This window comes from Lepidochelys kempii, chromosome 10 (assembly GCF_965140285.1).
Source record: "Lepidochelys kempii isolate rLepKem1 chromosome 10, rLepKem1.hap1, whole genome shotgun sequence".
Classification (NCBI taxonomy): domain Eukaryota; kingdom Metazoa; phylum Chordata; order Testudines; family Cheloniidae; genus Lepidochelys; species Lepidochelys kempii.
This window is the reverse complement of record NC_136389.1, coordinates 35,777,039-35,910,115: the sequence shown is the minus strand read 5'-3', so window position 1 is coordinate 35,910,115 and position 133,077 is coordinate 35,777,039. Positions and strand designations below refer to the sequence as shown.

The window sequence follows — 133,077 nt, the reverse complement described above, 5'->3', positions numbered from 1 at the left end:
TTCTTTGCTTGCCTTTAGCACCTTTTCAATATCCAGACACAAATTATGGTTAAATTCTCAAAGCTGCCAACAAAGAACCCTCACTTTTTTTTTTTTTTTTTTTTTGGAAAGGCAGCTAATTTAGAATGCCAGGTTCTAGCATAAAGGTTGTTTTCCCTTCAGACTGCTACAGCCCTTTGGGACAAGGTGCAATTATTGGTAAAAATGCTCACACAAGAAGCTAATACTGCTCAAAGCCTCTGAGTCAGAGGTTTACCTATTCTGAAAAGGCATAAATCCTGTGATACAAACAAAACAGTCAGGCATGTGGGGAGCAAGTGTGGCCGCTCCCTAGCGTGGAAAGAAACCATTCCTGGACCACTGGGGCTAAGCTTCACCAGAAAAATAAAACGGCAATTTGCATAGGTAGAAATAGACAAGCAGATGGCTAACTTCTTAAGCTTTTCCCATCTCTCCCCCACCCCCTCCATACTACCTCCTTCTCCAGCCTACACCCACCTTTAGAAAACCTGCTGTGGTTGTTTTTAAATGCTGAGGGAAATCAGATCTGTTAAGATTTAACTGCCCAGATCAATCAAGTGGCTAATTTAAATTCATGCCCATCTCCCAGCAGCTGTGCTATCCTCACCTCATTGTTCTCTTCCCTCCCACAATTAAAGGTGCCTAATCCCCCACTCCAAAACAGAGGGTCCCCTCTACACACATCAATCTGAGCCAGGAGACCGGAGGCCAGGCACTCAGGAAGCTGAAATGAAGTGGCAGAATTTTCACACCTCCCCTTCAGGTAGATGTGACGGGGGCACAGCCATACCTGGGACAAAAATGAGGACACCAAAAGACAAGCCCCAAGGGGAGTCAGCCACTGCAGACACCAGCTGAGGGTGCCAGGCCCAGGCTAGCGCAGCAGGGCTGAGGATGCCAGGGACAGCTCAGTTGGGGCAATGCCAGGCCCCACAGAGATAGGTGGAGACCAGGGGCAGCCAGGCCCTGGGGTAGCAAGACACAGGGGGAAAACGATATTTGGCATGCAGCCCCCAAGGACAGAGGGATGGGGAGTGCCAACCCCAGGGGATGGGGGAATGGAGGGAAGTATAACAAGAGGGGTGCTCCCAGGGCTTGGGAGGGGGGGTCTTTACTCTGGAGCAGGGAGCCAGGCCCAGTGGTGCCAGGCCCTAGGGCAGAGAGGGTCTGGGCAAGCTGGGGATTGGGGTGCCAGGCCTGAGACTGATCTAGACAGGATGGGAGGGTCCCGGGGACCAGGCCTCAGGGCAGCGGGAGGGGGAGCTGATGGGGGCATGGCCGGATGCCGTTGTGGGGCCGCTGGGTGCCAGGTCCCAGGGCTGGCTGGAAAGGGGGTGGTCAGTGAGGCAATGCCAGGCCCGAGATCAGGCTGGGGGGACAGGACCTAGACAGAGCAGAGGTCCGAGGAGGTAGCGGAGGGCCAAGCCCAACGGGGAGGGGCAAAACGAGGTGGGGGGCGCGAGTCCGGGGAGGGGGAGGTGGGGGGCAGTTCCGGGCCGGCAGGAGAGGTACAGGAAGGCGGGGGGCAGGCCCCGAGGGTACGGGCGGAGGAGGGGTAGAGGGAGGTGGGGGGCAGGCCCCGGGAAGTCGGGGGAGGGGAAGGCGCCGAGGGGTACAGGGAGAGGCTGGGGGCAAGCCCGGGGGGGCTGGAGTCTGGGACCCAGCCGTGCTGGAGGGTCCCCACCCCGAGCCGACATGGGCCAGGGCGTTCCCGCCGAGACTCACCGTCCAGCCGGGCCCACCGCGCTGACACGAGCCGGGGGAAGCGGCTGTTAGCTCCAAGCTCCGCCAGCCCCGGCGCTGCTCCTCACCGCCGCTTCGCCGCGCCCGCCCACTGCCTCAAGCCCATAGGCCAACGCCCCCGCCAATCAACAGCACACCCGCCCTATCCGCGCCCCTTTCCGAACTTCCCCGCCCTCTTCCGGCATCATCCTATCAGGAACCAGAGGACACTACCTCATTTGCAGGAAATTGAGCCCATCGAGAGCGTAGGGCATGACTACAGACCCCGGCATGCAACGCAGCACCCTGCTCCAGGTCATAGGGTCGGGCTGAGCGCAGCATGCGGGGATTTGTAGTTTCAGCTGAGCCATCAAACAGGATTAATAGCTGTGTACCACTGTGGGTCCACACAGCTGCCTGCGGCCAGGGTGGCAGCTATGCTGGGCTGCAAGGCTGCCACCGCGCAGGGTGAGCCGCCGCGCAGGGCGAGTCGCCACCACCGCAGTGCGACAGGGGTGCCTTCAAGCCGGGAAAGGGAAGTTTTATGAACCTCATTTTACAGATGAAGAAGGAAGGCTCTGAGACTGCAAAGCTGCCCACAGGCCGGGCTGGGAGCCATACGGCTCTGCACGTGACTGGGAACCAGTGCTGTGCAGCCGTGAGACTCAGATGTGTTTGTCCCCAGTGGAAAATTTCAGGAGATGGCAAATTTCCATCACTAAAGTCTGAATTCTAAGCCCAGTCCATCTGGCTTGAAAAGCATCATAAAGCAAATGTTTGTAAATTCACAAAAAGAGGGGAATAGTGAGTCTCCCTCTGGAAGCTGGGAAGTTAAAATCTGGGGATGATTTAGGAGCCCACCAGAAACCAAGTCTCAGGCCTGGTCTACACTACTGGGTAGATTGAATTTAGCTGCGTTAGGTCGATTTAAAAATGACTGCGTCCACACAACCAACCCTATTCCGTTGACCTAAAGGGCTCTTAAAATTGACTTCTGTACTCCTCCCCAACGAGGGGAGTAGCGCTAAAATCAACCTTGCTGGGTTGAATTTGGGGTAGTGTGGATGCAAATTGAAAGTATTGGCCTCCAGGAGCTATCCCAGAGTGCTCCATTTTGCCTGCTCTGGACAGAACTTTGGACTCTGATGCACTAGCTAGGTTCACAGGAAAAGCCCTGTGTACTTTTGAATTTCATTTCCTGTTTGGTCAGCGTGGCGAACTCAGCAGCACTCAGCAGCACAGTTGGCCATGCAGTCCCCCCAGAATCGTAGAGCGTAGAATGTTTCTATGCTCCCCCATTATCTCCGTCCCTGAGGTTATCACAGATTATAAGATGAAAAAACCGCATTTGCGATGACATGTTTTCCAGGCTCATGCAGTCCTCCCGCACTGATAGGGCATAGCTTAATGCATGGAGGCATTCAGTGGCAGAGGCCAGGAAAGAATTAAGTGAGCTCGAAGAGCAGCGGCAGGACATGATGCTGAGGTTAATGGGGGAGCAAACGGACATGATGAAGCGTTTGTTGGAGCTGCAGGATAGCCAACAAGAGCACAGACCCCCCCACTGCATCCACTGTATAACCACCTACCCTCTTCCCCATGTTCCATAGTCTCCTCACCGAGACGACCAAGAACGCCAGGGGGAGGCTCTGGGCACCCAGCCTCTCCACTCCAGAGGATGGCCCAAGCAACAGAAGGCTGTCATTCAAACAGTTTGATTTTTAGTGTGGCTACACTATAATAAGCAATGTGGCCTTGTCCTTCCCTCCTCCCCCACCCCACCTGGGCTACCTTGTCCATTATCTCATTTTTTTTAATTAATAAAGAAATAAAGCATGGTTTCAAAACAATAGTTACTTTATTTTGAAGGGGGGAGGGTGGTTGGCTTACAGGGAATTAAAATCAACAAAGGGGGCGGGTTTGCAGCCAGGAGAAACACACACAACTGTCACACCGAAGCCTGTCCAGTCATGAAACTGGTTTTCAAAGCCTCTCTGATGTGCAGCGTGCCTTGCTGTGTTCTTCTAATCGCCCTGGTGTCTGGCTGCTCAAAATCGGATGCAGGCCATTTGCCTCAACCTCCCACCCTGCCATAAATGTCTCCCCCTTACTCTCACAGATATTATGGAGCACACAGCAAGCAGGAATAACAATGAGAATGTTCGCAAAAAGAAAAGGAGTACTTGTGGCACCTTAGAGACTAACCAATTTATTTGAGCATAAGCTTTCATGAGCTACAGCTCACTTCATCGGATGCATACCGTGGAAACTGCAGCAGACTTTATATATACACAGAGAATATGAAACAATACCTCCTCCCACCCCACTGTCCTGCTGGTAATAGCTTATCTAAAGTGATCATCAGGTGGGCCATTTCCAACACAAATCCAGGTTTTCTCACCCTCCACCCCCCCACACAAATTCACTCTCCTGCTGGTGATAGCCCATCCAAAGTGACAACTCTTTACACAATGTGCATGACAATCAAGTTGGGCTATTTCCTGCACAAATCCAGGTTTTCTCACCTCCCCCCCACCCCCATACACACACAAACTCACTCTCCTGCTGGTAATAGCTCATCCAAACTGACCACTCTCCAAGTTTAAATCCAAGTTAAACCAGAACATCTGGGGGGGGGGGGGGTAGGAAAAAACAAGAGGACACAGGCTACCTTGCATAATGACTTAGCCACTCCCAGTCTCTATTTAAGCCTAAATTAATAGTATCCAATTTGCAAATGAATTCCAATTCAGCAGTTTCTCGCTGGAGTCTGGATTTGAAGTTTTTTTGTTTTAAGATAGCGACCTTCATGTCTGTGATTGCGTGACCAGAGAGATTGAAGTGTTCTCCGACTGGTTTATGAATGTTATAATTCTTGACATCTGATTTGTGTCCATGAATCTGCATGAAAAAACTTGTACAGATACAGACAGACATCATCTTCCTTATCAGATGTCAAGAATTGGTTAGGTGCCACAAATACTCCTTTTCTTTTTGCGAATACAGACTAACACGGCTGTTACTCTGAAACCTGTCACAATGGGAATGTTGGTTGCGCTTAGGTCTGACCTAGTCAGCAAACAGCACCAGCGAACTTTTAAACGTCCAAAGGCACATTCTACCACCATCCTGCACTTGCTCAGCCTATAGTTGAACTGCTCCTTAGTACTGTCCAGGCTTCATGAGCCATGGGAGCAAGGGGTAGGCTGGGGTAGGTGTGACCGTGCGGTGCTGCCGGCTGGGAGAGCAGCCTGAGGCAGAAGCCTCCAGCTCGCATGGTATTCCAGGCGGGACTGAATCTCCATGAGATGAAACTTAAAGAAGAGAATGACCTGGAGTCTCTGGCTCCCATTTGGTGCTCTAAGAGGAGAATAGCCATGTCTGTACAGGCACCCCTGATGGACCTCACCGAGGTCTGCCAGGAGCACCCAAGAGACGTACAACCGCTAACCGTCCTACTGCACCATCTGCCGCAAAGGCAAGGAGCTGCTGCTGTTTAGCAATGCAGTACCGCATCTGCCAGCAGCACCCAGGAGATGTACGGTGACGGTGAGCTGAGCAGGCTCTATGCTTGCCGTGGTATGGCATCTGCACGGGTAACCCAGGAAAAAAGGCACAAAACGATTGTCTGACATTGCTTTCACGGAGGGAGGGGGGCCTGATGACATGTACCCAAAACCACCTGCGACAATGTTTTTGTCCCATCAGGCATTGGGAGCTTAATCCAGAATTCCAATGGGCAGCGGAGACTGTGGGAACTGTGGGATAGCTACCACAGTGCACCGCTCTGTAGATCGATGCTGGCCATGGTAGTGAGGACACACTTCACTGACTTAATGCGCTTAGTGTGGACATACACAATCGACTGTATAAAATCGGTTTGTAAAAATCAACTTCCAAAAAATCGACCTAATTTCGTAGTGTAGACATACTCTCAGTGAGTACAGTTAAAGGAGAACTGTCTGGTCCTTTAGACCCAAATTGTGCATACATGTTAGTTAGGATTTTTTTAAATGTCAAGAAAAAGAGTTTCATAATTAATTTGATTTAAACATATGGACATATTTGCTGTTCAAGATTGCATCAGTGTCCTACTGCATGGGAATCAGAAAAGGGATGGCCCAGACCCTGAAAGGTATTTTGGCTCCTAACTCCCATTGATTTCAATAGGAGTTGAGTTAGGCACCTAAATACCTTTAAGATCTGGGCCCATATGTTATTCTATTGGTCCCCACAGTCATTCAATCACAGCACCACAATCCTGCTGATGTGGTGGCGGGAAGGGGAAGGACATAGACAGGAAATGGAAATTGTTCCAGATTAAAAGCTGTAATTTTATTCCTGTTTATGAATGCAATTACACATCGTATAAGGTATTATTAAATGATGATTAATTATTATTATTGAAGCAGAGGAATGCAGCTAGTGCATTATATCTATGGGGTGTAAACATGGGTAATGTGGCTGAACCTAACAGTGTTGCCAACATATCTGGTGTTTGTCTTAAAGTACCAGCTTCTGGAGTCTAGTGATTATATGAGAATTTAAGCTTTTGTTAAAAATATACGTTTCTAGCCCTGACGGTTTCAGAGAAAAGCTTGAAAATGTGACCTGAATGTATCCTAAATTCAAGGGATAAATAAAAATGACTACACTTTTTTTTTTTAAAAGAAAAGGAGTACTTGTGGCATCTTAGAGACTAACCAATTTATTTGAGCATAAGCTTTCGTGAGCTACAGCTCACTTCATCGGATGCATACTGTGGAAAGTATGCATCCGATGAAGTGAGCTATAGCTCACGAAAGCTTATGCTCAAATAAATTGGTTAGTCTCTAAGGTGCCACAAGTACTCCTTTTCTTTTTGTGAATACAGACTAACATGGCTGTTACTCTGAAACCTTTTTTTTTAAAGTCTCATGATTTTAAAGGTTTCAGAGTAGCAGCCGTGTTAGTCTGTATCCGCAAAAAGAAAAGGAGGACTTGTGGCACCTTAGAGACCAACAAATTTAATTGAGCATAAGCTTTTGTGAGCTACAGTTCACTTCATTGGATGCATACAGTGGAAAATACAGTGGGGAGATTTATATACACAGAGAACATGAAACAATGGGTGTTACCATACACACTGTAACAAGAGTGATCAGGTAAGGTGAGCTATTACCAGCAGGAAAGTGCGGGGGGGGAATGGGGGTGAACCTTTTGTAGTGATAGTCAACTGCTGGAAATGGCCCACCTTGATTATCACAACAAAAGGTCCCCCCCCACCCCAACTCTCCTGCTGGTAATAGCTCACCTTACCTGATCACTCTCATTACAGTGTGTATGGTAACACCCATTGTTTCATGTTCTCTGTGTATATAAAATCTCCCCACTGTATTTTCCACTGCATGCATCCGATGAAGTGAGCAGTAGCTCACGAAAGATTATGCTCAAATAAATTTGTTAGTCTCTAAGGTGCCACAAGTCCTCCTTTTCTTTTCATGATTTTAAAGATAATTTCATGATTGTTAGGGGCCTGACTCATGAGTTTTGGGCTGGCAATATTGGGTAAAAAAAAACAAAAAAGGCATCTATCCAGGACAAAGAAGAACTGAGAACTTACAGAATGACATTAAGAAATCACAATCAAGCAAATAAGGAAAGCATGGAAGAATACAGATGTAGTTATATAAATACCAGGTATTGTAATGGATCAAATGCCACAGCTCCCCTTAATGTAACTGCAGTATTTTCTGTCACAATTCCTTCAGTGAGAAAGGTACTAGCTGCCTATCAATCATATTCTACTCTATTCAGTGCGCAAGGATTAAGAAATCAAGGAAGTTGACAATCAACTTGATTGATTAATTTCCAACCTGAGGTGGAAATTATTGACAGAAGAGACAGATAGGGTTAAAAAACAAAAACAAATGAATTCTGTGTGTTGGGCTGGATTCAGGACTTTAGGAGATGTTTAAAGTGAAGTGCAGGTGAATGTGCTTTGCTGATTCAGGACCCTAGTTTGCACAAAAGAGGGAGGAGGAAGACGAGGGAAGGAAAGATGTGAAACAGACACGTATTTTGTATAGCAAAACCAAGGGATATTGCTGGACAATGAGATTATACCAGAGAAGGTGATCTAGGGCCTGATCCAAAGCCATGAAAGTCTGTCCACTGATTACAACAGTCTTTGTTTGATTCAGGCACTTAAAACTCAGCTCTGTTGTGAAAAGTGATTCTGTAAAAATGGTATTGATCGCGGGGTTTCGTGTTCATTGTGTCTCAATGTCTCCAGGTTAAACTTACATAATTTACAAGTAAACAACTGTTTCTTCTACCTGTTGGCTCTGCACACTCCCATCTGGTCTCTGACTGAGAATCAAGCTATGTGCTTTCCATCTAATGCATCATCACCAATGATGTAAGATATGCAAGGCCTGACTCTGCTCTCAGTGAAACTGTGCAACCCTATGTCTTCAGTTGCATTGCACAAGCATAAGCCATTGGCCACACAACTGGAATGTAGTAAACAACGCTGTTATTGAGGCACAAGCTGGAATAGACTCCAGGCCAGATCTGTGAGGCTGAAACACAGTGAAAAACATATTTATGCCACTAATGTACCTGGATCTGCCCCTCACTATACACAGAAGGAGCAGAACTCTTACATTTTTACACAGTCCTTTTAAAGAATGGAACAGCACTAAGTGATTAAGGCTGGTAAACTGGTAAAACCTCAGGGCTGGATGATACCATGCCTGAGAAAATTGGGTGGCATAAGAGATAGGTCCCTATACTCTCTGGTAACAGGGGGGGGACTGGTGTTGTGAAGAGAGGCCACACCTGAATTTAAGATGGGATCATAAGGGAGATCAAAGCAACTAGATGCCAGTCAGCAGTGGGGAAGACCCAGAGAATGCTGATTAGGCGGAGTACATGGGAACACCTAGGAATCTGTGAAGTAATACAGGATAGTCAGTACGGACTCATACAAAGGTAGGTCAGGCTGAATCATGTCAAGTTTTCGGAGGTGACAGAAGGTGCAGTGGTGAGAAATGCTGATGAGATAATTTACCTTGTCTCTAAGGATCCGCCCACAGGTGGAGAAGGTGGAACTATACAGAGATGTGAAATTTAAGTCACTCAGAGAAGGCATTTGGCTAAAATCATCCCCTGTGAGATTTCTGTTCTTTAGATTCAAGCAGGGGAAACATACAACAAGGAGCCTGGAGAGAGCACAGGAGTATGAGTGAGGTCCTGGGGGCTGGCTTAGATATTGAAGACAGTGTAATATAATTGCTAATATGACCCTCACTGATCCCTGCTGGATGGAAATCAGACACATTCAAGAGTGTGTCATTGGTCCCCTACTGCTAGTGCTAGTAGGTGATTCTCTTCCAGCTCCAGTGGCTGGGGCCCTTGGAGCAGGAGAATGTGAGGTCTTTCCCCATGTACAACTGAAATGGTTGTTGGCCACCGTGTGAAAACCAAAGTGACTATAACCATCTTGAGGGGCGTGGGTGGAAGAAGTTTGGGGTGGAGGCAGGTGACTAACAATATTCTTCACTTTATAGAACAGTAAACAGCCTGGGAGAGCTGGAAGGAAGGAAATTAAGTTTGCTATTGCTACTCCTATTATAATTATTTATTTGCATTGTGGAAGCACCGTCTTAAGCCCCAATCACTGCATAAGACCCCATGGTGCAAGGCATGGCACGACACAGACACAGAACAAAGAGACAGTCCGTGCCCCAAAGAACTTACAGGCCAAGTACTCAGGCCATCTGTATGGGAAAGGGGGTAGGGAACACTTTATCTGCAAAAAGAAAAGGAGGACTTGTGGCACCTTAGAGACTAACAAATTTATTTGAGCATAAGCTTTCGTGAGCTACAGCTCACTTCATCGGATCCAGCCTAATTAGTGCAGCTCCTAGCTGGACCTGATTCTCCTCTCACCAGTGTGACTCAGGAGTGCCTCCAATGAAGTGGCAATGGCATGAACTGGCAGGAGAGTGTACCCTGCATGTTGCCAGAGGCTCTAAGGGCCATGGCTTGTGAGCAGCAGCTGAGCAGTAGATGAGCTGTATAGAAGCCTGCCCCTGTCTGGCTCTGCAGAGAATGCTATGCTTGTCTCTTAGCTGGACGTCACTGTTAAATTCTCAATTGCAGCATACACTAGACACACAGATTCATTAGGGTAACCAGATGTCCTGATTTTATAGGGACAGTCCTGATTTTTGGGTCTTTTTCTTATATAGGCTCCTATTACCACCCCGTCATGATTTTTCACACTTGCTGTCTGGTCACCCTAAGATTCATACATATGAAGGCCAGAAGGGACCATTATGATCATCTAGGCCAGTGAAACTCAGACCTCAGTGGTTCAGGAGTCAAATTAGCAATCAGCATTATCCAAAAGGCTACAGGAGTGAGAATTCATTGGTTCATTTACTATTATATCTATCTCTCTATTTTTTTCTCCTCGCATCAAAATGGCTGGCCAAGTATTCTACAGTCGGTTAATAAGATAGAAAAAGCATCCTGATTGGTTAATAACTCAGACTGGTTAATAATTAAATCACGCAGTGTTTTAGTATTCTGTGCTGCAACGAGCCGCAGGAGACACATTCAAGAGCCACTGGTGACTCCGGAGCCTCAGTCTGAGTCTCACTGCTCTAGTCTGATCTGCTGCGTGACACAGGCCAGAGAACCTCACCTAGTAATTTCTACATCAAGCCCATAACTTCTGTTTGAGCTACAGAAAGACACCTAGCCGTGATGTAAAGGCTGCAAGCGATGGAGAATCCATCAAAGTATGAGAATGAAACCAACTATATACAGCAGGCTAATGCACTGGACATTAGTACAATACTGTTATTACCGTAAGCCAATATGAGATAAAGGCTAATTGGAGGGGAATCATTGGCATTCATTTTACCAGGCAATATCCAAGGCCAAGTGTCTTATTATGGCAAGGACGGAATTGGATTATTACTGAGGGAAATGGAGGGAGGAAACTAGCCATGATCATCATTCCACTGACATCCCCAGCTACTCCGTAGCAAGCACCACCTCAGTTCTGAGGCAAGCCCCACTCCTGCATCACTCCACGCTGGAGAGTCGGACACAGCTCCAGAAAAATTGAACGCTGATTTTTAAAAATCAAATTCAATATGGAAATGAATCATTTGATTAGTGTAGCTTGATGTTAATTCGTTTCCTATTGCAATGAATCTATTTGGTGCAGTCCTATATTTTCCATGTGCAGTGTGCTGCAGGGATTTGAACTGAGAGTGCAGAGTTGCCTTATTAAAGTTGTTAGGGGGGAAGGTGGACATTGGGGCAGCTGGATAGGAGGTGCTTGGGGCTTCATGGCATCTGAGGATTCATGGGACTTTGGGATTGTGCGCTAAGTATATTAACTGTATGGTTCTGCTAATATGATCTGCAATGAAATAGCTGACAATGCAGACATTCCAAATGTCATCCTTATATTTCAGAGTTAACAACGAAGTGAGATAAATAGGGCAGTTCATAACACTATTGTTTCAGGCTATCTGTAGACTCTGGCAGATGTTGCTGCATTGCTGCACTCAGTTCACATTTGAGAGGTTTATTTTGCACTGATGAGGGCTGGAGCTTTAGTTTTACAAAACAAGGAAAGGCTTCCATTCTGGAGCTAGATTTTGCAGCAAGGCTGGAGTTTGTGATGGATTCCCTGGCCTCAGAATTGCAGGTTATCTGGGGCCTGGGTTACACTGCAAGTTTAAGCACAGGCATTATATTGAGCAAAAAGAACCCCCTCCACCCTTCCAGCTGAGTTGGAATGTTTCCTCCCCTGTTTAAAACCCCAGCTGTATCCCATAGCCTCTGCCTTTCCCTTTCCCTTGGTGAGCTCATTTGCATTTCAATGCTCAGAATGCTCTTCTGACTCCCAGTTATTTCACAGCAAGGTTGTTGTCTGGGCTCTGGGAATGCACAGAAAGGGCCTGTCCATTGCTTCTGAGCTGTATTCTGTGTGCTTTGCAAGCAGAGTCCTGGGAGGCTGAGAACTGGCTTGTTTTCTCCCTTGTGGGGGTGTGATATCCTGCCCTAGGGCTGCCATAATTCCCATGGACTGGGTGGCCCCTGGGGAAGGGGCAGACAGGAATAGGGCTAGTCTGTAGAGTAGTGTTGTCCCCATCTGTTTTTTTGTGGGATTATTCTGATTACAGCTGGGTGCCCAGGGCATCCAGCCAGCACCTCACAACAGAGACAACTCATGCCCCTGAGAGGTGGCAGTGGAAATGCCACAGGCGACAGCTACACGTGTGACAGAGCATTCCCCGTAATGGCATCATGCCCCCTCGTATGGCTCGAGCCCTCTTGTGGAGACATAGTGTCTCCACTCAAAGCCAACGGGAGCTGCGGGTGCTCGGCCCTTTCTAAAAATCAGGCCCAACGTGTCTCAAGTTGGGCAGCCAAAAATCAAGGTACCCGGAATCAGTGGGCATGTGTGGCCTGGATCACAGGGCAGGGCCAGGAGGCTGGTCCCTGATTCAGTCCCCAGCCTTATCTTCTGAATGACTGTGCCTCTTCCCCACAGGCCAACCCCTCTAGCTCCTGCCACTGCTCAGAACAGAACTCTTCCACAGTGACTTCAGTGGGAGCTTTGCCCCTGGTCGTCAGGGGAGCAGGAGAAGGCCCCCGGGTAGCAGTAACCCCTTCCCGAAGGAGCAGTCCCACAGCGGTGGACCTGTGTACTCAAGGCCTCATCTCCCAGGAGTGTCAGTGACAAACCTCACAACAAACAATGGATTTGGGCTAATCCTTTTATAGCTCGCAAAACCGGCTAATTCCACTCCACCACCAGGCTGCCCCGCCATGCATAATGATTACTGCCATCTAGAAAACTCCCCCTGGCCGGGAGACAACTGAGCTGCGAACCCTGATGGCGATAGTTGCCTCATCAGCATTCCCATCAAGGTCACTTTATTTGTCATTTCAGGCCCTGGCTTGGAGCATTAACAGGCTGTTTCGTTGCATTTGCAGAGGCTGAAAGTGGCTGGTGATTTCCCGTAAAGCTGCTGCATTAACTCAAAATAACATTAGGGGTCAGCCCTATAGATTTACTGTGGCGGGAGGGGGAGTTTAGGAAACTCACTGCGGTAACGTTGGGAAAAGGAGGACTTGTGGCACCTTAGAGACAAACAAATTTATTTGAGCATAAGCTTTCGTGAGCTACAGCTCTGAAACCTATCATTGGGACTGCAGTTGGCTTGTAACATTGGCTGGCTACATGCACTGCAGGCTCCGGGCAGTGGCACAATGTTGCAGCATCTGAAGGGCTCAGTCCCCCACCGAGAAAGAGGTTTCTCCTCCCTTTTCTGCTGAAAGCAGCATTAGCACTTTTGGTGAGCGCTGGCCTGTTGGAGCTCAGTTGCGGCGGTAGATGTCTTGGGAGGGCCTGCCCAAGGAAGGGAAATTCACCACGCTCCCCCAAAAGGGAGCGACTAAAAGGAAACTGGGGTCAAGAGATTGTGGGGGAACAATTGTATTGCCAATCCCAAATCATGAGTTGGGCCCCCCGCCAAAATCATGAGGTTGTTAAAATTAACACATACAGGTTTTTTTTCTCTGCTTCCTGGGTTTTAGAGCTGTTACAGGTCACACTTTCAAGCTTTTCTCTGTCAGGAATGTTCTGTTTTTGTTCATGAAAACAGAGGTGATCACAAAATAACATGACTCCAGTAGCAGGGGCTTTAAGTCAAATCTCAGATGTCAAGAGACTCATGAAAAAGCAACAAGGGTCAGCAACACTGGCCGTGCAGGGAGAGGGTTGAATCAGAGGACGGCAGGGGAGAGCACCTCAGACAACGTCTGCAGAGGAGAGCTGTAGGGATCCCGGATGTGTGACGGCAGGGCATATCACCCCCAGTCACAAGGGTCAAGCAGGGCTAGTTGCCCCTACCCTATCTAGCTCTGTACTGCTCCAGCTCCTGCCCTCTGAGCCCTTCCCTACCATCAGCGCGGTTATCCCCACGCACACCCTGCAAGGCAGGGATCCATTGTCCCTGTTTTACAGCTGGGAACCGCAGGGCTGAGCTATGCAATGTTCTGCATGCTTTGGTATGCACTTACTCACACTGGTAGGGCCGGCCAAGTTCAAAGGGACTGCTCATGTGAGTCACAGCTGCACAATGTGGTCCAGTGAGATGAAGGGATTGCCTAATGTCACACCTGGAGCCTGTGGCAAAGCCAGGAAGCTAACGCAGGCCTTGGGAGTCCCCAAGCAGCCCCTTACTATGAGGCCATCCTTCCTTCACTGTGCCAACGTGCCGCATCCCTGACCTGGAGGGGCCCCAGCTATGATGGGGGCCTGGGAGGTGGATACAGCTTCCCTTGGCAGTGGAGCATGCACGCTCAGTCAATTTCACAGATCATCAAACCGCTGCTGGTAGATCCTGTTTTTCTGGGGGAGGAAACATTGGCCTGAAGCGTTGGATGATCCCCAGTGAGTGATCTAGCCAGTTATGCCTGGCTGGGTGAGGGGCACTGGGGCTCCTTTGGGCAGGCTGGGCGGGTCCTGCCCCCTGTTCTGTCACGTTTATTACGTGCTGCTTGGAACTGGCTTGGAGCAGCACCTTTCCGTGTCAGCTTCACCTTCCCGCTTTCACACATTGCTGGGTTTGGCTGGCCCGATGGGGGATATGCCCCATTTTTCCCCTCAGCCCAGGATGGTACAGCCTGGTCTGGAAATGTTACTTCAGGGATGGAAAAGAAACCCAGGAAGGTCTAAGGAGGGAGTGGAACCTGCTGCCAAACCAAGCACTTTCCTCTCATTTACCACTTGTGATCGGTGTAATTGTTTCCATCTATCAATATCCATATGTTCCAGAGGTCAGGTGTCTGGGCTCCCGGTCACATGATATTAAACTCTTTAAAGTTTAAATTAAAGCTGTGAATGCCAAGCAGCAGGGATTTTCAAAGCACATCTCCGACCGGGAGCCCTGCAGGCTGAGATCCTGTTTTCATTCCCAGAACAGGCCCAGCTGGGGGAGCAGCACCATGGTGGGCATTCCCACTTCTGACACCAATGTGCCTCAGCAGTGATCCGCACAGCCCACCTGGAGGGAGAAGAGGGAAGTTCTGAAGCAATGGCCTGTTTAAACCTTGATCTTTCTGCCAACAAAGTTGCTAATAGGTGACAATTGTGGTGCTTTTTGGGTGGGGAGATCTGTGCGCAAGAACTGCACTGAGCCCCTCCCCAAACTCATTCTACACAGGACACCATGCAGGTGTTGGATAATAATTATCACCAGTCACTAACAAACCTGGCTGGATTAGAACCAGTGACTTAGGCACCTAGATGCAACTATGATCAGTATGGCATAAATGCACAGCTACCACAGAACAGACAGTTGGCTATCTATCTAGCTTTGTCTAGGAGAAGGCTAGACAGATAGGTGAGGCTGTAAAAGGATTTATATCTCATTCCTATTTATATATTGTATAAAAATCTTCCTTAGTACATTAAAATACAGTTACTTGCTTCACCCTTGTCTCAATTCACTCACTGTCTGGGAGTCTGGCGGTTGGGCAGGGGGAGCTGAACATGACAGACAAATATAACTAACGCTGCTACGGGGAAGGGAAATGAAAGATGCTCATCCTCAGCTGAAAGGGGCGATGTGCTGCAAGTGCAAAATGATGTTCTAGGTGACCAGAAAGAAGGGCACTTAAAGACTTCAGTGTGATTACTCGTAAGCTTAAAGTTAGGCTCATGCTTCAGTACCCTCCTGAATGAGGCCAGAGTGCCTTTCATCCCCAAGGGCTGGAGGGCAGCCCAGTCTGAGGTGGAATGTGACAGCTGATTGCTAGCTCATGGCAGCACTTTCGAACAGGAAGTGAAGAAGATCCTGGGCCAGAATCCCAGCTGGTGCAAAGCGGCAGAATGCCATTGAAGTTGGTGGAGCTGAACCAATTTGCACCAGCTGAAGAGCTGGCCTGCTGCCTCAAACTGAAACTGCCAGGGGAATTTAGGGAGGAGCAATGTAACAAATCCAACTGGAATTCAACCAGGAGCACATCAGGTTTCATGCCCTGGGCCTAACTCTCCTCTCCCACTAGGTTTACACCGGTGCAGCCCCTCTGATGTCAGTAACATCACTCCTAATTTACATGGGCGTGAGATCAGAATCAACCTCCCAATCCCCAATGCTGGTGCTTAATGGTACCCGAAATTGGGCCAGCTAGTAAGCTTAGGAAGGACTAATGACCCACCAGAGTTTGGCAGAAAGCAGCACGTTTATTATATTGATAGCTAAGCTCAAAAGAAGGAGGGCGGGGCGGGGGGTTGTCACACACACTCACATACTCACGCTCCCAGGACAGGCACAGCACTGGAGATGTCAGGATCCTTCAAGCTAAGTGTCCCACAGCGCAGCGATGTACTGTGCAATGAAGGTAAGTCTTCCCGAGGCACAATGAAATGCAATACGCTGAACCACTGGCCAGGAAGTCCAGGTGAAGGGCCCTCATGGGAGGTACAATCTTGTGAGTGCACTGCCAAGCACATGGCCCCTTCCCCTTTTAAGGACCTGCTCCTCATGGCCTGTGACTAGAGATGACTTGGCCGCCTCTGGTTGGTCACACTCCCCTCGGGCAGTGTCCATGCATTAAGCATGTGATCCCTGCCTAATCAGAGTCCCAGACATCTTGTCTACCTGGGAGCTCTTCTGATCTTCAAGCTGCTCATTCATCCCACAAGCATTTCAGGAGGGAGGGGGAAAACCACTTCACAGGTATTCAAAGAGGGAGAGGAGACAAAAAATAAAGTGGGGGAAGGTGTAACAGACCTTTTGAATCTACAGGTTATACAGAGAATAGTCATACAGAGCATACAGATCACTGCTGCTCCTACAACACAAAGTACTCTGGGATCTTCAGTGACCATGAAAGATCAGCACCTTGGAGTCACAGCTTGGCATCCCCACCGAAGGAATGCAACCCTAGCTCCTGCCTCTCTCCCCCGCAACCCAAGTTCCATCCTTGTGAGAGGATCCCACCACCTTGGCATCGTATCTGGTGGGTAACACCCTCCTTTTGAGAACGAGTTCATGGTGGCTCACTTAGATTGGGCGCTGTGCAGGAATTTTCCATTTCTGCTTCTGAAACAATCGTTTAAAAGACCTTCCTCTGTGTGTGCGCACATGGGTGCATGCGTGTAGGCAGCAACTCCTCACAATATGACTTTTATCCTGCATCTTAAGCTGCTGCGAGAGCAAATTGTTGACTTATAATGCAGTATCCTTTTTTCCCTGTCTCAATAAATAATTTAATCCTCCAGGGGCAGAGGCTACCAAGGAAAGCCGCTGGTAAAGGGGCCTTTACAAGGCCTAGGAGCCTTCTCACTGCATCTGGAATTACTAAGGTAAATGCTGCCAAACAGGCTGCCACAGCCAAGTTCCTTTATAATGGGACCGCAGAAATGAATCGGGAGTCTGAGCAGGAAATTAAGGCTGCATTCATCTGCTTGCTGGCACTTCTGGTTGCCTCTGTGCTCAAAGGATGGAGCAGGGCCACATGCAGGTGTTGGGATAGGCCATGGGCCTGTACCTGTACCTGCCCTACACCTCAGGAACGGTGTGATCCTGGAACAGCAGCCTCTATTGCCCATGGCAAGGAGCCAGTCAACGGCAGCCCATTGATAGAAATCAGTGATGGCTCATGGCTAGCAGCTTCCAGTCCCCTGCCCTGACTGCTGGGACTGACTGCCTGTGGTTAGAAAGCAGCCAAGGCCCCTCCTCACTGACATCTCACTGCCCCTTGTGCATGGACCGGACACCCTCTCTATATCAATTGCCACAGCCATGTTGTCCTCTTCCAAATCCCTTCTTGCGATCTCCCTCTGCCACGACACCCATGGCAACTTGCCCCTGCCTGGCAGCCAGTGGCCTGGTGTTAGTTCATTACTGTTCTTTCTCCATGTTAGAAAATGCTCCATGTTAGAAAATGCTGCCCTGCTGGTTTTGAAATGTGTCTTTCTCTGCAAATCCCCTTTGCCAGACAGCAGCAGGCTTGCAGCCTAAATAGCATGTGTTTGGATTACAATAGTAGCCAACAAGCCCTGGCAAGAGTGGGTCCCATTCCACTGGGCTTTGTGACAGAAAACAGTCCCTTCCCCAAACAGCTTACAGTCTAAACAGGGACAAGACGCATGGGGTGGGGGGAGTGGGCAGTAGGGGAGGACAGGGCCGTGCTAGGGACACAAGGCTGTATATTAGCTGAGGATATGTCTCCAGTGCAAGTTTAGCCCAGGCTCCTACTCAGGTGTTGCTCCTAACCTGGCTCCCACACACAGGCCTCTCAGCTGAATTGAGTGATGCTTTCACCCCTAGCTGCTGGCCAGGCTGGGGGCTGGATTAGAACTTGGGTTCTGCTTTCCCTCAGGCTGGTAGCCCACCTGCTTTGCAGTGAGGACACAGGCTAAATCATTTGAGTGTGGCTAATCCTCTGATGCCTTCCCACAATTCCCCCCATGTACCCAGAAGGACAGACAGGTTCTCCACAATTCACTAGGAAAGCCTTAAGAGTGGCTTAGCCAGCTGCAGCACAAAGGACCCCAGAAGTCCTAGCGATGCACAGAGAGCGCAGCACCAGTGAGGACCCAGTGACTTGGGCTGGGCTTTGCCATGTGGCTGCTCGTACCTGAGCTAGGCTTCTCTGGGAGCTGATAGTGAAGACACTCTCTGGAATCACTGAAGTGATTGGGTTTGGGGATCTGAGCAAGGGCCCCATCCCTCTGACTCACTGGGGCCTGGAGCTGCAGCAGCAGCAGCATTAAAACTGCCAAAAATGTTCTCTACATGAATCACAGAATCATAGAATATCAGGGTTGGAAGGGACCTCAGGAGGTCATCTAGTCCAACCCCCTGCTCACAGCAGGACCAGTCCCCAACTAAATCATCCCAGCCAGGGCTTTCTCAAGCCTGACCTTAAAAAACTCTAAGGAAGGAGATTCCACCACATCCCTAGGTAAAGCATTCCAGTGTTTCACCACCCTCCTAGTGAAATAGTGTTCCTAATATCCAACCTAAACCTCCCCCATGACAACTTGAGACCATTACTCCTGGTTCTATCATCTGGTACCACTGAGAACAGTTTAGATCCATCCTCTTTAGAACCCCCTTTCAGGTAGTTGAAAGCAGCTATCACATCCCTCCTCATTCTTCTCTTCTGCAGACTAAATAATCCCAGTTCCCTCAGCCTCTCCTCATAAATCATGTGCTCCAGCCCCCTAATCATTTTTGTTGCCCTTCGTTGGACTATTTCCAATTTTTCCACATCCTTCTTGTAGTATGGGGCCCAAAACTGGACAGAGTACTCCAGATGAGGCCTCACCAATGCTGAATAGAGGGGAATGATCACATCCCTCAATCTGCTGGCAATGCTCCTACTTATACAGCCCACAATGCCATTAGCCTTTTTGGCAACAAGGGCACACTGTTGACTCATATCCAGCTTCTCGTCCACTGTAACCCCTAGGTCCTTTTCTGAAGAACTGCTGCCGAGCCATTCGGTCCCTAGTCTGTAGCGGTGCATTGGATTCTTCCCTCCTAAGTGCAGGACTCTGCACTTGTCCTTGTTGAACCTCATCAGATTTCTTTTGGCCCAATCCTCTAATTTGTCTAGGTCCCTCTGTATCCTATCCCTACCCTCCAGTGTATCTATCACTCCTTCCAGTTTAGTGTAATCTGAAAATGATTCTATGATTCTATACACATTTCAAAACCAAAAGAGCAGCATTTTTTAATGCTGGAACATGAGGAGCTGTACCGAATCCTGTGAAACCTCTGGCTTATTTTGAATGGCTGTGGGTATGTTTGTCTGTACCAAAGCCAAAAGACCAAAAAGTCATGGCTTCATGAACTGAGCTGAGCAGAGGTTCCATGGCTTAAGGAATGCTAGCTCAAAGCTCTCCAGAGTTTGCATAGGATGACCCATATTTTCCTTGGAGTGGGTTAGCAAGTGCCAATTTATTGAGTCTTCTTTATGTCTGTCTTGTGCCACTGTATGTTCAAGAACTCCTATGGGATTTGAATGTGTATCGCAGAAAGGTATGTTGAAATGAGGTGAGATTGGAGGGCTAGGGTACCATATACATTAGAGCGGGGGAGTTGCCGCTTGATTGGTCTTTTGGCCCAGATCTTCTAAGCTATTTAAGATGATTTCAGTGGAAGTTAGAAGCCTACATTCCTTTGAGGAGCCAGGCCTTAATACATGTTTTCTGTATCTCCTCCTGTGCTCAGTGTTTGATCCAGGGACCAGCATCTAGCCTCTCACAACATACTGGGCTCTAATCATCCCTCCACTTACATTGGCTATGGGAATCAGAAAAACAGGGAGTAGGATAGGGAGGTACTTCTGTGTTGTCACTTCCCCTTCTGTGACCATGCGGAACCTCCTCCATTGCTCTCCAGACTCCACATGGGTCAGGCATTCTTGCTGTGGGCATGGGGCCAAGGCACCGTGACCATTTGGGATTGTGCATGAGTTTATGGAATTGTGTCAGGAAGTTACTAGGGTATGGAAAGTATATATGGATGTGGATTCTCTGTGAGTTGGCAGGTTGTGTCATGTCTCTGCCAGGCCAGAGCCAATGATGGAGGGTGTATCTACACTCCAAAGAAATACCCATGGCACCAAGTCTCAGAGCCTGGGGCAACTGACTCAGTTGCAGGGCTAAAAATAGCAGTATGGATGTTTTGGCTGGAGCCCCCTCCCCAGGTTTCACAAGCTGGGCTCAGCCCCAGCTTGAACAGCTACCCTGCTATTTTAGCCCCACAGCCTGTGCCTGAGTCAACTGAGCTGAGCTGTGGGACTTGGGAGAGTGGGCTTTTGGCTGCAGCGTAGACATACCCAGAACGATCAGCATGCCAGGATGGCCTAGGCAGAGTCAAACACCTTGGGCAGATGGCTGCTCCAGCCGGGAGAAGACACTTCCTCCTCTGGCCTGAAGGAAGGGGGCTGGGAGTACTGGGAAGTTACCAGAAGGTAGAACAAAGCAGCAGGTTGACCCCAATTAGGTCTATAAAAGCACTTGGGTTGGGGTAGAGACTGCGAAAGGAGCCATTTTGCACCAGCTTGAGAGGGAGGCTGCTGCAGGGCTAAGGCAGGTAAGTGGTGAGAGGCCCCTGCCTGCCTGATGGAACACGGCTGATCCCCCAACGCATGGGGGAGCAGTGAGGGCTGTTGCACTTACACTAGTGGTGTGACACTACACCCCATATTCTTCACAGTGATATTATTATAATACGATTATGGCATAATTATGATGCATTTTGTACAAGATAAGTCATGTAATTGGAAAAGTTATGATTTGCTGAATATGATCATCCTATTTCTATGCATGTATCATTTTTGTATCTGAAGTTATAAATATTCACTATGTATCTGTATTTCAAATGTAGTTAAACCTGGGTGATGCCCACTAGACAAGATGCTTTTAGTCTAGATAGTGGGTGGGGAAGGGCCTATTCAGGGCAATGGGCCATTAGGGAGAACAATAGGCCTTTGGAGAAGCTTATCTCCCACCTGGTGAGCCTTCCTGTGAACACTCCAAACAGGCTGTAAATACTGGCTGCTATGACTCTACAAGGACATGTGACCAGGCCACATGATGCTGGACTCCATCTTGAGATGTCAGTATTTTTCCACAAACTGGCCTGGAAACCGAGCTTTGGAACAAAGGGTTCCCGCCATATGCAAAAGTTATATAAGGCAGGGAGTGACATCATCAGTTGTTCTTCACTCCCCACCCAAGAAGACTCCTGGAAACACCCAAGGAGCAAAGACGGAACTGGGGGAAGTGCTGGACCCAGGCTTAAGGGATTTCTAGCCTGTGAATGAAATACCTGGGGACTCCAAGATGTAAAGCAAGTGTAGCTTGCCCCTTAAGAACTTGCAGTATCATCTCTTAGGGTAAGAATCTGCTAATTCATATCCAATCTATCTAGTATATTAAGCTTAGTTTGCATTTTTATTCATTTGCTAGGTAATCTGCTTTGATCTATTTGTTATCACTTATAATCACTTAAAATCTATCTTGTAGTTAATAAACTTGTTTTTGCTTTATTTAAACCAATGAGTCAGAGTGAAGTGTGTGGGAATCATAGCTCAAGGGTCAAAGGCTGTTGCATATTCCTCTCAACACTGAGGGAGGAGGTGAACTTTATGATCTTATGCTATACAGTTTCCTGTGCAGGACAAGACAGTATAATTTTGGGTTTATACTCCAGAAGGGGTGCGTGCTTATGGAGCTGGAAGTTGCCTTGGCTGTAGCCTTCCTAAGCAGTGGCTGAGAGCCTGCAGGTAATGGCAGCGGGGTGTGTCCCTACCTGTATGAATGCTGGTGAAAATGCAGGCTGGAGGGCTTTGCAGCTTGTCACAGCAGTACAGTGTGAGAGGGAACCCAGGCTGGTGGGTCAGGGGGCTCACTGGTACCCCAGTTCCAGGTGGCAACCCAGGGAGAACCCATCACAGATGGTTCCCTGTGATCTGTCCTGGCCTGTGCTTTCCACAATGAACTGTAAAGAGCAGCATACACTGGTGAGCTTGTCCAAAGTGCGTGTGTTGGCTGCTTCACAACTGCTATGCGTGCCCCTGCATTAAACACCCCTTGGGGTGTGGTTCATGCCCTGGGAGTCTGAAAGGTGGTTACAGGGGTGCCTGAGGGGCCAGGTGGCTAGACAGCGGGTCCCAACCCATACGAGGGGGGGGGGTACTGGATGGAAGGTCTGTGACCTCAGAATGTGCCTAGAGACCCTGAGACAGGCGCAGTGGCTGGGCTTTGTTCAGGTTCCAGGAGCTTGAAACAGGTCAGGGATTCAGAGCACAGAAAATGTGGCCCCTCACAGCAGCCTTAGTGGGTGGCCAGGAAGGGGCGCCTGCTAGGGTCTGCAACAAGCAGGATCCAATGATCTTCCATTTCAGCCCATGGATTTTGTGTGTTGCTGGGAGCCTGGTCAGCACTAACTCACCCTCCTCTGCCTCCCACGGAGCCGCCTGCTGGGGCTCAGGGGCACCCAGGGGCAGTGGTTGGCTGAGGAATCATGTTTCTTGGGACCTGGAGAGCGCTGAGGGGTGCAGATGGACCTGTGCCTTTGTGCATTCCCCTAATAGCCACATGCCAGGATCAGCCCCACAAACTGTTCCACTACCAGGGTGGTTTTAAACCAGTGCCCCCTGAGGAGTGATCTGGTGGAAACTTCCTGAGGGGCCTCTCCCTAAGTTCTCCGAGGCCCCAGGGGAACAGCCCACAATATGGATCAGCCAAAATTCATCATACAAATGATTTGCATTACAGTAGCACTGAGGGGGCCCAATCCAGATCAGGCCTGGATGTTGCAAGGCATGGTACTGACACACAGCAAGGGACAGTCTGCCCAGAAGAGCTTACAATCCAAAAAGGCAAAGGGCAGGAAGGGAAACTGAGGCACCCAGAGATGAGGCACTGAGCAGAGAGGCACCTTGCCCAAGATCAGTGGCAGAGTCAGCGTTAGAATCCAGGTCTTCAAGCCCAGTCCAGCCCAATGGCTAGAGCCCTACCAAATTCACAGCCATGAAAAACGTGGCATGGATCGTGAATTCTAGTCTCCCCCCATGAAATTTGGTCTTTTGTGTGCTTTTACCCTACATTATACAGATTTCATGGGGGAGACCAATGTTTCTCGAATAGGGGTCCTTGACCCAAAAAGGAGTTGCAGGAGGATCACAAGGTTATTTTAGGGGGGTTGTGGTATTGCCACCCTTACTTCTGCACTGCCTTCAAAGCTGGGTGGCCAGAGAGAGGCGGCTGTTGGCCAGGCGCCCAGCTCTGAAGGCAGCACCCTGCCAGCAGCAGCGCAGAAGTAAGGGTGGCAATACCATACCAAGCTATCCTTACTTCTGCGCTGCTGCTGGCGGCGGCTCTGCCTTGAGAGCTGGGCTCCCAGCCAGCAGCCGCCCCGCTCCAGCTGCCCAGCTCTGAAGGCAGCACCTCCACCAGCTGCAGCACAAAAGTAAGGGTAGAAGTACCACAGTGTCCCCTACAGTAACCTTGTGACCCCCCACAACTCCTTTACGGGTCAGGACCCCTACAATTACAACACCATGAAATAGCTGAAATCATGAAATTTACAATTTTTAAAATCCAATGGTTGTGAAATTGACTAAAACGGATAGTGATTTTGATAGGGCCCTACCAATGGCCCATGCTGCCCCTCTGGCTCTGTAGGCTTGTCACCCTGGTGTGGGAAGGATGTCTAAATGCATGTGGTTGTTCGGGGTTGGGCAGGAAGGTCTGCATTTCCTTCCAGCCTCTCTGTGGCAAATGCAGGAATATGTCACTTACAAGAGTTCCTCCAGCTACAGAAATCCTTCTGAGAGACTCCGGGCAGGCTCCTGGCCCAGCACTGAGGTCTGGGAGGGCTGAGAAGATGGTGCCTGAAGAGCTGGGCTCTCTGCAGAGGCTGGATCCTTGGCCATGGAGCGATTCACTCCCCCACCCCCAAGTTCCACATTTTAAAACCAAATCAGCAGAGAGAAGCAAGCAGGAATTGAGGGGAGGGGGGGACGGCGGGGGGGAGGAAGAGAGGGGTGGAGCGGGCAGGAGGAGTGCGAGATACGGAGGCGGGGGGGGGGGGGAGGTCTTCTGCATTTTATCATTTCGACACTGATTAGGAGTCAAAGGCAAGGGGCATCTGCCAGAGTGTTGTGACAGTGAATAATTCATAACCTACTTGGGAAGTGACCTGGCAATTCATTAAATACTTATAATCCACAGCACTGAAAAACCAGAGAGCGCTTTCTACAGCTGTGTGGGTGGGTGGGGGGGAAGAGGATGTGTTGTGTGGGACAGGGGCACCTCAGCTACCCCAGCCTTCTGCGTCCCACACTTACTGCCTCTTGCTCATTCAGCGAGCTCAAGGTGCATGAGCCACCCAGCGTTGCTATGATCCTGCCCCAGTAGTGCAGTCTCCATCCTGCCCCTCGCAGCTGTCAGAATGCCACATGCCGCCCATGACAAGGGGGCTGTTTCCAGTTCTCCCTTTAAGTGCCACATGCCGAGAATGCTGTCTCCAAACTACAAATGCCCAGAGGCCCCTTTATCCCTCAGGACAATGGGGCCTAGCTGCTGATCTCAAAGCCCATCTTCCCTGTGGTCTGAAGAAGCAGCAGGCAGTCTCTTCCCAGTTCCCTCTGCCTCCTCCTGTGAGTGATCTCGCTACTGCATCCACTAAGGGCCTGACCCTCAGCTCTCCTTCCACGGGGGTTCAGCACCTCTGTGGGACATGGTCAGCCCTCAAAAGCCTGACCAATGGTAGACCATAATTGCTGGCAGGTGGGATGATGGCCTGGAAATCTTCCTGCCTGTAATCCTTGCCTTGGCCAGTGGGATGGAAACCCTAAACTGTCAGGCTGCAGAGCTCAATCCAGTCCCCGCTTCCCTTGTGGTGGTGAGTCAGCCGCTCAGCTCTGCTTCCCACCAGCTTCTCTCATTGTACTCATTTCTCTCTCTGCCTGCATGCCTGAAGTTGCTGCAGCAGCAGCAAGATTTTTTACCTATATGAAATATTAATTACAACTAATACAATTGCTACCTAAAGCAGCCTTTACTGCATGGATGATTCACCTTCCTCCTCCAGGGAGCTCTCTGTGCCAGGCAGGAAAACACCAAGATTCCAAACCACAGGACTTGGGAGGCTGAATGGAGAGGCCCTTCGCCAGCCCCAGGACTACCTCAGCACTTGGGGTAGCGCATGTTTCAGCAAAGCCAATTCAAGCCGGCTTCCAAAAGCCACTCGGTCAGCACTCTGAGCACAGGGAGGGGAGAGCTTGCTGCAGCACATGGCATCCCGGGAGATCGCTTCCACCACCAGATGGGGACCGTGGCTTCAGTCCTGTGCTTCCATGGATGCTGCAGGGACACGCGGACTGCCTGACTCTGCACTGGAGGGAGTTACCAAACAGCATCCTGCAGAGAGGCCAGATGTGACAGTGACACTGATACTGCGATGTAAGATGAACCGGACGAACTGCCCCATCCAATTACATAGGCGCCAGCACTCCCATTGCGAGGCCCATGCGACAACCATCAATACTGAACCAGCAGGCTAGTCCATGGCTATAGCATCTTGTGGCAGTTGCTTGCCTTGCCTAAATGAGTGTGGGAATTCAGTCCTGATAAAAGATGCCAGAGCAACCAGCCCTAGCACCTCAAGTCCTCTGTTTAGCCACAGAGCAGGTACAGCATGGGCAGCTCCTGCTCCCTGCACATTGTCATCTGCCAGGTTCCTGCAGCTGGGCTCGGAGTGGTTGTGAAAAGCAACCAGAGGCGCCCTCGTGCCATGGGGGGGGGGGGCGTGCGGGTGCGTATGTGGCCTGTTGCGAGGAGACTGCTGACGGGGTGCCAGTTAACACCAGCTAGAACGGTGTCTTCTGAGGCATTGGCACCTGGAACTGGACTGGAACCACAATGTAATTTTAATGGTCACCTCTGTGGTGTCTGGCTTCTTGGGTGCCCAAATTTAGCAACACAGCACCGCTGACAATCACGCCCTAGGTGACTAGATTTGGGCAATCAGATATAGAAGGACCCAAACTCAGAGCCACTTTTGAACATTTCAGCTGCAGTGACTTGCCCAAGATCACCCTTCAAGTCGATGGCAGAGGCAGGCCTGGAGGTCCCGACTGTCTGTTGCCCCATCCAAGATGACTCAGGCCACTAGAGTCATTGTTGTTTCCCAGTAGGCTCTGTCTGAAAGAAAGTGGCTGAGATTCAAACCACATCAGAAGTTGGTGCTGGGAATGTCAGCATGGGGGCTGAGCAAAGCATTTGTCTGTTTCAACGTGAGCCTCTCATCTTCCTGAGGCGGTGCGGCCAGCTAGCTCATCTTGGGAGAGCGCAGTGCCACAGTGTTGTATTTCCAGTGCCAGATGGCTAACCTGCTGTTACAGAGGGGCCCTTCATGATGTTATTGCTCCCACCATGATGAGCAGCCGAAGCTCCTAAACAGGAAGAGCAAAATGTGCCATGTGAAAGGTGAGAGGCAGAAACATTCGTAACAGAATGAATAAACACTAGCCGTGGCTAAAAAGCTGGACAAGAGCACCTGAGTTGCATGATTAACAAGAGGCAGTGTATCCCAGATACTGCCCTGCTCCCCAGAAGAGATCAATGGATGTTTAAGGAGGAGCGGACATTTCAGCATAATACGCGGCACCTGACTCGGGCCAAGGCTATTTCTATCCTATACCAAGAGCCTGCTGGGACTGGAACTCTGAGCAACAAAATACCAGGAATCAATGCACGAATGCACACAGCATTTGCAAAGCCACCGCCTGTGCACTGCACCTTCCTGACACTTGAAAGGTGCATCAAAGTTTCAGGCTAATGATGGAGCACAGATTGGTCAGGCGACTGCACCCCTTGCTTTTTTGCAAAGCAGACACTGGAGGGACAGAGGAGAAGAGAGAGTTGCTGCTGCTGCGACACAACAGCCAGTGACTCAGCCAGTTTCGTTCAGCTCTCTGCCCTGGGAGAGAAAGTGGGTTAAAGGAGGGTTTTGCACAGCAGAGAACTTTCTGCTTTCACTTTATTGTTGGTACCTCCAGGGGAGATGCAGACTAATGCACTTAGTTAAAAATAAATCCCGGGAAGAGAGAGCAGTGGGATGACATGGTCTGTCCACTGAAGGCCTAGAGACACAGGGATGCGTGCTGCAGAGATGTTAAATCTAGAACAAGCAGGTACTCTAATAAGACTTGGCACTTTACAGAGTGCTTTTCCTCTACAGATTTCAAATCAGCGACAAGCCAGGGGGAGTGCCATTCTCCCCATTTTACAAGTGGGGAAACTGAGGCATAGGGAAGCAAAATGACTTGTCCTAAATGACATAGCGTGACAGTGGCAAAGCCAGGAACAGAGTCCAGGGCTCCAGCCTCCTACTCCAGTATCCAACTCATTAGGTCACACTCCCTCCCCAGCAAGTAATCCCTCAACTCAGACCGACTGCCTCACATCACTCAACTGAGGAATATTTAAAGTCTCCACCTCTAATGAAGAGGGACTGTATTTCAACAAGACATTTAAATCCCACAGATTCCGATTGCCATATGGTAGCTTGAAAGCAGTTACCCCTTTCCCATTGCTAGCACTCGTGGGAAGTGAGTGCAGCAAAGGATTAAACAAGAGTAAGCCTGCAGATATGTGGCGCCCTCCCTGTCTTTGTTCAGGGTGCAGTAAGTCTGGGGTTGAGCAGGGTCTCTGTTGCAGGGGGAACAGGGAGGCAGGAAGACCAGATGGACTGGAAATGGCCTCTGGTGAGATCAGAAGTGGATTCCTCAATGCTAGACCTTTCTTCAAGGCACGAACACTTGCCACACCCTATAAGATGGCAGAACACTGGAGTGGGAAGGGAGAGCAGGCAACAGACTCCTGCCCACTTATCAGGGCAAACCAGCCAGCCGCACATCCCAAACACTGATGTCATCAAACACACACAGTTTGCCGAGTACCCTTGCACCAGCCAGAGCGACCAGGGTTGAGGGCATCAAGTCCAGGCACCACGTAATGACGTTCACAAATCTGGCTCAATCCTGTGTATCCACGAATCTTGGAGCCCCTGGGTGGAGCCAAGAAGGATCAAGGTATGTCCCCTTTCTTGCATTGATGGAAAGTTTAGGAGTAAGGTGCACTGGGGTGGTTTTCGTCCATCTTGGTGACATTACTGAAGAGCTTGTACTGCCACTTTTGAATATGAGAGACTGAAGGCCAGATCTCTGCGAGACATTTCACACAGTCAAACCACTTTACGCTCAGGATTTGTCACTGACAGTGCATATGGAATGCCTCCAGCTGCTCCAAGTCTGCCTGTAAGAGCGTCCAGATTTCTGACCCATAAAGCAATACCGATAGCACATAGGTTTGCTAGATCCTAAACTTTGTCTCACTGCAAAGACGTTTTTGCATCCACAAACAAGACACGGCCTTCATGCAGGAGGCAGCAAGACCTATTTGTTGAAGAATGTCCAGTTTGTGGCAACTGTTTGAACTCTGCTTGCAGCCTAGGTAGATGAACTCATCAATGCTCTCCTTGGTACTCAACCCACCTGCACTAGGGTTCTTGTGGCCCTGCTCCAAGGTTCTGGACCTTGGTCTTCTGCCATGAGACGTTCAACCACATAGTGCACGTAGTGTCTTGGAGACCTTGGAAGGCGGGCTGAAATTCCCTGATTTCTGCACACGCAGGAAAGCATCATTGGCGTAGTCTTGGTCGGTAAACTCTTTTTGACCAACCTTGATTCTGACATCTGGAGTGCCAAGTCCTAATATCCAATTGATAGCTCAATGGAATAGCGCTGGGGCAAGAATACATCCCTGATGCACACCTGAAGGTATGCAGAAATGCAAAAAAAGCCACAAACCAATGCACATTCCAGCACTGGTGCTGGCGTGAAAGGGCACCAGATTTAGCAGAACATTTGGAACACCAACCCCTTTCACTGCAAGCCAAAGCACTGACCTGTCAAATGAACCAAAAGCTGCTTTGATTTTGATGTATGCCACATAGACTCATAGACTTTAAGGTCAGAAGGGACTATTATGATCATCTAGTCTGACCTCCTGCACAATGCAGGCCACAGAATCTCACTCACCCACTCCTGCAATAAACCTCTCATTTATGTCTGAGCTACTGAAGTCAAATCATGGTTTAAAGACTTCAAGGCAGTTAAATTCTCGGTGCAGCTCAACTGCTGATGTGCTCCATGGAAATTCTAGCCTTATGGCTGGGCCTAATCTGGGAAAGGTTTTCACTCAGATCCTCAAAGGTTGATTTCAATGAGGGTTAGGTGCCTAAATACCTTTGAGGACCTGGGCAAATTCTGTTTAAATAAAATAAAATCTGCCTCCCCGGGAGAAGGTTATGTCAATGAAAACTAAACCTGGCTCTATGAAGAGATTCAAATAGAAGAGACCAGCTTTGGCAGATGGCCTCATCCAGCATTTCATGTACAAGGAGATGGTCAATCTAGCCAGCCACCCATCCATCCTTTTCCAATCCTTCCGCAGAAGGCAGTGTTTTGGTGCTGGTTCCATGGCTCACAGTTAATACTGCTTCTTTTCTTCTGCTATCTGAATACTAGCAGCCAAAAATGTCCATCTTCCACTCGTACTTCCTGAACGTCAACAGCTCATCACAACATGTACAAAAGAAAAATTAAATAGCAGCTGTCCTGCTGAGTTTACTCAGCGCTGTTCACTCTGACTTTTATGCCTCATTTTTCCCCCCTCCCACTGTTGCCAATAACATTCTCCAGGGACCTGTGGGATTGTAGATTAAAGACTGTATATAAAACTCTTGCTGAAACATGAGGGGTGGGGAAGGCAGGAGAGGGACTGAAGTGAAATCAGAGAGCATGCAGGCACACGTGTCAGAATTTCAGTGGAGAAAAGAAAGGACCACCACCCGCCTCCTCCTCTTCAGAGCAGTGGTCGTGGAACCCCCATCCCTAGGACAGTGCATCTTATGCCTTCCAATCAGCGGAGCCTCCTTCTGTTCCCTTCCCTCAGATGTATCATCTAGTCCACTCTCTGCATTACTACCTGTGGAAAGAACACGAAAATGGTTGCTTACCTGTATCTCCGCTGCTGGTACATGGACGCTCCCCTTTCTTCTTCTGGAGGTCACATGCTGCCAAATTACTTCACCGTCCTCCTGTCCCCGCTGCGCAGCCTGCTCTGAATCTTCAGAGCATTGTGCCTATAAGAAGCATAACCTGACGTCTGTCCAGGAAATCTTCAGTTTCTCTTACGCAACGCAGCGTCGATACTTATTTCTCCAGACCTTGAACCTTCTCTTCCAATATGGAGACCAGCTTGCACTTTGTGCAGACAAAGTCGCTTCTATCCTGTGGAAGAAAGACAAACATGGCACATCCAGTGCAGGTCACAACAGCTGAATGCTCCCCATCCATATTACCTTCCTTCTATGAGCTTCTTCAGAAGTTGTAGTAACTACTCAGAGAAGCTGGCAAGATGTAAGCCTCAGTGGGCTCTCCCCGGGCGAACTCCCAGGCAAACTCCCTCTGTTAGCCGCTCAGTTGGTTTGCGGCTGACTGGCTTTTTATAACAGTCAGGCCCACTCAAGGCTCACCTGGAACAAAGCACTCCCAAGTCACACTTTTCAAAAACCAATCAAGCACACGATCAAACTGTCCCCACAACAGACACTCACCAACACAGCCTCCCTAATGCAGCCCTTAGCGTACCTCCTTTCAGACAGATCCCAGGCAAACTCCCTCTGTTAGCCTCTCTGCTGTTCGCCGCTCAAGAGAAGGCAGGACTGCTTTGGCATCATATAGCCACAAGGAGGCAAATCAGTGTTTGCAAGTGTCTCAGATTAGCAGGGAAACAAGAGTTCCAGTTTTTAAGAAGCTCTAACACCATGGGGAGAAAAAGCAGCATGACAAAGGCAACACGATCCTCTCTAGTAAGCACTGAGTTACCACTAGGACCAAGAGCACCCATTGAAAGGAATAAAGCATTTTAGAGTCTGATCCTGCTCTCATGGAAGTTGGTGAGGATTTTGCCATTGATTTCAGTGACAGCAAGTGCAGGGTTTAGGGAGTGAGTCAACTTTGTGTGTCACATAAATCCTTAGAGTTTAAGCAATTCAGCAGCCAGATCACCATCTGTAACATGGAGAGTGGACGCAGAGCAAGTCGGTTCCTGATGCTCAGGACCAAGAACGGCAGTCCAATCACAAAGACAACCGGAGTCCAGATGCCAGGCTCTGCAAGGCTCACTTCTCATCTGCCTGACCTTGAATAGTTGCAGATGCAGAACCTAGGGGCTAGCCACCTTCCCATGCCCATCACAGCATCACAGTCAGGACCAGAGAGTAAATACTTTTTCTAAAAACATCTTTATTCTAGTGTAATCAAAATAAATTGTAAGATCTGATTAAAATAGCTAATTTAAGAAATGATTGCCAGGAGTTCAAAGATCTCTACCACTAGGTCATATAATGCAAATGCAGAACATCAGGCTTTCAAAATCAAAGGACATTGGTACAATGCAGTTCTATTATACATCCTCTCTCAGCTCCAGCTGTATGTGAATCCACCATGACAGTACAGCCAGTCAAGCTAAGATCCTCACCACCATGCCAGGCATTCTTGTTATGACAAACTATTACAGTGAGCACTAGTCAATTACATTTATTAGGCCAGGACTTGCTCATTGAACTGTTAAGCCAGTCTACTACATTTTAAAACAGGGTTGTGATGGGATGGAAGTCTCGGCTTTAAGTGGCATAACAGTGGCATTTTAAAACAAACACCAGTCTCGTTTGTATGTGCACATTTTGTTCGTGCTTGGCAGCTAGGCAGCAGATGTCCATTAAACGCAAAACTGACTGACACTTTTAAAATAGCTTTCTCTCTCTCTCTCTCTCACACACACACACACACACACACACACACACACACACACACACACACACACAGAGCAGCATTTCAGAATAAGCTCCAAGTGTTTGTGCAACCCTTTTTGGTATCTTCTTGTTAAGAAAGATTTAATCGCTGGAGGTTTAAATACAACAGTCACTGGGAAATCTTCAGTTTCACAACACCATGTGTTTCTTTGAGTACATTACAAAACCACAGCAAAGATACATAGGTCCCCCAAACACACAAACCACAGAGGCAGATTTGGAAGGGGAGAAAAAGACGCAATTCCTGATTGGAGGTTCTGGTTCAGGTCCATCTCTAATCCAGTGTAACATACACTAGGTCTAACCTTAGAAAAGAGTAAATCACTAAGTATTTAAAAGTGTTTTAAAGATAGTCAAGCGAGAAGGTGGAAGCGCAACAGGGCAATTATGCAGTGTAGGGCGGAAGAAAACAGCTCACTGTCTCTATGAGGACACAGCAGGAAGCTGCTTTAAGGTTGCTCATTAAACTTAAGGAAAACTTCTGACCTCTCAACTCCTTTGAGCAGCATGGATCTACCACTGCAGACAGAGGGGCTAGCTCCTCCATTGGTCCCTAAGGCCCACTCTACCTTAGAGACATTGACACTGGTACCTACACTGATGTAGCTATGCTGGTGCAAACCCCAACCTAGATACATTGCAGCATTACTGAGATGTAATCTGGTAAATTACTGATGTAAGCCCCATGCTGTCAGGTCGCCAACCTTATACGCATCCTTGAGGTCAAGCATGGCTCTGCAGCTGCACTGCCTCAGTTTCCCTGACAGGGTTTCTAGCCCACTCTGGTGGTTTATGGCTCAGTGCTCTGACTTGAGTCACTATGAACGTTTAGCCTCCTCCCCTTCTGGGGTAGCAGAGCCCAAGGTCACAGTCTCAAAACAAACATGAAATAAAGGCACCTGTATTCCAGCTGGACTTGGTTCTCAGCCCTTCTGAGGTTATTCATCCAACCTGCCCCCAGGCTCAGCTTGCAGATCTCACCATTCCCCTCAGGTGAGACACCCTCTGCTGCCTGGTTTAATCATCAGCAAGTCCCTGATAAACCCAAATAGTCCAGCATCAGGCCTGCCTGCGAGGGAGGCTCTAACCAGCCCAGTTCTACTGAGTCCTGGCTCCAGCCAGGCTTCTATCCCCAAATGAGAGCAGCTGGTCTTCTCTCTTTCCAGCCAGCCACAACTGACTGAGCTCTCCCCTTTCCATCCTGTTCCTACAGGATTGACACCCAAGTGGGTGGGGCTGATTGTGCTCCTGGCAGTTTGTTAACCCTTTTCAGCCTGAGTGTGGTCTGTATACCCCATCGCACCCCACTTTACATTGGTGCTGCGTGTCTATGTTAAGTAGCTACACTGAATAACTACACTGATTTAGTTACATCACTGCAGATTTCTCTAACTCCCCATACAACAAGCTTCAAAACTCCATCCTCCTTGGTCATACATTCCAGTAGGAATCACAGCCCTTGCACCAATTTACATGCCATACAACCCCATTGGCTTTAATGGGATGGGGTATGGTGTCATCAGGGCAGAATGGTTCCTTCTGTCTTTCTAATCTACATCAGAGCTGGCAGGAAGCTCCTCCGCCACCACTCATCAGGAAATATCCAATAACCTGGCTCCTCAGGTGTTTTCACCCTGCTGAGATGTATCAATGGAATGGCAACTCTCTCAGAGAGACTCTCACACTAGTCTCAGTAAGGAGGGTGGTGTGAGTCTTACAGGTTATTTCTAAAGGCTTTGAAAATTCACTTTAATATAGTGTACGTATAGAATTGCAGTAGCTACCTTAAGGGCTGTCCTGTGAGCTGTATTCATATTGGTTTTAGCAAGAGATCTGCATGCAGTGGGGCTGTAGAACAGGGGTTAACATATCAGCACTGATCTGTTTCCTGTTATCTAGAATCTGTATTTCCATCACTGGAGATGGCATGGCATGCAGTGAAAGCTTTCAGTATATGGATCTCAGTTGAATACAGTGGCTGGGCCTGCATAACAAGGTTTGAGTCCAACTGCAGGACTGCATTAGTGGAAAACCCCAAAAACCACAAGCCAGGCCTTTGTGTAGGAGAACTGACAGGGCGATTTCTATTTCCTTTCAACAGCAGCACGTTCTGGGTGTTTAAGTCAGCCCCACAGTACAAGCAGCTCTTTCTCTCACTCAAAGAAATATTAGTGCTGGGGGACAGCCCATGCTGGAGTGGAAAAGGATGCTGATCCCAGCATAGAAGAATGCTTATATGCAGGGTGGCTGTAGTAGGGTTGAGAAGCCCTGAGCCGGACAAATGCTGCTTTGTTATAATGTCTCTCTGTTCGTAACCAAAAAAGGTTTTAATACTGGCTTTCCCACACTAGCAACCCAAAGGAGGTAAATGATGAACACCAGGCAGAGAAAATAGGGGATCTGTAGGCTGAAGTCCTATCGAAGGCAGAGAGCACTAGGAGCGTCAGTAGCAACCTGATTCCCAGTGAGGAGAGCCCAGGCAGGGATCATGACCAGAAGTGGCTTTCATTTCCTAGTTCTCTCACTCAAACCAGGGTAACCTTGTGGGTCTCAGAAGGGTTAGTGTGTTAGGTTGATCAGGAGGGTATTTGTCAGTTCTAGTGATAATTAACAACTCTTAAATCAATGTCAGAGTCTTTATAGAACTAATTTAACACTGAAGCATCTAGCAAATTTGGCACTTGCCAAAAAGAAGCGTCACAACCTCTGAAAGGGGGTGGGGTATAATCTATTAACAACAGTAGACAAGTGATCTGTAGAAGGCCAAACTTTTTTTTGATCTCAGACAAGAATCAGACTTAACCAGCTAGATCCAAGATTTGGAAGAAGGCTTGGAAAAGTGGGAGGTGCTGAAGAGGCAAAGCCCTAGTGGCAGAGCTGCTGATAGATGCAGTGTAAAGTGTGGTTCTAGTGTGAAAAGTGACTATGTTTTGAATTAAGGTGCCATTTTTTCAATCTTCTTCCTGTGCATATTCAGGTTCATCTGTGCAGTGCTGTCAGCCCTGCAGGACCAGCTGAGCTCTGGTAGAGCACACTGGATTCTTTTTGCATTTGTGTATCAAAGAATTGCTAGCAGAAAAGTTCCAGTGGCTGGGCCATCCTCTTGTCTTCAGATTCTGCCCTCCCACCAGTGAAGATATTAAGGTTGTCCAGGTGGGTAAAAGGGTAGGAAAAGACTTTTCCTGTGGGCAGGTTATCCCATAACTGCCTACTGCAGGGTTCCTTGCACCTCCCTTGAAGGAGCTATTATAGGCCATTGTCAGAGACAGGATACCAGATTAGGTGGAGGTGTAAGGAACCCTGCAGTAAGCAGTTATGGAATTAACTGATTCAGTTTGGAAATCTGTAGGTTCCTACTTGGAGTTGAAGACAGTGGCGTGATACAGGTGTTTAAATGGGATTAAATACAAGAGGTGTAAGGTATTTCTGAAGGTAAGGGCATTAAAATCTGGCTCTTGAACTCACAGAGCAAGCAAGCAAATCTGAAGGGTTATTTAATTGCTCAGGGCCAGATTGTTAAACCTCTGGGTCACAAGAACAGTTCCACTGACTGCGACTGTTCACTAACATAAGGGGTCACAACCTGGCCTTAATGAGACCTATGCTGGAGACAACAGTTTATACATTGTGCACTCTGCACTGTTCTAAAACAACTGCAAAACTGACACACTGAATATTAAAGACCAGCACAGAACTCCATGGGGTCTGGAGCCACCTACTGTGACACCCTGTACCCCTGTTCACCACTTTTATATGGTTACGATATATTTTGTACAATGTAAGCCTTGTGAGGTATCAGTTGAAAACTCATAATCTGCTGAATACTGTTGTCCTGGTAAAATGTGTGTATTAACAATGTGTGAGAAGTTAGTAGCTTCTACTATGTATCATTGTTATAACTTGCTCCAAGGTTAAGACAAGCAGGTCCAAACCAGTTTTTCAGAGACAAAGACACACTGGCACCCCAAACTGGTGTCAAAGAGCCATTACCGGTTTAACCGGCCATTCTTCAGCAATGGGAAGGTATAAACAAAAAAATGACATTGCACACAGGAATGTTTCAAATCTCATGTACAGAGTCCTGTTTGTCTATACCTGGCAGGGGGTAATTCTCAGAGAGGAGGAGGGTATAAAGTAAGAGACAGTGACCTTCATATCACCCCTTTCTGCTCAGGACATCAATGACTCTGAAAGAACTGAACTAAGAAGGGGAATGGTCCCAGGTTGGAAGGAGATGCAGCCTGAGAAATTTTACTACAGTTTACAGTGAGATGGGCCTTGTGCTTTTAAACCTATTAGCCTTGATAAAGTTTAGGAATTAGCTTGTGGTTTTATCTTTTTATTTCTTTTGTAACCAATTCTGACTTTTATGCCTTATCACTTTTAATCACTTAAAATCTGTCTCTCTCTAGTTAATACATTGTTTTGTTGTTTTACATACACCAGTGTGTGTTTGGATTGAAGTATTTGGGAAACTCTACTTAGGGTCAACAAGGCTGGTGCATAATCATTACATAATCAAACTATCTATGATGGGGTGGGCAAACTCTTTGGCCCGAGGGCCACATCTGGATGGGGAAATTGCATGCAGGGCCATGAATGTAGGGCTGGAGAAGGGGGTTGGGGTGCAGGAGGGGGTGTGGTGTGCAGAAAGCGGATCAGGGCACAGGGTTGGGGCGCAGGAGGGGTGCAAGATGTATGAGGGGGTTCAGGGCAGGGGGTTCTATGATCTATGAGCTTGTACTGTCCAGGGGGTTACTGAGCAGTACAAGACACACATTTTGGGGACACGGCTGGAACAGAGGGATATGTGGGTGTCACCCTGTATGTAGGTTTCAGAGTAACAGCCGTGTTAGTCTGTATTCGCAAAAAGAAAAGGAGTACTTGTGGCACCTTAGAGACTAACCAATTTATTTGAGCATGAGCTTTCGTGAGCTACAGCTCACTTCATCGGATGCATACCGTGGAAACTGCAGCAGACTTTATATACACACAGAGATCATGAAACAATATCTCCTCCCACCCCACTGTCCTGCTGGTAATAGCTTATCTAAAGTGATCATCAAGTTGGGCCATTTCCAGCACAAATCCAGGTTTTCTCACCCTCCACACACAAACTCACTCTCCTGCTGGTAATAGCCCATCCAAAGTGACAACTCTCTACACAATGTGCATGATAATCAAGGTGGGCCATTTCCTGCACAAATCCAGGTTCTCTCATTATTATTATACCCTGTATGTAATTCATGGAAGGCTGGGCACAGCGTTCTTGTATTCATCTGGGAGTGATTTTACATGCTAGTGGCTGTGTGCGTGCAGAGCATGGAGGGGTTGCTGTTCACCAGCAATGCAGTGTAAAAGGCATCACAGGCTGGGGAGCTAAGGGGACACATCAGTCCAGATTGCACCCTGGGGTATGTCATACCTACAAATCAAGATTTCATTGAAAACCCTCTGCAGTATTAGGGGCGATAAGAGGGATTTTTGCCAAACTAGTTGCTTTCAACAATATACTTTGTTTTGGACCATGCAAGAAGAAAACGTTCTCCTGATTGCACTAATCCCCAAACCATATTGGCAGCATAACATTCTGTCCTTTGCGCAATAACCTCACTAAGGACCTGGAGACATCTTGTAAAACTCTGGCAGACTTTACTTTTGCTGTGTAAGGAATGTTGTAGAGAACGTCTTAAATATTTATGTAAGCAAATTTGTTTTTTCAACTCATGCCTGTGGATGCAAAGGTGAAGGCTGAATTCTGAGGCTATGTCTACACTGGCAGCTTGGGGTGTGATTCCCAGCTTGCGTAGATATACTTGGGCTAGCGTGCCAAAAACAGTTGTGTAGCCACAGTAGCACAGGCAGTGGTGGCATGGGCTAGCCGCCCTGAGTACTTACTCATGGGATCTGGGTAGGTTTGTACTCAGGACAGCTACCCCGTGCTGCCGCTTGCTGCTGCCCATGCTACCACAGCTACACTACTATTTTTAGTGAACTAAGTCTCACTGAGCTAGCGCAAGTATGTCTACGTGAGCTGGGAATTATACCCCTAGCTCCAAGTAGAGACCTAGCCTTAGTGAAGATTTTAACCTACATGTACACCAGTGTAACAAGTGCTTACTCACCCAGAAAGAGCTCAAAGCATATTACCTATATGGGGACAAATCCTCCTCCCTCAAGCCCATGTAACCAGGCTGAACACCATGATGGGACAAAAGATCACTCACCCACCACTGCCCTTCTTGACGTCTGATTTGTGTCCATTTATTCTTTTGTGTAGAGACTGTCCAATTTGACCAATGTACATGGCAGAGGGACATTGCTGGCACATGATGGCATATATCACATCACATATATATGCCATCATGTGCCAGCAATGCCCCTCTGCCATGTACACTGGCCAAACCAGACAGTCTCTATGCAAAAAAAAAAAAAAAAAAAAAAGACAAATCAGATGTCAAGAATTATAACATTCAAAAATCAGTCAGAGAACACTTCAACCTCCCTGGACACTTAATTACAGACTTAAAAGTGGAAATTCTTCAACAAAAAAAACCTTCAAAAACAGATTCCAACGAGAAACTGCAGAACTGGAATTAATTTGCAAACTGGACACCATCAAATTAGGCCTGAATAAAGACTGGGAGTGGATCGGTCATTACACAAACTAAAAACCTATCTCCCCTTGCTATTCACCTCCCCTCCCCCACATAGTGTTACTCACACCTTCTTGTCAGCTGTTTGAAATGGGCCATCCTGATTACCACTACAAAAGTGATTTTTCCTCCTGCTGATAATAGCCCACTTTAATTGAATTGTCTCATTAGAATGGGTAAGGCAATCCCCATCTTTTCATGTTCTCTGTATATATATCTTCCTACTGTATTTTCCACTTCATGCATCTGATGAAGTGGGTTTCAGCCCACGAAAGCTTTGCCCAAATAAATTTGTTAGTCTCTAAGGTGCCACAAGTACTCCTCATTGTTTTCACCACCAATGTAATGCAGCCACCTCTGGAATGCAAGCTGGCAACAGTGCACAGCAACCCTATATATCCCGTTTAGGATATGGGAAGTGACTGTTGTATACCTAGGCACAGTGTACTTACACATCTGTATACAGTCTCTATTTTAAACTACAGAAATGTATGTGTTAGGTACATACTAAAGAATCTACTGCCTGGCCAACACATTAATGTATTTCCCATTCGGGTTAATAGGAGGAACACTTTGAAAGGGGAACAGACACCATAATGTGTATGTACTTAAAATCTGACAGAGAAAGAGACCATTGTTTTCATTGTGATCTGGAGGTTAGTACCATCAGCAAGAAAAGTATTCTTAAGACGTGGGGTCTACATTTTCCAAAGCAACTAGTAGTTTTAGAGGCCGATTTTGTGAGCCGTTACAGGGTCTGGACTGTCCAAAAATCAGGCCCCTTTAAAAGGTCTCAGATTGGGCACTGAGAAACAGACGCATCCAACATCACTAGTCTGTTAAGAATATTTAGGCCAAAGATGATTTTTTGTGGTGAAACCCCACCTCTGTTTGTTCCTGCTGTAAATGGTAGGTTAGGCATGGTCCCAGAGCAGTGTGTGTTTTCTGGCCTCCATGCTACATTTTTTTCTATGCTCACCCTTGCTGTGGTGCTGCAGTGGGATAAAGCCAATTCTACTACCAAAGAAAAAGCAATGGGACAAAACAATGGGCTACATACCAGTACTGTTTCCAAGCTGACCATCCAGTTTGGGAGCATGGATTTGATGAATTGGCTTGAACACACAAATTTGAAAGGTCCAGAATACCTGGATGTAATAATCCACCTCAGCGTTTTGGCTTTAATCACCCCCAGGTCCCAGGGCAGCTTTAATATGGCCCCATGAACTTACATAGAAAGACTAACAGACCATCAGGCCGATCAGGAGCTATTCCCTGGCTTACATGGTATGCTGCTGTGGAGAGGTACTGAAGGGTTAAACCTCTGGCCCCTAGTGCTGCCAGGCAGGAACAGTGTAATCTAGGGTGGAATAACACTTCATTAACAGAGAACAGCCTGGAAACCAAGTCAGCTGGATGGGGCCATATAGGAGGGGGAAAGTTGAAGGAGATTATATAAAAACACTCCCATTTAAAATGAAGCCCCTCCTCGCACATTACCAAAGTCTCAGCAGAGGATTTGACAGTATTGTCCCAGCTAGCAGCTGCTGGGTCCAGGCTCACTGGGCCTGGGAGCCGTGAGTGGGTTTGAATGGTGGTTTTTGGCTCATTCTTTCAGGCCTGGCTCATTTGCTTCCCTTTAGTCCTGCTTCTCCCCTTTATGCTTCCAAGGGTAGATCAGCTCTCCAACAAACAGCTTCTTGCACAGAGAGCTCCAGGAATCCTTAGGGTAACAAGCATAGGTTGGGAGCCTGTACGTCTGCACCACGCTGCCATAGGACAGAGGATTTATCTGGAAGTAGAGAAGGAAGAGGGACAATGGCAATGAAAACAGGTGATGGTGTGAACAATGAGGAGAGTAAGGGTGCGTGTGTGTGCGTGTGCAATTCTTTCTGCCTTTGTACAATCACATTAATGCTCTATTAGAATCTCCCAGCTATACTGCTGCACACAAATGGGTTACAAGAGTTTGTTGGCTATGTAAGAATTCTTTTTTCTTCTATAGCACTTTCCATCTGCAGATCTCAAATGAATTTAGCCTCACAATCTCTCTGTGGGGAAGGAATTGTTACCCTCATGTTACAGATAGGGAAACAGAGGCACAGCCCAAGTCATAAGCCTGGTTTTAGAGCACTACTAAGGTTTCATCAATCTGACACAATGAAACTGTACTGTAACCATGTCCACAGACATGGCATTCAATAGAATACTCTTTTGGGGACACATTTTTACAGCACTCTGTGGAATATACCAGTAAGATTAATTATTGGCTCAATTCTGCAAGAGGCTGAGCACTGTGGCACCAATCCAGCAATCCACGTACGCATACACTAAACTCAGCACCTATTCCACCTTTTTCAACCTCAAATCCAATTAGAACTGGATGCATGCCACAGAACATTTCACATGACTAGTCAGTAACATTTTAAAATTAACTCTCTTCAGCTGGGTTCACATCTCTTTCGTATTTGCTTTGTACCAATTGCTAGTGAATGAGTTCACTGGCAGACATGTTCATGGAAAAATAATTTTAAGTGAATACTGAGCAGATTCACAGGAAGCGAGGTTTGAATTTGTCAAGATGAGCATTTGTAGCAGAAATTGAAGAGCTGTGCTCATCCAGTCAGGGAACAGAATCATACTATGTGATTTGTCTGTCTAACCAAAATAACTAATGCAGCTCAAATTTCAAATACTCTCAATCTCCAGACCAATAATTAATCACTTAAGTTATTGGAGAGTAATTCTGAATAGATTCAATTTGTTCAAGATCGGGGCCACAAGGAATCTGCCAAAAGAAAAAGAAACAAAATTTGAATAACTTTGTTACTAGCTAGTCACCCAGCTTCATCCACACGGTTAAATCTTAGATGGAAACAGGTCCATTTGCGGGAGACGACAAGGGATTGTTGCTAGGGAAGTGAGGCCACTGACTATTTGGACACAATATTCCTATGCCCATTTAGTTGAAATGTATATCTGTGTGGAGGACTGGTGGCATAGGAGTGAATTTCACCTACTGAGAGATAAGAAATGGCTTTCAACCCAGCACAGCACAACACAGTGTCTTACTGTCATGTTTTAAATTTAAAAAAACAACAGTTTTGTTAGGGAAGTTGCTGTCATGAGTTCCTTTTATACAATCTCTGTAGTTCAAGGCTGTATAAACTGATAAAATATGCCTCCCTTGTTTCATAATGGAATCGTTCCCTTTTCCCTTCCTCTTTCGCTTAACCCTTTGCAAACAGGTTGTTCTTGAAAAGGAAATTTCTGGGTGAATGTGTAGAGAGGGATCAAAGTTGTAAAGGAGTCAATTCCTCTAGATACCCTTTTATAAAACTTGGCTGCATGAAAATCAGGGAAGCCAATAGCTGGTAGCCAGGAGTATTTTTTGATATGTTTACAGAGCACATTATTTTAAAACCCAGTTTAAATACTAAGTTGCATAGTGCTTTTGGGAGTGAATTAAACAGCAATGGAATCTTCCTGCCCTCACCAATATACTTGTATTTGGATTCTACATTCTGACAACACTGAACTTTTTTTTTAAAATAAAAAACCAATCGTTTGCTGAATCCCAAGGGAAGTAAACATTCTCATAAGTCAGCTGCAGAGACCGTCCAATTCAGATCAGTCTACAAATCATTTTTATTTCATCCTGACATTGTCATATGTTTCTGATCGGCTGTCACCTAGATCAGCTTAGTGCCCAGAGACAGGGAGAATCTTCAATCATCCAGGTCTTATCTTTTGTACATGTGCGCACAATTATACACACACACACAAACTTCCTCCCCTTTGGCACGGTGTGGGGAAGCATCGCTCCGCAGGGTAACAAGGCACATGGGGATAATGGGGAGGTGACACAAGGCAAGCCTATCATGGAAGCTGGGGACAGAAATAGCATGAGTTGCTACACAGAGCTCAGTGTATCACTGTGTGAATTTTAATCCGTGTCAAAAGACCTTTTCCAGATTTTCATGCTGCAAATCCTGATCTGATAGTGGTAAGGCCCACCGGATTTCTGAGACAGGCCTGCCTGGCATTACTGCCTCCACACTGCAACAGAAAGCCACCTTTACTGTATGCTGACCTTTGAGGGAGGGACCAGGATATAGAGGGTCTGTGTATCCAGGCCCTTCTGAACCTCTCTTGATACAATATATGGTGCCACACACTAGGAAGATTCCTTTCTGTGATGGGCCTATTGATCAAGATCTTATTGTACTCACCAACTAACTCCTTTATCCCTATAACCTGGAGCAGCCACCACCATGCCACTACAAGAAAAGGAGTACTTGTGGCACCTTAGAGACTAACCAATTTATTTGAGCATAAGCTTTCGTGAGCTACAGCTCACTTCATCAGATACATTCAGTGGAAAATACAGTGAGGAGATTTATATACACACAGAACATGAAAAAATGGGTGTTATCATACACACTGTAAGGAGAGTGATCACTTAAGATGAGCTATTACCAGCAGGAGGGGGTGGGGGAAGAAAACCTTTTGTAGTGATAATCAAGGTGGGCCATTACCAGCAGTTAACAAGAACGTCTGAGGAACAGTGGGGCGAGGGGAATAAACATGGGGAAATAGTTTTACTTTGTGTAATGACTCATTCACTCCCAGTCCCTATTCAAGCCTTAGTTAATTGTATCCAGTTTGCAAATTAATTCCAATTCAGCAGTCTCTCCTTGAAGTCTGTTTCTGAAGTCTTTTTGTTGTAATATTGCGACTTTTAGGTCAGAGATCAAGTGACCAGAGAGAACAGACTCCAAGGAGAGACTGCTGAATTGGAATTAATTTGCAAACTGGATACAATTAACTCAGGCTTGAATAGAGACTGGGAGTGGATGAGTCATTACACAAAGGAAAACTATTTCCCCATGTTTATTCCCCACCCCACCCCCCACTATTCCTCAGACGTTCTTGTCAACTGCTGGAAATGGCCCACCTTGATTATCACTACAAAAGGTTTTCTCCCTCCCACCCCCCGCACCCTGCTGGTAATAGCTCATCTTAAGTGATCACTCTCCTTACAGTGTGTATGATAACACCCATTTTTTCATGTTCTGTGTGTATATAAATCTCCTCACTGTATTTTCCACTGAATGCATCCGATGAAGTGAGCTGTAGCTCACGAAAGCTCATGCTCAAATAAATTGGTTAGTCTCTAAGGTGCCACAAGTCCTCCTTTTCTTTTTGCGAATACAGACTAACACGGCTGCTACTCTGACACCATGCCACTATAATCATTGTGGCCACATCCTCAGCCCCACCATATTGCCTTGCATCTCTCCAGTGGCACAAAGAGAGCAGAAACTGTGCACACTTTCCCTGTGGGCATAGTCAGAGCAGCTGGCTCTTATGCCATCCCTTGGCCCCAGCAAAGGAAACAGGCAGTATGGTCAGAGCATGGTCTAGTTCTGCTATACCCAGCTCATGGATGGTACCTGGAGAACTGTTGCCAGCTGGTGCAGATCAGACTAGCTCCAGGCTGCTCTATCCTATTTGGAGATGCAAGTAGGAGTTAAGGCAGGGGTGGAACCAGGTGAAAGTATAGATGAGCTGTACTTGACTTCTCGATGGCCCCCCTTCTACTGGAACAAGTGGATCTCAGCTGCAGCAAAGAAACTGGCCCACTGGTGTCAAAGTCTTGCTTCTTGCTATTCTACTGACCAGCAGACTGTACGGCAAGAATGTATTAGCTCTGCAAATAGTGATCAGGAAATGGAGGCCCCACAATTGCTCCTGCACTTGTAATGAGAAATTATCTGCTGCCACCATGTCAGCCCATTTTCAGAACAGCCTTCCTGGAACATCTATTCCTTAGAGGGTGGAAAATGTAAGATTTGAAAGACAGCAAGGAAGAGACTCCTCCCCTCAGCGCATCACAGGGCAATCCCGAGATGAAACTTTGGAACAGTTTCACAAGGCACCCACCCTTCTTTTCCTGTCTACAATGAACCAAGCTGACTGGTGCATTAAGTAGCTCACGCTTCTCAGCTCATCTGGAAGGGAAGGCCCTCTTACTAGAGCTGGGTTTTGGTTCTCCTTAACTGTTTCCCACTCTGGTTGAGTGTGGCCAGTCTTTTTTGCCTCTCTCAAGGCACAGCATTTATTAAAGCACAGCTGCAGACAACATAGCAGTGAGATAATGCTAATCACAGAAGTGATGGACCATCATTACTCACAACTATTCAAGTTTCATTTTGTAACATACAGAACGCTGCTTCTTACGTATAATGCTTCATTAGAAGCTAACCCGATGAACACAAAAGCAAGGCACACTAAGTAGGAGTGACAGACTGCAGCACCAAGGTGAAATATACTTCCCCCCACCTCTATATCCCAGAACTCCACTGAAACTTTGGAGATGCTTTTCCCTAGAATTCCATCTTGAGAGAGCTATCAGAACTCTTTCTAAAGGAGTCAGAATCCTAGGGACAGTTCTGCTGGCAATCCTATAGCAGAGGACATAACTGTGAGCACTAAGCAGCCTGTGGTTTACCTGCATTAAGAGTCGAAGGGGTTTTCCAGCCTTCTGTTCAAGGACTCTGAACTTCACGCCAGCTGAAAAAACAAACAAAGAACCACGATGGAGGAGAACAATCTCCATTCTCTACTTGGATCAATGAGTTGAAAGGGATTTCCTAAAAGTCACACAAGACAGCAAGCCTGGGGATTATGGCAAAGGAACTATAATGATCTATATTTGCTCCCAGCATTCCAGCAGAAAAGGGGAATGCTCTACCCCGTGTAAATGAGAGACAGAAAACTCTCCTTTAGTCATTTTTCATATGGCTACTGTACATGTATACGTCTCCCTTCTGCTTTCAGACTAAATGGGGGTAGGTCTGTGATAGTGGATGACACAAAGACATTTGAGTAAATTCAAAAAAAATCAATGACTATTGATCACAACGAAGGCATTCATACATTTTCAGCATGCTATTAACTGCTGCAGCTGCCACTCCAGTTTTCACTTTTGTATTCCCTCCAGGGCTCACTAAATCCCACAGTACCTTAAAGTCAGACAGGGAAGATGGTGGATCCAAGCTATGACATATTCTACATAACAATGCTTAACGTAACATTTAAAAGAGGGAGAATACAGTATTTTTCACTTTATAGAGGGGCCTTTCATTGGAGGTTCTCAAAACACTTCCTGCAGAACACTCCTACAAAGCAGGTCTATATTATTATCCCTTTTTACAGATGGGGAAACTGAGGCACAGAGCGCTAAATGACTTGTCCAAGGTCAGCTGTAGAATCAGAAATAAAACCCTTTATATAAGTACTTATATGGCCCCATCACTGTAGTATTTAAGTGCATCCCAAATTTTTTAAAAACAAAAATAATCTCTCCCCCTTCTTAATCTTTAGATTAGGTTAGTGTGTGTGTATAGAAATTAAGGGAAAGCTAAGACAAAGGAGTATGACATTTAAGTTCTGCAACTGGTGAGGCCTGTGGTCATTCTTGTCTCTTGTCGGAGTGAATTCCCTAGTCTAAAGTCCAGCTCCTGTGTAAAGCAGAATTTACATAGCAACCGGACCTTAGAATGGGGAATTCACTCTCCACATGAGGCTCCCCTATAGGATCACAGTTTCACTGTTCCAGTGGAAGGTAAATGTTGTGGAAGGTCATGGTGATGGAGGGAGAGGTATTTCTCACGTAGCAATGGCCAATCCCATGAGGCACTTTAAATATCAAGACAGAGACCTTGAACTGGATTCTGGATTAATTGGGGAACCAGCGCAAAGCAAAGCACCAGGGTGATGCGTTCTGGTGATCTGTGTTGCTAAGTAGACAGGCTTCCACATTTTGTAGCCTGTGGCTTCATTCCCAGATGTAATGAGTTGCAGTAATCAAGCCTGGCGGTCATGAATGAATGGATTGTTATGGGCAGATCTCTATCCAATAGGATGGAGCACACTCTTCTGGCCAGACACAGATGGTAGTGGACATTTTTTGTTACCATGACTACTTAGGCATTCAATAGTTCCAAGGAATCCAAAAGGACCCCAAGGCTGGGGACTTAAGAAATTTGAAGGCAGATTCCCTTGACAGTGCAGAGCATTATAGAGGAGGCAAGATCTTTGAAGCACTTCCCTCTGCCAGCCAGCATCACCTCAGTCTTGTCTGGGTTCAGCTCAAGTCAGGAACTTGTCATCCAGGTGTTTATTCCGGTCAGTCATTGATGAAAGCTGGGAAATGATGCTGTTTACATTTGTCACAAAGGAGATGTAGAACGGGGTGCCATCTGCTGGCACTTCAGCCCATGTTGCCTCAATGGCTCCCAGTGGTTTCATATAGATGGTGAATAATACCAAGTAGAAGACTGAGCCCTGTGGGTGTTAGTAGGTGAGGGCTCTGGAGAAGGAAGAACGGTTGCTCATAGTGACGTTCTGCATTCAGTCTGACAGGATGTATCTGAGCCATTTCAGGGCACTTCTATTCATGCCAGCAACTTATTTGAGATGGGACAGGAATGATCAAATAGTATCAAATGCTGCAGAGAGGACGAGCAGAGCAAGAACACTTGAGCTTCTCCTGCCTGAATGCCAGGCTGGACCATGAAGCAACTTGCCAAAGGTCACACAGCAGGTCAGTTGCCGAGCCAGAAACAAAACCCAGTTTCCCTGTCTCTCAGTGCAGTGCCTCACCCACTACATAATGCCACCTTCAAGAGAAAAACTGTTCTAACCCCAGAGTGCATCTACCCTAACTCAGGACAGCTTGCTTCAGTCTGTCTTTCTTTTGTCACTGCTGGGCGTACACCTCTCTTGGCTGGAGGACTACAGATTTGATAGATTTCCAGGTGGTTTTATAAAAACATTTCACTTTAGATGTGAAGGAGTAAGATCTATAGACTCCTAACCTATGGATTGATCATTACCCATCTACACTTGTTTAGGTGACATGAATACCAGAGTTTTGTCAATTCAGAGTCTAAGCCAAGGAAATCAGAGGCCAGATGTCAGGACTGAACTGAGCTGCAGTTAAACACCTCACTAAATCCTCAGTGATAGTAAAGTAATAAATTCAGAGTGTTGAAACAACCTTCATGATCTTTCCAAGGTGAAAAAAGCAATACCATTGGGATAGGACTCTGTAATTGGTGACAGAAACCAAGCAGGAAGGAAATGAAAGAATGCTGGATCTTGAAGAGCTATCTCTGCTTTGAATTTTGATCAGATCCTTTCTCTCCCTACCTCTCTCAGATAAAATGTTCCTGTTCTGGATTGGGGGTGGTCAGAGACCATGGAAACCCTAAAAGATGTCCTCCCATGATGTCCCTCCTGAACAAGGGTCCTAATATATTTTCATTTTCCTTCATCTTGAAGGCCGGATGGTATCATAGAGAAGTTATTTATCTATTATTTATCAATATCAACATGATTTCCTTCCAGCTAATCACTTGCAGTTTACTGGACAACTTTCTTCAGCTGCATTTCCTGTCCCACAAAGACAGCTCCTATAGATCAAGAACTTCCTGCAACTCAATACATGGAGACCTACTGACAACAGGTACTGGAAAGCAACATTGTTGGTAGCATTCCCCACGTTTGCTCCCAAAGCTGAACCTGGCATATCTCCAGTAGAAAAGGCCACTATCATCAGCCTCAGGCTTCCTTCCCATTTGATGACTGGCCTTGGTTCGGTGATGATCAAGCTCTTCACGCTGTTTCTTGCTTTTAGAACTCTGTGCTTCATATTCTTAAACTTGCTTGGGGCCTGTGGTTTAGCCTGCTTGATTTAAATTGGTTGAGCTATCTCTGTTTTCAGCTAACCCCATTTCAGTGCAATCCTTTAGCCTGGTCCCAAAAATGGCTGTCAAATAGTGGCTTGGCAGAAAGTAACTTTGAAATGGGGACAGGTTAACCTCAAAAAGGTGGATGCTTATCGGAATGCATCCAATGAAGTGAGCTGTAGCTGACGAAAGCTTATGCTCAAATAAATTTGTTAGTCTCTAAGGTGCCACAAGTACTCCTTTTCTTTTTGCAGATACAGACTAACACAGCTGGTACTCTGAAACCTGTCAGAGTTTTTGAGTTCTGAAATTAAGCTAGAAACCACAGGTCAGATCCTTAGCTAATGCAAATCAGTATAACTCCACAGAAGTCAATGCAACCTGAGGATCTAACTTTTCTGAAGAACAGATTCTCTTGAAGTCTATCTATACCTTGGTTCCCAGCCACATTGGGATGGGTGAAAATCAAAGAGAAAACCACAAGTTAACAACTTATCTGAATATCAGAGGATTTGAGGTTTGGACCAGACCCTGTTTACTTGACCCAGCTGGCTTATTCTGCTATAAATAAGATGAACTGATTTAAAAGCTGTATAGTAGAATGGCACCTTTTGTTTCAGTGTTCTTTATAATGTTGCCTATGACTCAGCTTTAGCGTCACATTAGTTTCCACTGACTTTATCATCAGGCGTCGCAGGATAACTGGTTAATAGTATTGACAAGTGCATGGATTTTGCATTAGGAACCTGAGTACTTTTCAGGCACCCTGCCTCTTTCAGTGCAATAAGCTACCTGTGCATTAGATCAAGCCCACTCACAATACCACTGTGAATGCAGAAGCCTGCGTGGTGGTGTAGGACCAACCTGCAAGTCTGTAGGATCTGCAGAGCCGAAGGATGACTGAATAAAGAGGCAGAGAGTCAATGAGGTCCACGAGCAGATGAATCAGGCCCTGCACAACCACCACCAGCAGACGGAGCTAAAAAGAAACAGTTAGTTACGTAAACAGGCAGGAGTGAGGTAAGCAGTTGGGCTAACAATATCAGAAGGGACTAGCGATTTGGGGGGCTTCAAGTTGTGGATGCTCACCACAAGGCATCTTCAAGGGGTCAGATTTTCAGAAAGTGCTAAGCACCCACCCTGTCAGAGTCAGGCTCCTTAAGAATCTTGCCTTAAGTCTATAACAGTAACCTTGGTGCCAGTGGCAAAAACATGTGGTATGCTCTACTTTCAGATAATGGGCCAGCATATCAAAGGCTGATGTGGGGAGTTCAGGCTTCTGTTTTCAATAGCATCCCTCGCTCTGTCTAAAAGCTGCTGGCAAATAGGTGCAAACCCTTGTCTCTAGAAATAGCTTGCTGGTGACTGAAGAATCCCTTTATAGAGCATTTAAGCAGGAGCACGCCAGTTAGAAATGAGTTCCCTGCTTAGTATCCTCACACAACCCCTCACTGTCGCTGATTTGAGCACCTCCTTTTGTCATACTATCAATCATTTTTTCTCTCAAACTCATTTGAGTCCTGTACTATTTTTAGCCTTCTCCCTTTCAAAAGAGAGGCTAAAATTATGTGAAGGTTCCAGCTCTTAGCGGAAAAATGTGCATCCATGTCTCAAATCGGACTGGTCAGATTGGACAAAGAGTCCGATTCCCTCCCCGCAAAAGTCTTGCCAAGTAGATTTTAATGGAAAAGGTTAATTTCCAGATGGAAAAGTTCTGGGTCAAACCAGAGGTGCAGCCACCCCAGTAAATGGCAGGGAAAGATTAAATATGGCTCCAGGGAAAGACAGTGGAGCAGTTTGTCCTGATGACTTTAATTTTCTGGGAATTCCCTTCAGAGAAACACAAGTGTGTATCCTGAATTCCATCTGCTTGGTCCACATTGCCTGTGGGCAAGAACCCTTCCTGGGACAGTCATAGGAATATATTTGTATGGGGATGGGGGAAAATGACTAGGAATCTTTTTTATACTTCACTCACATACGTAGATGAGATATGACCATCTCTAAGGGTTGAATCTTACCAGGGTAAACACCAAGTAATACAGTGCAGTTGTGGGCAGAAGAAACAGCAGGATTGTAAATAACAAAGTGCCAATGAATAACTGGGGAAAAAAGACACAATAAACTATTGTTAGTTGAGTACTGGCACAAGAAATTTAGATAGTATTAAGTGGTTAGACTGTGGGCATATGGAAGATTCTCAATACCCCTCTCCCCACGCCATTGCTTCTGAGCCCATCTTGTTGGTGAATAATACTTAATTACTCGGAATACTTCCAGTGATCCTGCCTCCAATAAATGCCTGGCATATATCAACATAGCTCCAAACTGACTCTTTAGCTTTAGATTACATTTTCCATAACAGAGAGGATACAGGATAATAATGCATCATCACGTTCAGGAAGGACAGGCAGGGCAGAAAAGGTAGGGGAGTAGCACTGTATGTAAGGGAGCAGTATGACTGCTCAGAGCTCCAGTACGAAACTGCAGAAAAACCTGAGTGTCTCTGGATTAAGTTTAGAAGTGTGAGCAACAAGAGTGATGTAGTGGTGGGAGTCTGCTATAGACCACCGGACCAGGGGGATGAGGTGGATGAGGCTTTCTTCCGGCAGCTCGCAGAAGCTACTAGATCGCACGCCCTGGTTCTCATGGGTGACTTTAATTTTCCTGATATCTGCTGGGAGAGCAATACAGCGGTGCATAGACAATCCAGGAAGCTTTTGGAAAGCGTAGGGGACAATTTCCTGGTGCAAGTTCTAGAGGAGCCAACTAGGGGGGGAGCTTTTCTTGACCTGCTGCTCACAAACCGGGAAGAATTTGTAGGGGAAGCAAAAGTGGATGGGAATCTGGGAGGCAGTGACCATGAGTTGGTTGAGTTCAGGATCCTGACACAGGGAAGAAAGGTAAGCAGCAGGATACGGACCCTGGACTTCAGGAAAGCAGACTTCGACTCCCTCAGGGAACGGATGGGTAGGATCCCCTGGGGGACTAACATGAAGGGGAAAGGAGTCCAGGAGAGCTGGCTGTATTTCAAGGAATCCCTGTTGAGGTTACAAAGACAAACCATCCCGATGTGTCGAAAGAACAGTAAATATGGCAGGCGACCAGCTTGGCTTAACGGTGAAATCCTAGCGGATCTTAAACATAAAAAAGAAGCTTACAAGAAGTGGAAGGTTGGACATATGACCAGGGAAGAGTATAAAAATATCGCTCGGGCATGTAGGAATGAAATCAGGAGGGCCAAATCGCACCTGGAGCTGCAGCTAGCGAGAGATGTCAAGAGTAACAAGAAGGGTTTCTTCAGGTATGTTGGCAACAAGAAGAAAGCCAAGGAAAGTGTGGGCCCCTTAATGAATGAGGGAGGCAACCTAGTGACAGAGGATGTGGAAAAAGCTAATGTACTCAATGCTTTTTTTGCCTCTGTCTTCACTAACAAGGTCAGCTCTCAGACTGCTGCGCTGGGCATCACAACATGGGGAATAGATGGCCAGCCCTCTGTGGAGAAAGAGGTGGTTAGGGACTATTTAGAAAAGCTGGACGTGCACAAGTCCATGGGGCCGGACGAGTTGCATCCGAGAGTGCTAAAGGAATTGGCGGCTGTGATTGCAGAGCCATTGGCCATTATCTTTGAAAACTCGTGGCGAACGGGGGAAGTCCCGGATGATTGGAAAAAGGCTAATGTAGTGCCAATCTTTAAAAAAGGGAAGGAGGAGGATCCTGGGAACTACAGGCCAGTCAGCCTCACCTCAGTCCCCGGAAAAATCATGGAGCAGGTCCTCAAAGAATCAATCCTGAAGTACTTACATGAGAGGAAAGTGATCAGGAACAGTCAGCATGGATTCATCAAGGGAAGGTCACGCCTGACTAATCTAATCGCCTTCTATGATGAGATTACTGGTTCTGTGGATGAAGGGAAAGCAGTGGATGTATTGTATCTTGACTTTAGCAAAGCTTTTGACACGGTCTCCCACAGTATTCTTGTCAGCAAGTTAAAGAAGTATGGGCTTGATGAATGCACTATAAGGTGGGTAGAAAGTTGGCTAGATTGTCGGGCTCAACGGGTAGTGATCAATGGCTCCATGTCTAGTTGGCAGCCGGTGTCAAGTGGAGTGCCCTAGGGGTCGGTCCTGGGGCCGGTTTTGTTCAATATCTTCATAAATGATCTGGAGGATGGTGTGGATTGCACTCTCAGCAAATTTGCGGATGATACTAAACTGGGAGGAGTGGTAGATACGCTGGAGGGTAGGGATAGGGCACAGAGGGACCTAGACAAATTGGAGGATTGGGCCAAAAGAAATCTGATGAGGTTCAATAAGGATAAGTGCAGGGTCCTGCACTTAGGATGGAAGAACCCAATGCACAGCTACAGACTAGGGACCGAATGGCTAGGCAGCAGTTCGGCGGAAAAGGACCTAGGGGTGACAGTGGACGAGAAGCTGGATATGAGTCAGCAGTGTGCCCTTGTTGCCAAGAAGGCCAACGGCATTTTGGGATGTATAAGTAGGAGCATAGCGAGCAGATCGAGGGACGTGATCGTCCCCTCTATTCGACATTGGTGAGGCCTCATCTGGAGTACTGTGTCCAGTTTTGGGCCCCACACTACAAGAAGGATGTGGATAAATTGGAGAGAGTCCAGCGAAGGGCAACAAAAATGATTAGGGGTCTGGAACACATGACTTATGAGGAGAGGCTGAGGGAACGGGGATTGTTTAGTCTGCAGAAGAGAAGAATGAGGGGGGATTTGATAGCTGCTTTCAACTACCTGAGAGGTGGTTCCAGAGAGGATGGTTCTAGACTATTCTCAGTGGTAGAAGAGGACAGGACAAGGAGTAATGGTCTCAAGTTGCAGTGGGGGAGGTTTAGGTTGGATATTAAGAAAAACTTTTTCACTAGGAGGGTGGTGAAACACTGGAATGCGTTACTTAGGGAGGTGGTAGAATCTCCTTCCTTAGAAGTTTTTAAGGTCAGGCTTGACAAAGCCCTGGGTGGGATCATTTAATTGGGGATTGGTCCTGCTTTGAGTGGGGGGTTGGACTAGATGACCTCCTGAGGTCCCTTCCAACCCTGATATTCTATGATTCTATTTCTTCAGTATAGTATCCAGAGGGTCCTTCCCCAGAGGCAGATCCACATCATGGATTTAAGTACATAACCAGAAATACACTATAACTCACTCCTAGCCAACTTCTAGTTTACAGCTGGGTTTTTTTTTCAAATAAAGGCTCCTCTCTCATCCCCCACCTTTACTTAGCAAAATCATCATGTATTAGCATCTCAGAAAGTCTTTTCACGTCTGTGCTTTGAAAGTCTGTTCCCACAGAAGCCAATGACAAAACTCCCACTGGTTTCAATGTCAGCAGGATGAGGCTCTTAGCGCCAAATCCATTATCATCAATATACAATGAGCTAGAACCCTGCTGTAGCGCACACAGCCTTTCTGACCCTGATGTTCTTATTTTCCTGTCACTGGGGAAAAGAGGAAAAAGTAGCTCCTCTAGTTTTGTATAAGAGGCTTAAGATTATCTGTTGCAATTCACTGAGATACACTGGTCCTGGAAGCTACCAAATAGCACTTTAACAGAGATTACAAACGCAAGATTGGAAGCTGTAATGAGGCTAGCCGCTCTCTCAGTGTGTTTATTATTGTACCTGGAATTCTCAAGCTCAAGGTAAGTGAAAATATAAAATAGTGTGCCAAGCAGCTTTTTTATTCAGGGCCATTTAAATTATTCTTTTAAAATCAGGCCAGAGAAGCCTGGCTCTGACCAACTTTCATGTTGTTTCTGTGGCATTTTAGAGTTTAAAAAGCAGATTTACAATATTCCAGAAAATTTTTTTCTACATGCTGGTGAAAATGTGTGGGCCAAGCTCCAACCCAACGTGAATTAAATAGGGTCTTTTAATAGAAACATTAAGAAGCATGTTACTATGGCAACACTGCTGGGCACCACTATAATTATTTAAATTGTCTCCCTCCCACACATCCACTCCTCTACCCTTACCCTGAGAGGTGGTGAGCATCTGCAATTCTCACTGACATTGCTACGACTGCTCAGCACCTCACAGGATCAGTTCCCTTGAATATGGGGAGGAATGGATTTGGGGTACAGCAGATGTAGCCAAGAATTTGCTTGAGGAGCCATGTAGAAAACTTGCCAAGAGCTGTACTCATTTTGGATATAATTGAGCAGTTGGTGGTCTGTATCCCAATATTAAATGAGGCAAGATCAGGTCATGCTGCAGGACTTTGTGGCTAGAGTTATCACAGCACCTCCTTGATGCTCTGCCACTACCTGATCCAAGTCATAGGAGCAGGAATCCACCCGCTGTCTCAGGACATTCCACTTCTTCCCGCGGAACAGGCGCCAGAGAGATGACAAGCCATAGATCTTCAGGCAGTAGAGCCTGTGCAAAGGGGAGAATCACCACAAATTAGAACCAAGAGATCCCCACCTATACCACAAAGCAACTGCCATTGCTATACACACACACTCTCAGTTCAGCAGGGGCAGGATGTGAATCTAATGAAGTCACACAAATTCAAGGAGACAAAACACACTGACCAAAGAGATAAAACAAAATATTGAATAGCTGCTCGTTCAGTGAGCAGTGTCCAGCCTGCGCACTGAATGAGACAGGGAAAAATAGTGGTTAGCACACTGGCCTAGGACTTGGGAGACCTGGGTTCAATTTCCTGCTCTGCCACAGACTTCCTGGGTGACATTGGGCGAGACCCTTAGCTTTCCTGTGCCTCAGTTCCCATCTGTACAATGGAGATAATTCTAGTTCCATACCCCACAGGGATGTTGTGAGAATAGATACATTAAAGATTACGAAATGCAATCTACTGATATCTGCTGATGAAAAGCACTATATAAGAGATAATAATTGATCATTAATAATAATTCCTATGTAAAGAGTTTATCCTAATGCATATGCACAAGGGTTCCACAGACAACCTTATTTCTGGCATTTCCTAACTTTGGAGTACTTGACTTTGCAAACCTACTGTTCTTTTAGCATAGTTTTGTGAGTGCAATTAAAATATATAGTCAGTTAAAACACTAAACCACTATTGTGGAAATGGGGAAATCTTATAAAACAAAGGAAAACAGCTGAAAGGAGCATAAAGCATGAAGAGACTAGTATAATGCTACTAATGAGCTGGTAAAGCTCAGAACAGCACAGTAATCCATAGGCTACAGTGCTCCCAAGACCTTTGTGCACCTTGGTGCAACTCAACCTTTGTGCACCAAATTCCTCTGATTGGTGCACACTTTTCTCATTCCTTTTACTAATACTGCACATGCCCAGTCCCAAGCAATCAATGACCTAATGTCAAGTGTCAATGACCTACCTGTCTGATATTGCCATACCTTCTGTGTCAATCTGTATATGTATTCCTGGTGTCATTTATTCACCATGTGGCTACCTTGGAAACAGACCCCCAAGAACTCCGTATTTCCTCGGCCAGTGAATTTGCCACTTAAACAGCATTCATTTGCTGCAGAAGTTTTCCTCCCAGTTGCTCAATTTCCAGGATTTTGTGGTAATTTTATTATTTGGGTATTTTGAGCTCACAGCCTGGTTCTCCCTCCCCACCACAGGTCATTCTCAACAGCTGAGTTAGCTTGATGCAGGCCTCACGAGGAAGTGTCTTGTGTAGCTATACTTCTAACAAGGATACATGAACCCTGCAGACTGGCACGCCAAAGCCCACAAGACAGAAGTGCTTGGCATGGACAGAGCTTCTGCCTTTTTCGCCCCTGCCCACCCTGTCCCCTCCCTAAGAGGAACAGAGCCCTTCATGCACTCTCTACAGCCAGAAGGAGAGACTTCAAGTAAAAGAGCTCTGTGGATGCGTTTCCTACGAGGCAATATTGCTATTAGTCCTAAGCTCTCTAATTGTAACAGTAAGATTCTTAAATTAGACGTCTCTCTACCTCTAACCATTCCCAGAATTACGTATGAACTTTGCCTGGGCAGACTCCTCTGAAATTCCTTCTGCTCTACTCAATGTACTGTACCTCTAACCTCCCCACCGCCCTGCTGGGAAAATGCGGTCTCTATACTTATTAGGCAGTAGCTTCCCCTATTTACTCCCTCCGCTATTTTGTCTCCTCTATAAAGCTGCTATTCTCTATCACAGTTTGTGATTTAAAGGATGCCCCCATGTTAATGTAGATCATAAACCGAACGTATTTTGTTTTGAATTCTTATTGCAAGAATAGCTCTGACATACCTAGTACAGAATGTGACACAAAAGGCAGAATGAGCATCAGCCATTTACACACATATCCTTGGCGTTCCCAGTTTGTACCCATTTCCCTGTGACCGTAAAGTGCACATGGCCCTCTAGTGGGGCATAGGGGGTAATACAGCAGCAATTTAACCACAAATCGGGCAATCTGAGTGTTGCAGTTGAAAATCCAGACAGGTTACTCCATATGGATGCAATCCTCTGAAGCAAGGGAGAGGTAGGGGTGCCAGTTTTGATTGAATGTATTTCTGGAGGTTTCATGACATGACATAATCTTTAATTCCTGGAGACTCCGGGACAATCCTGGAGGGTTGGCAACCCTAGGGCCCGGAGAAGTCACTTCTGGAGCAGCCTTAAACACAAGTTATCCCCTCAAATCTAGGACGCCTGGGCAAACTGATCTCTCTCATTCCACTCCTAAGCATAGTTTTACTTTTCTAACCGCCACTGTTGAAGGGGAGAAGACACTTATATTTAAGACACTTGGGATGCTTGTACAGCTCAATGCTGAGACTCAATCATTTGGACATAACTGGCCAAACTAATTTCTGCTTTACCCCTGTTAAATCAATGGGGTCACACCAGGGATCAACTAGGCCCAATATGATTTTTGGACTAGATATACTTGAGAAACAAACAGGTCAAATACACCCACCTGGCTCCATAGACATAGAAGCAGTAGATATGGAAGGTCAGGAGTGCAATGATGTCAGAGAGGATGGAAAGCGCTACAGTCAGGCCCAGACAGGCTGACAGGCCAACATACCAGAGGATCATCTCAATGAATGGAGACATCAGGTGGATATAGCCTGGTGGAAGTTGGAAGAGTAACACTGTACAAAGGGTATTTATTTGTTCTCCGGAGCCTCAAATAAAACACTTGATGGCCTCAGCTTCTCTCTCCCCCACCCTCACAGAATGTTGTTGCAGAGATCAGAATCAAGATCATATGAAAGTAAAAATAGCAAATTCTCTTAGACTGCCATCTTACATCTACAATGACTGGCAAATACCACCCATTTCCTTCCCAATCCTCTCAGCCCACGTGTGTCTTAGTGAGACACATAAAAACCTGCTCAGGCTGTCCAGACAAGATCATCTTGTTATTCCTTTATCCTCTGGGGTAAATTTCTCAGGAACATACTAATCAATTACTGATACATTTTCACCAAAATTTCCTACTCCAACAGAAACCATCACAAAGGAGTTGTTGTGAAAATGGTCTGTGCAACATTTTTAGTGGCATGAAGCTTCTCTGATCATCATCAAGGTAGGGTGAAACCTTGGAAAACCAGAGCTCTGCTTCATTCATTAACAGACAGACAGTCACAGTTACTAAGGATTCTGTGTCCAACGTGGCTATTTTCCAACATAAAAGGTATCCCTATGACCAGTGAGATTCTGTTTCAAATTGGGGGGAAGAATGCAGTTAGAAGTGCTGTAAACTAAACTGAAGTCAGTTACAGGACAGGTCCTGTACTTCAACCCCCAAATAAAATTTCCCTACCACCACACTGTTGCACTACCCTTTGTAGGGTAGATAAAGTTTACAGGGGAACCTGGACCTACTCCTGGACACCGACCATCACTGTTACCAAATAAATTAGCTCCACTATGTCTCTTACTTTCTGCAAAGTAACTAGCTGAGCACTGTACTTATTTGCATTGTTTCTGTTAAGGAAAAGTTAGCACATGTGACTCCATTTTGGTTTGGGGCCCACCATTGTCTAAAAGCAAGCACATCATGCACCAGGAGGAGTGTTCCTTAGATACTGCGCGTGTCCTATCAGGTATAATTCGCAGCAGTTGTGTGCATGTCCTATCAGGTATAATTCATAACATTTCCCTGTGTGGATTCCATGAATCCAAATTTGGCTCACGTTCCCAGACCAGAAAGATTCAGAGACCAGTATGTCCTTGCAATACAAATTTTGATTCGTTATACATCACTAGGACAATCTTAGACACTAGGGAGGGAGAAGTGAGAAGGAAAGATGAAAGGTTAAACAACTGCACTTACTAATCCACAGGTGAATGTGATAAAGGAAGAACCGGCCCAACACCTGGTCCAACGCCCGGTTCATTTTTAAACCAGCTGGCACTCCCATTAGCCACTGAAGCAGGTCCTGGAGCTCTTTGGCTATATGCTGCAACATAAGGAGACAAGCAATGTTAATTACACTGTACGGGCACAACACTCCCCACGTGCACTGATAGCTTTGGAAAAATCTCACCATTCCTCTAAAATCTTTGGGGAAAAACTGCCTCAGAAGCATAAAAAATACTATAGGAGTTACATGAGAAATAGCATATACCTCACAATGAGCCAGCGAACCCTGTCTGAATCTTAAGATACCACCACCTAAGAGCAGGATCTCCTTAGAAGCCTTGTCAGAAATTAAATCACAGATTGTGCTTCTGACAACCCCTTTGCAGGGAGAAGAGCAACCTGGGTGATTTTTACAGAAGGATCTCATGGGGTAATGATAACTCTTGAGAGCTGAGTAAGCAGGTTACCCAAAATGACATATATTAGAGATGATCAAATAGTTAAGATGGGTAGAGAAATCGGTCAGAGGAAGACTGCTATACAAATAGGCTGGGATTTTCAGGAGAGCTTGAGGCTATGTCTTCATTGACAATAAGGTGTGCAGTTATCCTGCTGCAAAAACACAGTAGAGACAAGGCACTTGTAGTGTTTCCCACAAGATAAATTAGGTGAGGTCAGCCATGGGAGGGGGACATAGGGCAGATCTCGGCTAGTAACCTCGCAGTAAACACTACAAGTGCCTTGTCTCCACTTTGTACAACAAGATAACTATCACGTTAGTTACCTTGATCTAAAAAAACATCTTTGTGTCAGTGAAGAGAAAGCCTAAGGGAGTTAGATGCCCAAATCACATACATAACCAAAATCAAACATATGCCTACAATGGTGGATTATGCAGGAGAATCTAGACTTGGTACCCAAGACTGATGGATTATGGACCTAATCTTCCAATGATGCATGTGCATGTCTTTTCATGTCTTTTCATCCTAGGGTCACACAGACATTGCTGAATTTATAAACATAACAGCCACACATACTTTTCGTTTAGTAGCAGTTACAGGTTACATTTGCAATGTGAACATGGTTTTCCTTGCCAACAGGATTGTCTGTTCATCTCATCCACTCTCCTTTGCCCTCACATCCCTTAAAACACTCATTGCAAGCCAGGGCTGGCTTGTACCAATGAATCTGGCCCTCGTTGAGAAAGAAGTGCCAGATACTTTATAAATAGAACTCCGTTAATATTTAAAATGTTGCAGCTGTAACTTAGCAAAAGTTTTTTTTTTTTAAATTTTAATTAAACATTTAAATGTTTGAGAGCAGTCCTTCTGCAAGGTTGTTTTCTGGTACAGAAAATTACTGGAGTCCTTAGATGACTCCAGTTTGTAGTTAAATCCTGACTATTGCTGAGCATTCCTGCATTGTGTCATGGCTGTTGTTACTTTGTAGGGTTTGTACTTTGCAGGCCCTGGGGTGTAGCCTCTTGTGGCATTTTTTTTTTTTGTTGCTGTTGGATGCTTTAGAGCCAATGGACAGCAAGAAGAAATAGACTAAAATACATGACTTTAAGAGTCCGATCCTCTAGGTGCAGTCGTTAATACTGAATGTGTTGGATATTAATAGATGAAATGTAGTGCATTACATGGAAGTCATTTCATTAATTAGTTAGTTCATTAATTCATTAGTGCTGTGGGAGCATCACTAACCTTGAGAACACAGCTAAAGTAGTTTAGATCAGCTCAGTCTGGAATGAATTTCTTTAACTGCAGTGCACCTGTTCTTCTCAATAGAAACTTTGACCACGGGTGTGGCATCAAAGGAGAATGACAGGCCCGTTCAGGATAGGTAGCGGGGCACAGGCAAAGAAGCGCTCTTAATGGGAGGTCTCATAAAACTCAGAGCAAACCATAGCTGTTCAAAAGCTAAAAACTGTCTTTCTGATATATGTTTGTACAGTGCCTAGCAGAACAGGCCCTGGCTTCTAGGCACTACTGGACTATAATTAATAAATAAAATAATAATAATAATAGTAACAACAACAAAATTAACATCTTTTCTCCTTGTTTTATTTATGGATTAGCAGAATATAACCGACAAAGGACTTGTTTTAAAATCTGACTTGAGATGCATTCAGTTATCACTAGTATAGGATCAGAAATATTCAGCATGGTTTAATTGAGGCACGATCTGTGACAGGTGTCTGCCCCAAAGACCTTACAGTTTAAATGAGCAAAACTAATACAGAACATAGACAGCATGGGATGTGAGATTGGCCTTTCTAACCACAACACTTCGCAGAGAAGATGGGGAGTTAGAAGGTTTTGTTTCTTTTTCAGACAGGGAAGAGGACTTAGTGTAGAAGATCTATTGTGAGGCTTTTGGGAGAAGGGGCAGTGTGGAAGAAGGCAGAGTCTGGAGCTGCCAGCAGGGAAGCTTGGATTGAGCAGAGGAAGTGGTAAGGTGTGTAGGAGGAGGTTAGGGCAGATATGGAACTAAGAAAGGTTATTCCACTATACATTCAGACAGCTGATTCCAAAACAGGCCTTTTGTACTGCACAGAGCTATTCCTTAGATGCCTCTGAATCACATCTGCTTCAGTTACTGACAAAAGCAACTTGTTATTATAGTCAGCACTGCACAGCTAGTCAAGCTGTGAAAGAGGGAGCTGGAGCCGATGATGTCTTGTGTAGTATCGACAATTGTCAGCTACGTGCTGAATCATTATCACTGGGGATGAGGAATGATGGGGGAGGAGCACAGCTTGATTTCCACACAGCAGGTTGGGCTTACAGTGCTGGCAGCTGGAAAAGGAGAAAGTGACATACCTATTTTTTTTTGTCTCCACAGACAGGGCTAGTGGGAAGGTGTGACATACCAGAGTGCAATCCAAACCAGTCGGGGGCTAGGTCACCCTTGCCATGCAACCTGGGGTGCCTTGCAATGCCTTACTGTTGTAGCTTCCAATCTGGACTGCTCACAAACAGCCTGCTAGCATGCAGGTCCCTCCCAAATGTGTTTGTGTAACTGCAGCCTGCCAGTCACACCCTGACTCTCACCAGCCTTCGTTATACAGCAGGGCGCCCCAACACACTCCCAGTTCTGGATTTCCCCCCCCCAGAAATTATGCCTTATACTGCCCAGCCCTCTCCTGGACAGTCCAAATATATTAAGTCCATTATTTCTTTAAGAGAATAATATACACACAACTTGCCACCCTAAATGGAGTTATCCAGACACTTTAGCTTAAACACACTGGATTAGATAAAACAACAAAACAAGTTTATTAACTACAAAGAGAGAGATTTTAAGGGAGTACAAGCAATGAGGTACAGGAGTCAGAAATGGTTACAAGAAAAATAAAGATAAAACTCGTTCTAGTGCCTGACAAACTATATTAGATTTAAAACAAAATTTCTCACCATATGCTTCCAACAGTATAACTGACCAAACTCTTCAGGTCAGGACCCCTCCTCCAGAGTCCAATGGCTGCTTCTTTTGTCTTCTCAGGTGCAAAGAGTGAGATGGACAGGGAGAGAGAGGAGGGGGTCTCTTGGGGTGTTTGCCCCTCCTTTTTATAGTGTCAGTCCCTCTCTGAAAAGCATTTCCAACTGAGAACCAAGAGACGGGCTGGTGGAGCAAAGAGATCTCATGCTGTTTCTTTGCGAAGATGTAGATCTCTTTGTCCCTGCCCCTCTTTCTTGCCAAACAATGGCCACTTGACAGATGATGACCCATCAGCTTTGTGGACACCTGGCTGGGGCATCAGCTTGCTCTTTGTCTTAGAAAAATTGGTGTAGCCACTTCCCAAACTTATCTGGGAAACACATGTTAGACATGATGTCAGCTTATGTTAACAACTTCACACATAATGTTTCCACAAGCATTTTACCATGATATGTTATGAGATTTCAAATGATACCTCCAAAGGTGTGCCTTGTACAAAGATAATTACAGTAGTGTTTTGGATGTGAATACAAGGGTGCATTCCATCACAGAAGGAATGGAAGGTTTGGCGAGTCTAACCTACAGTATGCTGGATGGATTCCAATTAGCATGCAATAGACCTGAGAGAGGCAAGAGAGAAGAGGCTCGCCGTGAATGGGATTAATAGGAGAACGGAAGGAAAACTATGGCACTGCACTTTTTCCCACACAGTTAAAAGCTTGCATGTATAAAATCGACTGAGGCAATTCTCTTCTCTCAAGGCCAGGAACTGTGGTAACGGATTAAGTCGTCCTATCTTTTTTACTATCAGACCTACTGATAAAAGAAGCCCAGAGATCAATGCCATTAGCTGACCAAGGGTATATTTCAGAACTAGGATAGCCTGGAGCACTGGGAAAAGTCATAATAATCCAAAACATTGGGGAAGTTTTTATTACCAAACTTGGGAACTTTTAGCCAGCCTGACAGAGCTCCAGTGCGAGGGATAATGAATGCCAGATAAAAATTCAGCAACTACCGGAAACCCACTGCAGGATGGATCAGACGAGATTTTGCTGTCATACTGGAAAACAAAATGGTGCTGTCTTGCACCACATGTGCTGAAGTTATCACGGTGATATTTCTGAATGGCTCAGGCCCACCTCTTATGTGCACTTGACACCTGATCTGTGCCCTCTGAAGTCTATGAAAGAGCTCCCAGTGACTTTAGAGGCTTTATGTGCCCAAGGAGCCCACAGTGAAGAAACCAGGTTCCTGAAGCAAGGAGAAATTGTAATTGGCATGAAATCTCACCGATAATCATGTACATAGAAGTAAAGCAATACCTTAGACAAACAGGGAGGGGCAAACTGAGAAGAACGTACAGCAAGGGAGTAGTTCAAATCTCCAGGGAAGTAAGCTCTTGAGTGCACACCTCTCTGTATTTCTGAGACATCGTAGGCTACTTAGGTAAGTAATGGATATTGCAATATCCAAGTGGGAGTGAATGATTTATCTGCATGATTGAAGAGAAGAAAATGAGAAACTCCTACAGGACAGGAGTGTGGTAGTGTGATCCAATGCACTTTGAGCATGAGAGTGTCCATCTGCCATTAACACTGGGCAGATGGAACACTTCTTGAGTCCACCTGTACACATGGGAACTGAGCTAAAGTCATTGTTGTCTCACACTTACTAAGAAAGCAGACTGCAGAGAGCACTAGAGGGCAGGTGATCTTCCAGCTGAAAGATCTCCACATGGGAACAGACTTCAGAATAACAATGTATAAAAAGGTTCCGAGTTTACGCCTCACATTAATCCTACCATTAGATCAAATATTAGAAGGGGAGACTTATATTCCAACCATCACCCTCTCTTCCCCCCTTCCCAGCAACATTGAGCAGCTGAAACTGGGTCCACCCTTGAAAGTTCGACTAGACAATAGTAATGAGCCACTTTAAGCTCTTGTGTGGTAAGTGCATGGTAGACACTTTGCTTGTTGTGTCTGCGTCGCATACAGAAAGATGATCACAAGAGTGCTACTAGTTTTGCCCAATGTGTTATTAGTGTGAGGAGCACTGAGAAAAGAAACCAACAGCAGGGAAGCTGTGAGTTCCTCCCAATAAGTGGATGAAGAAGAGAAAATAAGTTGCTGATGGAATTCCTCATAAGTTGGACTGGAGTCCCTTCCCATCCAGAAACTGGAGACAGTAAAGCGAGGACTCCTGCAGCAGAGGCATTGTAAGACAAAAGGAAAGATCTGTCCCTCTTTCCCAGAAACCAAAGGGAAGGGACAGAGAAGGGATGACGTTGTGCAGCCTTATCACAGTATTCATCAATATGCGACAATGCTGAGTCACAAAATGATGGAACACCAGCACATCATTGACACAAACATCATGACACAAACGCTGCAACTCAAGAGCAGGATGCATACATTTTGAATTTTTTTTCAGCTCCACTGAATGACAAAATGGTCTTTTACCTATTAAAGGTAAGTTCTACTTAGATAATAATTTACACACAAACACAATATGTTCCCAAGCCAAAAAAAGACACCCCCCCCCCCCAAAAAAAAGGTTAAATTGGAGCAAAGGTTGCACGTATATTCAAGTTACACATTCAAAATATAAGAAATTAGGGGCTCGTCTACATGGCTAGTTAGTGCATGGCAAGCTGTGCACTAGCCTCCCATGCACTAATTAGCCTTTTAGAGAAGTTCCTAGTGCCAGAAAAACAGGATGCTATGGGTCATGCTTGTTCTTAGGTAATTTATACTGGCCATTTAGGGCCTGAGGTTGGAGAATGGCACAGGAGAAGGTGAATTCCCCAATCTATCATTAGCACACTTGAGAGAGAATTTCAGTGTTACCTACCCTGACTAGCTACTGCCCTCAGAACTCACCACCAACATTCTCTCACCAAACATAGCTGCCTCAACTTCTCGAGTTTTTTTCCCCCAGTTTAATGATTTCTGAGACCTAACTGGGTTAACTTTTCCCCCCTCCCAGATACCCCATTAGAACACAGCCTGAGGGCACTTCCTGTTAACTCCATAATAAAAGTGTCCTGGGCGGATAAGCACTCCATTCTCCAGCCTTCAAGTTATTTATTGTGCTCATGATGTAATTGTTACCTTGTGAGCAGGAAGTGCCCTCCAGAAAATATCTAATTTGTATTCATTGGATACTCAGAGGAGAGCAATGTTACATTTGATTAGTCTCAACAGGTTTGGTTTGAAGATTTAATCGCTTTTGAGGAGACCTAATTTTTTTGTGACTTCTGTCAATGCTTCTCTTCTCTGCATGAAATCCTCACGCACAGGCCTGCTGCTCTACAATTACCACAAGTATGAACTGCTGTTCACTTTCTACACTAGAGATGAAGTACAAACGATTCCAGGCAGACTTACATCAGCCACTGGGATGAGTGTGTCGGCAAGCTGACCAATCCGATTCTCTCTGTACAACCAGGACATTAGCAGTATTCCCAGAGCCATGTCAATGAGGAGAGAAACAAAGATGTTTGCTTTCCTACATTCAGGAGACAGAAGAACAAAATTAGAGCACAGGAAGAAGGCTGTTTCATGTTTGGATAACAATCATCACCAGTTTCATTTACACAGCGCTTTTCATTTCTGAAGGTCATCAAGACTCTTTACTGAAGATATACACCAGGACTGGCCAAACTGTGGCTCGCGAGCCTCTTTTACCATTAAAATGCAAGCCCTCTCCGCCTACCAGAATGGGGAGGGGAAGGAAAGCTCGGGACCTCTGTTTTGCAGTGGGGTGGTCGGATAGGAGCACCTGTCCAGCAGGGAGGAGGGTCTCATGACTTCAGCCCTCTGGGATACATCTGCCAGGGCTTCGGGCTTCAGCAGGAATGGGGCTGAAGCCCTGAGCCCTGGCTCGTGTGCCCCAGCTCTCAAACTTCTGAAGTTGTATGCAGCTTGGACGGTCAGTGAGTTTGGCCAACCCTGGTATACACAGAATAGGGGCTGCTTTCCTATCACTAATATACTGCTGTCTCTGGGGTCAAATACAGCATCCATGCTAAGCCAGAACACTACACAACAGGTTTTCACAGGGTGACTGAGTAGTTGGATTGAAATTCCAAGAGGAATGTTAGGTAAGTGCTTAAGTTGGGATTCAGCTATGATAAATTCACCATCACTTGGAGTATTTAATTAGAGATCAGAGGCCTTTCTAAAAGGTATGCCTCAGTTCAACCACTAGTCATTGGGCTAAATAAATGTTTACTTACACAATAGGGTAGAATAACTCCCCCCCGCACTGCAAGTGTTTCTGGATGAAATTCTATGGCTTGAGTTACGCACAAAATCAGGCTAAATAATCACAGTATTATTTTGGCCTTAAAATCTATTCATGTATTTTAAGTATTCCCTTGGAGCCAATGACTACAGTATCTGAGCACCACATAGAGTAAGATTTGCACAGTGATGGCCTTAAGGAGTCTATATCCATCTCTGATCTTTGCCTCTCCCTCTTCTACTCACTGTGGGGTTTTGTGTTTGCCTGGTTTTCCTGTTACTTCGATGTTTATTGCTACTCCTTGTCTTCAGTTACCAGAGGATGGATTTTCCAGAGTACTGGGAAAAGGGGGTGGGGATTGATACTCTTACTTTTGTGGCAAGTGCCATGGAACCTTGATTTTATATCCCATCTGATTAATTCAATGCCTGTGAAAGCAAAGGCTCTACAGCAGTGGTTCTCAATCATGGGTCCGGGGCCCCCAGGGGGGCCATGAGCAGGTTTCAGGGGGGCCTCCAAGCAGGGCCAGCATTAGACTTACTGGGGCCGTGGGTAGAAAGCCGAAGCCTCACTGCATGGGGCTGAAGCCCAGGGCCCTGAGCCCTGCCACCTGAGGCTGAAGCTAAATCCTGAGCAATGTAGCTTTGCAGGGGCCCCTGTGGCATGGGGCCCCAGGCAATTGCCCAGTTTGCTACCCCCTAACGCTGGCCCTGGCTTTTGTATGCAGAAAACCACAGGTGGGCCGTGGAGTTTTTATAGCATGTTGGGCGGGGTGGGGAGGGGCTCAGAAAGAAAAAGGTTGAGAACCTATGCTCTACAGAACCGCAGAGCAAGTTTGCCCTGTGCAGCTCTGCCAGTGCGTCCCTGTCCTGTTTCTCACGCTAGCTTCAGTGACACTACGTTTCTGGATGGAAACTTAATGTTCCTTAGCATAGCAGAGATATTCTGGAGGCACAACTATGTGTTGGTGGGGAGAGGGGGAAGAGATTATATGAGGAAGAGACTGATGGGATAGTAAAAATCTCTCTCACACTGCAACTCCACAAAAAAGTAAAGCCACCCCCACATATTCCTGTAAAATCATATTACTGCTACAATACAAGCTGCCTCTACAATAAAAAACAAGCCAACCATTCAGTGCAGGAAAACAAGTGGGTGGCAACCTCAGTATCAGCTATATGATAGTACCAGAGCCAGAGGAGGCTGGATTTCCTTAAAGCTAGAGAAGAAATTGGTTGGTACACGGATGATGAAGGTTCCAGCTGGTGATAGGGGTCAAGGACTCAGTGGGTTGTCAGAAAACACACACACATACACCATACCTCATTAGTTGTGTCTGGTTCTGAGCCTTCCTGTTGCTGCTGATGATCTGGAGGTGCTCCAGTCGGTGCCCCAACTGTTCACAAGTTGAGAGTTTACTCCAGATGAAAGACAAAGGCCAAAGCTTCAGCACTCTGTAGAAACACAAGGGGAATCCTCTCTGATACTTTTGCCAGCGAAACAGGTGGTATGATGCTTCTACAAATTCCCACACCAAACACTTACTTCAGGTGAATTTAAGGTTGTGCAAACACATAACTGGTTTGGGTGCAAAATAATTTTTTTAAAATCTCTAATTTTTAAAACCTTCAACCATTAGAAAAATAAGCAATGCCCTTCCAAAACAAGACACTGAGATTACCTTAACTCTGCCCTTACAAAGATGCCAATCTACCAGCGTCCCTTGTGTCAAATTCATTCTCCAGAGAGGGCTGAATTCCATTTTTAAATTATGGCTTGTGGGTCAGGGTGTATGCACGCTACCCTCAATCCTCAGCAGATCTCCCACTAATGGGAGGTTTGCATAGTGAGCAACGGTACAGTATGGCCTTTTTACATTAACTACATTTTTAGGCTGGAATTATTCACACCCAACCCATATTGAATTTCACTGAAAATTGGGTGTCTTTGAAAATCCCAGCCTTAGTTATCATGATTGTCTATTAAAGTGTCTGACTGCAGCATGGCTAAGCAGGAAAAATTATCAAGTGGGGGTCAGTTCTTTACTGAAGTCAATAGGAGTTTCACCCATTTCCACTGGAGCTTAGTTTGGCCATGGAAGTACTGGGGAGGCTGCAGCATACATTACATTAAGGGTAAGTGAGCTTCTTTCTCTATGCCCACCTATTAGTTCCTTTTCAAGGACCTCACTCACCCCTTCCAATTCCTTGGTATGTTCATGTAAGCTTAACTCAGTCTGCAACCCCGCTGAATGCCAAATCAGCGCAAGTTACCCTACTTCGTTCTTGAATTTACATAACTGCTGGATCTGGATTTCCATGGGGCTTGCATCTGCTTTCTCCAAACTACAGTTGGCTGAATTTAGCCTGGGATCTAGCAGCAGGAACGTGTGTTTAAAAGTGGACAGTACAACATACCAACTGGACCTTGTGCTGCAATTCATACATCATTCTAGCTATCCAACCACGAGTAGAGTAATCCAACCCACAAACAGTAACTGGGCAGCTGGCTGAGAACTGCAGGATTCAGTGAGGGTGCACCTCTGGGCCTCTTCAGTTGCACTTCACAGCGGGTTTATCAGTTTAAAACCCAGAGCCCTGAAGGGCTTCCTGCCCCCCCCCCCTGCCAATTCAGATGTTAGATGCACTGGCTTTGAATCCCATGCAGTGTACTCTGAATCATTCTCCTCAATTCAGGGCCTCTGAATAATTCTGCTCTTCAGTACAGCCATCCACCTCAAAGTCAAATTAATGCACTGCTGTTTAACTGGCCTGTCAGTGTGTAACATCCAAAGTGACAGAGGAAAGAATAGGGGGAGGAGGGGAAGCACAGAAGGTTATTACACTGGCCACTGATCTGGCAGACCTGGCTTCATAGATGCAATGAGGCACAAGTGGAGATGAGTTTTCTTTTCTGATCATGTTCTAACCCAATGGTTCACAAATTATGGCCTGCAGAACATTTGCTGGGGCAAAGAATCCTGCTACAAATGCAGGACAAAGGGAGAATCTTCTTCCCCTTCCCAATGAGGTTGTACACAGAAGGCCAAAATTGAAGAACCCACTGTTCCAGGCAACTTCTGCAAGCTCCTCCCAGGAGGTAACTGATTTGGGGGTTGGAAATCTTCCTTGCCCTACCCCTTACTTTGAACACTGGTAAGAAATGTGAGAAACAAGCCATTTTGAAACTAGATTGGTTCTCCAATGTCTTTGATAGTTGATATTGACATCAATGTCTTTGACATCTCCATGGACCTTTGTTATGAGATCATGTCACAACTGAACTTTGTGAGAGATCAATGTCACATCTAATCCTGGACCCAATGCAGAAGCAAAGAGAGGTGGTAAGAATATTACCATATATGGATGTTTGTCCAAATCACAAAACCACTACAGTCTGCAGACACTGTTCAAGGGAAGCTCAGCACTGGAATAACAGAGGATGCTTAAAATGTTGTTTTGAGGAAGGGTGTGCAATGCCTGTCTGTACTATGCCTGATTCTCTCTCTTTTCTTAGGACTAAACTTCATCAAAACCAACCTCCATGCCTCACTCCTAGCCAAAAGAAATGAGAAAGAAAAAGCAGTAATCTTGAAAATATATCTACTCCAGACACACAGAGAAAGAGACCAATAAAGCGATTGTAGGATCAGCTATAGAAATTTCCATTTGTAATAATATCCAAGCAAGAAAACCAAAAATAATTCCAGGATTTTATATTACCCCTGCAATGTAAGACAAGTTACCACAAATGCTCCTTACATTTTCAGCCTTACAGGATGCAGACTGGTTTCTTATAAATGTAACAAAAAATTCTAATATGGAGCAGAATGACTGGCTTTTATATCGTTACACTGTTTAAATGGAAAAGTTCTGAGCAACGAGAGTGGATATCGGGGGTGTTTCCAAATGCAAGTAATTTAACGTACTTTGCACAGACACTCCTGATTTTCCAGTTCAGATAATTTGTTCCAAGACTGTGGATGGATACCACAGATTCTAGATGAAAAGCAACATATTTGAATCTGGACTGCACACAAATGTGAAAGCTCCATTAACTAGAACCTCTTGGCTGCCTTGTTGCTCTGTGCTACAATTCCAGGAACAAAGCCTCCCTACTGGGTGAGGACTCTGAGGGTTAGATACTATCAACAGGAAGCCATTAAGCAGCTTATTTTTAAAAAGAGGAACATGTGGAGTTTACTGCCACAATATTAAATTATTCTAATGCTCCTAACAATGCACTGGAGACCTTTCAGTGTTAACGGAAGTTCTGCATACAAACCCTAAAAATTAAGCTGCAATTACCACCACTAGGCACAGAGTGGTGCTGAAGAGAAGCCTATGTTTCAGATCAATGTACCTGCTACAGAATGTGTGGGCATTTTGTAAGTCTCAATCACTGTATGCAGCCTATGTTTTTGCCAGGGAAATCTCATTTATTCATGAGATTTGTATATGTGCCATCCTATCTGCATGTGCAGGTATAGATTCTAAAAGAAACATACAAAAAACTCTCGGTTTGGGTGGATTTCAGTAATCAAATCCTCCAGCCTGTCAGGACTAACAACCCCTTCCAACCCACTCACTGCACAAAAGCTTGGGAAGACAGATAAGCCTTGCAGCATGCCCCCAAAAGCAGCAAACTTGGTCTCTGTCAGCACAAGGCGAAGTAGTGAGTTCCAGAACTGAGGTCCCTTCAACTGAAATCACCCTGCCAGAAGCCCCCTCTCATTAAACCAGAGAACTGCTAGCTCAAGCACCCCAGATGATCTCATCTACTATGGTACAAGACTGTACCTAAGGTACCCTTAGCTGAAGTATCTAAGGTAGCCAGGACCCAAATCATTTGACCTTTATAGATCAAAACCAACACCTGCAATAAGACTCATCACCTCATGGTTTGATTTTAACAGCCTGGAAGGAACTAGCATTTAATATGTAAAGTGCAGACTGAAGCTCCCCAAGCACTCAGTGAAGGACACTTGCAGCAGCTCAGGGAGAGAGGACACCGCATATGTCTTCACCAAATACAATTCTATCACCACAGGCATTACCAAAAGGAATTACCCCAGGGACAGTAGTGACTGTCAAAACTCATTGCCATATACAGTTTCTCTGAAGTCAAATGGTTCAAAATCTGAACCACAACCACCACTTTCCTCTCTGCAAGGGCTGGAGGGGCAGACTTCAGTGGTTCTTAGGAGGCTTTGTAGAGATGCAGAATCACCAGGCTGCAGGTCCTCCCTCCTCTGGCCTGCCCCTGCTCCAAACCCTGGAACGCCCCCAGTGACTGGAGGCAGCACAGACCTGGTGGAGCCAGTTCTATGCCAGGTATAGATGCCCCCCGCCCAGGACTGGAAGTATTCCATGGGAGGTGCGGGAGAGAGAGGGGAAGTCTTACAACTGCCCTATGACCCTTGCACCAAGTAGGCTGACACAAAGGAGGCTTAAACGAGATGCCTAGTGAGATTAAGTGATATTACTCCTGAGGGCATTCTGCGCACAATATTTTAAAATTCTGCAAATTTTATTTGTCAAATAAATGTGGAGGCTCCAGCATAGCACTGGGGAACACAGGCCACTGGCTGCACAGAGGTGGGAGATCACTGTGCAGCTTTCCCTGGGGTCATGGACTCAGCGGTGAGGCTGCACCCAACCTTGACACTGTGCAAGGACCGGGCCTGCCCCAGAAACACCCCAGAGCCCTGCCCCTCTGTGCCAAGTGCACCAGGTGTGGGCAGGCAGGCAGGCTCAGCAAGGCAGGATCCAAGTGTGGAGGGGCTTAACGTGGGGGGATCCAGGTGTGGGTTGAAAGGGTTCTGTGTGGGGCAATCTGGGTGCAGGTGGCTCAGTGGGAATCCGGGTGCATGGGGGATCTGGATGCACAGGGGCTTGTTGGGGCTTTCTGGGTGCAACAGTAATGGGACTCTGCAGGGAGGGGTCCAGGTGAAGGTAGTTGGGGCTCAGCAGAAGGGGTGTCTGGGTGTGGGGGGGATAGAGCACAGCAGGGGGTTCTGGGTGGGGGGGGGGCTCAGTGGTAGGGTCCAGATGCTGGGGGAGTGGGACTAAGTGGGGTGGGGATTCAAGTGCAACTGTTTGGAGCTTGGTATGGTGAGGATCTGGATGGCTTGTCAGGGTAGTCCATGTGCTAGGGGAGTGGGGCTCACAAGGGAGGTTCTGAGTGCAGGTGGGGGGATGAGGCTCGGTGGGAGGGTCTGGGTGTATGGGGGAGCAGTTCCCTGTACAGAGATCCCTCCCCCTGCAGCTGAGGAGCAATGGATGCAGAAAGCATGGGGGGACTGGGGTGGGAGGAAGAGTTTGCAGAGCATGCGCAGAATTTCTCAAAAAGTAGTGATATGTAAAGGTCATACAGGAAGTTTGTGGCAGAATCAAGAACTGAACCCAAATCTCTTAAGTTCCAGCCTAATACCTTCAAATACCTATGCTAGGTAGGTGTTCTGCCCATTTTACAGATAATGAAACTCAGGCAGAGAGAGACAAAGTGATTTTTCCAGGGCCACATAGTGAATCACTGGAGAGCTGGAAAAATAACTTGGAACACATGATTCGCAGTTGAGTGCTCTACCCAACTAGATAATGATACCATGAATATAATCAAAGGCCGAATTCAGACCCACTACAATAGTGAAATTCCACTGGAACCAATGGAGTTCCATCTACTTATTTCAAGTCTGAGTTTGACCCTAAAATGACTTTAACAGATAATTAGAAAAAAATATAAGTTTCAGCTTTACACATGAAGCAGAAAAATCCAAAAAGCCATTCTGTATGAAGTGGTTCACCGTGATTTTTCATGACAGTATTACACAATTGGAAACCTGTTAAAAGATTCCATTCCCCATAGCTTGAGGCTATACTTGAAAAGATTTGTCCATGAATGCTTTAGTAACGGTTATCCAGATCTGATTAATCAAACTGTCCTCTTCCAGCTTGAACACTGAACACCAATCCCCTTTTTGGCAACACGACACAATCTCACTAGATGGCTTTCCCAGCTGTGGTACTAAGCTTTATATGCAAGAGCTTTTTTCCTTCAGGTCTGTTCAGATTTCCCCTTTGGTGCCAGCACTTGCAGGATGTTACACTGGAGGCATCATATTCATTCTGGTGAAACTCCATTTCAGTACACGAGGTAAGTAAAGTTAACAGAGTTCCAGCAAAGATGTATTTGATCCAGTTTGCTCCTATTAACCTCCTGCTATCCAGTCCCAGGGCTGTAGCAGTGCCATTTGATGTCAAAAGTTGGAATTAGATGCCCAGTTTGCCAACATTTCAGTGTTCCTCAGCTACAGAGGCACTTCACTGCAAACAGAGATTAGGGCATCCTGGCTACAGAACTACTGGGGTGAAATACCGAACGGTTTGCTCTCTTTGCATCATCCTGTCATTCAAGCAGTGGCTGGAAGAACCCATGGTTCAACTCATGAAGCTGAGGCAGAGGGTTTGCCCCCAGTGAAAATGGGAAGAAGTTCAGCTTGCAAAACCTCATAGCTCCCCCAGAAACCTCCTGGAGTTTGAGGGAACTGTTACTATCTATACGACAAGATTATACCTTGCATCAGTACCAGACTCAAATCCCACCCCCACTACCCTCAAGCTCCATGTAAATATGGCTCCAACGGAAGATTTCAGTCAGGGGCTTCCCCTCCAGCTGCTATGCTCTGGAACCCAACACAGGCTAATCATCCATTCAACATTAACTTATACTGGGCTGGCCCACGGGTGTTAGGGAGACTATCACAGACAGCAAGTCCCTGCCCTCCCACTTAAATAGGGTAGGGCTACTATCAGTAGCAGCTCCTCAGGGTTGGAATTGCTATTGTGAGAAAGGTACAGTATGGTCTTTACTCATTGTGGGGAAATTGACTCTGAGTTGGCTAACAGATCCCTGATGGCCACTCAGACTGTCTCACTCCCACCTAGGCGGAAATATTTTAACACAATGCACATTGCTTGCTGGGGTTGAGCTGGAAACCTGTGCATACTGATAGTCTTGGGTTGGACTACATTTCAATGTAGCACACAAGCTGCCTCATCTTGCATCACATACCTGCTTTTATAGACACTGGAGACAAGTGAAAGCAGGAATGTCAGCAGCATACACACAGGCACAGAAGCCTGCTTCATCAGCTCCACGATAATACTGGCTTCCACTCCTTCTGACTGCCAGTGAGTCAGCTTGATGGGCCCATCATCGTATCTGTCTGTCATGAATAGTACCTTGCTCTTTGCAACTGTGTCAAACACAGCACCTAGTTTTGAGGCATCATTTCCCTTATGGTCAGCAGACGTGGTCAGGTTGTCTGTGGGATGCAACTGTGAAAGCATTACTTTGCGCTGGTCATAATATACTAAGATGAATTCATCTTCCTTGGGGCTGCTGGGGTATTTCTGAAAGATACAGCAGCTCCAAACCCTGCTGTCTCTCTCTTTGTTGAGCTGTATCCAGGGCTCATGGGAAAAGATTGTGCTGAGATCTTCCAGGAACTTGACCAGGACCTCTTCCTTCTCCTGTTTGCTGTTACTCCATGAGCCCAGCACACACATATTGACCTGAGTCACCCGCTGGACCTCAGAAAGATACTGCTTCACCTGGCCAGGAATAAAAGGGAAGTGGACCACAGCAAGGACAACAGCAGAGTTCTGTTCCGGGATCCAACGGCCAATCAAAAGGCCACTTTCTGCTGCGGCACAGCAAGAGGGGAAGAAGACTTTAAGAACCATGACAGCAATCCTGGAAGAACGTAATACCTGCCAATAAATACAAAAATAAAACTTAGAGACAGTGGGTAAAGGCACAGAAAAAAAAAACAGAGCTTAATGAAAGCCATTGCTGAGGAGATCCAGTAAAGTTCCAAAACACCAAATTCAAGAGCAAGCTGAAAACTGCCTCTGCATCTCAGATTAAGAAGCTGACACTGGTGCTATTAGCCAAGCGGCATTTCAAAACATAGGTGAAAGAGGGACTTGGCACATTTCTGATAAACACAAGCTCTTCAAATGACCTTGTAGTGGAGCTTCCAACACAAGGGCATTTTGCGAGTGTTGGAATCATCTCTCATAACTCTGCACTAAGATCCATGCAAATTGCAGAAATAGCTCCAACCAGAGGTTCATCTAGTCCAGTATCCTGTCTCTGACAGCAGCCAGCAGTACATGGCCCAGAGAAAGGAGCAGAAACCTTAACATGGATAGTTGTATAATAACCTGCTTGTAGGGTAATGTTTCTCCCTAACTCCTTCAATCAGAAGTTGACTTATGACCTGAAACAAGAGGACTTATATCCTCACTTATGTCACTGGAGCAGGAGACATGCTCTGCCACAGACTCACTGTGTAGCCTCGGTTATGTCACTTAATGTCTCTGTGTCCCAGCTTCTCCACTTGTAAAATAACAACTGCTGATTTCACAAGGGGACTGGAAGGCTTAACTGATTAAAGTCTGATTTAATTCCTTGGATAGAAGGTCCTAAAGAAGGGCAAATATTATATTCACTTATTAGCCCTGCTTTGCGAGCAGTCCCTGACCACCCTGCAATCTAAAGTAGGGTTTTTTCCTCAGCTCAGGGAGAACACATTTCTACGGTTTTATAAATTACCTTAACAATAAATAAATACATTTTGAGCCTTGAATTAGCTGACAATGTCTCTTTACATAATGCTGAAGCATCTAATAGAAATATAATTGCATTAAGGAGGGTGCTTCCTCAGAATAATCAGCATCTGGTGACTGCTGTCCTTTTCTGTCCTTCAGTGCTGTGCTAGGGCTGTGAAAACTCTATGAATCCCTTAGGCTGGCATCTTTGTGATGGGAGCAGTCAATTGGAAAGAGAAATACACAGTATATTTATAACATGTTGAGAGTATACAGAACAGGGAGGTTCCTCATGTGTGTGTTTTCCTCTCTATTTAATAAAGTTTAAATGATCTACTAAATCTATGCACCTGGCAATTTGCTATGGAAAAGATACACTTGTCTTTGATGGGGAGGGTGGTGGGGAACAATTAAGTTAAGTCACTTGACAAGTCACATAACCATCAGCCTGCCAAATGCAATGGTATGAACTGACTGCTCATGGATGAATTCCTTTCAGCCCCTTGAGGCGGAAAGGTGAAGTTTTCTTGGCATGTGTTGGCAGTGGGGCAAGCAACACAATTGCTGCTATCAAAGGCGAATATCTCCCGGGCCTGAATTTTCCCTGTCATTTCTCAACAGCTGAGTCCACCTCAATACCTGCATTAAAGAGGGTGCATTTGTGTGTTTCTGGGGATTTTTAGTGTAGCAACATAGGTGCAGAACTCTGAATGTTGCTAAGAGCAGACAGCCCCCTTAGCTCCTGAGGGAGTGGAGTGCCTTGCCTCACTGTCTGACAGTCCCCTCGGGCTGACTGCAAGAGCAGCATTCACAAGCCACAGAGGGAGTTACATCCTTCCTTCCTGGGCCAGAGGGATAATTTCTGCTATGTAGAGCCTTTGAGGAAGTGGAATCTTAGAAGAACCTCAAATAATTATTAGTGAAAGGTGAAGAAGATTGTAGATGGTTCCATTTTAACAGTCTAAGGTATTGTTAGTAACATGGCATAGGTAGGGATATTTTTTTTTCAAATGGTGACACTTATCCTGCCAGTGTACCTTTAAAGCTGAATTTTTATTTTTAAATTTTCCAGGTAGCGTCAGCAGTTTTTAAAGTGCTATTACAGCAAGAGATTTCCAGTGTCCTCTGCTACTCTCCCTCCACAGAGTCCTTGCCAATTCAACCATCATTTTAGAAACAAATTGCTGTTTCACATAGCTTTACATTTATTTTGTTCTCAACTTTTTATAACCCCCACTAAGAAGAATGAAGATAAAATTTCTCTATTTTTCCCTTCTCTATTTGGGAAACATTGATTGCATTTCTCTCCTCTCTCCTCCTACCCCCCAAAATTAACCTGGAGTTATTTAATAGAATCATAGAATCTCAGGGTTGGAAGGGACCTCAGGAGGTCATCTAGTCCAACCCCCTGCTCAAAGCAGGACCAATCCCCAATTTTTGCCCCAGATCCCTAAATGGCCCCCTCAAGGATTGAGCTCACAACCCTGGGTTTAGCAGGCCAATGCTCAAACCACTGAGCTAATCCCCCTTGATTGTGCTCTGAATGTGCATGTTTGTTAACTGCTGGAAATCGAGCAGAGGGAGTTCAAATATTACTTTTAAGGGGACATGTAATATCTCTACAGCAGGAAATAAATTGTATCATGTTAATAGGTTACTGCAACATATTCTAGTAATCAGGGAACCAACCTGGAAACTCATGAGACCTGGGCTGTATTTCCAACTCTGCCAGTGACTTGCAGTATAAACTGCCTCATTCATTTCAACAGGTTATATCTGAAAACTAAGGATTATATTTTAAATGTCACCACAACCTAGTATTTCATTGCTGATCATTTTAGCAGAAACATCCACCAAATGTACTTATTCTACCAAAGTCCCAAACTGCCTATTGCTCCCTCGTAGATACCTGCTACTCAGGTGTCCCCACCTTTCCCCAGCTCCCAAACTTTTCCAATGCAGTTATATGAAAATCTTTGGAATACTGGAAATGGAAAATGTGGGGACACCATACAATAAATGCATTAATATAAAAATAAACAAAGGTTAAGGTACTGATTGTATAATTCATACTCAACTCATTAAAAACCTTGATACTTCAAGGTACCATTTTCTTCTTTTCAAATCTGACTCTTTCCGAAGGAATCTTCAGAGAAAGCATTCCCAGAGGACTGGCTGGGTCAGAGGACTGGTAACGGACATAGAGCATGACAGTGTTGCCAGCTCAAATCCAGTACTGGTTGGAAGCGAGTGAAAGCTGCTACTGTCATTGGATGTTCAGTTGCCTCTATGAAATGTGTTGTGATCTCCTTCTGCCTCCCTAGCATTATTTCTGTCCACATCACAAAATCACCTCAACAACTTGTATCACTTAACCACCTTGTCAGCTATCTCAGTTGAGAAGCCAAAGATCGAATGAGCCTGAACTCCCTTCTCATCCCTAGACATGGTTTGTCCAGGACAGGAGCAAGAAACAATGGGAGATTGTACACACTCTGGAGATGAATACAAGAACTTCAGTCCACAGGGATGTCAGGCTAGTACCATACAAGAGCACAAAATCCACTTCCAACCCTGCAAGAGAGATCCTTGTTCAAATACTGCTCTGTGAGCTGGCTGCCACCAAGCTGCCTCCTAGCTTACAACAGGCAGGAGAGTTTTCTGCCTCCAGAGCTGGCATACAAGCTGTGGAGCCATTGGCAGAGGAAACTCTCTAGCGAGCATCTAAAGCAGAGCACCAGCCTGGAGGAGGAATATGTACAAGCACAGAACTGGTGTACACTGCAATTTCCTTCAGGCTGGCAGAAATAACTAGGCTTACACACTGGGCTTCATTTTAACTCCTTCATGACTATATAAAGTCCTGCATGACTCTTGCCAGCGTATTTCATTCTGGTGAGGAAATCACTGTGGGGCATTTCAGCCCCTTTGTTTTAATGAGTTCTTGTCACAAGCTCAGATGGCTTTGGCTTGCCAGAGGTAGGAGAACCACCAGACCCTGGGATCTGTGCAGAGTAAGATAGGACTGAAGCACAGGGGTGAAGGAGCCTGACTGTGGGTGTTCATTTTTCATGGCGGAAGGGATAGCTCAGTGGTTTGAGCATTGGCCTGCTAAACCCAGGGTTCTGAGTTCAATCCTTGAGGGGGCCATTAGGGATCTGGGGCAAAAATTGGGGATTGGTCCTGCTTTGAGCAGGGGGGTGGACTAGATGACCTTCTGAGGTCCCTGATATTCTATGATTTTATGATTGTCTCTGACCCTATCCGGGTCGCCAGAGCATACAGGGGAGCTGCCAGCATCAGGGAATGGAGGATACAGTGCAAGGACCCGAGAGAGAGACATGCCCTTCATCAGAGCAATGAAACAGAGGAGAGCAGATTACAATAACCCCTCCCCAACCAATATACTCCACATACTTTCCCTTGCAGCCCCCACCATCACTGTGAGCCCACAGGTCACACCACACAGTGTCACCCTTTGCCTGCCCTCACAACACCACCACTCCCTACTGACCCCAATCCCCTAGCGTGACCTCTTCCCAGCATGACCCCTCCCTCTCACATTCCCCCAGCGTGAGCCCTTCCTCTCACATTCCCCCAGCGTGACCCCCACAGTGCTCCCTCCCACAATTCCCCAGTGTGACCCCTTCTGCTCCTTCCCTTGCAGCCTCGCCACTATGACTTCCTCCCAGTCTCCTCCCGAGCCCCCTTCCCTGCAGCCCACGCCCTCACCTTCACCCCCCCCCCAAAGTACCTCCTCCGCACCGCAGGGAGTGACTCTCTCCTATCCCAGTCAAACGGCAGCGGACCGGACCCTCGCGACATTCAAGCCACTTCCGGGTGTTGCTGGCTAGTTGCTAGGAGACGGGGTCCGCAGCTCGGAGGACTCCGTGCTGTCCGGTCCCCAATGCGTCCCGGGCAGGCACCGGAAGCCGTGACTCTAAGATTCCGCTGCCTGCAACGCTCCACCCCTCCTACAGTGGGGGTGGGTGGGTGGAGAACAATCCAGCCCCTCAGGCATACGGTACCAGACCCCAGCTCTCCTGAATAGGAGGAGAAACCTGATCTGCGAGTGGGGTGGGAGTGTGGGGTTAATATAGGGCCAGCAGCTTCCACTCCCTCCCACTCATGATGCCTTGGCAAAGGGAGCGGGCACCCTGCAGCACTTCACTTCTGCCCCCAGGGCCATCTTTCACCCCCAAAGTCCCTCTATGGGCATCAGATACATTGTCCCTGGCCGGGGTGCCTGTGGGCACCCAGCCAAAAGGGAGGTCCCAGGGGCCTGATGACACCAGCATCATTCACCCTCAATGAACATAAACTATGAGTCACATGAGCCACAAAAGTCAAGAGCTTGATTTTAAAATAATAATTTGCGGTCCTTGATTTGACTGCAGCCTTTTGAACCTTTAGGCAACACTTGGGGCATGTTTCTAGGCTTTTCTCTGCAACCACAAGTGCTAGAAGCTTTCCTTTAATTCCCCCTCCCCCCAAAATTCTTATTCTCATGCAATAACAAACAGTCCCCCATAAAATGGTGAGAATTGGCATCATGGGGCATATCTTTTCCATAGGGGCACACCATGGGCGTCAAATATGCTCCTTTTGTGGGTGTTGTAAGTGCTGAGCAAATGTGTAGAAGTTACCAGCACTTTTCCGCACAGTGTCTCTCATTGTGGGTCTGAAACGCTGGCCCTGGTGAGCGTTGTGATCACCATACTCAAAAGTTAGTCTCCTGGAGATTAGTATTCCACAACTTTGGGCCTTGTGTCACCACATCATGATGCAATGTCCTACCTTTTTGTCAGCCGTGGACATGTTTTAATAGCATATAAATCCTTCTTGCAGGGATCATTTCTGGGGTCACCCCCATTTTTATTGGGTTGATCCCCAGCATCCTGCTGTTGTGTCATGACATTCTCACAGCATGATGACACTGCATCATCAGTGTGGCCATGTCATGGAGACAAGTGATTTCTTGACACTGCCTTACAGTGATAGACTCATGGAGCTCAACACAGAGAAGGTTAAGAGGTGACTTGATCACAGCTTAATTATCTTAATGGAGAACAAATATTTGACACTCTAATCTTGTAGACAAAGGTATAACAAGATCCAATGACTGGACACTGAAGCTAGGCAAATTCAGACTAGAAATAAAGGGCAAATTTTTAGGTAAGGGTAATTAACCACCAGAGGTCACAGTGGATTCTCCATCACTGGCAATCAAGACTGGATATTTTTTTAAAAGATCTGCCTTAGTTCAAACATGAATTAATTCAAGGAAGTCCTCTAGCCTGTTTTCTGAGGTCAAACTAGGAGATCACAGTTGACCCTTCTGGCCTTATAATCTATAAACCTATACAAAACTCACCTTTTATTTAAAAAAAAGAAAAAGAAAGTTTCTAGTCATGATGCTTGCAGAGAAAGCCTGAAAATGTGACTCAGTTTCACCCTGAAGTCTCAAAAACCAGAAGGCAAGTACAAAAATACCTTTGCAGAGATTTTCGTATTTAAAAACGCACATTTAAGCTAGCCTCATGATTTTTTTTGGGGGGGGGGGGCTAACATTACATTTGAATGCTAGGATCTGGCAAAACTGTGTCATGGCAGCTTCACATTGAAATGTGATTTGCTGACACAACGACATGATGAAAATGTTCCAATATGAACATCATGCCTTCCCAGTGCCCAAATCTGTACAGTCTCAAACTCTCCAAAGCAGCAGCTCCCTGGATACAGGCTTGTAGGCTGCTGACCTGTCTCCCCAGCACACGACATGCTCACTGCCATGCCTAAGTCTCTTTCAGGCCTTTCCTGCAGGGGTCAGTTTATTAACTCAAACACAAAATAGGCAAAACACCAAAACAGAGCAATTCCTTTGCCCACCCTGGCATACAGCTCCCAGAGTTTTCCCCCTGGCCTCTTCCAGGGATGAAAGAGCAATACATCCTTCCCTTCAACCCCCCCAGCCATGCTCCAGGACCTACTGCAGGAGCACAACACCTCCAGCTAGCAGAGCATGCTCAGCCTTTACAACAGCTGGGTCTGATAATTGAATAGGGCTGGCTAGCCACAGGCTCCATGGCTCTTAAAGGGGCAGGCTACCCTAGTACAGTAACAAGGCTGATTGTGGTTCTGGAGGCAAGCACATAGGGAGATCTGTCTTAGGGAGCAAGTATTCCGCAGTTACAGCCGGCTGTTAGTATTTTTTGTGCATAAAGTTTTCCTGCCCCAAAATATGGTTTTACAAACACTGAATTTTTTCACAGGAAAATGTCTATTCAAACCAAAAACAATCAACCAAAACATTTAGAATGAAGATTGGTCATTAAAAATTTCTTGTAGGGAAATTCAGGATTGTTGTAGCTGGGTCAGTCCCAGGATATTATAGAGACAAGGTGGGTGAGGTACTCTCTGTGTAAGCTCAAAAGTTTGTCTCTCTCACCAACAGAAGTTGGTCCAGTAAAACATATTACCTCACCTATCTTCTCTCTCTTGCGGGGAAAATGTCAGTTTTCTAACCAGCTCTGCCTGCTGTGTCCTATGCTGTGAGCACAGCCCACTGCTCTGTGACCCAGCTCGTCTACCTCTGTGCATTCCTCTCAGCTTGTCATGCATGTTGCCACCACAGCACTTCCCACCCGAGTCATGTTATGCAGGTAGCAGGAGTCCCAGTGCCAAACCTAGGTCTCTTTTGCATAGTAGGGTGGAATACCACCCCAAGACACTGGATCAGTCTTGTTCTTTCCTTTTCTATCAGCATCTCTCGATTCCTTCTTCCCCCATATTTTAGCAACTAAGAGGAGCAGCAGACTGAGAGGGATGCCATAGCAGCCACATCCACTAGTATCTGGGTGGAGATCCTCAAAGATATTAGGCTTCTAACTTTTACTGAAATGAGTGTATCAAGCCTGCAAAGAGGAAACTCAAGCAGGGACAGCTGTGAGAGACTTACCTCCTCGCCTACTTCTTTCCTAGGCCTCGGGATACCTGAGAGCAGTGAGTGCACTACATTCAAACTGTAACTGCTCTGCTACAGCAGGCTGAGCCTACTGATAAGGACAAGCTGCCTGGCTTAACTCTTCAAATGCTGGACCCAATTGGTGTAACAACATCTGCATCCCTGAAAAAGCTAGTGGGCCAACTTCAGGCCTAGGGCCCCATTCTTCCCCTCCCCCCAAAAGGTATGAGTAACTCCCATTGACTTCAAGGGAGCTGCTCTCACCTTGTGGTGGGTAAATAGGGCCAGTGGTGTAAGTCTGTTAATGATAATGGAGTTGTCTCAGGGGCAAATTTGGCCCATTAGCTTTTGCCACGTACTCATACCCTTCTGCTTCATATACACATAGACCACTCCCATCCCCACTTCCTTAGACTGGTACAGATATTCAAAGAGTGATAATATCTTTGGAACCCCAGACCAGGGCTCCTTTCTGAAGGCTGGCCTGGCTTAGGGACTGTGGAGAATACACAGGGCTTTTGGATAACTCAGGAGTAAAGGGAAAAATAGCTAGGTGTTTGGGGGCAGGGGGATCTTATGCTGGGATTCAGATCTCTGAGGAATAGAAGGATATGATGTGGGGAACATGTAACTGGGGAGTGGGTGGGAGAACATGTTTTTAGGGAGAACATGTGCTGCATTGTGGGGGAGAGGGTAAAATGGGCTCAGTCAGAGCCACCAGTCCTTAATTTCTGCCAGGGCTTGCCAGGGCTGAGCTCTGGCACCTCTAGGCTTGGCAGTTCAGAGCCCTGGCACCTCTAGGCTTGGCAGTTCAGAGCCCCGGCATCTCTGGGCTTGGCAGTTCACAGCCCCAGCACGGCTGGCTTGCCGCGTCAGTTATGAAAGTAAAAGTATTGCTTGATCCCTGGCATCTCTTTCATTACAGAGTAAGCACTGAGGGCCACCTCCCCTCAGGTCTCCCCTAGATCCAGAACTGTGCAAGAGAGACTCTCCAACACACCCTGGGGGAAACGAGGACCCAGGTGTTGCCTCCCCTCTTGCCCCACCCCTCAAGTGGCTTTTGGGGAAAGCTTGCAGAGAGGAGCCAGCCAGAGACTCCAGCTGGCAGGAGCAGAAGAAGCCCAAAGTAGGGACCTCAGAGAACTCGCTACAGTTCTGAGTGGACTTTCTCTGTCCTGCAAAAACAGCTGTTTGCTCCAAACCTCCCTCTCCTTCACAGCCTCATCACCTTAGCTTCACTCCCCTGCCCACTTACCCTTTTCTCCCCCACCTTGTCTCCCTCAACCCCCTTCTCTTCCATATCCTCTCTCCCTTCGCTTTCCTTTCCCTCTAGTGGGTCCCCTCCTATGTAAGCCCACCCAGGAAAAAAATCCCTGGCACTACTGGTAGCATGCCGTTTGCTGCCAGCACATTGTTCACTCTGCTGGTGTGTTCTACATCATCCCCTGCCCTGGATCTGTCTTGTCTAGTTATATGGTGAACTCTTTGGGAGAGGGACTGTCTGTGCAGTGCCTAGCACAATGGGACCCCCCCTGGCTGGCCCTTAGGCACTGCTGTAATAAACATGATTAACAATAATAATATGTGGAGGTGGTGAGGGGGGCCATTCATAAATCTCTTCCTCCCCATATTGTGCCACCTAGCTACCTGTCTAGCTCTTCCTAGGCTAGAGGTGGGCAAACTATGGCCTGCGGGCCACATCTGGCCCATGGGACCGTCCTGCCTGGCCCCTGAGCTCCTGGCCTGGGAAGCTCACCTCCAGACTCTCCCCCGCTGTCCCTCTCCCCTGCAGCCTCACCTCGCCGCGCTGCCAGCGCAATGCTCTGGGAGGCGGGGGGAGCGAGCTCCTGGGGCAGTAGAGCTGCAAAGCTTGACCTGACCTGGTGCTCTGTGCTGCGCGGCGCGACTACCTCTCCTGGTGCAGCTGCACTGCCAGCCACCGGTGCTCCAGGCAGTGTGGTAAGGGGGCAGGGAGCGGGGGGGGGGGGTTGGGGTTGGATAGATGGCAGGGGAATTCGGGGGGTGGTCAGGGCCGTGGATAGGGGTCGGGGCGGTCAGAGGGTGGGTAACGGGGGTTGAGTGGGGGCAGGGGTGCTGGGGGGGCAGTCAGGAAGGAGAGGAGAGGTTGGATGGGGCAGCGGGGGCGGTCAGGGGACAGGGAGTCGGGGGGGGTGGATGGGGCAGGGGTCTTGGGGGGCAGTCAGGAAGGAGAGGGGGGGTTGGATGGGATGGTGGGGGGCAGTTAGGGGTGAGCGGTCCGGGGGCAGTTAGGGGACCGAGAGCAGGGGGGATGGATGGGGCAGGGGGCCGTCAGGGAACAGGGTGGGTTGGATGGGGCAGGAGTCCTGGGGGGTCTCATCAGGGGGCGAGAAGCAGGTGGGGTCGGATAGGGGGTGGTGGATGGGCCATGCCTGGCTGTTTTGGGAGGCACAGCCTCCCCTAACCGGCCCTCCATACAATTTCAGAAACCCGATGCGGCCCTCAGGCCAAAAAGTTTGTCCGCCCCTTTCCTAGGCCATCTCCCCAACTTCTTTGATCCTGTCCTGGTCCTGGGAGGGGATCTGGGGTCTGATCCAAAGTATGGCAGCTTGGTGTGCGTCCTGGCTGTGCAGAGGGGAAAGTCTCTCCATGGTTCACCTGGGGTGAAAGAAACAAGACTGGAATTGGCTGTTCTCTTAAATCAGCCGGAGGGAGTCAAATCTAGCACCTGATGTAACTCCACCATGGCCTGGGTGATGTGGGAGTGAGTGGGGCCTGAACATCTTACTCCAGCTACTAGTGCATCAGTTACAAAGCCTGGGGAGGGCTGTGAAATGACTGTAACACATACAACCCCTCCTGGGTGGGACACCCTCTTCCTTCCCTCCCACACCCCTTCTGCAGCATGTTGCCGTTTGCTGATAAGGTTCGTGTGTGCGCTTCACATACTCCTGCTCTTGGCTGTCCAAGGTGGCAGACAATTGCGGCATGATAGAAGGGTGTGGGGCTCAACCCCAGCTGCGGGATTTGCAATGCTTACTACCAAGTATAGGGCACTCAGTGCCAGTTGTGGAGTGTGTCTGTGCAACATTCACTACAGGACTATGGGGTAGTCAATGACAGTTGTGTGTGTGTGTGCATGTCAGGCTTATTGCAAAAATGTGAGACACTCAGTCCCCATGGTGCAGTTGTGCATGTGTGTGTTATTGTATGTGTGTGGAATGCTCGCTGCACAAATGTGGGGCGCTCAGTCCTGGTTATATGTGCATGTGTATCATGATCACTATAGAAATTTGGTGATCTCAGCCTGGCAATCATTTTAGTGTCTCTATTCTGAACTCCTTGCTTTCTGTGGATATTTTTCCAGCCCTGGGATGCGCAGTGTACTCAATGCCCTTTGTAGTGTCTAAAACAAAAAGGCCAAACAAAACCATCTGACCCACAAATAATCAGTTATCTTTAATGTTTAACTCCATCCTGATGAAGGCTATTGTGAACTACACACAATGGACAATGCTATCCTGTTCCTGACCTAGGCTTGATTCTCAATTCACACCATCTTCCTTGATTCCATAAATGTGAAGACCCAGCCAGTCTGAGATTGGTATGTGTTGATGACAGGTATCTATTCTAGCATCTGGAAGGGAATAGCCTTTATGTGCAGGAGGGATGAGAGGGAATTCTGAGTAATCATGACACATCTTAAGCTACTGTAGTGGAGGTGACCCAATCCAAATAACTCAGGTAGAATTCTGGGGTCCCAGTTCTTGTCTCTGCCAGCAGATGTCACTGTAAGGCAATCACATAACTGAAATAAATGGTTTCAATGCAGAATTGTTGAGCCCTTTCTAGGACTTGGCTTTGGACTGTCACTGGCCACCCAAGGATTATCGGAACTATAGGGGGGTCTCACACGGTATTTAAAGACGTTGACACAATTATCCCCAGAGTCTGCTACTAAAAGCAGCCCAGAGTTGGAACAAGCCACTCCTGCAGGCTTCCGCAGCCCCTTAGAAACCAGGCAGATGGGAGACCCGCTCTTGGGGAACAGGTGGACTGCTCGGTGCTGTTCATCTGCCACAATTATGTTGCCTTCTACGTCGGCACAGACCCCAGCTGGGTTGCCAAACTGGTGCCCGTATCTGCAGCCAAGGGAGCCCACCAGCTTATGGTTGCTATTGAAGAGCTTCACGTCACCACATTCCTCGCTCACAATGAACCCGCCATCACGTGCCAAACAGACATAGCGGGGTCCACACAGGTTGGAGATGGAGTGGGTATTCTGTATCCTGAAGGCATGGTCCAGAGCAAAACTGTGGACTTTGCCCTGAGTGTAGTCTGCTACCAGGATCCTTCCTGTGGAGTCCACTCCAATACCCCTGGGAGAATCAACCTTCCCGATTTTGATCCACTCCCCTTTGGAAAATTTGGAGTGATGGTTGAAGATGTGGATGGTCCCATTCATCATGTCCGTTACAGCTACCATCCCTGCCCGAGTCACAGTCACATCTTCTGGCAAAAAGGATTCACTTTCCTTTCCCTGTTCCACACATGGTAAGGACTGCAAAGTCTGACCCGAGCGAGTGAGGATGTGGACCCAGGGTGCATTCTCACTAGTCACATAGATAGAGCCATCCAGCGAGCAATGGATTCCACTTGGTCCCCCATAGCGGCAGCCATTGGGGTTGGGGATCTGCTGAACCAGGTCATTTTGTCGGTAGTGGAGGAGGTTTCTGATGTTGTCCAGGTCGTGGCAGATGACCTTTGCCTTCTCAGCCAGCTGGTGGACTTGATGTTCTGTCACCATGCCCATCCCATGATGGTTGCTCAGAAGTGGGCTTGCCTTCTGGAGTGTAGTGTCTGATTTCATTTGGAGCGTGTAAACAGTCTTCAGAAGTTTCTCCTTCCGCCAGGTGGCCTCCAGAGTATAGTCCATGGCTAGTTTCTCTTCCTGTTTGGAAAAAGTGATACAATCATTACAGTTCCCACTGAGCAATATCCTCTGAGGGCAGAGTCTGATTGCAGATACACTAGTGTAAATCCAGAACAGTTCCATTGACTTCAGTGGACCCATGTATTTAAGACCAGATTCTGGCCTCTTATACAAATATATATACAAGAAATAAAGGCAAACAGGGAAGGGGTTACCCTTGTATAACGTCTGATTCCGAGACTCTGGGATTTCCTAAGAAACAGGGCCACATTCTCAGCTGGCGTAAACTGGCATAGGTCCATTGACTTCACTGAAGATTATACTAGCTGAGGATCTGGTGCAGGGTTTTTATAATTCACAGTGGTGTCGGCGCAGGCTAGCCTACAGGATCACTAGGTCTGTATCTGGTACTCTTTGTGTTAGTGGGCTGGCCCCAGCATCGCTTAATTCATTTTTTTCTATAACTCCATTTATTGAAGCAACACTCAATATTTGCGTAAACCAGTGGTCCCAAAACCTGGGGGGCTCAGAGGAATGTTCAGGAGGGTGCTTCGTGGGGCCCGGGCCAGCCACCAAGGGGGTTGGGGAGGGAGTGCCACTCAGCCCTGCTCTGCCCCCAGCCCCAGCTCCAGCCCCAGCTCCACTCTGCCCTCAGCCCAGCTCCATCAGGCCCCAGCCGCAGCTCTGCTGCTCCGCCCTCAGCCCAGCTCTGCTCTCATTCCCTCTCCACCCCCAGGCCAGCTCCTCCCCCATCCCCAGTTCTCCCCTAGCTTCACCCTCAGCCCAAGCTCCTCTGCTGAGCCAACTGTGCAGTAATGGAGGGGGTTGTGGACGGATTCCATTACTTGTAAAGCGGGGGGGACACGACAGGAAAAGTTTGGACACCACTGGCCTTAAAGAATCAGGCAGATTGTTCAGATGTGGGTTTGCATTGTTTGCTCAACACCAGTTTTGTTTTCAGGTTCAGATGTAGTCAGCAGCTTTGCCAAGTGTGAAAAAAATGGTCTTTAAAGAGTCAGAAGGCATGGAAAAAGCACACAGCATCTGTGTGTGGCTTATCTGGTGACTTGCACTCTGAAATAAATGCCCGTGTATTTATTTTAAAAAATCAGACATTCAACGATATGTAATGCTATCATAACCAATGCTAACACAGGGGAGGTTTATGTCTTCCTCCAGAGAGGTTTATGTCTGCTACTGCTGCCCTTAAACTACTGTAGCTGCTCCTTTAACTAAATCAGAAGTGCCTCCTACTTTGAAAGTCAGAGGTTCCACATTCAGTCCCCGCAGACAGTTCAGCCAAGAATGTTGTTACAATTTTATTTGAACCTGAGATCAGACATAGGGGTTGGGTTGGGGATTTTCTCTCCTTCATCTCTTCAAAAAACAAGACAATTAGGAAATTAAATGCACAAAACTCAGGAAATTTAAAGATATGGGCCCCAGTCCTACAGTCGGTTCCACACAGACTGACTCCATTGCAGGATCAGGGCCCTGGTTCCCATAGGTTTCAGAGTAACAGCCGTGTTAGTCTGTATTCACAAAAAGAAAAGGAGTACTTGTGGCACCTTAGAGACTAACAAATTTATTTGAGCATAAGCTTTCGTGAGCTATAGCTCACTTCATCGGATGCATACATGAAACCATAGTAACCTAAAGGGCTACATTACACAAACTCACTGCATGACCATTTTAAATAAGAGGAAACCAATGCACCATGAGTCCGAGCGACTAGAGCCGAATTAACGCTCCTAGTGAAGAGTTTATCTGAGAGAAGTAGCCTTTTTAAAAGTGCCTGTATTTCCATGAACAGACTCTGATTTCTACACATTTGTACTTTTTCAATGAGAACCTGTTTTAGCTGCTAGTGGTTGTTTATGAATGATTACGTTGGCTAGATCTTGTACTATGTTCTTTGCAGCATGTGACTGGTCATCAGCACAAGATGTTGTCACTGCTTCTTGACTAGGTGAGTAAAACTTTCCAAACAATTGCAGGGGGGGAAGACTTCAGGTGCAAGTATCCATCTCAGTGTGTAATTTCCCTTATTTGCATGCAAATATGGGAATGTCTATGAAAACCAGTCATCCCTAAACAGCCATGCAGACAAAAATCCCATTTGCACAACAGTTTGTGGAAAAGCAAACAAAAACACAGACACAAATATGGTTGAACTCAGCTGTTCTTTGGATCTGAGGGTTGGGAATACAGTGGTGCAGTTTTCTTCTCCATCTACTTTCCACTCACTTAAAGCTCAACTACACTGCAGCACCATGCAGTGACCGGTGCACCTTGGAGCTTGCTCATCGTGCCAATAATAACCACCTTTTGATCAGTAGATCTCAAAGCACTTTACAAAGGAGGTCAGTGGCATTACCCCCATTTTGGGTATAGAGGAATGGAGACACAGAGACATAAAGTGCCATGTCCTAGGGCATCTAGCAGTAGAGCCAGCACTCTAACCCCAGGCCACACAGGAATACGCACACCCATAGGCATACAGCGTAGGCTCATACAATGCACATCTTTCTCTGAGACTGTCGTTACAATCAGCAGTCATCCCAGCAATAAGCGTATTACATCCAGAGCTCTGTTTGTGACGTCTGAGCTCGGGCACACATTGAGACAGCAACTTAGGTCAAAGGTTTCCGGCTTGCTTAGCTAAACTTGGACAGCTGATTCCATAGCTGGACTCCTTTTCAGAAGCCACTAATTTTGAGGCCTAACTATGGATTGAGGTGCCAGTTTGCAGGTACCTAGATGGGACAATTTTGGCCTAAACAAAGGCATAAAAACACAGCCCAAGAAATACGTTGCATATACCTTGTTCTGCTGTGTGCGTGGAGAGCTTTTCCTCCCACTGATTTGCTGCTCCCCTGTTGCTTCCCACATCCCTGCAGCGCAGGTCTCGCAGGAAGGGATGAGTTGGGCTGTGAGCTGCTTTTGTTGTTAGCAACCGAGCTCAACTCAGCCGCTCACTGTGCCTGTGTCAACATGACTGGGCTGCCTAACCCAAGCAGGGCTGGACTTCTGGAAGCAGAGCAGGCCCGGCCCTCTGGAAGCAGAGCAGGCCCATTGGGAAAGGCAATGCAGCACGCTAATGGGGGAACTACACCTGTAGGGAGCAGGGCCAGGAGGCAGGGAAGTAGGGATTGTCCCATCACTTGCACCTTCCTCTGAGGATCTCAAAGCACTTTGCACACATTAGTGAGTTAATTTTTGCAGCAGGGCAGGACAGGGCAGAATTATCATTCCCATTTTACAGATGGGGAGACTGAGGCACAGGAGGTTAAAGGCCAAATCCTGCCCTGGGCTGTGCTGGTGGGAGAAGAGGGCATAGGGTGCTCAGCACCAGCACAGAGTTCTTACCTAGCTCTCAAGAGAATGCTAGGAAAGGGGCTGTCATCTGTACCTGGAGGGCTTGCTGCTTCTTCTCATGGGGGGCAGGTGTGTCCTGGTAGACGGAGTACAGGGCTGGGGCAGTCGGGACTGCTGGGTCCTTTTACTGACTGTGCTGCTGATTCACTGTGTGACCTTGGGCCAGTCACTTTCCAGCCCTGTGCCTCAGGCTTCCCATGTATAAAATGGGAGATAGTGATTCTTTCCCAACTCTGCGAGGCGCTTTGAGATCAATGAATGAGAAGCTGCTACGCATTATTATTGTCAATGAAGCAGCTCGGAGCCCCTCCGGTGCCCAGTCTGAGCTATCTCATGCCCTGCACTTGCTGGATGACTCTTGTATTAACAAGCAGGTCTGTTCTCCTCCACCCCCTCCAGCATGGCTCTGACTGGTAATGGCAGGATTTGCTCTAACGGAATATGCTACCCAAGGTTACATGGCAAGATGGTGGCAAAGACAGGAATAAATGCCAGTTCTTCTTACGCCTGGATTTATGCTGCAACAACTACTAGACCATGCGTCTCCGCTTCCAGCTTCTCTCCAGTGACCAGGTGTACACCCTGTCTGCCATTATGCTTGCCCTTCTGTTTCCCATCCCGGCTGAAAACTAGCAGATCAAAGACAACCAATGGCCCAAAACAATCAAACTTCTAGGGCATGGGCTCAGGTTTGGTTTCAAGGATGCAGTGGGAGGACCTTTACCTGAGCCATTTCAGCCCCCTAGTGAAAGTGTTGTACATCTGCTCAGCTCAAGTAAGGAAAAGACTCATGACTGTCATGAATCTACCCTTATGACTGTTCCTGTACCCAGAAGAATCAGCTGGGTACAATCTGAAATGTCTGGATCAGAATTTCCCCAAACACTGGTGGGGTTGGGATGTAGGAGTTTTGGTTCTATCTGTTGCAGAGATGGGCTAAAGCTGGGGAGTATGTATCTGGAGCAGAACTTCCCTGAATTTGAATCTACAGGTGGGCTTGGTTCTGTTCAGTGCTGAGGTGGATTCAAGCTATGGAGCATGCGTCTGGATCAGAACTTCACCAAAGTCTGGGGATGTTTGAATCTGGAATCTCTGGTTCTGTCCCTGTTGCTGTTCTGTTGCTGAGATGGACTCAGGTTGGATCTGGAGTTTGGATTGTTGTACTGAGCTATGGCTTTTGTATCTAGCTCAGAACTTCCCTGAAGTATGGGGGTGTTTGGATCAGGGATTTCATTCTGTCTGCAGTGGAAACAGCTCCAGCTGTGGAGCTTGGATCTAGGTGAGCCATCTTCCAAAGGTTGGGGGTGTTTGGATTTGGGGTCTCCAGTGCAAATAAATATCATATATAACTAGAGGTGACAAGCAGGACAGTCTCAGCTGGACACTGGGAGGACTGTAGGAGGCTTCAAAAACCATCTCCCACGGCAACAGGGTTTGACCTTTTGTTGCGCTGTTGTTGGTTTGATAAACAAACACAGCCATTGGCCCTTGGGCTCACATTCACCTTTTCAGGACTGTGGCCCTGTCACAACCTGTTTGAGAGCCACCCCTGAAGCCCTAGAGACACCTCTGTCAAGGCAAGGTCCTGACAGAGCTCAGCGCCCTGCCTTGGCCAGGCCCACCTTGGGACAAGGGACTGCAGGGCACGGAGACAGAAGTACTCCCTGCTCCCTTGTGGAGATATCCCAAGTCCCAGTACTAACTGGCTGCCTGGCTCAGTTGGGGGGTGGGCTGGGCTGCAGGGACAGAGATCCAGGGGCCCAATTCAGGCTTGCCATAAGGAGGTTCCTCTCCCATTGATTCCAGTAGAGTGCCCCCGATTGAGCTAGCCCCAGGTGAGTTGTATGAATGGGGTAACTCCTCCCACAGCTCCATTGACCTCCAACAATATTAGGAGCCCTCTGGGAGTTCAGGCAAGTTCTAAAGGGGATTCCCTCTTCTGAAGCCTGTCTGCATTCCAGATGGAGATCTCTGTTGTGGGCATGATAGCTTCTGGGGGAGCATGCATAGCCCACCTGGGGACCTGGAAGGTGCCCTGAAATGCCAGCGGCATCAGGGAGATAGGGGAAGTAAGGCCAAGAGACTATACAGAGAAGCAGTCGACAGGCATCCCAATGTGGAGGACTAATTGTGTTGAAGAAGGTAAGGTTTATTCTTCTTGGTGAAATGGTCTATTGCAATTATTCATCAATTGGCTGCCTCAGGGATCTAGTAACAGGCTGAGGAAGGGGCCTCCCACCCATACCACAGAAGGCAGTGGGGCAGCAGGGTAATGCTATATATATGGGGGTAAATTCCTTCTTGCCCCCTGCATGTGATCTGCTGATTTCCTGAAGAATGAGCTTTGATTACCTAGTTTTAGCCTGATCACAAAGTTATCCAGCCCTTTAAAAGACCAGCCACAGAATGTGATCATATAGATCCTGCACAGGTCTCAAAAGAACATGCATATCTTTGCATTCACTTCTGCTGTTTTTAACCTCTGTCTGGGATAGGCACAGGGAAATCCCCCCTTGAGGGCATACTCTCCCTGCCAAGTACAAAAGGAGACAGAGAGCTTCCCCTCTTCCCTGGGACAACTATGGTGGAGCTGGGAGGTCATATCCCTGAACAGGTCTCTGGAAGCATCACTGCTCCTTCCCCACTGCCCATGTGTGGCTCTCTCCTAACTCGGATGGCAGAGTAACAGCTACTGCCTTGAGGAAAAAGCAAAAGAAATATCCCATATCTTCTCCACACGCCCAGCCCCTCGCCATCAGCAAGTAGGAGAGTGCAGAGGACCAGTTACCTATACAGCCAAAGACACATATAGTTTCAGTTCAGGTAGATTTCATTAACCCTTTGATTTTGGGCATCTCCATTCCCAGAAACATAAGCAGCAGCTTTAGGGATCCTGAAAAGGGCTACAGCCTGTTTGGCAATGTCATCATTAATAATAATAAAAATACATACCACCGTGCAAACACCAATGCTGCTCACTACCTTCCCACTCAGCCTGGATGTTTGACTGCAGTTTCCCCATCTGGTCACCAGGAGGCTTAGTCTATCTAAATAACCACGGAAGAAAAATAACTGTCAATAATTAAAAAACAAAGTGTGTGAGAGAGACAGAGTTTACCAGCCGTGCATTTTAAAACAATAACTGAAGTAAAAGCAGGTTTCAGAGTAACAGCCGTGTTAGTCTGTATTCGCAAAAAGAAAAGGAGTACTTGTGGCACTTTAGAGACTAACCAATTTATTTGAGCATGAGCTTTCGTGAGCTACAGCTCACTTCATCGGATGCATACTGTGGAAACTGCAGCAGACTTTATATACACACAGAGAATATGAAACAATACCTCCTCCCACCCCACTGTCCTGCTGGTAATAGCTTATCTAAAGTGATCATCAAGTTGGGCCATTTCCAGCACAAATCCACGTTTTCTCACCCTCCACCCCCCCCCCCCCACAAATTCACTCTCCTGCTGGTAATAGCCCATCCAAAGTGACAACTCTCTACACAATGTGCATGATAATCAAGTTGGGCCATTTCCTGCACAAATCCGGGTTCTCTCACCCCCTCACCCCCCCTCCAAAAAACACACACACAAACTCACTATCCTGCTGGTAATAGCTCATCCAAAGTGACCACTCTCCCTACAATGTGCATGATAATCAAGGTGGGCCATTTCCAGCACAAATTCAGGTTTTCTCACCCCCCCACCCCCATACACACACAAACTCACTCTCCTGCTGGTAATAGCTCATCCAAAGTGACCACTCTCCCTACAATGTGCATGGTAATCAAGGTGGGCCATGTCCAGCACAAATCCAGGCTTTCTCACCCCCCCCCCTTTTTTTTTCTAGGGACACACACACACACACACACAAACTCACTCTCCTGCTGGCAATAGCTCATCCAAACTGACCACTCTCCAAGTTTAAATCCAAGTTAAACCAGAACGTCTGGGGGGGGGGGGTAGGAAAAAACAAGGGGAAATAGGCTACCTTGCATAATGACTTAGCCACTCCCAGTCTCTATTTAAGCCTAAATTAATAGTATCCAATTTGCAAATGAATTCCCATTCAGCAGTTTCTCGCTGGAGTCTGGTTTTGAAGTTTTTTTGTTTTAAGATAGCGACCTTCATGTCTGTAATTGCGTGACCAGAGAGATTGAAGTGTTCTCCGACTGGTTTATGAATGTTATAATTCTTGACATCTGATTTGTGTCCATTTATTCTTTTACGTAGAGACTGTCCAGTTTGACCAATGTAAATGGCAGAGGGGCATTCCTGGCACATGATGGCATATATCACATTGGTGGATGTGCAGGTGAACGAGCCTCTGATAGTGTGGCTGATGTTATTAGGCCCTGTGATGGTGTCCCCTGAATAGATATGTGGGCACAGTTGGCAACGGGCTTTGTTGCAAGGATAAGTTCCTGGGTTAGTGGTTCTGTTGTGTGGTATGTGGTTGTTGGTGAGTATTTGCTTCAGGTTGCGGGGCTGTCTGTAGGCAAGGACTGGCCTGTCTCCCAAGATTTGTGAGAGTGTTGGGTCATCCTTTAGGATAGGTTGTAGATCCTTAATAATGCGTTGGAGGGGTTTTAGTTGGGGGCTGAAGGTGACGGCTAATGGCGTTCTGTTATTTTCTTTGTTAGGCCTGTCCTGTAGTAGGTAACTTCTGGGAACTCTTCTGGCTCTATCAGTCTGTTTCTTTACTTCCGCAGGTGGGTATTGTAGTTGTAAGAAAGCTTGACAGAGATCTTGTAGGTGTTTGTCTCTGTCTGAGGGGTTGGAGCAAATCCGGTTGTATCGCAGAGCTTGGCTGTAGACGATGGATTGTGTGGTGTGGTCAGGGTGAAAGCTGGAGGCATGTAGGTAGGAATAGCGGTCAGTAGGTTTCCGGTATAGGGTGGTGTTTATGTGACCATTGTTTATTAGCACTGTAGTGTCCAGGAAGTGGATCTCTTGTGTGGACTGGACCATGCTGAGGTTGATGGTGGGATGGAAGTTGTTGAAATCATGGTGGAATTCCTCAAGGGCTTCTTTTCCATGGGTCCAGATGATGAAGATGTCCTCAATATAGCGCAAGTAGAGTAGGGGCATTAGGGGACGAGAGCTGAGGAAGCGTTCTTCTAAATCAGCCATAAAAATGTTGGCATACTGTGGGGCCATGCGGGTACCCATAGCAGTGCCGCTGATCTGAAGGTATACATTGTCCCCAAATGTAAAATAGTTATGGGTAAGGACAAAGTCACAAAGTTCAGCCACCAGGTTAGCCGTGACATTATCGGGGATAGTGTTCTTGACGGCTTGTAATCCATCTTTGTGAGGAATGTTGGTGTAGAGGGCTTCTACATCCATAGTGGCCAGGATGGTGTTATCAGGAAGATCACCGATGGATTGAAGTTTCCTCAGGAAGTCAGTGGTGTCTCGAAGGTAGCTCGGAGTGCTGGTAGCGTAGGGCCTGAGGAGGGAGTCTACATAGCCAGACAATCCTGCTGTCAGGGTGCCAATGCCTGAGATGAAGGGGCGCCCAGGATTTCCAGGTTTATGGATCTTGGGTAGTAGATAGAATATCCCAGGTCAGTGTTCCAGGGGTGTGTCTGTGCGGATTTGATCTTGTGCTTTTTCAGGGAGTTTCTTGAGCAAATGGTGTAGTTGCTTTTGGTAACTCTCAGTGGGATCAGAGGGTAATGGCTTGTAGAAACTCGTGTTGGAGAGCTGCCGAGCAGCCTCTTGTTCATATTCCGACCTATTCATGATGACAACAGCACCTCCTTTGTCAGCCTTTTTGATTATGATGTCAGAGTTGTTTCTGAGGCTGTGGATGGCATTGCGTTCCGCATGGCTGAGGTTATGGGGCAAATGATGCTGCTTTTCCACAATTTCAGCCCGTGCACATCGGCGGAAGCACTCTATGTAGAAGTCCAGTCTGCTGTTTCGACCCTCAGCAGGAGTCCACCTAGAATCCCTCTTTTTGTAGTGTTGGTAGGGAGGTCTCTGTGGATTAGTATGTTGTTCAGAGGTATGTTGGAAATATTCCTTGAGTCGGAGACGTCGAAAATAGGATTCTAGGTCACCACAGAACTGTATCATGTTCGTGGGGGTGGAGGGGCAGAAGGAGAGGCCCCGAGATAGAACAGCTGCTTCTGCTGGGCTGAGAGTATAGTTGGATAGGTTAACAATATTGCTGGGTGGGTTGAGGGAACCATTGCTGTGGCCCCTTGTAGCATGTAGTAGTTTAGAAAGTTTAGTGTCCTTTTTCTTTTGTAGAGAAGCAAAGTGTGCGTTGTAAATGGCTTGTCTAGTTTTAGTAAAATCCAGCCACGAGGAAGTTTGTGTGGAAGGTTGGTTTTTTATGAGAGTATCCATTTTTGAGAGCTCATTCTTAATCTTTCCCTGTTTGCTGTAGAGGATGTTGATCAGGTGATTCCGCAGTTTCTTTGAGAGCGTGTGGCACAAGCTGTCAGCATAGTCTGTGTGGTATGTAGATTGTAATGGATTTTTTACCTTCAGTCCTTTTGGTACGATGTCCATCTGTTTGCATTTGGAAAGGAAGATGATGTCTGTCTTTATCTGTGCAAAAGCAGTTTAAAGTATGAACCCTGTCTGCTTCAATGTCGCATCCATTCTGCCTCTCTAAATTCTTCCCTGCAGGTTGACTGTGATACAGAATTTTCACTTCCTGTCCTAAACCCATGGGCCATGTTGCTTTGTGATATTAAACAGCTGCAAAATTTCACGCCAATGGAGGCTACGTCTCAGTGCTAGGAGACACCACCACCCCTTGTATAGTTTATATGATAGTTTGTTAAGGGCTTTGGGATTCTTCGGGATCTATAAAAAAGCAAGATCTATCCATCTATCCAGAATAGGGTGGACCAGGGGCCCATTTTTTGCCACTGCCTCCCCCCACCTTTCCTCTACCCCCAAGGTCCTGCCCCTCCAGCCAGGCGGGCAGCTGGAGCCTGGCCAGGGAGCCCAAGCAGCAGGGGGTACTGCTGCGGACCCACCACTGCCCAGGGTGGAAGGGCCAGGAAGAGCCCCCAGCCCATGTCCCTACCCCGCAGGCTCCCCACCCAGGGCAGGTGGAGGATCTGTGGCTCCTCACAGCTGCCTGACTGTGTGGCTGTGGCCGGGCTGCGGCTCCGAGGCCCCATCCCTTGGCTGAAGCCAGTTTGGGGTAAGAGCCGCATGGCCAGGCAGCTGTGGAGAGCTGTGAACCCTCTATCTGCCCTGGGTCGGGGACTCATATGGCGGGGACATGGGCTGGGGGCTGCTCTTGACCATCCACCCCAGACAGGTGGAGGGTCTGCGACTCCCAGCCCGCTCCAGCTTCTGGCTTGGCTGGGGGTGGGGCCTCAGGTGGAAGGTATGGAAGCGGCAGGGCCCCTGGCTTCTCCACTTTTGGGAAGGCTCCGCGGGGGCTAGATCTATCTATCTAATCTTAGCTTGCAGTGTTGTTGTAGCTGTGTTGGTACCAGGATACTAGAGAGACAAGGTGAGTGAGGTAATATTATTAGAGCAACTTCTGTTGGTGAAAGAGATGAGCTTTCAAGAGCAGAAGTTGGTCACATTAAAGATATTGCTTCAACCACCTTGTCTATCTAATCTTTGGTACTTACACAAGCTCCCATTTCCATAGTATCTGAGCTTCATTCTCTGGTCACCTATCTATTTACATTGCTATGCCAATGATTAGAGACTGTTGTAGTTAAAGTTGCAGGAGCATTTCCATGTCCACTCCCTGTTTTCAGTCACTCGTATCTTTCACCTGTTAGGCTGAAATTTTCCATGCTTGACCTTTGTCTAAAGATGGATTTTGGGAGGGGAACTCTGAGCAAAAATGGTTTCACCATTTTTGAATAGGAGGGGAATGAAACAATATATATGCTTTTGCTTTCTAAAGTACAGCAAAAAAAAAATCTTTGGGTGTTTCTTTGACAGTTCTGTAGCACAAATGGTTGGGGTTATAAAGGTGAAATATGGCACTTCCAAACTATGATGGCAAAGCTGTGAGTGGGAGTCATTCTCTGTGTGTAGTAGCAGGACAAGTTCTAGTTGTGATTTTGTCCTTTTTAGTTCTCTGAAGCTGTCTGGTTTCCTGTAAGGCAGGACCAGGCTGATGGCTGGAATTGTTATGCTAGCTGACTTCTTGCTTGCTGTGTGCCTTACTGTGCTGCTAGCATAAGGGGGTGTTGTTTCAAAGGAGAATTTGAAAGGATGCTTGAACCCTAATAGCACTGGCTATATTACTCCTGGGCACTGCATTCTCTCTCCCTGTTTCCCTATAGCAGTTTTACCTAGCTGTAAGGAAGTGGTATGCTTTGATTTTGAGTGGCAATTTGGTTTGTCTCTTATATGTTTCCTATGCCCTTTGATTGACTGGCCAATAACATTTGTAAGATCATAATATCTGGGTCTTTTTTTCTGAGACACGTTGTGACTGGTCCCTTCCCTGCCCCCGGGTGCCACCTGGAACTGGGGTACCACTGATCCCCCTGACCCACCAGCCTGAGCTCCCTCTCACACTGTGGTGCTGTAACAAGTTGCTAAGCTCTCCAAGCTTGCTCTTTCACCAGCATACACACAGGTAGGGACACACCCAGCTGCAGCACTACACACAGAGTTGCTGAGATCAGCTTTGCATGGGGAGGCAGCTAAGGCACCTCCCAGTTCCTAAGGCATGCACCCCACTTTGGAGGGTAAACGCAAAATTGTACCATGTTGCCCTGCACAGAGAACTGTACAGTGTAAGCTCATGAAATTCGCCCCCTCCTTCAATGTGGAGAGAGATAGGCAACAGCTTTCTGCCCCAAGTTATAATTTCCACACACTCTAGTTTTAGACAAAACAAAAACAAGTTTATTAACTACAAAAGATAGATTTTAAGTGATTATAAGTGATAGCAAACAGATCAAAGCAGATTAACATAGTAAATAAAAAAACAGCAAACTGATCTTAACACACTAGAAAGGTAGGATATGAATTAGAAAATTTTCACACTGAGTGATAAACAGGCTCGCAGATTCTTAAGGCACAAGCTGCCTTGGCTTTCCCAGGTTTTCACACACAGGCTAAAAATCCCTCTAACCTGGGACCATCACTTTCCACAGTTCAGTCTTTGTTCCTCAGGTATTTCCAGGAGTGTTGTTGTAGGGAGAGTGAGGTACCATCGTGATGTCATTGTCTCCCTTTTATATCTGCTTCCCACTTGCTCTTTTGTTTTGACCTGGGTCAAACAGTTCCCATTGTGTAGTGCTATCTCTGAAAGGTTTCTGTTGTACACAGTCCCTGGGGTAATCCTTGTGCTTGTGTGCATTTCCTCAATAAGCCATTAACATTGTTTGGCTTTTTTACTGTTGTACCTGAAAGGCTGCTTGTGGGTGTTTTCAACCTCACAACACGTTTCAGTAATACATACTTAGCCAAACTTCATAACTTACATATGACGATGGCATATACAATCCAACAAGATATTAATGTCTAGCAGATCAAGACTTCTAGAATGATACCTCACAAGGCATATTTTGTACAAAACATATCCTAATTACATGATAGTGGTGAATATTGGGGTGTCAGGGTGTCACACATGTAATGGACCAAATGCTCCATAGAGTGGCTTTAAATTTAGGCACTTAACTTTGAAAACCTAAATTTTGTGGCAGCCCAAAGCTTGGGCACTAAAATATTGGATACTCAAAATATGTGGACACCCAAAATTGAGAGCTGAATAGAGGCCACTTCGGAAATTTGGTCTTAAGAAATTAACTCCATGTGACTCCAGACCCAGTAACATACAAGTGAGGGGGTTAGTCTGGTTTTCTGATGACCATGGCATCCAGGTGAGGCATGGAGCAGCAGCTCTCCCCAGATTCATAGATTCCTACATTCCAAGGCCATCGTGATCATCTGGCCTGACCTCCTGTGTCACACAGAACATAGGGCTTCCCTAATTTATTCCTGTTTCAACTACACCTATACCCCGATATAACATGATCCGATATAACACAAATGTGGATATAACGCAGTAAAGCAGTGATCGGGGGGGGGGGGGAGGCGGGGGGCTGCATGCTCCGGTGGATCAAAGCAAGTTCAATATAAAGTGATTTCACCTATAATGTGGTGAGATTTTTTGGCTCGCAAGGACAGCGTTATATTGGGGTAGAGGTGTATTTGAAGCAGATAACTTGGGGATCTGTTCTTGTCATACTTCCTGGACTGTGTGATTGCTTGTAGGTGCTATTTTGAAGTAGGAGGCTAGTGACCCTCTGTGGTCACCCCATATTCCCATACAACTTGTACCTTCAGCAGTCAAAACTGGTGCATCCTTTCCTATGGCCCATTCTATGAACAGTCTGCAGATCTCTACACCAACACCCACAGGTGCTGAATCTCCTCCCACATATACTGATTTACTCCTGTAAATTAGGAGGGACTCCAAAAGAAGTCATTATGAGATCAGAAACAGGTCTGGGGTCCTGAACGGCTTACTAAATACCCCAAGATCTTATCTATTTTTTCCTAGTTTCCATCTAGACAAGAAACCCCTGGTTGATGCGAACACCAAGTGCAAAAAGAGAGGTTTCAGAGTAACAGCCGTGTTAGTCTGTATTTGCAAAAAGAAAAGGAGTACTTGTGGCACCTTAGAGACTAACCAATTTATTTGAGCATAAGCTTTTGTGAGCTACAGCTCACTTCATCGGATGCATACTGTGTGCATCCGATGAAGTGAGCTGTAGCTCACGAAAGCTTATGCTCAAATAAATTGGTTAGTCTCTAAGGTGCCACAAGTACTCCTTTTCTTTTTGCAAAAAGAGAGATGAAGTAGGAGTTGATCAGACATCATGGTCAGCTGTTCAGCTGTGATTTTTCCTGGCCGTGCTCTGAGCTGGAGTGCTATAATGCTGAGAGGAAACATGCTTTCTGTTACGCTCTGCAAACCTCAGGGAATGTCAGTTTCAGATAGAACCAGGAAAACTTTGCTTTCACTCTTACTTGGTTCCTTCTACCTTCTCAGAAGGCATCCACCATGATGATATGACATCCACCACGATGATCTTCTTCCGGTCCTCGTTGGCTGTCGGTTCTGGGGATGGCAGAGTTTACGGCAACCTTCCCCAAGGGTGGTGGGATGGCTTTAGACAGTTGATCTTGGATAGCATTGTGTCGCAGCTGCCAGGCTCTGGAATGGGGCTTGCAGCTACACGGGACATGGGGTAGCGTCTCGTTGGCGTAGCCACACTTCCTGCATCACTTGTCCCAATTCCCATGGCAGACGGCTCCGTTCAATGGGACACAGCTGAGTTGGGCCCTGTGGATGAACCGCCAGCCAGCAAATAGGGTGAAGCTGCCCCCAGGGAGGAAGTGGTTGCTGGCGTCCCACTTGCACGTCACCTCGAACACCTTGCCTGGTCCAGCTTCCATTTCAGGTTTTCCACTTATTGGCAGTGGATGGCATCCTTCAGGGTCCTCTCCAGCATGGTTCTAGCTCTCGGAGTGATGATAGTGTGATCTGTATTCTTCATCTGTGTCACCAGGACTCCCAGCTCCTGGCATTCCTCACACCATGTCCAGTGGCAGCCAATACATTTCTCCAGTCATTGCATAGCACTATCATAGAATCATAGAATCATAGAATATCAGGGTTGGAAGGGACCTCAGGAGGTCATCTAGTCCAACCCCCCGCTCAAAGCAGGACCAATCCCCAATTAAATTATCCCAGCCAGGGCTTTGTCAAGCCTGACCTTAAAAACTTCTAAGGAAGGAGATTCCACCACCTCCCTAGGTAACACATTCCAGTGTTTCACCACCCTCCTAGTGAAAAAGTTTTTCCTAATATCCAACCTAAACCTCCCCCACTGCAACTTGAGACCATTACTCCTTGTTCTGTCATTTGCTACCACGGAGAACAGTCTAGATCCATCCTCTTTGGAACCCCCTTTCAGGTAGTTGAAAGCAGCTATCAAATCCCCCCTCATTCTTCTCTTCCGCAGACTAAACAATCCCAGTTCCCTCAGCCTCTCCTCATAAGTCATGTGTTCCAGTCCCCTAATCATTTTTGTTGCCCTCCGCTGGACGTTTTGCAATTTTTCCACATCCTTCTTGTAGTGTGGGGCCCAAAACTGGACACAGTACTCCAGATGAGGCCTCACAATGTCGAATAGAGGGGAACGATCACATCCCCCGATCTGCTGGCAATGCCCCTACTTATACATCCCAAAATGCCATTGGCCTTCTTGGCAACAAGGGCACACTGTTGACTCATATCTAGCTTCTCGTCCACTGTAACCCCTAGGTCCTTTTCTGCAGAACTGCTGCCTAGCTATTCAGTCTCTAGTCTGTAGCGGTGCATGGGATTCCTCTGTCCTAATTGCAGGACTCTGCACTTGTCCTTGTTGAACCTCATCAGATTTCTTTTGGCCCAATCCTCTAATTTGTCTAGGGCCCTCTGTATCCTATCCCTACCCTCCAGCGTATCTACCTCTCCTCCCAGTTTAGTGTCATCTGCAAACTTGCGGAGGGTGCAATCCACACCATCCTCCAGATCATTTATGAAGATATTGAACAAAACCGTCCTGAGGGCCGAACCTTGGGGCACTCCACTTGATACCAGCTGCCAACTAGACATGGAGCCATTGATCACTACCCTTTGAGCCCAACAATCTAGCCAGCTTTCTATCCACCTTATCGTCCATTCATCCAACCCATACTTCTTTAACTTGCTGGCAAGAATATTGTGGGAGACCGTGTCAAAAGCTTTGCTAAAATCAAGGAACAACACATCCACTGCTTTCCCCTCATCCACAGAGCCAGTAATCTCATCATAGAAGGCGATTAGATTCGTCAGGCATGACTTGCCCTTGGTGAATCCATGCTGACTAATCCTGATCACTTTCCTCTCCTCTAAGTGCTTCAGAATTGATTCCTTGAGGACCTGCTCCATGATTTTTCCAGGGACTGAGATGAGGCTGACTGGCCAGGATCCTCCTTCTTCCCTTTTTTAAAGATGGGCACTACATTAGCCTTTTTCCAGTCGTCCGGGACTTCCCCTGATCGCCATGAGTTTTGAAAGATAATGGCCAATGGCTCTGCAATCACATCTGCCAACTCCTTTAGCACTCTCAGATGCAGCGCATCCAGCTCCATGGACTTGTGCTCATCCAGCTTTTCTAAATAGTCCTGAGCCACTTCTTTCTCCACAGAGGGCTGGTCACCTCCTCCCCATGCTGTGCTGCACAGTACAGCAGTCTGAGAGCTGACCTTGTTCGTGAAGACAGAGGCAAAAAAAGCATTGAGTACCTTAGCTTTTCCCACATCCTCTGTCACTAGGTTGCCTCCCTCATTCAGTAAGGGGCCCAAACTTTCCTTGACTTTCTTCTTGTTGCTAACATACCTGAAGAAACTCTTCTTGTTACTCTTAACATCTCTTGCTAGCTGCACCTCCAGGTGTGATTTGGCCTTCCTGATTTCACTCCTGCATGCCCGAGCAATATTTTAATACTCTTCTCTGGTCATTTGTCCAATCCTCTACTTCTTGTAAGCTTCTTTTTTGTGTTTAAGATCAGCAAGGATTTCGCTGTTAAGCCAAGCTGGTCGCCTGCCATATTTACTATTCTTTCTACATATCGGGATGGTTTGTCCCTGTAACCTCAATAAGGATTCTTTAAAATACAGCCAGCTCTCCTGGACTCCTTTCCCCCTCATGTTATTCTCCCAGGGGATCCTGCCCATCAGTTCCCTGAGGGAGTCAAAGTTTGCTTTTCTGAAGTCCAGGGTCCGTATTCTGCTGCTCTCCTTTCTTCCCTGTGTCAGGATCCTGAACTCGACCATCTCATGGTCACTGCCTCCCAGGTTCCTCCAGTTGGTTCCTCCAGCACGTGCACCAGGAAATTGTCCCCTACACTTTCCAAAAACTTCCTGGATTGTCTGTGCACCACCGTATTGCTCTCCCAGCAGATATCAGGGTGATTGAAGTCTTCCCATGAGAACCAAAGCCTGCGATCTAGTAACTTCCGTGAGTTGCCGAAAGAAAGCCTTGTCCACCTCATCCCCCTGGTCCGGTGGTCTATAGCAGACTCCCACCACGACATCACCCTTGTTGCTCACACTTCTAAACTTAATCCAGAGACACTCAGGTTTTTCTGCAGTTTCATACTTGAGCTCTCAGCAGTCATACTGCTCCCTTACATACAATGCAACTCCCCCACCTTTTCTGCCCTGCCTGTCCTTCCTGAACAGTTTATATTCATCCATGACAGTACTCCAGTCATGTGAGTTATCCCACCAAGGCTCTGTTATTCCAATCACATCATAATTCTTTGACTGTGCCAGGGCTTCCAGTTCTCCCTGCTTGTTTCCCAGGCTTCTTGCATTTGTACATAGGCACTTGAGATAACTTGCTGATCATCCCTCTTTCTCAGTATGAGGTAGGAGCTCTCGCGCGCTCTGCTCGTGCTTCCTCCCGGTATCACACTTCTCCATTTACCTCAGGGCTTTGGTCTCCTTTCCCCGGTGAACCTAGTTTAAAGTCCTCCTCACTAGGTTAGCCAGCCTGCTTGCAAAAATGCTCTTCCCTCTCTTTGTTAAGTGGAGCCCGTCTCTGCCTAGCACTCCTCCTTCTTGGAACACCATCCCATGGTCAAAGAATCCAAAGCCTTCTCTCCGACACCACCTGCGTAGCCATTCGTTGACTTCCATGATTCCATTGCCGGCACGAGTCCAGAGTGAAGCAAAGTCTCCCCCGTCTCTTCCAAATTCACCTTTCAGCGAGCTGCTCAGGTTGGTGGCGATATCTTGATTGGAGGGGGTCCTGGCAATTCGCTTCTTGACAGAATCCTGCAGAACACTCTCCACGATGTTCCTCACTGTGGAGTCTGTGCACATCAGAAGGCAGAAGACATGAGGTCTTTAGCTCAGTCATTTCAAAGCTTACTTTGCTTTCACTCTTACTCACTTTGCAAACAGTTTCTTTCAAGTAGTTAACCCTCCCTACTTCTCTAACAATCCTTTGCTTCAACTCCAAAGCTGGGATGTTTCTAGCTGTGGGGACTATCCAGGAAGATTATCCACTCAGAGACATCTGAGAGCAGGTGAAAGGAAAACGTCAATCAGAACAACAGGGGGGTTGGAAAGATATATGGCAGGGATATGTTACAAACGTCAATTGCAGGAGTTGTGTCTGATTTTCTATTAGCTATCAAGGGGTGATGTTGCTGTGTAATAGAAAAGGAGTACTTGTGGCACCTTAGAGACTAACCAATTTATTTGAGCATGAGCTTTCGTGAGCTACAGCTCACTTGAAGTGAGCTGTAGCTCACGAAAGCTCATGCTCAAATAAATTGGTTAGTCTCTAAGGTGCCACAAGTACTCCTTTTCTTTTTGCGAATACAGACTAACACGGCTGTTACTCTGAAATGTGTAATAGAAATTATACACTAATCCTATCAGCGTACCTATGTGTTTGTGTTATTTGTGCTTAACCAAGCACGTGGATTAGGGCTGTTGCCTTCTGTAAATCCAAATCACACATCACAATGTTGTGACTGGAGCCAGACAACATTTTTCGACTGAACCTTTTCTTTTCTTTTCTTTTCTTTTCTTTTCTTTTCTTTTCTTTTCTCATAAAATGCAGATTCGGTAACATCAAGACATTTCATGAATTCATGCCTGTTTCACTGAATTGCTTCAGTTGGAAAAAAAGACAGAAAAATAAACAGAAAAAAATCAAAACTTTGATTTGAAACAACTTTTTGTTTTCAAATCCTTTAATTTTACAATTTTTTTCAATGAGGATATTTGGAAAATGGTTGAAATCCACATAAAAGGCTTCAGCTGACCTCAGATGAATTTTGTTTTGACTTTAGAACTGGCGGAAAATTCTGAAAAATTTCATTTTCAGGTTCACCCAAAACAATTTTTTTCTATTTTTCAGAATTACCAGTGAAATAAAAAATTGGTTATTCACACAGCTCTGGTTGTGACATTGCAATGTTGTGTTGTCTTGTCACAGTGCAGCCACTAATGTGACATCCAGATATCACACTGTCATGTCAAGATGTCATCCTGCTGAGAGGTGATACCCCAGCATGATCGAAGTGACTGTGATCCAGTGAGCATGCTGCAAACAGGAACATTCCAACAGCAACCTAGAAAATCTGAGCTGAATGGTAGTTACGACTCAGGATGGGATTGAGGGGGAGGAGCCCATGATACAACCCAGGAGATGAAGTCACGGTGAATTGAGACTCCAAAGAAAGAGGCCCTGGTCTGTCATCATGGAATGTGCAGTGGTGCCTTGAGCCCCTAGGTCATTTAGCCCTTCATGACACTGCTCCTCTGGAACAGGGTTTCTCAATCCGGGGGATGGGACCCAAAATTGGGACACCAGAATGTTTCAAAGGGTCATGTGGCAGCTCCTGTTGCTCCTGTCCCATGGGGCTGGCTGGGATTGCTCCCTGCTCCAGGCATTGCAACCTCTGGGGTCCCAGCACCACTCAGGTCTGGCACAGCCATCATGATGACGGGAGTCCAGGTAGGCCAAATCTGAGTAAGTGGCGCTGCAACCCCATGAGCCAGGCCACAACTCCACTCACACAACTTTGGTCCAGACAGGGGGCCATGGCCAAACCTGAGTGGTGCTGCAGCCCCAGAGGTTGCAGCACCCAGAGCGGAGAGCCAAGCCCAGCCAGCCCCACAGCACGGGATCCACTACTGTGGGGTGAATGCTGGGCAGGACCCAAACCTCTGGGGGCAGGATCTGACCAAAAGTGCCCCAGGACCTCCATCCCCAGACTACTTACTGGGTTGCAGGAAGTCAAAAACATTTACAACTGGGTCCTGAGCCCCAAAAAGTTGAGAACCACTGCTCTGGAAGACTGCAGCCTTCTGCATGCCATTGGCCTAGACACAGCCTGTGCCCATGGCCCATCATCCCTTCTTTGCCTCCTTTAGCAGAGAGATTTCTACACCAGCCAGCAAGTTCTTTCCCCAGAGAAGAGAGTCAGAGTCCTGAAAAAGTGTTGATTGTTTTTTTACAGAGGAGAGAGAAGAGAAAACGAATGATGGTAAATGCATGAGAATGGGCCCTGGGAAACGTTCCCTCCAGGGGCCCTAGAGTTTAGTCATGTAGGAAAGAAGATCAAAGGAATAGAAGTTCCCTGGCAGCTTTCATCATGGCAAAGTTGTTCTTGCCGGACTCAGAGAGCTTTTTCCTCTGCCTAATGCTGTGCCTGGGTGAGACATTGCCTCTTTGGGGATTCTGTGTCTTCTCCCCAGTTACTGAACTGGAGAGAGCATGTGAACCCTTTGATTCCAAAGGGGGAGGGCATTTCAAGGGGTGCTGGAGGCTAAGGCACAAGGTTTGGAGTCGGGGGACATGCATTGTCTTCCTGGTTCTACCATAGATTTCCTGAGGCCAGGTCATATCCTGGCTTCACCTGTGGGGGTACACAAGGGGGGCACAAGGAGCCCTTCCCTGATGGGCACAGTCTATGCTTGTGTTCCTTTGACACTCCTGGAAAATGCCCATCTGGGATCCTTCTTCCCCAACTGATGGTCCCTCCCAATCTGTCCCAAAGCTCTCAGCTGCCAGGTCCCCTGGGAAATTGCTCCAACATGGCTCCCATCTCCCCACTGCTGGGCCCTCTCCCTCTCTCCCTGATGTGTGCTCTCACCCAGCTCTGTCTGCAATGCCACCCATCGCCTCACCAGTGTCCTCCACTCCACCCCCGAGCCCTTGGACAGCAGTTCCTATGTGATCCACCTCGCTGCTATCTCCTTGGGTTGCGAACAGGTAGCATGAGGTGGGCAGTGCAAGAGCATCACCAATGCCAAACATTCAAAATTCAAGAGACTGTCTTAAAAATGGTGAGATTATTAAAACAATATATAACTTTGGGGTTCTTTTCCTCAGCTGTTGGGTTTCTGCATCCTTTTGATCACACTCGGGCCACGGTTTCCAGCTTTTCTCCATAATCATGAGAGCTAGAAATGTTTTTGTTGGAAATAAAAGTTGAGATTCTCACATAGTCACCTGGCTACAGGAACTAGGGCTGTAAGTAAAACCCAAACCTCACAAGACCCGTGATAAGATCACGAAAGTTGGCAATGCTGAGCTAATGTCATAGGAATGGGAGGTTTTCCAGCAGCGGGTGGGCAGGCTGGGGCAGGCTCGCCTCCACACAGAAGATTCTTCCTGTGTTGCTGCTCAGCTCCTTTGCTCATGGGTAGACTAGAGCCCCCAGCCAAGCCATCTCCTCAGCCTGCAAAACAGCCAGCTTCAGTATCATCCACTTGAATGGTGGCCAGCGATCAAAGGGTTAACTCTCCATTGCTTTTCACTTCCTCCGAGGCTTTTACTTTCCATCATTTCTGACTTTGGCCATTTGGCATATGTCGCCTTTTTCCTATAGTGTTACTAGTGGAGCAAAAACTATTGTGGTTCTTGTCTATCTACTTCAGTGGGGAGTGTGTATTATACGGCCTGCGCCCCCTGTCCCCGGGCTGACCCAGTGAGGATATGAGTTGTTACAGCCCACCATTACAGAGGAGTGGCTCTTTGGCTCAAGCTGATGCAGCTCGTGCTTTTAGCTCCAAAGGTTTCTGTTCAGTCCCTGATGTGTCAGCCAAGATGGCGCCCATCACATAAGACATGGCTGAAAGAACTTCTATTCTCTGTGGGTTGGCACAGAGGGGGATTTGTAACACTTCTGCTACTCTGATTACCAGCCTTCCTGGCAACGCTGGGACAGTGCTGGTTGAAGGCCAGGAGGGGGAGCACACAGTTTGATTTATGGTGGGCCCTAACAAAATAGAGGCAAATGTATTTTGATCTGCCAGCAACAAAGTACAGGTTTTTAAATTTCTGTCTGGGTGGCTAGTTTGCATACAGAGGGGGTTTGCTTCTGGTTTCTAGCTACTGGAAAGTGTTGAAGGTGATTTTTTGGCTTAACCTGACAGTGCCCTTTGAAATCTTGATTTCACATCTCCCAGAGCAGGAGGATATTTCACCAGCTATTTTCCACATCAGACCCACTGGCTTTTCATTCACAAACAGTGGAGGAAACAAGGGGAGTTTCCCCGCTCCTACGCTTTCTGACTTTATCACTGGCTGAGGATTGCACGTCAAAGGCCTATGGCTCCACTAAGGCAGAGAGAGAAAAGGGGTCTATATGAGAGTCACAGGGACATATTTTGCTCTCATATTGTGTGCTCATTATGATCCAGTCTTCAATGACATGACCACAGGCTAATTTTCTCCCAGGACCCCTGCCTCATTTATGAAATATCCCTGATTGGGCAGGGTCTGCTGTTGACTTAGCTGGGTCTACACCAGGGCTCCCAGCTTGTCTCTGCACATGCCCTGGAGACAACTCTTAATCTCTATTTCATGTCACATCTCTTCTTCCTCTGGAATGGTTACTTAGAACATAAGAACATAAGAATGGCCATACTGGATAAGACCAAAGGTCCATCCAGCCCAGTATTCTGTCTACCACAAGTCTTGGGAGACAGGCCAGTCCTTGCCTACAGACAGCCCCGCAACCTGAAGCAAATACTCACCAACAACCACATACCACACAACAGAACCACTAACCCAGGAACTTATCCTTGCAACAAAGCCCGTTGCCAATTGTGCCCACATATCTATTCAGGGGACACCATCACAGGGCCTAATAACATCAGCCACACTATCAGAGGCTCGTTCACCTGCACATCCACCAATGTGATCTATGCCATCATGTGCCAGCAATGCCCCTCTGCCATGTACATTGGTCAAACTGGACAGTCTCTACGTAAAAGAATAAATGGACACAAATCAGATGTCAAGAATTATAACATTCATAAACCAGTCGGAGAACACTTCAATCTCTCTGGTCACACAATCACAGACATGAAGGTCGCTATCTTAAAACAAAAAAACTTCAAATCCAGACTCCAGCGAGAAACTGCTGAATTGGAATTCATTTGCAAATTGGATACTATTAATTTAGGCTTAAATAGAGACTGGGAGTGGCTAAGTCATTATGCAAGGTAGCCTGTTTCCTCTTGTTTTTTCCTACCCCCCCCCCCCCCCCAGATGTTCTGGTTTAACTTGGATTTAAACCTGGAGAATGGTCAGTTTAGATGAGCTATTACCAGCAGGAGAGTGAGTTTGTGTGTGTATGGGGGTGGGGGGGATGTGAGAAAACCTTGATCTATGCAGGAAATAGCCCGACTTGATTATGTAAAGAGCTGTCACTTTGGATGGGCTAGCACCAGCAGGAGAGTGAATTTGTGTGGGGGGGTGGAGGGTGAGAAAACCTGGATTTGTGCTGGAAATGGCCCACCTGTTGATCACTTTAGATAAGCTATTACCAGCAGGACAGTGGGGTGGGAGGAGGTATTGTTTCATGATTTCTGTGTGTATATAAAGTCTGCTGCAGTTTCCACGGTAAACATCTGATGAAGTGAGCTGTAGCTCACGAAAGCTCATGCTCAAATAAATTGGTTAGTCTCTAAGGTGCCACAAGTACTCCTTTTCTTTTTGCGAATACAGACTAACACGGCTGTTCCTCTGAAACCTGTCTACCAACAGTAGCCAATGCCAGGTGCCCAGAGGGAGTGAACCTAACAGGTAATGATCAAGTGATCTCTCTCCTGCCATCCACTTAACACATCTTCATGCCCCTCAAGGCATTTCACTCCATGGTTTGCTTCCCTCTTCCTCTCTCTCCAGAAAGCCTCACAAATACACCTTTCTATGCCTCTCCAGCTCCCAGAGTGGTTCAGTGGTTGGCAGCCCAGAGAACAATTAAAACGGTGTGGGGACTGAAAAGGAGACGGCCTACCTCCTCTGTGCTGGAGAGGCACAAACTGCCTTTGGAAGCCAGAGTCAGATCAGGAGCCTCATTGACTAACTGGGCAACCAACTGCAGGCCTCAGAGACCCTGCACATGGGTGGGACCAACCTGATGTGAGCTGAGCCTGGAGAGATGGCATATGCCTGGAAGGAGGACAAATAGCAGTAAATATCTAGATGGGACACTAGATGGGGAGGGCTCTGAGTTACCTGGGAAAGAATTCTGTGTAGTATCTGCCTAGTGGGTCTTGCCCACGTACTCAGGGTCTAACTGATTGCAATATTTGGGGATGAGATGGAATTTCCCCCCAGGGCAGATTGGCAGAGACCCTGGGGTTTTTTTCACCTTCCTTTGCAGCGTGGGGCCCGGGTCACTTGCAGGTTTAAACTAGTGTAAATGGGGGATTCTCTGTAACTTGAAGTCTTTAAACCATGATTTGAGGCCTTCAGTAACTCACCCGGAGGTTAGAGGTCTATTATAGAAGTGGGTAGGTGAGGTTTTGTGGTCTGCGATGGGCAGGAGGTCAGACTAGATGATCATGATGGTCCCATCTGACCTTAGAGTCTATGAGTACACAGAATGGGCACACAAAGGGGCAGAGTTAAGGTTGTGCATAAATCTCACATTTCCTACTTTTTTGGTGCCCAATTTTGCAAACTACACAACATTCTTGTAAGGTAGTGTTATTTGGTGTGTAATATGCGCTAGCTGCATACACGCACATATATATAGATACTGCTTTTTAGTTGCATCTCATGTAACACCGGTGGGGGAAGGGGATTTTGGAGTTGTGGACACATGAGAAAAAAGCACAAGGAAAGAGGATGTTGGGGGCTTTCCTATTCCTGGGTTAGTTCCACACACACATATGGCCACACAGCTGAATAAAAATGGATCATGTAAGGTACCGACAAACCCGCCTACAGGGAGGCAGTATGACCAAGTGGATAGAGCATCGTACTGGGACTCAGGAGGCTGGGATTCTAGGCCTGACTCAGCTGCTGAATGACCTTGAACAAGTCAGGTTGCTGCCACGTGCCTCAGTTTCCTTGTATGTAAAATGGGGCTAATGATGCTGACCTCCTTTGTAAAGCGCCTTGAGGGCTACTGTTGGAAAATATTCTGTAAAATGTAGGGTTTATCAGTATTTATGCTCCTCCCACCATACATCCCAGCTAAAAAAGAAATACTTCTGATCAGCAGGCTTATTAAGCTTGAATCCAAGCCCCCTCCAATCCTTACAAGGGGCCAAGAAATACAGTGTTAAAGTACTAGTGTCCCTGTGGAATGGAAGGTGTTTTGCCCTCCTTCGGTTAGAAAGCCATAAAACCTGTGAAGCGCTGCTGAACATGGGCTCCCAGCTTTGGGCAAAGCATTCAGGCACCTAGTCTCTACTATGACCCTGTGTTACCTCCAACACTTGGGGCAGGTTCCTCTAGGATGGAACTCTGTGACCTCTGTGGGCTTACGCTGGGGGGGAATTTGGCCCCATTTGCTGTGCCCTGTATGTGGGCTTTGGTGATTCTCAGCCATTCTGCTTGGCAGCGGTGTGGGAAAATGAAAATGGAGGACCCAGCGCTTCAGCCACCCGTGACCAACCTAGATGCCTATCAGGCAGGCTGGCCATAAAAGAGGAGTAATGGCCGGCTATCAGATGCCTTTAGGTTGACCAAATAGCCGTGTAATGTGGCCTGCACTGGAGCGAGCCTGGAATCCTGGGGGTCAGATCACAGCTGGGATAAGTCTTCCAAGTAGTTCAACTCCCATCCAATTATTTAAACACAAAGGTAAACACTTTCACCTTTTGAACTGGAACATTGGCGGCTCTGCAGGAGCCAACCTGCTCCTTCCCCTTGGTTTGGATTGCCCTGGGGCGATGGTATTATTCCCAGTTTTTCGGGTGCTTAGAGCAACGCGCGGGGTAGGACCCTGAGGGCTCTGTTCTGGATCCTGCCTGTGACCTTGGGCTAGTTGCTTCACCTCTGCATGCCTCAGTCCTGAGCTGACAGCGTGAACGTCCCACCCTTGTACGGAGCTGTGAGATCCTTGGGTGGAAAGGACAGGAGAAGGGCAAAGATTCTGATTCTAAAGCACTTCCCTGTTCATGGGGTTTATTATCCTCCATGGTTCTACCAGCGCCAGCTCATGTATGAAGTATGACTTGTATGACTGAAGTCACTTGTGTGCACAGCTCTGGGTGCGAGATTCCAAGGGGGAGCTGCTGAATATGCTTCCTTCTCTGGTAATTGTTCTCTATTTATCCTTGATGTACCCAGGTGTAAGAGACAGGAAGTGGGTGGTGTCTCTTTAAATTGTTTGAGAGCTTTCTAGTGGCACTCACTGGATACATCTACATTGCAGCTGGAGGGGTAATTTCCAGATCAAGCATTAGCTTCGATCGAGCTAGCATGCTAAAAATAACAGTATAGCCATGATGGCCTTTGGCAATGGCTCACACTAGCCACCCAAGTGCAATCCTGCCCAACTGCCTAGGTATGACCTCGGGGAGGCTAACCTGTCCCTCCGGCTGTGCCACTGCAGCAACAGTGCTATTTTTAGCATGCAAACTTGATGAAAGCTAGCTCAGGTATGTCTAGCCACACTGGAAGTTACACCTCTAGCTGCAGTGTGGACAGAGCCACTGTCTTTATGTTTAAGAACCCATCAGATGCCTAACCAGAGCACCTGTGTGTATCTGTAGCGAGGCCTTGCATGTTGTGTATATTCAATAAACACCATTTTGGACCCCCTGTGCCTGTGGAAAGCTTCACAATACATTTGTTGTATAAAGAGCAAAAGACATCACAGGATTTGGAGGAATCGTGGTGGGTGGTCTTGGAAGGAGGAGGATTCTCCAAAACCCACAGGCTGGGGAATGTAGGATGCCACCATGGGACGTTTGTCTCCTTTGGGAAGAAGCTAGTGGGACATGATGGCCTGACGTTTACATTTACAACATGTGTTGGCCCACAACAGTGTGATGTCGCCATGATGCATCAAAACGTCACAACACAGTGGGATTTTACTGGGGATTAAGGGTATTGATGCTCTGTAGGGTGGGCTTGCAAGACACAACAACATCAGGGGGATCCCACAGTAAACAGGATAGATGGCAAAAGTGCCTGAGAATGCAGAGGTGCTGCTGATCAGAACTGAAGAGGATGGGCGGGGGTAGCTTGCAAAACTCCTGCCTGTTCTCTTTCTGTGTCTCTAGAGTGCAATCAACTTGCTTCCTACTTGTGGCATAAGGCGGGGGTTCTCAACCTTTTTCTTTCTGAGCCACCCCCCCCCCATAAAAACTCCACAGCCCACCTGTGTCACAATTGTTTTTCTGCGTATAAAAGCCAGGGCCAGCATTAGGAGCTAGCAAGCAGAGCAACTGCCCAAGGCTGCATGCCACAGGGCCGCCCCGCAAAGCTACATTTCTTAGACTTCAGCCTCAAGTGGTGGGGCTCAGAGCCCCAGGCTTCAGCCCCCTGCAGTGGGGCTTTGGCTTTCTGCCCTGGGCCCCAGCAAGTCTAATGCTGGCCCTACTTGGCAGACCCCCTGAAACCTGCTTGCGGCCCCCCAGAGGGCCCCGGATCCCTGGGTGAGAACCACTGGCACAAGGTACTATTCAATATGACTAAGACTGGTACAATCTGACAGTCTGTGGCTGAAACAGAAGTGAATAGAAGAAGGGAGAACAGCATGACAGGACCTGGATGTATTGTCCAGGGCAAAGAGAGAGAATGACTGGCAGTGGCATGCAATCTCTAGCGTGGAGATTATGCTGCCCTGGCATGCAGGGTTAGAGTGGAAGAGGAGTTGAGCAGAAAACAGACAAAACAGAATGAAACTGACCGAAATTGGGTAATTGTTAAGGCTGGTCAAAAATTTTCCATCCCAATTTTTTTCCCATGGAAAACTGGGTTTTCAATTTCCTGTCTCTCTAAAAATGATTTTCAGTTTTTCATCAGAAAACCAAAACTCCAATATTTTTGGCCAAAAATTGAATTTGTTACAATTTTCAGAGATTTTTGTTTTGTTTTGTCTGAAAATGTTTGGGTTTTCAATGAAAAGTCAAAACTTTCTGTGGAAACCTCCCTCCCTGCACATTTTCCAACCAGCTCGAGTAATTGCATTGTGTCTTCAGTGCCTAAAATCCCTCTGCAGCTTCAATAAGATACAGGATTCATCTTCACTTTGTGTCCTAAACTGTTTTATAGCATTATGGTGCACTGTTAAACAGCTGCTGTGCTCAATCTCAGAGGTGACTGCATTTCAGTGGGGGGCGAAATGATTTCTACATATATGTAGGTTTCAGAGTAACAGCCGTGTTAGTCTGTATTCGCAAAAAGAAAAGGAGTACTGGTGGCACCTTAGAGACTAACCAATTTATTTGAGCATAAGCTTTCATGAGCTACAGCTCACTTCATCGGATGCATACTGTGGAAAGTGTAGAAGATCTTTTTATATACACACAAAGCATGAAAAAATACCTTCTCCCACCCCACTCTCCTGCTGGTAATAGCTTATCTAAAGTGACCACTCTCCTTACAATGTGTATGATAATCAAGGTGGGCCATTTCCAGCACAAATCCAGGATTTAACAAGAACGTCTGGTGGGGGGGGGTGGGTAAGGAAAAAACAAGGGGAAATAGGTTACCTTGCATAATGACTTAGCCACTCCCAATGTCTATTCAAGCCTAAGTTAATTGTATCCAATTTGCAAATGAATTCCAATTCAACAGTTTCTCGCTGGAGTCTGGATATGAAGTTTTTTTGTTGTAATATAGCAACTTTCATGTCTGTAATCGCGTGACCAGAGAGATTGAAGTGTTCTCCGACTGGTTTATGAACGTTATAATTCTTGACATCTGATTTGTGTCCATTTATTCTTTTACGTAGAGACTGTCCAGTTTGACCAATGTAAATGGCAGAGGGGCATTGCTGGCACATGATGGCATATATCACATTGGTGGATGTGCAGGTGAACGAGCCTCTGATAGTGTGGCTGATGTTATTAGGCCCTGTGATGGTGTCCCCTGAAAAATATGTGGGCACAGTTGGCAACGGGCTTTGTTGCAAGGATAGGTTCCTGGGTTAGTGGTTCTGTTGTGTGGTATGTGGTTGTTGGTGAGTATTTGCTTCAGGTTGGGGGGCTGTCTGTAGGCAAGGACTGGCCTGTCTCCCAAGATTTGTGAGAGTGTTGGGTCATCCTTCAGGATAGGTTGTAGATCCTTAGCGTTGGAGGGGTTTTAGTTGGGGGCTGAAGGTGATGGCTAGTGGCGTTCTGTTATTTTCTTTGTTAGGCCTGTCCTGTAGTAGGTGACTTCTGGGAACTCTTCTGGCTCTATCAGTCTGTTTCTTCACTTCTGCAGGTGGGTATTGTAGTTGTAAGAATGCTTGATAGAGATCTTGTAGGTGTTTGTCTCTGTCTGAGGGGTTGGAGCAAATGGATTGTATCGCAGAGCTTGGCTGTAAATGATGGATCGTGTGGTGTGGTCAGGGTGAAAGCTGGAGGCATGTAGGTAGGAATAGCGGTCAGTAGGTTTCCGGTATAGGGTGTTGTTTATGTGACCATCGTTTATTAGCACTGTAGTGTCCAGGAAGTGGATCTCTTGTGTGGACTGGACCAGGCTGAGGTTGATGGTGGGATGGAAATTGTTGAAATCATGGTGGAATTCCTCAAGGGCTTCTTTTCCATGGGTCCAGATGATGAAGATGTCATCAATATAGTGCAAGTAGAGTAGGGGCGTTAGGGGACGAGAGCTGAGGAAGCGTTGTTCTAAGTCAGCCATAAAAACGTTGGCATACTGTGGGGCCATGCGGGTACCCATAGCAGTGCCGCTGATCTGAAGGTATACATTGTCCCCAAATGTAAAATAGTTATGGGTAAGGACAAAGTCACAAAGTTCAGCCACCAGGTTAGCCGTGACATTATCGGGGATAGTGTTCTTGACGGCTTGTAGTCCATCTTTGTGTGGAATGTTGGTGTAGAGGGCTTCTACATCCATAGTGGCCAGGATGGTGTTATCAGGGAAATCACCGATGGATTGTAGTTTTCTCAGGAAGTCAGTGGTGTCTCGAAGGTAGCTGGGAGTGCTGGTAGCGTAGGGCCTGAGGAGGGAGTCTACATAGCCAGACAATCCTGCTGTCAGGGTGCCAATGCCTGAGATGATGGGGCGCCCAGGATTTCCAGGTTTATGGATCTTGGGTAGTAGATAGAATATCCCAGGTCGAGGTTCCAGGGGTGTGTCTGTGCGGATTTGATCTTGTGCTTTTTCAGGGAGTTTCTTGAGCAAATGGTGTAGTTTCTTTTGGTAACTCTCAGTGGGATCAGAGGGTAATGGCTTGTAGAAACTCGTGTTGGAGAGCTGCCGAGCAGCCTCTTGTTCATATTCCAACCTATTCATGATGACAACAGCACCTCCTTTGTCAGCCTTTTTGATTATGATGTCAGAGTTGTTTCTGAGGCTGTGGATGGCACTGTGTTCTGCACGGCTGAGGTTGTGGGGCAAGTGATGCTGCTTTTCCACAATTTCAGCCTGTGCACGTCGGCGGAAGCACTCTATGTAGAAGTCCAGTCTGTTGTCTCGACCTTCAGGAGGAGTCCACCTAGAATCCTTCTTTTTGTAGTGTTGGTAGGGAGGTCTCTGTGGATTAGTATGTTGTTCAGAGGTATGTTGGAAATATTCCTTGAGTCGGAGACGTCGAAAATAGGATTCTAGGTCACCACAGAACTGTATCATGTTCGTGGGGGTGGAGGGGCAGAAGGAGAGGCCCTGAGATAGGACAGCTGCTTCTGCTGGGCTGAGAGTATAGTTGGATAGGTTAACAATATTGCTGGGTGGGTTGAGGGAACCATTGCTGTGGCCCCTTGTAGCATGTAGTAGTTTAGAAAGTTTAGTGTCCTTTTTCTTTTGTAGAGAAGCAAAGTGTGTGTTGTAAATGGCTTGTCTAGTTTTACTAAAGTCCAGCCACGAGGAAGTTTCTGTGGAAGGTTGGTTTTTTATGAGAGAATCCATTTTTGAGAGCTCATTCTTAATCTTTCCCTGTTTGCTGTAGAGGATGTTGATCAGGTGATTCCGCAGTTTCTTTGAGAGCGTGTGGCACAAGCTGTCAGCATAGTCAGTGTGGTATGTAGATTGTAATGGATTTTTTACCTTCAGTCCTTTTGGTACGATGTCCATCTGTTTGCATTTGGAAAGGAAGATGATGTCTGTCTGTATCTGTACAAGTTACATCTGTAAAATAGGGATGAAACTGACCTCCTTTGTAAAGTGCTTTGAGAGCTACATGATAGGGAATTAGGTATTAGTATTGCCATGTATAATCCACTTGTTCTGATCTATCTTTTTGTTATAATAATAAATGGGTCAGTCTCCAGTATCAGGCGTTTCACTCAATTCATTGTGTGCCACCTTTATACACAGTAGCATTTGGCATGGAGGAAACGCTTGGCTGGTGAATGTTAGTCACAGCTCGTGGAGTCAATCCAGGCAATGAGCACTTGCAAGGCACATTACCTGCCAGAAGCAGGTAATGGGGCAAGCCATTGCGGTGGGCGCAAGTGCGTTCTCAAGTAGACATGCCCAGATTCCTCAGCATGGGAGGCAACTTAATTTCACAGGCAACATTTGACTTTAAAACAGGGGTCTGTCCTGGCACGTCATTGTGAACAGGGCAGTGTGTCTCATATTTGTGGCTCTGTGACTCCAGATTAAGTCTGCTCCATTTCCAAGGCAAACAGGGGTTTTTAACTGCTAGTCCTGTGAACTTGCTCTGGGAGTCAAGCTGGACTCTTTCCTTCTCATACATCAACTCCAGTAATAAAACCTCTGCAGGCCCAATCAGGCCTTCCATGAGACACAAGGAACTCCGCTGCCTTCAGAGTCAGCCCTCTGTGACACCAGTACTGAGGGCAATGGGGCTATGCAGCTGCCACTGGAGATAGGCTCTGAGGATAATGGTCTGGGGCAGTGTCACAATGTGAACTCACTGCTGGCGGTGCCTCTTGCTGGTGGCTCTGGGGAGTAGCTCCAGCCAGGAGCCACAGCCTCCCCTGGCGGTGTCTCTCACATCATCCTCTTACCCTGCAGATCCCTCTCACTCGAGGAACTGCAGCATCCTCTTCATGACTCAGCCCTCCTGCTGGCTCACCATACATGTTCCCCCCTTCCAGAGTATCAGAGTCTTTCCGGACAAATCATCTCAGGCAGTCCACTATCCGTTGCCTGGTCTGTGCCACGTAGGGTTGCCAACTTTCTATTTGCAGAAAATCAAACACCCTTGCCCTGCCCCCTGCCTTCTCTGAGGTCCACCTTTGCCCCGTCCCTTCTCTGAGGCCCCGCCCCCGCTCACTCCGTCCGCACTCCCTCCATCGCTTGTTCTCCCCCACCCTCACTCACTCACTCATTTTCACCGGGCTGGGGCAGGGGGTTGGGGTGTAAGAGGGGGTGAGGGCTGGGGATGTGGGCTCTGGGGTGGGGCTGGACAGGGCTGTCCTTAGGCATATGCAGAATATGCAGCTGCGTAGGGCACCATGAAATTTGGGGCACCAAATTGCCCCAAATCTCATGGTGCCCTATGCAGCTGCGTGCTTCGTATGCGGCAGCACTGGCGGCCAGCCCCATCCCCCAGCTGGCCCCCCTGTGGGGTGCACCCACTGCAAGGACAGGGACGTTCCTAGGACCGTGCGGGGGCCGGGACAACTCCCTCCGCCCCTGCCCCGCCTCTTCCCGCCTCTTTCTGCCCCCACCCTGCTCCCATTTCCACCCCTTCTCCCAAGCCCCCTTCCCCAGCGACAGACGTGGCCCAGGGGCTTAGTGGGGGGGGGGATCTAGCGCTGGCTGCAGGGGTCAGGCTTACCCCCACACTCACTGGCGATGGTGGGAAGCAGAGCAACCCAGCCCCAGCCCACTCCACTCCACTGGCTCCCCACTGTGTCGCTCCGCTTCCCGGTGCCGGTGAGTGCGGGGGTGGGGGGACAGACCCCTTTCCCCTAACCCTCTCCCCCAAGGGACACGGCTGGGGCGGGGTCATTCTGTTTCCTGCTGCTGGCAGCAAGCTCCCCGCTAATCTCCCAGGCTGCTCTGGGCCTGTGGGGCCCCCCAAAGTGGCCCCCAACAGCTCCTGTCTCTGCAGCCCCGCAGGCCTTGAGCTCAACGCAGACCCTTCATGGTGGGGAGGGGAGGGAGAGCAGGTGCTCAGGCTGTTTAGGGCACCATCATTGGTAGGGATGGGGCTGGTGCCAGAGATGAGGGGTTTGGGATGAAGGAGGGGGCTCCGGGCTGGGGTCAAGGGGTTCAGAGTGCAGGAGAGGGCTCACAGCTGGGACAGGGGGTTGGAGTACGGGAGGGGTGTGGGGTTCAGACTCCAGGAGGGAGTTTGGGTGCAAGAGGGGGCTCAGGGCAGGGGGTTCGGGTTTAGGAGGAAGTGCAGGCTCTGAGCTGGGGGTGTGGGCTCGGGGGGGGCAGAGATGAGGAGTTTGGGGTGTAGGAGGGGGCTCTGGGCTGGGGCCAAGGGGTTCAGAGTGTGGGAGGAGGGCTCCAGGCTGGTGCATGGGGTTGGAGTGCGGGAAGGGGTATGGGCTCGGGGATGTGGGCCAGGGGTGAGGGATTTGGGGTGCAGGAGGAGGCTCCGGGCTGGGGCAGGGGGTTGGGGTGCAGGAGGTGGTGAGGGGTGTGGGTGGCGCTTACCTCAGGAGCCTCCCAGAAAGCTCTTGACATGTCTCTCTATCTCCTAGGTGGAGGCATGGCCAGGCGTCTCTGCGCACTGCCCTTGCCTGCAGGTGCTGCCCCGCAGCTCCCATTGGCTGCGGTTCCTGGCCAATGGTAGCTGCAGAGCCAGTGCTGGGGCAGGAGGAGCAGCGCGTGGAGTCCCCGTGGCTACCCCTAAGCCTAGGAGCCAGAGGGAGATGCTGGCAGCTTTCTGGGAGCCGCACGGAGCCGGGCAGGCACCCTGCCTGCCCCACTGCGAACGGCCAACCGGACTTTTAACGGCCCGGTCGGTGGTGCTGACCAGAGCCGTCAGGGTTCCTTTTTGACTGGGTATTCCAGCCGAAAACCGGACACCTGGCAACCCTACTGCCACATCCCCCAGTGGCTGTCAGGGGAACCAAGGCCCACTTTCTACTCTGGGTTCCAGCTCAGGGGCCCTCAGCTTAGCAGCCAAGGCCCACACTACTATTTCTTGCTGCTATTCCCAGGAGCCTTCTACCTTCCTGGCTTCCCTACTCTCTGGGTTCGCTGGCCTCCCAACTCCATCCTCCCAGGCAGTAACCATAGCCTTCCCTCTGTAGTCCTTAGCACACCTCTGCCCTCTCAGGGAGTGATGGGAGCCTGCCATCCTGCAGCCCCTTCTGTTCCCAGCATCCTGGCTTATACAGGCCCCATCTGTCCCTGTCCTGCTGAGCCTTGTGTCTAAATCCTTGCTTGTCTCCTCCTTCAACTGCAGCCTGGCAGTGAATTGGGCCCAACTGACGTCTTAGGGTCAGTGTTGGGCGGACCCCACATCACACACGCTCTCCCTCAAGTCTGTAATCCTTGGGGGAAGGGATGCCTCCTGCCCTGCATCTGCCAAAGCTGGGCTCGCAGGTCATCCCCCTCCTGTTCCACTTCTCCCACCCGGAGATGCAGATTACCCTGGTCCTCCATGGCATTCCTAAACTTTTCCCTCTGGAACTCCAGGTCCTCTTCAACCATTCGTAGGGCCTACTCTGTGACTGCTAGCTTCCCCAGAGCTACCTCACTTGCTCCCCGGACTTCTCCAATACCCTTTCCTCACAGTAGCCAGCTGCACCTCTGTGGCTGTTCCTATGTCCACCCGGGTCCTCTCTGTCCCAATCATTTTCTCTTGTAACTCCCTTTATCCAGTCTCACTGGGATCCATGTTTTCCCTCTCTGAAGGGCGCAATGCCTTTTTATATGGCCAACCTCATAGCACCCAAAGCAAACTCGTTGCCTTGCATTGGCAGTAGGCCTCCCATTGACCTTCTCTTGTCCAGCCCCTTCCCCTGGGCTAGCCTTCACCTCACATCTCACACCTCACTCTCTGGGTGCTCCTGCTGACCACAGGCAAAACACGTCCCTCCCTTTCCTGTACTCCCCACAGGTTGGACTTTTTTGGGCTTTCTTATTTTCCTGCCTTCTGGGTGAAGCTTCTCTTTCCTGTACAGGTAGGGGCAGTCTTCTTGTCGCTGTCCCCTTCATCTGCAGGCATAGCACTGCTTTAGCCAGGCCTCTGGCCTCCTGGCCCTGGTACCTCCCTTTCTATCTCGCTCCCTACAGCCTCTACCAATTTCTTCCCACAGGAGCTTAAATAAACATGGTTGCTGTTCAGCCAGCTCTATCAAATAGTTATGCAGGTAGTTATGCAGTTGTGCAGGTAGTTATGCAGGTAGACCTGGGTCTCCCCGTCTCTGCCTCCTCATCTCTGCTGGGTCTCCAGCATCTGCCTCAGTAGGGCCTGGATCCGTCCCTGCTGTTTGTCACTTCCCTTCTGCAGGGATGGTGACTCTGGAGTCCAGTCTGGGCGGCTGTAAGTGCCCTCTGCAGAAAGGAGAAATTCCACTGGCACAGAGGTCCCCAAACTGTGGGGCACACACACTAAGGGGGTGCAGTGGGCTGGGATAGCCCCCATGGGGGGTGGAAATGGAGCACCACCCAGCCCCCAGCTCTGCTCCTGCCCCCAGCCTTGGCCCCTGGCCACAGCTCCATCCATAAGTGCCGGAACTAGGGGTGCTGCCGCAACCCCTGGCTTGAAGTGGTTTCCATCACATACAGGGTTTACAGTTTGGTTCAATGGCTCTCAGCACACCCACTATACAAATTGTTCCAGCACCCCTGGCTCCATCCCCAGATCCACCCCCAGTCGTGGACCCGGCCTTGGCCCCTTTACCGCAGACAGGGGGTAGAGGGGCATGACCCTCAAAAGTTTGGGGACCACTGCAACATCAGCTAGCAATGGTCAGTTGTTGATCTGTTGATCTGTAACAAACCAGTCACTAGGGGAGGGATATTCATTGCATATGTACTAAGTAGTACTGCTGTTATAAAACTGCAGCCACAGGAGCGGGAGGGGGCAAGAATGCAATTCCCATAGCAGCTGGCTCTGGAGACGCTAACAAAAGGACTGAGGAATTCCTTCATTTTTAAGGTAATTTTTAATACTTTTACATTCTTAAAACTGTGAACAATAAATAACATGTGACTAGTCTCCACCCCGCACCCATTGCGTATGCCAGCCACTCCTCCATCAGCAACTGTCTTCTACAGAAATAAATAACCTACCATGTACAGATTGCTCCATCGGACGTGACTGTCAGTAGCCGACACACAGTCCAACAGTGCCTAAGGAGAGCCCTGGGGCATTCCCGTGGTGGTTGCGTTCCAGTAGGGGCTGGGGTGAGGAGCTGGGTGGCGAGGAGTTATTCATATTCAAGCAATATGTCAGCTACAGGAGAGAGGCTACAAAAGGCAGCATGGTCCAGTGGTCTGAACATGAGCCCTCCTGAGTTCTGATCCCAGCTCTGTCGCTGACTTGATGCTTGGGCAAGGCCTGGATGGCCCTGCTCCTGCCTCCCTTGAAATCGAGGGGGGCAGAGCCTCTGATAAAGATTCCCATTTAGGAATCTACAGAAGTTCCAGGACCATCCCTTTTCTCTGACTTCTCCCCTGTACCCCAGTTCAGCCATGTCCCAGCCAGGGCTCATGTAACTCTGGGAGCGCTGAAGTTGCCCAGAAGTAGAAGGGGGCTAGCATTAGCCTGGGGAGGGGATGACCTTGTTGGAACGTGGTAGCCTTGCCGGTGGGGAACTCAGCTGGCATGTGTCAAGGTGCCTCCCACTGCAATAGTGGGGCAGAAGACTGAGTGGCAAGTTTGTCAAGGACATTACAACATGCAAAAGTTGTATTGTGGCATGGAAAGAAACTAATCTGTGTAGGAGCCCCCACCTGGCTCCTGTGTCAAGTCTGAGGGCTCTGTGCTGCTATCATGACTTGGGCTGTAAGCATGTGCCAGCATGGTGTAGGTCAAGCTACGTTGCAACTGCCCTCTTAATATGGAGGGGCATTACCCACTGCCAGCTTAGCATGCTCTTAGAGGTGCTAGCCTTTAGCATCTGGACGTGCTTCATCTGCTGTCCTTCCTGCTAGGGTTGCTGTGCTGCTGGAGATGCTGCCCTTTCTGGCTGGGGCACGCTTCATTTACAGACACCCCTTCAGGACAGGTGCCTTCCAGTGAGCAAAGTCTGACAGCTCTGTAGACAACGAGAGTCCCTGTGGGCTCTAAACATCCTTAGGGCCTGGCATTCGCCTGCATCCCCCGAATAAAGTCCTTGTCCCTCCCCTTGTGTCATGGCCACTAGCCAGGCAGGACTGCATAGAAATGCACATTTTAGATCAAGTGGATGCACTACGTCCCTGCACTCAGCAGACAGCCATTGCCATAGGCTCAGTGTTATGCAATACTTCCAGCTGACAGTCCACCATGGTTCCTCAGATGCCCAGAAACTATATGGGGGCCTTACATCTCATGTGAAGGTCTTCCCTCTTCACCCAGGGGCAGCAAAGCTCTCCACATTCACTTCCCCTTTGCAGAGTACAAGCATTGTCTAAAGCAAGGGGTTGCTCTGTTCTGCGGCTGCGGCCCCTTCTTGTGGGGTGGTTCTACTCTTTGACCTGTTTCCCCCATCTTCTGCCCCGCAAGTCAAAAGATCCAGCCACCAGCTAGACTTAGTTATGGTTCTCTGGTCTAGACTGCTGGAACCGCTGCCTCTTTAGTGGATGGGATGATTGTAAAGATGGGAGAGGTAGAATGGGGCCCTATCTTTGGAAATCATTATGTGGGCAGCCAGGAGTGAAAGTAACTTAAAGGACTTACTGGTATGCCAGAGTCCTGAGCAGGGGGGTGGGGCCTCAACCAGAAGTGGGTGGGGCCTCAACCGGAAGAGGCAGGACCTTTAAATCCCCAGGCCCGTTAAATCGAGATTTAACGGGCCCAGGGCTCCAGCTGTTGTACTGGCAGCTGGGAGCCCCGGGCCCTTTAAATCACCACTGGAGCCCCAAGGTAGCGGTAGCTGTGGTGGTGGCCGGGAGCCCCAGGGCTCGGACAGGAATTTAAAGAGCCCGGGGCTCCTGGCCGCTGCTGCTACCCCAGGGCTCCGGCAGTGGGGCTCTGGTGGCGATTTAAAGGGCCCGGGGCTCCGCCCACTGCGGGGAGCCCTGGGCCCTTTAAATCGCTGGCCTGGGGAAGCTGCCCCCTGCCGGTACGGTTGGCTGTGTACCGGCTCTTGCTGGTACGCCTTACCGGACCGGACCGGCTTACTTTCACCTCTGTGGGCAGCACTGGTTTCAGTGGATGGACACTGCTCTTCAGAAGGCCAGGGGACCTCTGGGAAGCTGGGTTTTTCTGTCAAAAGCATGGGAGACATGGGGGCGGATATCCATGCTCCTGTACCGGAATGGATCTCTGCAGTGGGGTGATTTGAAGTCCCTGTGCCGAATCCATTCTCCCTTTGTTACCACTGATGAATGGGTAGTGGCAGAAGCAGACCAGGAAGCAGGAGACTCCAGCAATGAGCATCTCTGGAATCCTACAGTCCAATGAGGAAGATACACACAGGGAGAAGGTGAAGTTCCGGAGAGGTGGGGGTCTTACCCAGTATTGAAAGTCACAGGGGCTCTGCTGGCTTGTTGGGCAGACCACTGTTGCCCAGCTGCCTCGGCACTTCTGGAGAAGCCTCTTCCATGCGAGCAACTGACTGGAGATGAGAGAGCCTCCCAGAGGGTCAGCTCAGTGCAGCAGGGACCAGCCGGCCAGCTGGAATCTCTAGGAGGCCTTGAAAGCCGAAGTTTCTTTCAAATCATTATAGCAAAGGAGCCGCCTCACTGATAGGAGCGCCTCAGACTGCTCTGCTGCCCCCACCCTGCTGATTACATCACCGGGGTTTTCGGCCCTCTTATTATCTGGATTCATGTCCTTATAGATAGGGGTAATATTTAATAAACAAAAAGGAGCTCTGGGGAGTGGCTGCTTCTCCAGGAGATGGCATGCCAGGGACTGGATCTGGGGCTTTGCCTCTGAAATGACTTCATATCAGGGTACAGTGCAGGGACGGGTATTTAAATGTGAGACAAAGGAAAGGGCCAGGCCCTCTAAGAGTGGCCAAGCTCCTGGACAAGACCATGTCCCCACTGCTCACCAGATGTCTGAGTACGATGCAGCCTTCTAGCACTGTGGAGCAAGTTTCAAAGGGGAGAGGATGCCCCAACATTAAAGTCTCTCCTTCAGGATCAGTCTTATAGCTACAGCCACAGCTGCTCTCAGATTTATTATATGGAGCAAGTGAAACCATCCAGCATGCAGTGAGGTTAATCCGGGTATCAGCTCCCTATGGCTACCCCACAGCAGCTGTAAGCTCCCTGCCTCAGCTTTCTCAGATGAGATGGTCACAGTTCATTTCAGACTCAGCTCTTTGTTCTGTAGGGCTCAGCAGACGCCAGGCCTGTCTCAGATCATCTGTCTCGGGCTTTGCTGATTCACCGATGCTGATTTTTGGGGGTCCCCCAAGTCTCTACAATCAGCCACAAGAAAAGACCCCATCTGTGTGGCTGCGGAGGAGGAAGATTGCTGAGCCTCAGTTACACTGAAGCCCCTGCCCTTCCTCGCCCACTGCCTTGCATTCGAGTGGAAGGAGCTGCGGGCTCAGGACGTGGGCAGCAGCATGTGTAGAGCCCATGAGCGCTGTGCACAGCAGCTGGGAGAGGGATGAAGAGGGGATTGGTTTTTACACCTTATGGAACCTGTCATGGGTAGTTAGAGAGCAAAGCGCTATGTGGCCTCGCAGTCAGGCAGCAGCTAAGCCTTTGTCTGGTGGGAGCGGGCTGGGGTGGTTGAGAGTGAGAAGAGGTTATCAGCGAATGCGCAGAGCTCTGGGCAGGAGCCCAGCGGGATCATGGGTCTGCGTTTAAAGGGCTGTGGATACACCCAGTGTCTGTCTCACTGGGGAGGCCACAGGACAGGGAGTGCTGCATGGCTCGGCAGCTCAGTGGCCTTTCCTCAGTCCCCGGGATCTGAGAGCCTTGGGTGGCACTGGCTCTCCCGTCTGTGCAGAGCAGCACACTGGAGTCTGCTTCGCATTTGGTGGTGCGGCTGTAGTAGGGCTCCATGACGTGACGGAGCTCCAGGGGCACGCTGAGGGGCAGCAGCTCGGCTTTGATCACGGCACCCAGGTGGGCCTCGGAGGATGATGCCCGGAGGTTCTCTGACCGGCTCATCTTGATCAGCAGGTCAATGGTTTTGTTCTCAGCATCCAGAAGGCAATTTGGCATCCCATCCCCATCCCTGGCTTCGCTGGCTGCCAAGCACCTGCTTATGGCACCTTGCTCTTTGCACTGGAGCCTCTCATCTTCTAGTTTGGCCTTGCAGGGTTCTTTCTTGGCCTGGTGGCCCTTCTCAGAGCCCTCTGGGGACCTTTTCACCGAGAGGTCCAGAGGGCCTTCATGGGGCTTAGTGGCTTTCTCCAGTGCCTGGTGGATGTGATAGAGCTCCCTTCGGATTTTGACCAGCTGTTCCCTCAGCTGTTTCTGCCCAGGGGTGTCTTCCTTTGCCAAGTCAGAGAGTTTCTTCTCCACCTCCTGGTACTCCTCCAGGGTTTTTGACAGGTCCCCGATGAGCACAGTTGTGGCCTCTGGGTCTGTTGTGCTGATGGAAGTCCCATGTACTTTGTTCTGCTTACACAGGGGGTGATCAGAGGCCGTAATCACAGGGGACAGAACATCAGAGCCACTGGCCTTCTCCTGGTCTTCAAGCATGCAGGCATGAAATTCCATGTGCCAGTGGTCCAGGGACTTTGGGAGCTGGGTGGGGGTGGCTCTCAAACCACTGGAGAGAAAAGGAAAGGAGACAAAAACAGAAATAATAATTGGACAGGAGAGCCCATTTAAGTGATGCTGAATCTACCACTGACTCGCTGGTTGGCCTTGGGCACATCACTTAGGCCAGCATTTCCAAAAGCGCCAGCTAATTTTGTGTGCTTCCATCCTCCGGTGCCCAATCTCAGACACCTGGGGCCTGATTTTGAGTGGTGCTGAGCACCCACAACTCTAGTTGAAGCCAGTGGAAGCTTCACATGACTTCACTTTAGTGGGATGTCAACCATTCTATGAACTAAATGTCCATAACAGCTAATGGGTGGTGTCTAAGGCCTCTCAGATATTGGAAGGGACAGCTCCAGCAAACTAATTTCTGCAGCTGTGCTGCCAGACTTTGCGATGGAACTCTGCTAAGCTGGACACCTTGCCCCGGGGCCAGCCAGAGGCAGCCTCATCCCACATATACTTGGGTCAGATGGATGTGTGCCAATTAAAATGGCCCATCCTATGATGCAGACCTCTAGTAATTTCATGACCCAGTCACAGATCAGCATATGCCCTCTGCATACAGGTGGACTTGGGAGAAGACTGAGCAGGGAATGGGGAGAAAGACAAGAGGGCTAGAGAATAATCTGTTCCCAAGACATGAAAAATAACAATCCACAACACACGGAGAATATCCTATCCACAAGGTGTGCCCTCAAGGGGCAAGATAGGGGGCTTCTAACATTAACTGACTGGCATTTCAGAAAACATCAGTGATTGCAGAGGCCTCAGGCAAGGGTGTACCCTAGTCTCTCCTGTTCTCTGCCTGTGATTTAGTCTCCTGAGGGCTGGAATACTTTGCTCTAATTCTGGTTGTTGGGTTTGGTGGTGTTTGGTGGTCTATGATATACAGGAGGATAGACTAGATGATCTGATGTTCCCTTCTGGCCTTAAACTCTATGACTGCTCCCAGGTGCCCTAGGAAACTGAGATTTCTTCCTCCTCACCAGCCTGGGTTGCCTGAATGGGCACAGAAGATGCTTGTCAGGATTGGGCACTGCTGCCTGCAGTGTAAAGGAACAAATGGAAACATGGATCACGTTTCCCACTTGCTCCTGCTATTGTTTTCCTCAGAATACTTACCAAACCTGTCTTGCCCTCATTACCATCTACCTGAGCATCACCCAATACTTGGTGAGTAATCCTCATAACACCCAGGGAGGCAGGGCAGGGCTGTAATCCCCACTGTATAGATGGGAAACGGAGGCACAGAGAGACTAAGGCCCAGACGCTCAAAGGTATTTAGGCTCCTAAATTCCACCTAAATACCTTTGAGGATCTAGGCCTTAGTGAGTTGGCCAAGGTCAGTTTTGGGTCATCTTCCTCTTGGGGAGCTATTCGTAATTAAAAGGATGCCTCCAGCAGGATGGAGGAAGATGGTGACCTAGCCTATGGAAATCCTTGTCATCCAGGGTTGGAGAGGCTGGGGCTCTAAATCCCCTGTATTTCTGATAGGCTTAAAACATGACCATGAGTTCACTGTTAGCCTGGCTTTGTTGATTGATCTGTAGTCTGATTCATGTCAGTGACTGGCTGGCATTGGCTGTGGGGCAGAGGTCTTTGTGAGGTGGTGTTTTAGTGAGAAAAACTGGGGTTTTGTTTGGTAGGAGGACACATACTAATACAGTAAAATCTGTTTTATCCAGCATGTTGGGGGAAAGAGGGGTGCCAGTAAGTGAAAAATGCCAGTTAACTAAGAGGGAGGGAGTTTGGGTGTGGGAGGATGTGCAGGGTGTGGACTCTGCAAGGGAGTTTGGGTGTGGGAGGGGGCTCAGGGCAGCGGGTTCGGGTGTGAGAGTGGGTGTGGGGTGCTGGATCTGGGGGACACTCACCTTGGGCAACCCGTCACGGCTGCGCCTAGGCGGACCCCCGCAGCTCCCATTGGCTGCAGTTCCAAGGCAATGGGAGCAGCGGAGCTAGATCTCAGGGCGGGGCAGGGGCAGCACGCTGAGCTGCCTGCCACGCATCTGCCTAGGAGCAGCCAGGACAGGTCACCACTTGCGGAGAGCTGCCCAAGGTGAGCAGCCACTGGATCCGGCACCCAGGACCCTCTCCCATGCCCCAACCCACTGCCCTGAGCCCCCTCCCACATCCAAACTCCCTCCCACAGCCCACGCCCCACACTCCTTTGTCGCCCCAACCCTCTGCCGGCCCCGCGCCAAACAGACTATAAACTGGAATTTCAATGAAGGTCAGAAATGCTGGTTTATAGTTCCGGTTGGTGAAGTGCCAGATAAAACACCTTTTACTGTGTTTAGCACTTATCTATTTAGCACCTTCCATGTTGCCAACTCTCATGATTCTATAGTGAGTTTTGCAATAGTTCTGCTACCCTTAAAGCATCCAGCTCCTGGAGCCACATGATTAGATGAGGATTTCAGCTTTCACTATAAAAAAAAAGTAAGTTTCTAGTTCTCTGGTAAAAGCTTGAAAATGGGACCCCTAAAGGCTCCAAAACCAGAAGGCAGGTAAAAAGAGTACAAATTGATTCTCTTTTAAAATCGCAGGGTTTTTAAAGCCAATCTCATGATATTGTTGGGCCTGACTTTTGAAAGCTTGGGGTCAGTCATGCTGCATTGTACCAATACTAGCCATTAGTTCCATTTTACAGATGGGGAAAGCAAGGCACCCAGGGGGCAAAGTGACTTGTCCAAAGCTACACACCAAGGGCCTGATTTTCTGCAGTGCATCCACAGCACCACTTGCTGGGATGGGAGCTCAGGTTTTCTTAGCACTTAGCTGAGTGGTCAGTCCACTACCGTACGCTGCTGTCTTTGTCATAACAAAGTGAGCCCCTGTTTTAATAAATCTGGAGCAAAAGGCTGAAGCCTTCGTTCAGTGTTGACTGAGGTACTCAGGCAAAGTCCACAGGAATTTGCCTACATCAGGACTGAATAACAACTGAGCGAAAGCCTTAAGATTTGGCCCACTGTTAGGTTCTGCAGAGAGAGGAAGAACTACTTGAGTTCTAATATCCTAATGGCTGCTGAAGACTTCAAGTTCCAACAAGGACAAAGGGACTATAAGAGTTGGAGAAAACCCACTGATGCCACAGAAAGACTCCACTGGCAGGTGAGACTGCCATGTCCTGATGGTGATCTGCCTTTTTCGTGCAGGACTCAGTTTTAAGAGGCAAGTGATTAAAAAAATGATTGGGAAAGGACAAGGAGGGGATGACAGCAACCCTGCATAAGCCTTCCTTGATCGTTTGTGGAAAGTCTGGTGGAATATTAGATAAGGAGACTGATTGTATCCTACCTGGTTTGGTGGCCTAATTTTCCAGGCATCAGCATTTCAGATCCCATGGACTCAAGTCCTCCCCCAGTGAACTTCCTCTTCAAGGAGCTGGCTAAGCAGCCAGTGTTCTCCAAGCAGGCGACCACTGGTAACTCTGCCTTCCTGATGCTGTTGGGGAGAACGGCCCCATCTTTTATCCCCACAGGGTTCTGGTGGATGTCGGACACTGGCTTTTTGCGGAGGCTGTTGATACCCAAGGCTGAGTTGCTTTCCTTTTCTTGTGCCAGCCATTTCTCCTCTTCCTCCTCGACCAGCATGGCTTTATGGCTGAGGTCAGGAGATGGCTCCTCCCTGACACCTTTCGCCCAAGGAAGACTAGCCTTCAGCACCGGCACCTTCAGCAGCTCTGCCTTTGGTGGCTCATTCATGGTTTTGGCTTGGATAGGAGTGGGCATGGCAGACCCTGCTGGTGCCTGGGCCTCTGCTTTGCCTGCCATCGTCTTGCTTTCTGCTGAGCCAAAGGTGTGTTCAAAGAGCAGGGGGTAGTAGAATCGTGGGAGGAAGGCCGATCGCTCAGGG

At 47.6% G+C, this 133,077-nt stretch overlaps 3 protein-coding genes across 6 annotated transcripts in view; all 3 read right to left on the bottom strand.

The window, feature by feature from the left end:
- Nucleotides 1-40,045: 40,045 nt before the first annotated feature.
- Nucleotides 40,046-83,310, bottom strand: PIGQ (phosphatidylinositol glycan anchor biosynthesis class Q). Of its 4 annotated transcripts, XM_073362862.2 has the most exons (12): nt 83,235-83,305; nt 77,966-78,059; nt 74,733-75,433; nt 67,982-68,113; nt 65,801-65,921; nt 58,935-59,061; nt 57,570-57,723; nt 54,948-55,059; nt 50,676-50,756; nt 49,519-49,633; nt 45,411-45,472; nt 40,046-40,688 (listed from the first exon to the last, which is right to left on the bottom strand). In XM_073362862.2, the coding sequence occupies exons 2-12, from the start codon at nt 78,035-78,037 to the stop codon at nt 40,536-40,538; spliced, it is 1,830 nt and encodes a 609-aa protein (XP_073218963.1). In that variant the 5' UTR covers nt 78,038-78,059; nt 83,235-83,305; the 3' UTR covers nt 40,046-40,535. The 4 variants fall into 4 exon arrangements, with proteins under 4 accessions (XP_073218963.1, XP_073218965.1, XP_073218964.1 ...); XM_073362864.2 differs by lacking the exon at nt 77,966-78,059 and having other exon boundaries at nt 83,235-83,310; XM_073362863.2 differs by lacking the exon at nt 50,676-50,756.
- A 3,354-nt stretch (nt 83,311-86,664) lies between these two features.
- Nucleotides 86,665-91,055, bottom strand: NHLRC4 (NHL repeat containing 4). Its single transcript, XM_073361418.2, has 2 exons — nt 90,976-91,055; nt 86,665-88,170 (listed from the first exon to the last, which is right to left on the bottom strand). Exons 1-2 carry the CDS (start codon nt 91,042-91,044, stop codon nt 87,043-87,045), a joined length of 1,197 nt encoding a protein of 398 aa, XP_073217519.1. The 5' UTR covers nt 91,045-91,055; the 3' UTR covers nt 86,665-87,042.
- A 35,533-nt stretch (nt 91,056-126,588) lies between these two features.
- Nucleotides 126,589-133,077, bottom strand: part of PRR35 (proline rich 35) — a 7,630-nt gene continuing 1,141 nt past the window's right edge. Inside the window, exons 1-2 of the mRNA XM_073361417.2 lie at nt 132,520-133,077; nt 126,589-129,226 (exon numbers count right to left, since the gene is read on the bottom strand). The exon at nt 132,520-133,077 is cut by the window's right edge and continues 1,141 nt beyond it. Of these exons, the coding sequence (XP_073217518.1) occupies nt 128,296-129,226; nt 132,520-133,077 (1,489 nt within the window). The 3' untranslated portion in view covers nt 126,589-128,295. The remainder of the gene's footprint in view (nt 129,227-132,519) is intronic.

Excerpts from the sequence above, each read along its gene's own strand:
- NHLRC4 (XM_073361418.2), bottom strand. The coding sequence starts at position 91,044 with ATGTGGGAAGCAACAGGGGAGCAGCAAATCAGTGGGAGGAAAAGCTCT. Across the intron at positions 88,171-90,975 it reads CACGCACACAGCAGAACAAG|GAAGAGAAACTAGCCATGGA; the intron begins GTATATGCAACG and ends TTTTCCAAACAG.
- PIGQ (XM_073362862.2), bottom strand. The coding sequence starts at position 78,037 with ATGAATGAGGCAGTTTATACTGCAAGTCACTGGCAGAGTTGGAAATAC. Across the intron at positions 65,922-67,981 it reads AACCAGACACAACTAATGAG|GAAAGCAAACATCTTTGTTT; the intron begins GTATGGTGTATG and ends TCCTGAATGTAG. Across the intron at positions 57,724-58,934 it reads TCACATTCACCTGTGGATTA|GCTATATCCACCTGATGTCT; the intron begins GTAAGTGCAGTT and ends AACTTCCACCAG.